The sequence below is a fragment of the Cyprinus carpio genome, chromosome A3 (assembly GCF_018340385.1).
Source record: "Cyprinus carpio isolate SPL01 chromosome A3, ASM1834038v1, whole genome shotgun sequence".
NCBI lineage: Eukaryota > Metazoa > Chordata > Actinopteri > Cypriniformes > Cyprinidae > Cyprinus > Cyprinus carpio.
In genome coordinates this window covers 25,359,425-25,500,797 of record NC_056574.1, presented here as the reverse complement: position 1 = coordinate 25,500,797, position 141,373 = coordinate 25,359,425, and the positions used below count along the sequence as shown (strand labels likewise).

The following is a 141,373-nucleotide window of genomic DNA, read 5'->3' as shown; positions in this document are numbered from 1 at the left end:
AAATAAATAAATAAATAAATAAGTAGGTGACAATGTTAATAAAATAAAATATTTACTGTAAATATAATTTAAATATTTTGGAATAAATCAATACATTTATTTTAAAGTGACAATGTTATTAAAGTATTTAATATTTAAAATATTTAATTGAAATATTTTGAAACGAAGTGAAAATTGGTGAAAATAAATAATTTAATATCAGGTATAATTAAAATATTTTAACAAAATCAACACAAACAAAGAAAATTAAATTAAATAATTAATTATTTAATTAATACCCATAGCCCTACTAAGGAGGATGGATGGATGAATATTATTTTAAAAGATAATAAAGACAGATAATGTTTCAGATACATTAAGCAAGACATTAATGAGCATTACGAGGGGGAAAATCTTTAGGTGCGTTTTGTAGAAAGGTTTAATGCCTTTGACTGTGCCTAGCAATGTTGCTGGTAGGATTTGAGACAGCCATTCATACAGTACACACAACACAACCCACCTGCTACCAGCTGTCTAGATTCATTTGGTCTCAGTGTGTATATAAAGACAGGTGACATATATCTCCAAAAATCTTTTATTTGGAATTACATAACTGTTTAAGCTGAGGGACAGTTGATACTAATTCTATTTATTTTTGTCGGTCTGTTGTTAAATATTTTGTATTTGAAACATTCATCATGTTGTTCAAAACCTGTATGACTTTCTTTCTTCTGTGTAACACAAAAGGAGATGCTAGGTTGAACGACAGCCTCAGTCACCCTTCACTTCCACTGTATGGGAAAACTGTCATGCTGTGAAACTGAATGACTGAGGCTGTCAGTTCCTAATATTCTGCATACACATACATACATACATACATACATACATACATACATATAGGTGAGTAAATAATTATTTTTGGGTGAACTATCTCTTTAAATCTATCTTTAAAAAATAAATGTATTGTTTTCACCTAATGTTTCCAGCACTTATAATACAGGTTACTGTTCTTGTGGCAGATGCAGGAGGGTTAATGTGCTGGGGACATGCCAGGGGTCTCTGCACTTTCAGGGATCAAAAGAAGATAATCCCCCTCCCCCTGAATAGATTAAAATGCAAATTGCTGTATGAAGTCTTTGTGTCTGCCCATCGAGATTACAGCTACACGAGGGTCTCAAGGGAGACAAAGGGACATCTGGACCCTGCATTAAGTTCTATACCAGCCATTAAAAAACATAAACGCTCACCCCCAAGATATACATAATAGTGTTTGTTCTCCTATACGAGACAGCTGTTTTGAATAGAATTTTGCCCTTTCCTTTTTTATGGTCATATATAGACAGCATCAAATAAATTACTATAAACAATGACTATACACTGTAAAACACAGACCTACTAATATTAATTAATATATTATACATCAGGTCAGTAAGTTTGGGGTCAGTGAGATTTTTTAATGTTTTTGGAAAAAGTCTCCTAACAAAACCATGAAGGTGAATCCCCAGCTCAGATGTTTTTCTTGTGTCATTGAATAATCAGAAGACACTGCTGTCATAGCTGTGTTGTGCTCTCAGTCCAGTCTGAGCACATTCTTCACAGGCTGTGCTCCCAAACAAAAGATCCAAGACTAGTTAGACTAGCATAAACTTCATATAGCAACTGTTAACATGAATCATACAAGTGTGATCTAAGGTACACTTTTTATACTGTAATGTATAAAATGGCATTAAAATAAACTTTGAAAATCAACAGCACAAATGCATATTTTGATCTTGATCATCTGCACTTATAAAATCTAGATTTTATTAAATCACTTATATTAATAATAATAATTGCTACAAAACACAATTTGGCAACACTGACATACAAGTTGTTCATGGTTAAATAATTTACACACACCTAAATTAAATGTAACATTCAGAGCCAGTACACATTAATCAGCTAGATTAGAATACAATATAATTAATACGTTTTTAAATGGTACATTTTCAGTGTTATAAAAAGTTTGATGTTTTAAAATAGAAACAAAAAAATAGTCAGTTTCATTCAAACATTCTGATTAATGTTTGTAAAAGGAAAGATTGTGGTTTAAAGCTACAATGTAGAAATATCTACTTCTGTTAAAAACTTAATTAAGACTATCATGAAATTCAGTGGAGCCTGACCAATAGAGAACCTTCTCCCAGTGTCTGGCTGCTGTTGGTCTACCAGGTCCCAAAATTAGTCTGTCTTGTCAGTCTTCTGCTTCCAGGGGTAAATGAGTTCTCCTACAAACAGCTTCTTGCACAATCCGGCCCAGGAATCCTTAGGGTAACAGCTATAAGTGGGCGTCCGGTAACATTGCAGTACAGAGCTGCACTTCAATGGGTTGATCTGAAGGTGGAGAAAAGAAAAGACATTTTTCATTCATGCTTGCTCATCTGGTACATGATTCATTATCAAACTTTAGAGACAAGTAAAGGATATCCAGTGTTTGCACTGCACACAGTGAGCCAAACAAAGCTATTCAATAACCCTCATACCCATCCCACAAAATCAACAGGTCAAACCCAAACCACAAATGAAACCCAAGCATAAATAAACTATGGGACGACAAGCTGTTTTAGCAACAATCAACCTACCTCCATCATCAGGTGAAGAGGAGTTCCTGGCTCCTGACAAAGCACGTTGAATTTAACGCCCTCTGGAATACAAAGAGATACATAAAGTGTTTAATTAAACAATCAGTTATATAAACACATAATTAAACAAGCGGTTTTCACAGAGATCTGAAGTACATTCATAGTTTCAACTCTATCATCAAGTGTTACGTAAGAAAAGAATGTTACAAAAATTAAGACCTTTTTTTTCTTGATTTCTTCAATGTGCTAAAGTAAGGCTCACCTGCCAGTCTGTATGGTCTGCAGATACGCAGGCCGATGGCAAATAGGGGGAAAGAGTTGATGAAGTCGACACTAAGGTGAATCACTCCCTGAAACAGCACCACCACCAGCCGCAGCTAGAAACAGAGAAAAAAATTACTTGTTATTAATATATCAATTCTATATTTATGATTTTTCTATATCATTAAAAAAAAAAACTATATTATTGTTTCCACAATAGTAATAAACACCACAACTCTTTTCAACATTGATAAGAAATGTTTCTTGAACAGCAAATCAGTATATTAGAATGATTTCTGAAGGATCATGTGACACTGAAGTAATGAGTAATGATGCTGAAAATTCAGCTTTGCATCACAGGAATAAATTACATTTTAAAATATTTTGTAATAGAAAACTTTAATAATAACTGCATTTTAAATTGTAATAACATTTTGCAATATTCCTGTTTTTTTACTGCATTTTTATCCAAAAACTGCAGCATTGGTGAGCATAAAAGACTTTCAAAACCATTAAAAAACATACAGACCCTAAACTTTTGAACAGTAGTGTATAGGCCATTGTAAGCAAAAAAAGACAAGAGCTAAAATGTAATAATTACCATATAATGACTTATAATATTCATAATAACCACATTCATAACGCACCCCCCAAAAATAAATAAATAAATAATTAAGAACAGTCATAATATAGTGACAAATCAATGCAGCTGACTTCTGGACCGAGGTAACATTTGAAAAATATGAGCAGTAAAAAGTGTGAAAATAACTGCATCAAACAGTCCAATGGGACTGCTGGAATAAGGGTGAAGTTAAAACTCATGTCAGAGTGACTCACCAGGGTAAAGACCAGGTAATACAGGGCAGTGGTGGGAAGCAGGAACAGCAGAATCGTAAAGAGCAAAGTGCCAATGAACAACTGCAAAGGAAACAGAGCCGTGTCAGCTGTGTTCTGTAGGGATGTGCTGAATAGACAGAGGTTGTGCAAGAGATGTACCTGGTCCAGGTCGTATGAGCACGAGTCAACCCTCTGCCTCAATACATTCCATTTCTTCCCCCTGAAGAGCCGCCACAGGGAGGAGAGACCATAGATCGTCAGACAGTAGAGTCTGACAACAGAGAGAAGAAAGTACACTTCACAAACAAAGAAACTGTGCTGCAAATCTCAGAAGTGATTAAAAGCCCTGCAATGTTGAGTCAAGGGGAATATGAAAATAAAAGATGCAAGACTGTAAATATAAATGTCAAGTAACTGCCCAGACAGATCTGAGAATCTTAAAGGGATAGTCACGGTTTATGTTCTCTCATAAAATTCACTTTTATTTCACACAATGAAAGGGCATGGTGACTTTGGAGGTCCATGGTTCCAGTCCACTTCTATAACATGTTAAACAGCAGCTTGGACATTGGACATTTTGTAAAGATAGAAAGTCTTACAGATTTGGAATGACAAAGTAAACTGAATTTGTACAGAAACTTCATTTCTGGGTGAACTATCCCTTCAAGAAGCGCAAATCTAAAAGTTGACACTGCCCTCTACTGGAAGTGCAGAAACATGACCGTAAGTAACAACAAAACCGAATCTCACCTTGCCCCATACACATAAAAACAGTAGATGTGGAACGTGAGGAGAGCCACAATGTCTGATAATACGGAAAGAGCAAAGGTCAATCCCAGGCAGGCTGAAAGTCCGACATACCACAGGATCCTCTCAATGAAAGGAGACATCAGATGGATGTAACCTGCGGACACAATCACAAGACATACATGTGATTCATTAATACGCATGAAACACCATCAGAATGCTTGAACTGAAGATCTACTTACTGATCCACAGATGGATGTGGTAGAGAAAGAATCTCCCCAGCACCTGGTCGAGAGCTCTGTTCATCTTCAGTCCAGCAGGAGCTCCCATCAGCCACTCTAACAGCTCCTGCAGCTCTTTAGCCACACGCTGCGAGATAATCCAAGACTTTCAGTAAAACTACATCTCTGTCTACACACATATATATATATATATATATATATACACACACTACCCTTTAAATGTTTGGGGTTAGTAAGATTTTTATTTTTGAAAGAAATTAATATATAATTAAACATATATTATTTTATTCCGTATGGATGCATTAAAATTGACAGCAAAGACATTATAATATTATAAAGATTTCTGTTACAAATAAATGCACTGGTTTTGAACTTTCTTTTCATCACATAACTGTTTTCAATACTGATAATAATAATAAATAAATAATACATTTTAGAATAAGAGACTGTTGTGTTTTTGTGTTCACGGAAACATGGTTTAGCAACAGCGTTCCAGACGGCGCTATTCAGTTCGACCAGCTGACGTGCTATCGAGCGGACAGAGCTCTCGTCGTGGGCGGTAAAACCCGCGGCGACGGGCTTTGTGTTTACATCAATGACGCGTGGTGCCGCGATGCTGTTGTGGTCTGCAAACACTGCTCACCCCTGGTGGAGTTTATGATTATTAAGTGCCGGCCGTTCTATCTACTGAGGGAATATACAGCCATACTGCTCGTTGCTGTATACATTCCTCCGAACAACAACAGCAACAGGAACAATGCACTAAATGAACTGCACCAGTACATCAGTGAGCAGCTGCTTTTCTCATCATAGCTGGGGATTTTAACCATGCAGACTTAAAGAGTGTGTTTCCAAAAATACACCAACACATTAACTTTCCAACAAGAGGTAAAAACATTTTAGACTTTGTTTATACCACACAGAGAGGAGCTTACAAAGCCCTCCCCTCCCCCACCTCGGTGCCTCAGACCACATCACTGTCATGCTAACGCCTGCATACAGACCGCCTGTTAAAGTCGCCAAACCAGTTCACAAACAAATTCAAGTGTGGCCGGAAGGGTCGTCAGACGCTCTTCAGGACTGTTTTGACACAACTGACTGGAATATGTTTAAGCAGGCTGACACATACAATAACACCACAGACCTTCAAGAGTACTCAGAGACTGTCACTGCCTACATCAGCAAGTGTATTGAGGATGTAACAGTCACAAAGACCATCACTGTCCGGGCAGGGGACAGGGGAGGTCTATAGACTCCTGAAGATGCGGAACGCTGCCTTCAGAGCTGGAGATGAGGTGGGGCTGAGGACAGCTAGGGCCAATCTATCCCGCGGCATCAGAGAGGCTAAGAGACAGTACTCCAGGAGGATAGCCCATCGTTTCAGCAACAGCAGAGACACTCGGAGCCTGTGGCAGGGGATACAGACCATTACGGACTACAAGCCCCCACTTCAGACCTGTGACAGCAACATCTCTCTGCTGAACGAGCTGAACGCCTTCTTCGCTCCCTTTGAGGAACAAAACAGCACCACTGCACAGAAGACTCCACCCCCTCCTGGTGATCAGGTGATGACGCTGACCCCGGACAGCGTGAGGAGATCCTTCAGCAGGATCAACGCACGCAAAGCTCCGGGTCCTGACAACATTCCTGGGCGTTTACTGAGAGACTGTGCAGTGGAACTTACTGATGTCTTCACAGACATTTTCAACATCTCGCTTAGTCAGGCTGTTGTTCCCACATGCTTCAAAGCTACCACCATCATTCCAGTCCCGAAGAAGCCATCTCCATCCTGCCTCAATGACTACCGTCCTGTTGCACTTACTCCCATCCTCATGAAGTGCTTCGAGCGGCTTGTCATACACCATGTCAAGTATACCGTCCCCCCTCCCTGGACCCATTCCAGTTTGCATATCGATCCAACCGGTCGGCCGATGATGCCATCTCAACTACCCTCCACTCAGCACTCACACATCTAGAGAAAAAAGACTCATAAGTCAGAATGGTGTTCATAGACTTCAGTTCAGCATTCAACACAATCATACCTCAACAGCTCATTTACAAACTAGTACAGCTGGGACTCAACACTTCGCTGTGCAACTGGCTGTTGGACTTTCTGACTGGAAGACCTCAGGCAGTACGGGTCAGCAGCAACACATCCAGCACCATCACACTGAACACTGCTGAGCCCTGAGCCCCCTCCTCTTCACTCTGCTGACCCACGACTGTACACCTTCACACAACTTCAACCTCTTTATTAAGTTTGCAGATGACATGACTGTGGTGGGTCTCATTAGCAACAGAGATGAGACAAACTACAGGAGCGAGGTGAGCCGCCTGGCCGGGTGATGCAGTGACAACAATCTCTCTCTGAACGTGGAGAAGACAAGGGAGATTGTTGTTGACTTCAGGAGAGTGCAGACTCAGCATGTTCCTCTGACCATCAACGGTGCGACTGTGGAGAGAGTGAGCAGCACCAAGTTCCTGGGTGTGCACATCACAGAGGACCTCTCCTGGACCGACAACACTGGCCAAGAAAGCACAGCAGTGTCTCTACTTCCTCCGCAAACTGAGAAGAGCTAGAGTCCCGGCCCCCATCATGTGCACCTTCTAAGGAGGCACCATCGAGAGCATTCTGACTAGCTGCATCACTGTGTGGTATGGCGCCTGCAACGCGTCCTGCCAGAAGACTCTACAACGCATAGTGAGAGCAGCTGAGAAGATCATTGGTGTCTCTCTCCCCTCCCTCCAGGACATTTATGGAACCCGTCTCACTCGCAAAGCCCTCTGCATTGCTGGTGATCCCACACACCCGTCACACAGCTTCTTCAGTCTGCTGCCATCAGGGAGGAGACTGCGGAGTCTTCAGGCCAGGACCAGCAGACTGAAGGACAGCTTCATCCATCTTCATCCAGCTGAACTCGCTCCCGAACTTGCTTCATCCCCCACCTTCCCTCTTCTGCCCCAGGCACCACTGAACTATGAACACCACCCCCACCCCCACCCCCCCCAGGTCCCACATCTCCAGGTCCTTCCACTCCCCCCTCCCACTAATATACGATAACGTGCACCAGTCACTTTGTGCAGCACTGACATCATTCTACTACCCCTTCAGTCAGTTTAAATAAAAGAACTACTCTCTGAGCCCTTTGTCACTTTAATCAGACAGAATAAGCTTTTTTTTTTTTGTGCACTACAATCTTTTTATCTGCACTGTTTGTTCACCTCACTGGTTTGCACTCTATCTGCCATGTGCCTTGTGCTGCTTTATTTAACTTTATTTTTATTTTTTTACATGCCCTTATTTGTATAGTGTATTTTAGATTTTATCTGTATCTATCTGTAATTTTAGGCTCTACTGTTAGTGTCATCTGTATGCACCATGGGTCTGAGAGTAACGCAATTTCAATTCTCTGTATGTATGTACTGTACATGTGGAAGAATTTACAATAAAGCAGACTTGACTTGACTTGAATAATAGATTTGAATAATATTAAAATATATTAATATAGAAACTAGTTATTTTAAATTTTAATAATATTTCACTGTATTTTTCATCAAATAAAGCAGCCTCGTTGAACATACTAGACTTTCAAAAAACATTAAAATAAAAATAAAATCTTACCAATCCCAAACTTTTTTGCAAATGTGATATAATAGGAATCATACTTACATCAGCCACAGGTACCAAAGTATCTGCTAATTTGCTAATCCGATTCTCCCTATAAAGCCATGAGATAAGCAGCAAACCAAGGGCTATGTCCACAAGAAAAGACACAAAAATGTTTGCTTTTCTGCAGAGGGTGAAAAAAGAAGGTTGAGAGAATGAGATTTATTAAATAACAAAACAGCCACATGATACATGGATCAATTACACAATGCTTTAAAAAAAAAAAAAAAAAAAGTTTTTAATTGCTGAATTAAAATTCATTTTAGTATTTTTTTGGAGCATAAACAAAAATGTTAATGTAAACTCTCCTGATAAGGAAACTCATTAAAAGAATGAATGCACATTAAACAAAACCTCTAAATTAAAACTTTTTATTTTTATTTACCTTTTTATGACACGGCACGGTAAGTGACTCCCAAAAAAGATATTTATATTTATTAATTAATAACTCATTACTTTTTTTTTTAACCTATTGCCATCCAAAATATATGTAAAGCCTTTTAGGGATGATGATGTGTATTGTGTACACTCCAAAGTATTTTAAGTGCAAGGAAAATAAGTTTTTTGACCACCACAAGGGTCATTAAATGAAAACTTTTCTCAAATTCAGAATAACGTTTTTCAAAACCATATGAAACCAACATAAATACAAAGAGTACATTTCTATGAAGTTGTCATATGTATTTTAAACATATTGTTTTCTTTTTGTTATCAGTGATGCTCTTGTATGTCACTGCCCCAAGTACTGTACCTCATGAATTCCACGTGTGTAGCAGCTTTTTTGGGAGAGAAAACAGTCCTGAAATGAACTGCCCTGTACACCGACTGAACACAGGTGGACAGCTTGCTTGAGATGAACAGCACTGGAGGCAAGTGTAAAATCCTGTAAAATACAGAAAGATTTGAATATGAATTTCATCATCACTCTTCAGTACCACTGCACAGGTTCAAGCTGAGACACATTAACTCACCTGAAGCTGCACAACCAGTGCCACAGAGACAGCAGCCATGTCAGGAAGATGCAGACTGGAACAGACGCTTGTTTTAGAAGCTCTGCAATAATACTAGCCTCCCTGCCTTCAGACTGCCAGTGGGAGAGTTTGAGAGGCCCGTCGTCATATTTGTCCAGGAAAAAGAGAGGCTGACTTTGAGCAACTGTCTGGAAGACCAAACGCAGCTCTGAGGCCTCAACATCAGACTTCTGGCCGACATCCTGCACCGGGTGAAGCTGGGACAGCATAACCTTCCTCTGGTCGTAATGAATGAGGATGATCTTATCATCGCCGTTCTTCTGCTCCCGCTCCTGTAGAAGTCTCCCATTGTTTTGGACCACCTGACAAGTAAAGCCTCTTTTGCCAATCTCACGGCTCAACTGCAGCCAACATTTCTGAGGAAAGATGGTACTCAGGTCTTTTAGGAAGCTGTCCATTCCTTCTTGGCCTTCTTTGGGCATACTCCAGGAGCCCAGCACGGTCAGATCCACCTGAGTCTGGCTCTGCAGCTCGCTCAAGTACTTCTTCACCTGACCCGGTATGAAGGGGTAGTGAATGACAGCCAGCACCACAGCAGAATTGTGCCCTGGGATCCAGCGCCCCACTAGCAGGCCGCTGTCGGCAGTGTTACAGCACTGGGGAAAGAAGAGCTTCAGCACCATGGTGGTCCGCTATAAAGTACGGCAACAGAGAAAGATACACTCCTGTATGGGCAAAAAAGCATCATCAAAAGGCTGAAAACAAAGAAATGTGCATCTTATTTTACCTACAATGCAAAATTTAGAGTAGTCGAGTCAAACATACACATGTAGTTGCTTAGAAGCATCCACGAATCTAACGAGAAGAGTTCTGTTGTACCCGTGCCCTTCAAATCAACTGAACAGGAATGTGGGTCGTTTCTATGGAAACCACACGCTCGGGGCAAACCTCAGATCGATTTAATTAGCAATTCTACCGTGACCAAATGCAGGGACATGCTACTATATGTTTTAATTAGTAGTAAATTACTCAAAAAAGTTACCTTGAAGGGCAAGGACTTCTGAGATGTGGCTCTTATCCTGTAACCGACTACGAGCAAGTTAACTCTTCTATGTGCGTTAACCAACGCTGGCATGCTCCCAAAAAATGTTCACATAAAATCATAGGAAAATAGCACCCGATATAACAGTCCAGTTCTGACTCTGGCTAAACTAACTGAAAACCGGTTTTCCATAGAAGCAGACCGAACATTGTAACGCTCGTATTGTTGATAGTCCGTCACTGAAATCCCGTCGGGTGAACTCAAGGGATGTTTTCAGTTCCGAGACATATAACGTATGACTTTGACTAATTTTACAATCGCAGGTATAAGCATATATTGTTATTATTAGTATTAGTATTATTATAGTGTGGTCTTTTTTCGTTGATCTCTTTGTTGTGTTTTCGCATAACTCAAACACAATAATACTCCCATGCTATCGTCTTTGTTTTATAAACCTAACAGACCATTAAGATCATTATGTTCAAGTCTGTTAAATACCAAGGGTTCACTCAAAACAGATCCGTTTTTAGCCATTATGCCACACGCAGCTGGAAGCAGCTTCCGGAAGAGATCAGATGTAGCACAACACTCTTCACATATAAATCCAGACTAAAACCTCATCTGTGTAGCTGTGCATTTACTGAATTAGTCCTGATTGCACTGTATCATCTTATATATATTCTTCTCTCTTTTATTCCCCCTTGCTTTTAATAAATTTTTTTCTTAGACACCTGTTATGATTACTTCAATTATTGATGTAGGCTAAAGCAATTCGATTTAGGCCTACCGTTGTGTATGAAATGTGCTAAATAAACTTGCCTGAATCCAGAAGAGGCACACGAACTGCCGAGCGGTGAATGTGTCTGAAGAGGACTTGAATGAGTCTAAATGAAACGTTAGCTATCGTAACATTCAAGACAAAAGGGCCCTCTCAAGAACCAGCCTTTCTTTCCTGATAACAGCTTCACACATGATAAGACCTGAATTTCAAGAGGGAACTGAAGCAAATATGAACAAGAACTGTGGATGAACTCACTTTTATTAAAAGCACATTTAATTAGGCCTAAGTCACAGTGCAAATGTAAACTGTCTTTGTTCCCTTTAAATTTATTTTCACATAGGTGTGCAGTTTACTCATGAATAAAAGCATTTCACTTCATATAATACCATCTGCACTAATAAGTTTATTATCCTTGATAAATGAGAAAAGCATGTTTGAAAAAACAAAAAACAAACAAACAAAACAAAACAAAAAAAACCCAGACCGAATCTGCATGTCTATACTGGTCACTAGACATTATTAGCAACATTATTAGCCTTTTCTCAATTAATTGAAATTATGTGTAACTGATAGACAGTTTCCAGAAGATGGCGCTGGAGTTGCATTAAGATAATCTAACAATGGTGAAATTATGCCTGAAATATTCAACTTCATTATTCAGGATGTTGAAATGAAATTTAAATGGGAATAACAGGAATGACAGGAAGAGTTTACTGAACTGCAATAAAAGGAAATTTAATACAGACACACGAAAGCTTTAAGACGAAACATATATAATCACATCATTAAACACTAATTGCGTCTTGAGGCACAAACTTCCGTGGAGGAGAAAAGGAATTACAGGAAGACGGTTCCTTTATTTCCTATAGCTGTAATATAAACGTCTAGACATTATTATTTAAACTAAGTTCCATACAATAGCAGCCTTTTGAAGGGACAGCTGAGAAAAAAAAAAAAAAAAGAAAAAAAAAAAGACAATTCTGTCAAAATGTATTCATCATGATGTTTCAAACATGCATATCTTTCTACTGCAGAACATGAAACATATATATAAAATAAATTGAAGAGCGTTTTGTAACCAAACTGTTTTGGTTCCCATTAACTTCCATTCTATAGACAAATAAGTACACTGAAAGTCAATGGGAACCGAAAGTGTTGAATTATGCCATGCAGTGGCCCACACAAAGTGTATTCAGTCTTGTTCAAATATGAAATAAAATTCGTTTTCAAGATTTGATTAAAGCGCTTTTACAGTCTTCCATAAAAATAAATGTATATTACTTCAGATAAGAGTAATCTGACGGCACCTGCCCAAATAGTCTGGCTCCTGCTTATGTAACAGTACACCTGTGTCCTATATCCACGCCTCTCTAATGAACAGCACTGACAGAAAAGATGCTGTTTTCAGGTAAAGAGCTGTCGTATAGCTGGCGCCAGTCACGTGAATGGAATGCTTTCAAGGGATTTTTTTTTTGTCTAGTTTTCATGAATTCTCCTTAACTTCACATACACGCAACGATTATGTTTATAATTACTATTTATACGATTTTATTAGCTTTGATTGTTCAGATCATAAACAAGCATTGAAGCTTTAGAAGTGGCTGAGATTTTTGTTTAATAAAGTTATACATGTATTCTTAATTTGTAAGTCGCTATGTAAATTAGGTGTAAAAGGGGAAAAAACAGCAAATATAATACTGCAAAAAAATATGTTGCTGCAGAGCTTAATACTGAAATGGGGCCCTGATAACAAATGGTTTCATATAAAAAAGTTTCTAAACATTGGCTACTATTCAAGGAAAACCACACGAGGCTCTGTTTATGTGGTTTGGAAAGTGTGGCGTCTGGATCACGTGACTTTAGAAAAGTTCAAAATGAAAGTGACCTTAGACTATTTTCTTTATCTGGTGTCTGAATTACGACAGAATTGATTTTATGATAATGTACTTTCCGAGACGGGATGACTGATACTAGATGTGAAAGTGAAGTTCAGGTCATCTTAACATATAGCCTAGTTTCTACGTTTCTACGTCTTTTTATTAATTAATTATTATTATTTATTTATTTATTTTTTAGTCGATTGTATTTTTTGGATTCACTGTTTTAAGAAGTGTACTATTCCCTATTTTCCATAAACAGCACCAGGTGACTCGAGCAATTGCAGTTTAGGAGAAACAGCACCATCTACAGGAAAGTTTTATGAGAGCAGGTCACTAAGCTTTCACTTTCGTTTTCCCGTAAAGCAGTGGAATATGCAGCAAAGATAAAACAGATAATATGTTTGAATAACATACATTGATTTTTATCCGTAACGGAACAAGGTAAGGATGGTTTTCATGTACGTAATTAAGTAAACGGATTGTAATGATGCATGCATTTGTCACATTTCCCCTGTACTGAGTCTTTTCTGTGTAAGAGAGCGGTGATTCAGTCAGATATTATAAATCTGCAGCGTAAGGCCTTGTGAAAGAAAAGGATATGCACAAATATGCAATTGATTCCTGGTGGCTGTATTCTCAACAGTCCTCGGACAGGCTGGATTTGGAATTATGCATTTGTGTGCATGATGAATAGAAAAAAATAGGCCTGTCATCACATACTATGAATATCTGCAGAGAGATTGAGAGAAGGCATGAACAAATAATGATGATAGCATTGTACCAAAATGTAATTGAATAAAGATGTGCCTAACATGTTCAGGCGGTTCCTCTATTTGATTAAGAGGACTGTTTCAGGGAAAAGCTCTGATAATTGACACAATGCCTGTTTGTGTAGATTCCTCTTCCTTGTGTGTGGAAGTGCAAGCACGTTTTTCTCCGCTAGTGGTCCTCCTACTGTAAATATGTGTCTTTCTGAGAAATACTAGAGAAATGAAAGCATAACCAGTAATTCTACTCAAAGGCAAGTAACTCGAAAAGAAAATACTCCTAATTTGCATGACTGGAATTTCAGTTTCACAATGATATCATTTAAACGAATCACAGAGTCAGAAGAGTGCATTTTACTCAAAAAGGTATTTTATTGTACTGTGATGTCATTCTTCATTTTAAATGGGCTTTCAGGATATGGTTTATACGAAATTGCATTCTGGAGACTTATTATTTAATGATAATTTTTGCACAAATGCTGTGATGTTTAATAAGCAGAGCCTTTTGTGTTTACTATGTCTGAGCATCTATATGCACGGGATGCATGTTGTCATGTAGCTTAAAGTCTATCTCTGTTTGTAAGAAATGAAACTCATGGATATGTTTGCCTGCTCCGCAGATGTGGATTTAGTGGCTGAAAGTGAGTTTCAATTATAGCTAATGCTTTACAGAGCCACACTGAGGGTCTGACCTGATTTGTCAGCTAACACAGTGTTACATTAACAGGACAAATGCAGACATGCATAATTCACAACAACCGTAACAGACAAGTAAGTTTAACCCCAAGATGCATGAACTTTTCTTTATTATTTTATTGATTAGAACGGAACTATGTAGGCAATAACCGTTCTCTCGATATTGTTAGTTTGTATATACACAACCTACACCAAACAACATACTACAAAACAAAATTAAGCATGTTTAACCCCAAGATGCATGCACTTTCTCTCACTCTCTCTCAATATATGCAAAGCTAAATTTTCATCAGCCATTACTAAAGTCTTCAGTGTCACATGATAGTTTAGAAATCATTAAAATATATGCAGATTTATTATCAATGTTGGAAATGTCTTTTCTTACAATATAAGTCTTAATTATCACTTTTTACCAGTTGAACATCCTTGCTGAACAAAAGCATTAATTTATTTCAAAAAGAAAAAAAGGGTGGAAAAGAAAAAGACTACTGTAGTAATGATGATGAAAATTCAGCATAACGTCACAGAATAAATAATATTTCTAAAGTATATTAAAATAGAAAGCTGTTATTTTAAATTGCAATTATATTTCACAATATTACTACTGTTTTTTCTGTATTTCTGATTAAATAAATGCAGTCTTGAGCAGAAAAAACATTAAAAATCTAACAGATCCCAAACTTTTGAACGGCAGTGTATGTGTGTGTGTGTGTATATATATATATATATATATATATATATATATATATATATATATATATATATATATATATATATATATTATGAGATTTATGTGGCCTTAACCTTAGCTGATCATATGTACTGTTCATTAAGATAAACTGTAATTTTCTTGGTATTCTTTGGTATATATATAACTTTATTTGGACATGCAGAAATGTTTAGAAGAGAAGTGAAAGAACAAACACGATACTTCAGGTAGGAGTGGCTAATCCTGAATTGATTTCAGAGAAAACCTGAAAGTGAAAGGATTCGGGGAAATGGGCGGAGCTGTTCGCATTAAATGCAGTGCTTTCAAAGCGCCTTGTCAGTTCATTCTGACATAAGAACGAGCGGAGAGTATCTGTCTCGCGCTGAGGAAATCTCTATGGAGATATAACGGTGGAATAAATCAATGGGAGTTCAAAAAAACCTGATTTTTGAAGCGGAGACGAGAGTTTGTCAAAGGCAAAGTTGTACTGACTGCCCTTGGATTGAATATTCGCTAAAACGGTAAGATCCCACCTTTACGCGCAACTAAACTTTAACGTTACTTTGAAAACGGTTTAACAGACTGGTTTTGATTAAAATGTTTAAATATGCAACAAGAGCCAAATTTAAGAACGTTTCGTTCTGTTTATTTACGTCATAATGTAACGCTTATAATAACACGTATAAAGTAAACTTTAGAATTTTAAAATAACTTGTATAGCCTTTTGTAAAATAAAAAGACTTATAAAATAAACTTCTATTAGGCTACATATTCGTTTAAATAAAAGTTTAATAAAATAAACTCAAACACTAAAAGCCTTGATAACGAAGTGAACGGGATTAGTCATTTTTATATTTAAATCCAGACGAGTGAATCCCGCTTACGTCACTCTCTATGTTGCCATGAAACAAGCGAGTTCATCGCAGCATGTGTGATGTTCAAGTACACCATGTGATTGACTTGGAAAGGCCACTGATTAACTGTGTTCTTCACTTGCTCTTCAACAGACAGATGAGTCTCATCTAGATGACCTTCCTGTGGTACGGTATGGAAGACCACACTGGTTGGTCTTTCCTGTAGGATGGTGGCGCACAGTTCAGTGGAAGGGAATCAAGGCACAGAAGAACCCCAAGCGAGGACAGAAGCCTCCCCAGAGGTCTCCCAGTCCCAAAGGTCCAGGCCCAGCCAACAGGCAGCGGTTATCCAGACACATTTCAAGACCTTCAACTTTGACAGAGACTTCAAGACCATCGCAAAGACCACCTCAATGCTAGAGGAGAGTGGCTTCTATTGGGGTCCCATGACTGTGGAGGAAGCACATCAGAAGCTGAAAAAAGAGCCAGTGGGAACTTTCCTGATCCGGGACAGTCGTCAGAGCGACGTATTCTTTACACTGAGTTACACAGCACAAAACGGTCCCGTCAGCGTCCGGATTCCTTTCAAGAATTCCAAATTCAGTCTGACTGGCAGCAAGCAATCTTTTGACTGTCTATTCAAACTGCTGGAACACTACATCAGTTCCCCGAATAAGGGTCTCATCAGGCCCTACAGGAAAGAACCGGTGGAGTCCCTGCAGCAGCTGTGCCGCAGACGGATTATTGAAACATGCGGTGGACAAGACATCGACCGCATCCCTGTGCACCCAATCCTCAGAGACTTCCTCCGTGCCTTCCCTCATCCGCTATGAAGACCAGACTCATTGCATTAAAGCGCTGCTGGAATATTCTGGAGATACTTGATGGACTCCTCGTGGTCCTGCTCTGTTTTAGGATGCAGGAATCATACTGTAGCACATGTTGGAATATCAGTCTTGAACACTGCACAATGAAAGTTTACATTGTTTGTGAATGTTTACACTATATAGGAATATTGTGTTCCTTTGATTCCTTTTCTGCTATGCAGATAGATATATTTCAAGATAATACTTTTTATAAAAATAATAAATATATTTGTAAACAACTTAAAACATCTCAATTTTTACTTCTTTTTTTTTTTGTTGGGGGATTTGGAAGCGCTTCAATACGGGTTCAGTTTTTAGAATTGAAGTATGTAGGCAAGAACCTTTCTCTCGATATTGTTAATAGTTTTTATATAAACAACCGAAACCAAACAACATACAACAAAAATAAAATAAACCAATAAACTAAATAAAGGCCAGGCGACATTTCTATGCACTATAGGCGAGAAGTTTCCCCACATACAAGCTAAACCTCACCCTTGTCTAACAAGATTCAAGATTCATATCTTAGCTTTATCCATGCCCATGAAACCACCTTTTTCTTAGAATCTGACATGTCATGTTCAAGCTATGATATATTTTACTAGATTACGGGCTTAGTGTACCTGGATTCCTGAAATGACACATAGACAGGGACTTACAGGAAGTTCAGGCCAGACATTCTGCACTGAACCAGGCTGATTAATCTAGGTAGTTGCGTGGTTGAGGGGCGGAGCTGTGGTGACCGTAAACTGCTTATGGCCCAGACAGACATTTACAAGAAATGAAGTGGGTTGTGAGGACTGATGGAGTGTGACGGGGAGGAGCCTGTGATCTCCAGAGACACTCGTACATGGTATCAATAAAACTCTGCGACACATCTGACAGGCTTACGCAGAAAAATGACTAAGAACAAAACAATACTCGGCATCAGGGGTTCACGTAAACTTTAGATCACTGCTTGAAATTCCATTCGAGGCTGAAGGAAGTGATCTGCACTGCGCAGTCATCAGATAAGACTATGACGAGATGTCGAAACACTCAGATTGTGTTTTATTCTGCGTCAGACCCCATTCTGAATGATCCTCCTCGATAGAACAATGGGAATTAGCCGTTTTCTGGCTAAATGTAGAGATTCGAATCAATCATTAGCAAAACAGTGGAGGAAACCAAATATGTCAAAGGTCAAATGTGTAAAGGAAGCAAGCTTTATTACAAGTAAGCTTATCTTAGGGGGAAAAAAAAACTTCCTGATTCTAATGAATTTGTTATCATATTGTGGAAGTGAGGGGGAAATCATCCGATGTGCCCTTCACCGCTTTCAATTCAGATTATTGATTAACGTCGTACATTTAATTCACATGTTAATTTGACACAGACTGTTTCGATAGGTGGCTGAGGTTGACTGCGTGAACTGGTCGATGCGGTAAGGGTTAATCAGTCTATCTTCCCTCAGCCGCCTGTACCGATTAATACACATGAAAGCGCATAGTCACTTCCAGGAAAAGAGACAGTTGTGTTTCCCTGAAGAGCCCCTAATCTCCACTGCATCTGGCCTCAATTTACACAAACATGCATATGTACACACATATGTACACACTCCTGAGCAGTGTATTTCCTTTTGGAACCACAACGCTCCCCTCCAAAACGCAGACACTGACAGATATACACTCACAAGCCTGTGTGGGCAATCTGTTCATAGAAACGGCCCTGGTTTGAGCTTTGAGTGCTCAACCTCAACCTATCCATTCAGAGAAGTGGAACTCTCAAAGACTAAAATAAAATAAAACAAAATTATATTAAACAAACCTTTTCTTTGGCTTAATTGATTTCTAAATTAAAAGGCAAGTAGCTATCTTTGTGCACTACAGCAAAACCTACTCATCGACTGACTAGATGTTGCTCTGGAAACTCGTTACCCACGATCAACCTTTTTTTAATCTATTTATGGTTATGATGCTGAAGCCCCCTGGGAGTGGTTTTTGTAAATTGACAATGTTTCAGACCATAAAGCTATATTCCAGGAAGGCAAGTGATATGGCAACACCACATAATGGTTACTATGACAACACTCATCTCTTGCCATCCCACATCAAGGTAGAAGGTCCCCATGGCCTCCACTGAGAATATGTGGGCAGGACTTCCAATTCACTGATTCACATAGATAAACGTGTTTCACACTAACAGAACACAAAGACCACCTTTCTGTAATCTCCTCACCCCCTTTTCCATACAGACTGGTGGGCTTTAGATGGTTTGATGAGTATTAGTAAAAAAAAAAATATTTTGTCCTTAGGAGGGGCTTACGGCCCCCTAGGGTCTCTGTGGAGGTACTGCAGGGGACCCAATAACACATATTTGACCTGATTTTGGTGTAAAAAAGCGTGCATTAAACAAAATACAACATTAAATCAACTTCAACCAAATTTAAATGTTTAATTTTTTCATGCAATATTAAAATAGAATGAAATATACAAGTATACAACTCTACCCATCAATAAGGGTCATCTTAAAGGCTTTGCAATGCATCGCTCGCAACAATTTACATACAGCGAAATACAAGGTGCTGTATTGTGGCAGGTCATATGTGGCTCTTCCCAGGCAAATGCCATGTAATTCACACAAGCTAGTAAGGGTTCTTTAAAAAGATCACCCCTGGGAAGCATCTTTCAGTAGAAAGCATAAGACACTATCAGCATGTGATGCAGCTTTCAGCAGAAAGCATGAGACACTATCAGCATGGGCTCCTGGAACTAGACCTCTAGAGAATACGCCAATGAGACTCTCATGAGACCTCTGCGCGCATCCATATATAGTCACTCTTAATAAGCTTCATATCAACCTGTTTCTCAGACTAGAGGAACCACACTGAAGATCAAGGTCATGTTTGTTCATTTAACAGATGCTTTCCAAACTTTTCCAATCTGACACACATTGAGATGGCCATCACAGCCTAATTTTTCACAGAAACGCTTATTGTTTATGACATATTACTGCATGACATTTATTTTCTGTCAAGGAGGATCTGCTGATAAGCAGAAGTGGCACCCTTGAATTACGTAGATTGTTGTATTTTATTAACTTATTGTGAATTTCCTTGCTTAAAAAACCTGTTCAAATTAAGGGTTCGTAGGAAGTGAGTAATGTTAAGTTAAAACAGCAAATAAATAAACAGAAATTGCATTTTTCTCAGCATCACACAGATCTATCACTGGCTTCTAGACAAGCAAAAAAAAAAAAAAAAGAAGAAGAATTTTATATATATATATTATATATATATATATATATATATATATATATATATATATATATATATATATATATATAAATTTTATATATATTCCCTTCCATATTCTGGGAGTGTTTAACATACACTTGCATGGAAAATCGACTGAGAGAAATAACTTCCGAATAAGCAGCCCACTTTGCACAGTAAGAAAAAAAAATCACCTCAAATGTAATTTTTATATTTGCAGTTTCCCCTCCCACAGGAATGTGGCTTTGTCATCACAGTATTAAAATATACATGTATTAGTTACAAAAATGCTACTTATATATGTTTTTTCATCACAAGCAGAACTGGATTCCAGACAGAGTTCCCCTGAATCATCAAGAGACCCAAACACTGAGAAACCCACCTATTCTAGGAAACGATGACTATCAGGAATCAAGTAGGCTTGCTGATATTTCACCAGAAAAAAGGACATTTATAAACAAACAGTGTGAGAGGAAAGATTTTTGGCAGATTAATGTTAAATGAGATGCTGCTTCATTGTATTGCTTCAAAGATGAAAAAAAAAGGTAAGACGAACAAAATGTACATCAGAATAATTTATTGCATGACTTTGATAGCTCCAGTTGGTAAATTATTTAGAACATTAGATCAAAACAAATCTTTACACTGTGTACAAACTATGAAGCCCTCCCTTCTCAACAATGAATTTAACCTCAAAATACTGATATATGCAGAATGAATTATATTGCTTTAAAGGTAATATAAAGCTTAAATCTGAGTGCCTTGGTTTGGAAAGAAAAGCGCCCAGTCATGGTTGCCACAGATTTGCATCTGTGCCACACTGCAAGAGTGTGTGAATCCCTTCTATGTGCTACAGTCTATAAACCAAAAATTAATTTTCCATTTCAGTCCATTAGTGATGGTAGTCCAACTACTTGAATCTGTAAGTGAAATAAATGAGTCTTGAATAACTGTTATTGCACACCAAAGTAAAACGAAACCACAAATATATCACACCCAGCTTTGATAACGTGTGTCCAGCACAAGCTCTTGATGACCTCTGGAATATTAAGTGTTAAAGAACGTTAAAACGCACCTAAAATATGGATAAGTTGCCTCAGCTTTAAAAAGCAAAGAGACCACTTTAGTGGTACTTAAAGCACTTACTACGTGAATGAAAACTGAGTATATTCATCCTGTGTGTCAGCAGATTTCAAAATGTTCCAGAAAGAGGTATGGCAGTGACATAAACGCTTAGGAATGAAACTCGATGACATCAGGTTTGTTCACCTGATGAAAAAACATGACTGATATAAGTGAGTCAGCAGTTTTTATACAAAAAGGCTTGATGGTGAAAGCGTTCATGGGTTGAATGATCTTAAATGCAGCGATGAATTAAAACGGGTTACTTGAAGCTCATATCTGTTCCTTACAATCTCCAAAGAATGAAACAAAAGGGCATTTTTCAAAACGCTGAAGTGAAAATGAATGTTCAGCCAAAACCAAATATACCTTCAGAAAAGAGCACCGCTGGATAGACCCAGAAGTCTTTGTACATTCCTCAGTGTTAAGACTGGTAAAATCAAGCGGGCTTTCCCCACCAACCCACTCAGATACAGATTTATACAAACACGCCCTCTCCTCTCCATCTGCTCCGTATCATAAAACCAGTCACGCACAGACTCCAACATTCGAACACAATCACAAAACAGTCACACATGCAGAGAAACAGCTGGATCACCTCGGCACCAGAGCAGAAAGAATAACACACAACAGAAAAAAGACTGTGCTTTAACCAGCACTCATGACAAACAATAATGTCACTGTTCTAAGAGTGCCGTTTTCCTCTGAAATGCATCATGGTCTTGATGTAAGGAGAAGTACTGGTAACCGCTGTGTTGACACAGTCGGCAAACAGACAGATACAATTGAGGGCCTGAATCACCAAAGCTGAAAGTATGTGCAAACTAGCTTAACTAGCTTGTGCAAAACCAGAATAGGTCATGCTCACATTGAATAATCAACATTAACATGCATTTCTTGCTTTAGTAACCTGGCCCACATTTCTTTAGTAAATTTTAGTTTTTAATTTTAGTAGCACTAGCCATTTCAGTCTATCGCGGTCTCCTCCTCCAGGTCTGGGTTGTCCTCTAGGTTGGCCGCAACGCCTATAGAGTTTGTCTCGGGCTGAGTCACAGGCTCCTTCCTCTGATTCTGTGTCAAATCCTCAGTTTCCACACTAAGCAATGGCCCAGACTCAGGAGATGGCTCATCTTCCTCTGGAATGATGGAAATATCCTTCCTGTCGTCTTGAGACTGCGAGTCCGTCGCTCCCGTGTCGTCGTCTTCCTTTTGGCTGGGAACCACCATCTCTTCCCCGTCTGCAGAAGCGTCATCCTGGACGGAGGACTGGGTGCTAAAGGAGCGCAGGCGAGGCGGGGCAGCGGGGGGCAGCAGGGTGAGGGAGTCCACGCTCAGCGTTTCAGCATCATTGTCAGACAGTAGGGAGATGGTGGGTTGCCGTGCAGGGGTGAGGCTAGGCGCCAGGGCGAGTCCTGAAACAGGGAGTGCAGGACCAGTTAGTTCCGCACATGCCTCTCCTGACTTACGGAGAAGGGGATGGGAATTACACACATGCAGAAAACATCTATTCATACTGAACATACAAACCAGACAAAGGGAGAACTGCACCCAGTGCTTTGGAGGAGAATGTCAGCTTTGTTAGGCTGTTTGTAATGCGTGCATGACACACAGATAAATGTGTGAGTTTGCTGAGATGTTTGGTATACAGATGAAGATGGATTGATAGATGGCTAGATACAGATAGACAGGCAAAATGATAAGGCAGATGGCTAGATAGATAGACAGTTAGATAGATAGACAGATATATGGAGAGATAGATACATGGATGGTTGGATGGATTGATATATTGCTAGATACTCTGGCAGGTAGATATATAGACAGAAAGCTAGATAGAGACAGAGAAAATTGGAGTCAGATGATAGATGGCTAGATAGAATAGATAAAGTAATCATAGACTATGTGAGGGATGTAGATAACAGAATTCATGGCACAAGTTAAGAACTGCTAATGGGTTAAGTCTAGGAGGGAAGTGGGAGGAGCATCAGACATGTCAATGGTGAGACAGTGAGTCAGACGGGTGCAAAGTCTCTCTGTTACGAAGCTCTCTGCTAAAAATACAAATATAAATGTAAATGGAGGAACATGAATGGCAGAGAGCCATGGGAGTGAAAGACAGGATACCGTGCTTTCTCATTCTTGGGTGGCATTAATTCACAGAGCCTTTGGATTTCATCAGCTAAATGAAAATAAATCATAAAATGAAAAAATCAGCTATTTTTGGTTTATCAACTAATTTCAATAATTTCCTGACCGGTTGCATTTTATCAGGCGTACCAAGTGCACACGTGCACGCACACACACACACAAAAAGCTTTTGTTTTTAGTAGCACAATGCAAGTCACTGGAAACTTAAGGGGCCACTTCGCATAAGCGTCACACAGACATGCCTGTTACGTGTGCAGGGAGCTCTAAACCCACTCTCCACCGTGCCTGTCATCCTCTGACAGAGAAAACACGCACCTTCGGCCTTCCCTGCCAGACCTGACTAGAGAACAAAGGGACAGATCAGAACGCATCCTACTGACAAATGCATTTAGCATCTAATCTGAAGGGAACATGGAGCAAAACCTACAGCCAAAGGATATTATCAATCATTATCAATTAGATTAACATGCAAAGCACACGATTTTATATCTACATAGAAAAACAACAAAGCAGGATTATGGCTCCAGCTGGATTTAAACACAATAGTTCACTGAAGTGCATTGGTTAGCACTCAGGCTCCAGCTCTGGTTCGAGTCTAGACTGCAAAATGTTTAGGTTCTATTCCCTCCTCAACCCATTTTACTTTTGTAATAGGACATAAAGCAATGCGGGACAAGACGTTTGAGAAGCGGTGCATGTTTATTATTTTCATGAACTACAAAGACAAACTTTTCTTCAAATTTGGAATTATACGAACTCATGAATCATGCACCATAGATTAAATTAGTGTCCACCCACTTTTTCAGCAGCACTGATTCCGGAAGTTTGGTTTCCATTGATATTTCCCATAGGGGTTTTAAAAGAGTCTTTGTTAAAGTGTTATAAGCCATGATCCAAAACAAACACACAACATTACAAATGTTTATTTGAAGCAAACCCATGAAGCACTGCAAACGACAATCTAATTAAAAACGATGCAGAAATATAAGTGAGATTCTCTGACTGGTGGAATTTTCTGTACAGTTTAATGGGTAATGTCGTTTTTAGCCACAAATTCAACTGTTAAACACAATTATTTTAAAAATAAGTTCATATAATGCAAACAGATGGCTTCAAAAAAAGCATATACCATTGATTGACAACTTGAAACTCTAAGTAGGTCTGTCTTTAAATGCTTATAAGTTTTTACTTCGGGAACCCCACTGTTGCTCTCTATAAGACTAGTAATGTGCTTTAAGAAAGCTGGATTTCCTGTTGACTTTAACTCTATGCAGGTTGAATACGTGCAACCACTATGTGATACATGTCTGTTATGACAGAGACCGAGGGGAGAAATGGTTGCCTGTCTCACCACAAATCCACACCTTCAAAACAATACGTCATCTGCCACCGCTGACGTTTCTAAGAAATTCTCTACAAAGATGTGCCGCCCCACGAGGCATTAACTTACAATGAATGTGGTCAGCTCACACTGCTGCACTCGGGTGTTTGTGACAGTGCCCTTATTCAAACAACTTATTCAAACAGTGACTTCAGAAGACTCTTTATCCAAAAATGAGATCAAAGAGATTATTAAATGATATGGACAGTTTCACCTCAGACAACTCCAAAAGGTCACTATATTTCAAAACAGATCATCATAGTGATTCAGAGAATAGAAGGAAAAGAGATACATAATGAAAGAAATGAAAAAAAGCCCATGACTCTATTAGTTAAACGCCCCCGCCACAAAACAGAAATCTGTAGGAGACTTCACAGAGGCCACAAGGCTCCACTCCTCTGTTCAGAGAATCAGTCACCAGATTGGTTCCTGGGCTCTTGTGGTGTGAAGACTTTATGAGCTTTCAGGTTTTTCCAAAACCACACCTGACCACCTCTGATCATTGCTAACAGAGGCAGAGATAGATAGAGCAGCCATAAGTTATACAGACCTTTAGAGGTGAACAAAGTCCCATAGGGGCTCTTGTTCTACCCAGCAATCAATTCCTAAGAGGCCCTTTGGGGGAATATTTAGCTAACAGTCATACAATAATTTTCCATTTAAACATCTACTTGATCACAGCTTACCAGGGAATTTGGGTCTTGCTAAATTTGACTAAACTGGCTGTCTGGTATGTGCTGAAAAGGATGAAGTCAACATGAAATTTCACAACCATTTTTACATGCACTTGTAGAACTAAAAAAATAATCAGAGTGTATGAGCTGTGAGGTTTTGAGCTTATAGTTATCTTGAATGATAACTATAAAGATAACTATATAAGTGTCCAGACCAACGGATGATAACTTTATGTTGTCTGCTGCTTTAAATGCTTGTGCTCTTTAAAGCTGAGTAAATTCTGATTGGCTGTCATTTTTTTTATTGTTCATCAGCTGGAAAAAAAAAAGCATTCTGAAAGTGATTCCAACGATATTGTTTCTCTGTGTCATTACTGTTGTAGATCTGGAGTGGACTATTCTCATAGAATACCAAATAGTTATCGTCCCTGGTGCGTATGGGTCTTTAATCTTTAATAATAAACTATAGCTACGATACTGCAGCAGCAATGCCAAAGACATGAGTTTGATTCTCAGGTAATCCTTGAACTGCTAAAATGTAGACCTGTAATGTAATGCAATGTAAGTTGCTCAAGATAAAAGCAATAATGCATAAATGTAAATCACAATGCAATCATTGATAAAACTTCTGCTCTTATTCCAGATCTGTGGAAATGCATACCTAGTGGTAAAAACACAGATATAAAAATATAGGGAACTAAATCACTGTTTGGCCATTGACTGACAGAAAGACACACAATAATGCAAGAGACAATGACCTGTATTGTTTGAAATATTTTTCATGGAAAAAAAAAAAAAAAAAAAAAAAAAAAAAAGAAAATGAGTAAAGCTTTATTTTCTTTGACAAGTGAATTTTGGACCCTGAATATCACATTGTCTGATCTACTGTGTGAGAAAAACAATAATGATTGCGCAATCTGCTTCTATGCAAAGAGGGTGCTTATGTAGCAGCACATATGAAGTGTTTTGGTATTTCCGTGAAAGCAGTTGGTAGTAAAATAGAGCGGTTAAGCAAAAGTAGAGAGGAGAGTAGCATATGTGGAGTGTGTGTGTGTTACCTGTTTGACTCTGTGTGACGGTGTGTGCGGATGCGTTGCTGGCTGTGACGGGGTCAGAGGCGCCGGTGGGGCCACTAGAGGCGGGTGAGGTGGAGGAGGCTGATGTGGGGTTGTGCTGGGAAATATGAGCCACTGCAAAACCTGGAATGCAAACACACAGGCACATGCAAATTGCTTAGACACTGACAGACCTGGTATCACTGAATGTGAAGTGAAGTGGCATGTGGAAAAAAACGTGTCGTGAAGTGATGTGTGCCCTGGCAGACTTTTTGTATTAAACTTAATTACTGACAAAAACAAGCTGGAACTGTGGCTTAGCTATTACAAAAAGTGCAGGTTTGAGTCTGCCCATAACCCCTTCTAATCAATAAAGACCCACCACCACCCTATTAGAGAGAGAGAGAGAGAGAGAGAGAGAGAGAGAGAGAGAGAGAGAGAGGAAAAAAAAGACAAAAAAAAAAAAACCTTTACTTGCCGATTATTGAAACACTAATTCATCACATTACTATATTTTGGTACAAATAACCTTTATTACCAAATTACTTTGACGTGATCCAATGAGAGTCAATGAATAGACCAGGTTTTTCAAACACTTGGCATCAAACCAAGAGTTCTGGGAACCACAATCTCTTTTACCTGAACCAAGGACACGTCATCAAAAGGGACTGAGAGACAGCTATTAGTCATCCATTTCCCTATACAGAGAACTCACTTTTGTGAAATTAAGAACCACTACAATCCTACCCAAATCTGAAAGTATCGATACATTTTGTAAATATTGAGAGATTTGATGGTATTGCCCACTCTTCTTTGCAGAACTGCTCAAGTTCAGGTAAATGTGATGGTGAGTGTTTGTGGACTGCAGTCTTCAAGTAATTCCACAGATTTTCAGTGGGGGTTAAGTCTGGGCTCTGACTGGGCCACGCAAGGACATTCACCTTTTTCTCCTTCAACCACTGTGTGCTCAGTTTTGCTGTGTGCTTTGGGTCATTGTCATGTTGGAAGGTAGGGCTTTGTGATATGGCCAAAAAGTTAACACGATAACATTTTTCATATCAGTCGATATTGATAATTATCACGATAAATTTCAAATCTTTATTTCTTTCAAGTTTAAAGGCAGATTTTTGCTCCCAAGTGAAAGTTGTAGAAACCAGACCATTAATTGTGGTTTTGTGGTCCGAACATGACAAACACACTTTTGAATTCTTTAGACTTTTAAAGTAATTTTTCTTTAACAAAATAAATGTCAATATAAAAAAGTTTGTTTATTTTGGTATCTGCATGTTTTAATGAGTGATATTGTTTCAAATCATGAAACAGGTTTGTGCTCCTGACTTTGATGACGCGTATCTTTAGCACAGTGTGCAGTGCAGGCTGCAATATTAATAATATTATGTATTTTTGTCTCTTAGAAATGCACATTTGACAGTAGCTTTAGTTGACAGTAGCTTGAGTTAGGATGCAAATGTAAATTTATGTTCATTATCAAGAACAGTAACATCTGTAAAAATTGTAATTGCCTCATTTTTATATGGTGAAATGTAATTATTCTGACCGAATATTATTAAAATTAAGCAATGACAATACGTTTCTGTGTGTGTGCAGCACAATCTGCAATCTCTGACCTCTCTCCCTCTCACTGTTTATGTGTGAATGGTGTGTGTGCATCAATTAAAGCAGTGCATAAATATAGAACGGTGATCTAGCCTCGAACGATCTAGCCTGAAAAATAAACTTTTGAATGCTATTTGAGCAAAAGAAACAACAGAGAGTTGTTGTCAGATTTCAATGGTGATTTCAAACCTGAAATTTAACTGTAAGCTTGGTGAACAGTTTTGGAGAATTTGATGTTTCCCCATTCAAATGGCTGCACTTGCATGCCCGAGAGGCGTTTCAAAGATGGCCGCCGAGTGAAATAACTTGTCTTAAAGGGACTTTGGTAGTATTCCCTTAATAGTAATAAAAGAGAGAGGCCGTTTCTCAATACCAAGTACGCAAAGTTCGGACTTGTGTGCTTGGTAGTTCGGATAACGTCAGTCAGCTCGCCTTGGCTACTCCTCACTGTATATTTACAATAAGATGAAATATGATATCAAACACCACTGCCTCTTGTTGTCATTTAAAGTGGAAATGAAGCAGTCTGTCAAGTTTACGTTATTTAGGAAAATAAAAAAAATATATAAGAAACATGATTAATGTAATCATTTTAAAGAAAAAGGGATGTTTTGTTATAGCTTTTGGATCAAGGGCGCCGTCATCTTGAAGTATCGCAGTGTGTGTACCGCACTGAAATCTATTCCATGCTGTCTCACACTTGAATGGCTTAAATAAAATAAACAACAAATTTGAGTTTTAAACAACTACATTCTCACCTGAAAAACTATGAAAAGTACATTTCATGACACAATAACAATATTTTTTTTGAAAACTTTGGAGGTTTTCTCCTCGGCCATTAACACTCACGTGTTGGTGCGAAATGCATTGTGGGATACCTGCTCCCTGTAGTTCGCACAAGTCAACACTTGATGCATCCTCGATAAAAGGGGCGGAGCAAGAACACATCCGGGGATCTGAACTGTACTTGGCTGGGTGTGAACTTTGAATTTGAACAGTACTTGGGCAATGACTGATGACGTTTCACAAGTGCACAAGAACGCAAGTACAGACAAGAACGCATATTGAGAAACAGCCAGAGACGAGAGTTAGCTGTTGCCCAAGAGGTCCTCTTTGTTGTCTGAGGAACATAAATGTTGTTTGTTGTCACGGCAACTCTACTCCGTCGACTGACACCCAGAATTTGGAAAATGCAGCTGGACTGTTTAGTGCAAACTCATTATAACACGTTAAAGTAATTTAAATTAAACTTATATATACACATGTAAATAGAAATAGACATACACAGATACAAAACAAAATATATACAAATAATTAAAGGGGTCATATGATGCGATTTTTCCTTTTCCTTTCTCTTTGGAGTGTTACAAGCTGATTGTGCATAGATAAGATCCCTGAAGATGCAAAGACTAAAGTCTCAAATCCAAAGAGATATTCTTAATCAAAGTTAAGACTCTGCCACACCCCCTAAAACAGCTCATTCAAACACACCCCCACATGTCTACATCACGATGTGGAAATATTTGCGTAATGCCGACCAAATGTTCACGCAAAACAAAGAAGGCATGGTTTCAGTAAACTTAGATAGTGTTGAAGCAGTCATGTCAGGCAGATGCTGTGTGTTTCTAGGCGAAAGCAAAAGCACTTTATTTGGCCTTCCGAAAGTAGATGTATTTAGTAAGATTCAAGATTACTTACAACAGGACAGCAATGCATTTTATGGACGACTGTTTCGTGAACCTAGGAGAGGAGGTAATTCAGACTTTGCCACGACAATCTGGCGCTTCTGAATCAGCTACTGTAAGTATGTTTTGTTATTAGTTTAAGTATTTGCTATTGACTGTTCAAATGTTTCTGACGAGTGCTTGCGGTGTTCAGCCAATCACAATGCACTGGGTCAGTTGGCCAATCAGAGCAGACTGCGCTTGTCAGAAGGAGGGGCTTTGTAGATAATGACGCGTTTGAGAGAGGCGGGGCATAGAGGACCTACAATAATGTACAGTATTTGAAAATAATGTGTTTTATTAACATTAAAGCATGTCAACATATTCTGTTACACCAAATACACAAAATAATGATCTTTATAAAAAAGCATCATATGATATGACCCCTTTAATATTCTTGTGACCCAAACTCTATGCACGTGAATAATGATGTCATTATGTCAGATTGATACAGAGCCACTGATCTCTAAGAGAGAACTGGATTGCTCATGACGTCATGAAAGTGAAGCCGACGTGCCACCATATTGGTATTGCTAGTACAAACGGTAATATTAGTAAACATATTTGTGCGATCTTGGAGAGTCTGAAATAGATGTTGCTAAACCAGGACACTAAAAATATATACATCAATTTATTCAGACAAATAACTGACTACATACAGTACAGACATGAAGCTTTATTTCAAGATTGTAAGTTACGCTTTTCATTTCAGTAACAGAGACTATTGTATTATTAATTGTATATTCAAATCAATTTCTGATACTAATACGTTCATGCTGAATAATTCTTGAATAATTACGTACATACAGAAATAGGCTATATTTTGTGTTTGATCAGTTACCTGTGTCTGCAGCGCGCAGCAGACACACCCACCTAAACGGTTTAAATATATCACTTATACTGCCTAAAAAGACCATAGATTGCAGATAACATCTGAAGTAAAAATTTATTTACATACACATAACATAAAAACTAATCCCGTTTGACTGATTTGTTTCAAATCGGGTGACTTTAGGTCAGTGGTTTACCTGTTACTCAATGGTGCGCTCTGCCAGTAGGGAATAGTAAGATGGCAGATCGAACCTGTTGGCAGTTTAGAACGAGATGAGCGATCCAGCCATATATAGATCAGTGTACAGAACCTATCGACCTGCACCATCTAGAGTTTCATGACATAACTTTGTATACAGTGGGTATAGAAAAGAATATATACTGCATGTATTTTTATATATATATACCATATATATATCACACTTAAATACACATTAAGCCACATTACTTTGTGAATTACTGGTCTGGAACCAAAAGTCTACATGAGGGTTGAATATCATAACTGCTCAGAATCACAGCTGGCAGGGAGGAAGTGTTACCTAGAAACCTTTTACAAAAAAACAGAACCATAACTAGAGTAATTCTGGGGAAAACAAAATTAGGATGTTTAATGGTTTAGAATTCTTCAAATTTTTGTGCAGTTCTCCACAGAGAAAAGTGAGTGAGCAAGCCCCTTCTGGAAATAAAAAATGCAAAAGAGGCAAATGTTTCCAACATATTTTAAATATATCTTATACTGTAACAGAAACAGGAACCTCTGATGTTGTGAGCACTTTACTATAAAATAGAAATTTTGCATTAAGACTACCACCAAATCATCCAAAATACTTTATGCAGCAGCAGGCTCAAAAAAAAAAAAAAAACAATCGAAGACAGACTTGAGAAATAATATATATCAGAGCTTAGCAATAAGTTTAACTGTCAAAGTAAGTTTTTTATTTATGTATTTATTAGATTAACAAAAAAATTTAAATTTTAAATTAAACTACTGTTAAAAAGTTTGGGGTTTTCAAGTTTTTTTTTTTATCTCTAATGCTAATCAAGTCTGCATTTATGTGATCAAAAAGGCTTTTTATTTTAATATATTTAAAAATGTAATTTATTCCTGTGATGCAAAGCTGACTTTTCAACAGCCATTATTCAAGTCTTCAGTGTCACATGATCCTTCAAAAATAATTAATATGTTAATTTGCCGCTCAAGAAACATTTCCTATTATTATCAATGTTGAAAATAGTTGTGCTGCTTCATATTTTTGTGGAAAAATAAAAGCATTTTTTCATAATTGTCTGATGAATAGAAAGTTTAAAAGAACAACATTTATTTGACAGAGGAATCTTTTGTAACAATGTCATTTTTACTGTCATTTACTGCTGTTATTTATTAATTACAAAAGCTAGAAGCATTAAAAAAATATATATACATGCAAAATAAAAATGAAAGTATGCAACTGTGGATAACAGCTGGCCCCTTAATCTTCTGAGATTTCCTCCTTAATGTTTCACATATTTACCTGGAACTTTATCTACAGAGGTGAAGGCTGGGCCACGTCTGGACTGGTCATAGAAGCGAAAAGGCAGAGACGCAGCAACAGATGGTTGGCTGAAGCCCAGCACCTCCGTGGAAGGCTGAACAGGAAGGTCCAATAGAGCTGCACAATGTATGTTTATGGAAAGAAGGGAAAAGAAAAATAACGTGAGCCAAAAAATGTGTAATGGAAATATGAATTTATTTTTCCCAGCTACACATTAAATCTAAAGTGAAGCTAAAGGGAAATTCCATGTTTTTGGGAATAAGTACAATTAAATTTATTGCACCTGGCATCCATTACTCTGAAATGTTATTCTGGCCAGTTAAAGTATAACTAAAGTCCACAAGCTGGAAGGTCTGAGAAAGTATCATTTATAAACAGAAGATACTGTTCCTGTAAAGAGTTTATGGCTTTGGATTTAAAGCAATTTACAACTGGTAAGCAGCCAAGACCTGACCTGCTATCCGCTGCATTTTCATGCGTCTAGCCTGGATGCGGCCCTTGGCTAGTCGCTGTTTGGCAATGATGCAGCGAATATGGTCCGCAAAAATGAAGTTAGCCTGCAAGATGGGCACAGGCTTGGCGTGAGGGTTAGATGTGGGCTTGTGTATGATGATGTTCAGAGCCCTGCTGTCATCTTCTACTCCTGAAACCTGCATGTCCTGTGAACATATGCATTAGATTAAAATCTGAAAATTTGAACGCTGGTTTCTAAGACTTAAAGTGCAACAATTATTCAAATAATTTGTTTATTCATTTGTTTGTTTTGCAGAATTCATTTATTTTTTTCAAGGGATAGTTCACCTAAAAAACAATTTACTCACCCTCAAGCCATCCTAGGTGTGTATGACTTTCTCCTTTCAGACGAATACAATCTGAGTTATTTTAAAAATGTCCGGGCTCTTCCAAGCTTTATAACGAAAGTGAATGGCTGTTGAGTTTCAACAGTCCAATAGAAATCCAATAAAGTGCATCCATCCATCCATCCTATAATATACACAGCTTAGAGGCATCAATAAAGGCCTTAGTGGAAGCTAAAGATTACCATTTTTTTAAAGGTATAAATATAGACATTTTTCTTACAAAAATGCATCGAAGGCCTTTATTAACACCCGGGAGCTGTTTAGAGCATTTTTTATGATGGATGGACGCAGTTTATTGGACTTCTATTGGACTATTGAACCTCAACACCCATTCACTGCCATTATAAAGCTTGGATGAAACAGGACATTTTTTATATTACTCTGATTGTATTTGTCTGAAAGAAGAAAGTCATATACACCTAGGATGGATTGAGGGCGGTTAAATTATGGGGTAGTATCCACTTTTGGATGAACTATCACTTTAGGATTTTTTTTTTTTTTTTAATCTTTGGGCTTTCCTATAAAACTTCCAGTGTCTTTTGGGAAATGTCTTCTAAGAAAACATTCCTCACAACAATAATTATTTCTGCCATCAAATAGCTGCACCTAATGTCATAACTGTTGTGCTGACAAGTAGCTGAATCACTTAAGACCAAGTCTTGCTTGTTTCCATGTGGTAATTTACCTATCCTATTACGTTTTGCTCATGAACCATATGTCGCCAGGATGCTCACACAGGGTTACAAAGCAACATACATTACCAATATTTAAAGTATGCATTATGCCTTAATTTTGTGTTGTGTAACATGGAAAGGATGGAAAGTGGATGGAAAGTAAAAAATAATATAAAAAAAAAAACAGCATCATATCATACTAGTCACACAGCACATCCATATTGGTACACAATTTTAGTCATTTGTTTGCAGAGCAGAGCAAGTTACATCATTTAATTGATCTCTCTTCTGAAATCAGATTTTTGGAATTGGTTTTCGAGAGAAAACCCTAAATACATTCCTTTGTTACATGCAATAACTTTAAAACCTGACGGAGGACTTCACTTCTGAGCTGAACATCACAGTCCTGACAAGAATGTGGCCAAGATGTACTTTCTTTTTTTTTTTGAGCATCATGTTTGCAGTGTAGGAGGTGAAATGAAGCAGACCTGTAAAAGGCCAGCAAACTTGACAACACCCCAGCCAAGACGTTTCGAATCCGGTTCCACAAGACTCATCTGGTACACATCCACAGCCAGGAAGCGCTGAGCTTGAACCCCATCTTTACTCACCACCATGCAAGCAATAAGATCACTGTTATCTATAAGAGAAGAATAAGGTATAATAATGGATAGTTAATTCCAAGGGTCCTTTAACAATCTTATACAAATCAACAAAAAACAAGCCATAAAGGTCAAAGTTCAGACTATGAATGGGAACACTGTGTAACCACTTCAAGCATTCAAAACAAACCCACAAGAAATGTGTACAAATATACAAGTCCAGATCTGCCCCTCACACAATACTGCATTACATTTACATTTATGCATTTAGCAGACACTTTTATCCAAAGTGACTTACAGTGCATTCAGGCTATACATTTTTTTTTTTACCAGTATGTGTGTTCCTTGGGAATTGAACCCACAACCTTTTGCACAGCTAACACAATGCTCTATCACTGAGCCACAGGAACACTGCAACGCTGCATTAGTAGCCTGTGATCACATGCTTGAGGAAATGTAGCATTGAAATTTCAAAACAATCACCTAATCTATTTCCAAAGAAACAGTAGGACTTGCACAACTAAATATAGTCATGCACTTTCTATTATAAAAGGGTTAAGAAAATGTCAGCGCAGGGTGAATTCAATCACATTAAAGTGTCAGTAACTGAGTGAGTATTAACCTGGCATGAAATCAGATTGTACTCAGACATGCGGGAGTTTTCAAAAACACTCCAGTGAGTCATGCCCTACACAGTACAGCAGCTACGGTGGGTGGAGAAGGGGGTGGGGGAAGAAGGGGAGGGGTATGTAAGAGAGGCAGGTCATGAATATTTGAAGTTGGTTTCAGGTAGACCCACTAAACAACTAATAACTGAAACAGCATTGTCACAGCTGAGGTACTATGACTTTGTACCGGTTTCTCTTTGTGCACTGAACTTCCTTAGAAGTCACACTGATGGGTTGAGGAATTACTTCAGAACTAGAAGTGCAAGCACTGCTCTTCCTTTTAACTTCCTTTTAACAGCCAACTGTGGTGACAGAGAATTGTGTCGCCTCTGGGGAAAATGATCTGCTCTTATACCAAGGAATACACACTTCTATGTAGTTGCCGTCTGACTAGTCAAGCAGACAGCTGAGCATAGTAGTTCTCCTTTTTTAAAGCCACAAATACCATGATGCACACCAGCTCTGTGGAATCTTGTATCCTAAGGGCAATCAGGATACACTTCATGGGTGGTTACATGTGGTAATGTTGGCTGATTCATGGTGAAGCTGAATTTAAAAAAAGGAAACAGAACAAAGAGCACTCATTTCAGTGTTTATAAATGTCAGTGCTTATGTGGAACCTGGGTGACTTATTTAAAAATTCTTCGAACGAAAATAATGAATCATTCATACCTGTGAACCAGTGTGATCAATTCATTAAAAGGGATCTGCTCTTAGGAATTTGTTTAGTAATCAGCATCAGCAATGTTCCGTGATGTAGTGTCTGTGACATCACCCGTAGATTTCCCAAGTGCGTTTTTGAAGCCTAAAGTAGACGGAGCGGGCCGTCGTCATCTTGGCAGCGCGTCACCGTGCATCACTCCTGGATAATCGAAAATGGGCAAAAAGGCGGGAGTTGGTTGCTGAAGCCATGCCTACCTAGCTCGACGGCATTGTCATCAGCGAAATCCACCTGTTACTCAAGTGGCCACACCCTTAATTATGCAGAACCTTAAGGCTTAATATAATTTAAACGGATGAATTATAAAAAAAATTCACCTCCCTCACAGTTGTCATGAAGGGTAAAATTAGCTATACAGACCAAAATTATTTTTTGAACCAGGCTGTAAACATGTTTTTTTCTGCTGTAAAGTTGGCCATTTTAACATGGGGAGTCTATGGGATTGACCCTCTAGCGGCAAGTTGATGAATTACAGTTTAAGTTACTTCCTTGTTGGCTTCACGAGAGAGAGCGGGAGGTTGCGCTTGGTCATGATGTGGAAATATTTGCATAATGCCGCCCAAATGTTCATGCAATGAAAGAAGACATAGTTTCAGCAACCGGAGTACTTTATTTGGCCTTCCGAAAGAAGATGCAATGAGGAATCATTGGCTAAGTTTTAATTACAACAGAACAGCACAACCCAGATGTTCGAATTTGTGCAACGCATTTTATGAACGACAGTTTTGTGAACCTAGAGTAGCCTACATTTCTGACTTTGCTATGACAATCTGGCGCTTATTCTGTTTCAGCTACTGTAAGTTTGTTTTCTTAATAGTTTAAGTATTTGCTATTAACTGTTCAAATGCAGAGTTTTGCACCATGTAGAGTATCGCATGGTGTGTGTGTTTGTGTGTGTGTGTGTGTGTGAGAGAGAGAGAGAGAGAGAGAGAGAGAGACAGGGTCACACAGTGGAGTCAGCTTTCTTAATCGCGGCTTGTGTACTGTAAACACATACGAGCATCATCACTGTGTCTGTCACACGACTCTGTTCCCCTTTCGGGCTTGAACTGATGGTAAAACTAAGGACATTATGTACTGTGTTTACATTTATGTTGAAAGCTGAAGCTCGTGATTTTAGAAAGGGGCGTTACATTTCCGACAAGTGGTTGCGGTGTTCAACCAATCACAATGCACTGGGTCAGCTGGCCAATCAGAGCAGACTGTGTTTAGAAGGAGGGTCTTTGTAGAAAATGACGTTTGAGAGAGGCGGGGCATAAGGGAACTACAATAATGTACAGTATTTGAAAAATAATGTGTTTTTTGAACATTAAAGCATGTCAACATATTCTGTTACACCAAATACACAAAATAATGATTTTTAAAATAGCATCACATGACCCCTATATAAGTAGTTGATAACTATAACTGGACAATGACTGTAAAAATCATTTTGATTCAGAACTAATCTGAATAATCATTCAGATAAATTTGATTGACCTCAAAATAACAAAAATATGATCAATTTAATAACAAATTTCTTTCTTCTGCTGAATAAAAGAGATGCCTTGAAGAATGTTGGTAACCAAACAGCTGATGGTAGTCACTGACTTCCAATGGATGGTAAAAAAAATATATATATATTATGGAAGCCAATGGCTTCTATTAACTGTTTGGTTATGAATATTCTTCAAAATATCTTCTTTTGTGTTCAAAAGAAGAAAACACCTCATACAGGTTTGAAAAAACTTACGGAGCAAATGGTGACAGAATTTTCCTTTTTGGGTGAACTATGCCTTTAAGGTGTCTTTGTCAGAAAAACTTTACACAAAAATGTCATCATATTCCAGGCCTTACATGAACTTGGGAATCCTGAAGCAAGAGTTAACTAAAGAATAACTCAGAAAATGTGAAAATACTGCAGGACGAATTGCTCACTACAATCCTGGATAAGAGTAATTAAATCAGACCTTCCAGACACCACCAACTTAATCAACATACACAGTTACATCCTGTCCAATTTCTAGAGAAAATGTAATATGCTATCTATTTTAACAAACCCTAATTAACAGAAGAGATTTTAGCTCTCAACCAAAGTGGGGGTGGGGTGTTACATCCAAAAGTACCATGTGACTTAAAGGAGCCATGTGTAATGTCTGGCAAAAAAATCAAGTCATACTCCACATTCCATACCAGATGGGGGCAGTATGCCTCAATAAAGTGAATTGGTCTACTCTAGAGTAACAAACGAGAAACGGCATAGTCTCTATGCTCCGCCCCTACCTTCATAACAACCCTAGAGCCATAGCCGAAGCCTAAGAGGACGTTTTGCCTCCAGAGGAACGTTGGGTGATGTCAAGTGATTTTGAAACATGACATCTTCAAGCTACTCCCCTTCACCTTTACCAGTGAATATGTTCATATTCGTTTTGTTCATATTACATTTTGAATTGTATATACACATTATTTGAATTAAATTAATTTGACAGACAGCATTCTGATGTTGACCAAGCTAGCACCAACCAACGTAACCAGAGCTGCCAACTCTCAAGCATTCACCGTGAGACACACGCAATTGACTCTTTTCACACGCTTTCAAAAACTTGACCGCTCTGAATATAGTGAGTGAGTGCGCGTGCGGCCGGGGCGCTCTCTCTCTCTCTCTCTCTCTCTCTCTCTCTCTCTCGGGTTCATTATCATTGAAGACATTTCAAGCTTCTTAGGTAAATGTTACATTTTAGCATCAGCTTGGTAGAGACGGGCTTTGGTAGATAACAGGTGAAAACCGGATCGGATCTGTGGGTAAGTTATAGCTAGCTTACTATCAAACGCAGCTACGGTTAGCCATCGCTAACATTAGCACGTTTATCGAACAGCCTTCGATACATTTCTATGTTATAACTTCCCGAAAAAAATACGCAAACATATAAAAACAAACTTCTAGCGAAATACTAACAGCATCTTACTTACCAATCCAAAAGAAATGTTGCAAGTTCGGAGTCGAAGCTCATTTCTTTCAAGTCCATCAGTTGTCTCCAGCGATGGAAAGCAGTGCCGATGTTTACTCTGTTTCGGCTCCTTTTCTTATCGGATTTGATTTGTGATTCCGAGCGCGGTTGCTTGACATCAGCTTCAAGTACGCCCACAAGCCGTGCGAGTTATTCGTGTATTGCAGGTTGGCTGGTGGTTATGTTGCCCGCATATCGCCTCCCATGGCCGAAACTGGTATTACGACACCTGTCGGGCCGTGGCTAGTAATGCTAATGCTAATTAAGGTTGATATCTCTGCAGCACTATAACTTGACATTTTTTTAATGACATCATCGCCCTTATTTCTTCTCATTCTTTTGATGCGTGTAGGTCATTTTTTGGATATTTTTACCTCAATTTTTACACATGGCACCTTTAAGTGTTTAAGGTGAGAAACCTTTTCTGAGAACTTCTACAGAAAGTGATCACATGTCATGTGTAATAATACTTATGTATATGCATGCAAAAAAGGAACCAAGAAGGGCACAAAACACATTTGAAGATGTAGCTGCAGCTCTTTCAGTTAATGTGTTCTTAAAAAAAACCAACAGCAAAGAGTGGAAAATATTTAGCAAGAATTCATGTAAGTTCACACAATGCACTGTGATGTGTCTACTGTGTTGTGTGCATGCATCATTTCCTGCACGTCTAAAAATAACACAGATCAGTGGCACATCAGTTTCTCAGGTCGATCTGTCTGTCTATCTGTCTGACTGTCTCTCTCGTCATTTGAGAGCGAGGTACTTGTTCCATCCACTCACTGATGAGCCATTCTAGGATTCAGATTAAAAAGGACATAAAAAGGCCAATGTTGTCATAAATCATGATGGTGCAAGATGAACCAGTTGTAAACTGCAGTTACTGTGAAGCTGGGGGATGTACAAAAGATATTCTATATAGGAAAATTGGAGATGATCTTAGAGATTGTGGTAAAACGCTTTTCAGACATATAGTGGGGTCCAAAAGTCTGAAACCATTAGAGAAATGTATACATTTTGTATTTTTATTAAATATATTTTTTATTTTATTAATACACTTTTTCATGATTAATTATATTTTGAGCACAATAATTTGGGTTAGAAGTTAAATTAAGAAAATAATTATTATTTTAAACAATTATTTTTTACTACTTTGTCCCCATTTTGCTTTATGGACAGTAATCTGATCATGTTATAAGCATGAATTAATTTTATGTCATCATTTTAGGATTTTGAAAATTTCAGAACAAAGGAATAGCTCACAGATTTCTCTGAATGATTCACTGGACTTTTTCAGAATCAAAATGGTGTTTTTTTTTATATATAGAAATTTGCAAAAAAGAAATGGTTCACAAATTCCTCCAAATTATTCAGTTAAATTATTGATTTTAAGGTTTTTGAAATGTTCTAAATTAACAAATGTTTCACAAATGTGTCTGGACAATTCATCAGATCAATTAAGAATTAAAATTATAATTTTTTATGATTTTGACATTATCAAAACAAAGAACTTTAATCATTACACATTTAAATTAGATTCTGAAATCCCAGATTTTCATTGTAATTTGGACCCTACTGTACTTATAATGTAATCTTATAAAACCATGTTTAATGGCAGACTAAGGCTTAAATCATCATTGCCTTGACCTAATGTTGCTCTTCACAAATGAAACCGGTTTAAACCCAGAGTGAAAACAGTCAGCCGATGTCATGCTTTGTGCATTAACCCTTGAATGCACAAATGGCTGTAAGACAGGAAGATGCAGTGGGTTGATTTTGGCAGCAAAATCTGAGCTTCTCCCACCTGCTCACACTTCCAGAGCTCATTCTGCCCACTCTCTGACCGAGGCTGTAGGTGCTTCTCAAGCAGCCTTACTGTTAGACTTAAGATATACTGGAAGAGCTCAAGGCTGCTGCCCACAACAGCTGCACCAGCTCTAGCAAAGGCCTCTGTGACATCGGAAGGTCTGAGTCAGACCTCTTTGTACACACCCCCTCTTACCTGTCAAAGTGAGAGGGCCCGAGTTAACCAGGACACCTGGACACAAGAACTGAGCTGGAGGTGCTGAGACAAATGGCCTCCATGCAATACATCAAGGTTGAAGTGAAAATCGGTTAACAGTGCAAACCCACAGATTGCATGAAAGAGCTGCACAGGCGACGAGAGAGCAATTTCATCATGTGTGGTAAACACTTTGCGACTGAGTGTGAGATACAACGAGCAAAGTCTTAACATGGAACTCAAAACCAAGGAGATGGCCGCAGTTCATGAGAAAGATATCAATTCCACGTTCTTTTTCTATTAAAACTCACCCGAAGTGCTGAAGTTTCATCTTTATCTAACTGCACTTTATCTGATACCACAGAAACAAGAACCAGCACACAATTCAGTTTATGTGAATCACTCAACCGTAGATGTTTGTTATCAAGTTATCGCAAAGATTCACATGAAACTGAGTGGTGACGTTTTTGATGATAAGGCAGGATGTTATGAGTGAGGCAGGATTCATAAAATCCTAAAAACCACCAAAATCAAGTTTTGTAAAGCAGATTTGAGAGAGAAGAAGACCTAAGAAAACCAGGACTCAACAACAACATCATTGGGCCACGCTGGATGATGTGCGGTCACTGAATCTTACATTTATTGGTCATGTACACATATTTTAAAGTGGTCCTACTCTGCTTTTACACATTTTCAACTTTAGTTAAAATGTGATGTTGCTGTTTAAACATAACAAAGATTTGCAAGGTCACACAGCTCAAAGTCCACTCCAATGAGAGTTGTGCTCTTTCTCAGAAAACACTTTTCAAGCACTACAACAAACAGCTCATTCAGACTACAGTGTGCTTCTTCTAGATATTGTGAAGTCACAATGTTTCTCATTTAAATAATGGAATATGCAAAAAAGCGTGTGTGGCCTGGCTGAGTTGAGCCATAGACTGTAGATGCGTTCCAAATCGCATACTTATGCACTATTCTATGACATTTTGTAGTATAAATAGTGTGAGTAGTGCGTTCACACTTAAAAAATTCCAAAACGAAAAAGTGCACTTTAAACACCCGGATGATGCACTTAACTTACCGAAAACACAAAGTGTGGAATGTTGGACACTTCATGCACTCAACTGTCGCAGCTTTAATTACGTATTGAAGGGGGAGGGGCTATCAGACTCTGATTATTAATGACAAAATAATCTTATATAATTCATACACTACAGTCGTGGCCAAAAGTTTTGAGAATTACATAAATATTAGTTTTCAAAAAGTTTGCTGCTAAACTGCTTTTAGATCTTTGTTTCAGTTGTTTCTGTGATGTACTGAAATATAATTACAAGCACCTTCATACGTTTCAAAGGCTTTTATCGACAATTACCATGACATTTATGCAAAGAGTCAGTATTTGCAGTGTTGGCCCTTCTTTTTCAGGACCTCTGCAATTCGACTGGGCATGCTCTCAATCAACTTCTGGGCCAAATCCTGACTGATAGCAACCCATTCTTTCATAATAACTTCTTGGAGTTTGTCAGAATTAGTGGGTTTTTGTTTGTCCCACCCGCCTCTTGAGGATTGACCACAAGTTCTCAATGGGATTAAGATCTGGGGAGTTTTTCCAGGCCATGGACCCAAAATTTCAACATTCTGGTCCCCGAGCCACTTAGTTATCACTTTTGCCTTATGGCACGGTGCTCCATCGTGCTTGAAAATACATTGTTCTTCACCAAACTGTTGTTGGGTTGTTGGAAGAAGTTGCTGTTGGAGGGTGTTTTGGTACCATTCTTTATTCATGGCTGTGTTTTTGGGCAGAATTGTGAGTGAGCCCACTCCCTTGGATGAGAAGCAACCCCACACATGAATGGTGTCAGGATGCTTTGGCATGACACAGGACTGATGGTAGCGCTCACCTTTTCTTCTCCGGACAAGCCTTTTTCCAGATGCCCCAAAACAATCGGAAAGGGGCTTCATCTGAGAATATGACTTTGCCCCAGTCCTCAGCAGTCCATTCACTATACTTTCTGCAGAAGATCAATCTGTCCCTGATGTTTTTTTTTGGAGAGAAGTGGCTTCTTTGCTGCCCTTCTTGACACCAGGCCATCTTCCAAAAGTCTTCGCCTCACTGTGCGTGCAGATGCGCTCACACCTGCCTGCTGCCATTCCTGAGCAAGCTCTGCACTGGTGGCACTCCGATCCCGCAGCTGAATCCTCTTTAGGAGACGATCCTGGTGCTTGCTGGACTTTCTTGGACGCCCTGAAGCCTTCTTTATAAGAATTGAACCTCTTTCCTTGAAGTTCTTGATGAACCTATAAATTGTTGATTTAGGTGCAATCTTATTAGCCACAATATCCTTGCCTGTGAAGCCATTTTTATGCAACGCAATGATGGCTGCACGCGTTTCTTTGCAGGTGACCATGGTTAACAATGGAAGAACAATGATTTCAAGCATCACCCTCCTTTTAACATGTCAAGTCTGCCATTCTAACCCAATCAGCCTGTCATAATGATCTCCAGCCTTGTGCTCGTTAACATTCTCACCTGAGTTAACAAGATGATTACTGAAATGATCTCAGCAGGTCCTTTAATGACAGCAATGAAATGCAGTGGAAAGGTTTTTTTGGGATTAAGTTAATTTTCATGGCAAAGAAGGACTATGCAATTCATCTGATCGCTCTTCGTAACATTCTGGAGTATATGCAAATTGCTATTATAAAAACTTAAGCAGCAACTTTTCCAATTTCCAATATTTATGTAATTCTCAAAACTTTTGGCCACGACTGTACATGGCTGAGGTCATAGTGTATGAGCACATAGTGTATAGTGCGTCATTTGGGACACAGCTTGTAAAAAAAAATAAAAATAACCAAGGGGCGTGACTTTTCCGGAACACACTCTTAGCCAATCACTAAACACCGGGCCAGCTAACCAATCAGAGCACATTTCGTATTTCGGAAAGGAGGGGTTTCATCGAAGCAGGGACTAAACAGTGTGTTTGAGACGGACTGGGAAGAGGGGTGCTGCAATACTGTCAATGATTTTTAGTACATCCCAAAAACTAAATCAAGATTTCCTAAAAGGGCAAAATATAACCCCTTTAATCCTTGTATGCCCAAACATTTGGTTTTCTGTGATTAATTGAACATTGTTGTCATGTGAAAATAACATGCCATTTTTTTAACAGCAAAATTATGTCAGAATTTCATTACAGCTGTGTAATTCCCAGGTATTATGACAAATTTAAAAACAAACTTTTTTAATGAAAAAGTTTATAATGTAACATCTAATGAAAAATGTAAAATTTCTGGCCATTAAAAATACCGATAAAAATAACATTTGTGTGTCTTTAAATGTATAATTTTTTGTTGCAAGTTTAAGGGATAGTTCACCCATGAAAATGAGAATTCTGTTGTCGTTTACTCACCCTCAAGTTGTTCTAAACCTGTATGAGTTTCTTTTTTATGTTGAACATAAAATATTTTGAAGAATGTTAGACAAACAAACAGTTGCTGGTAGCAACTGACTTCCATAGTATGAAAAAAAATACAATGGAAGTCAGTGGGAACCAGTAACTGTTTGGTTACCAACATTCTTCAAAATATATTTGTGTTCAGCAGAAGAAAGAAATTCATACAGATTTGGAACAACTTGATGGTGAGTAAAAATGTTGGCATAGCAAATAAAAACCTGAATGAGCAGAAAAAATCCCTACAGTTGAGAAAATGGAAAATGTTCAATTTGCAACAACAAATCATTGAGCATCAGCTTTATGTGTCCCTAAAGGCCTTACTGAGGTCAAGCACATCATCAGTCTTGATGAGATCCTCCGGTCGGGTGAGAGGTAGTTGAGTTTCTGGTTCTCCCTGCAGCTGTAGGGACAGCGAGCGCAGCATGAAGAACATACGTATAGCCTGCAGGGACACACACACACAAACAATTAAAGCTGCTATAGAAACTAATCAATCATAAACATGCAGCATCAAATGATTTGAATCTTCCTGGAATTTGTGTCCTACATAAGTTCTTCTAAAATATCCTTTATAACATTATCAATGTATCTCAAATATAAAAATACTATAATCAATGCAACCGAGTGTCTTAAAACAAAGAACACATTAGCCTTATGAAGGTTTTAAGTTCAACTGTGACATTACCAAGAGCTGTCATCATATCAGTTTCAGTACTGACACCTGTAAAAAAATTTTTTACAACTCTTGGAACCATTATCAAAATTAATATAATATTGAAAATAATCTTTTATGTAGAAAGTTAAATATTAAATGTAAGTTTAATTAAATTTTTTTTTGTAGAAAGTTAAATATTAATAATAATAATAATAATAAAAAAATAGAGTTAGAGTTTCACTTAAGTTTTAATTGTTTTGAAGTTTTTATTAGATTCGGCTCTGTACACAAAACCAAAAGTATCTTTTTTTTTTTACCAATAAGTGCATTTGAACATTCATGTGCACAGCTGCATCCCCATAGAAGCATATGAGCATTCAAAACAGATGCTTGTCATTCAGACCAAATTAAGTTTATACTCTTTATTATCGATATAGCTGAAGGCCTTGCATTGTTATATTTCTGAAGCACATGATATCCATTTCTGAAAAAGCTCTGGGTGGTTTCCCAGAAGACGAACAGTGCACACACTGGACAAGGTTCGAGGTGGACGTTTGACAAAAAAGACACAATATTTGACAAAAGGCCACAAGACCCACCCATATAATTCAATCTGAGATCTTTCAGCATGAGTGTATATGTTCATCACTAACCCTGCGTGTCCTCTCGACATCTCCACAGGGCAATCGCTTCACAAAGTCAATGCCGGTAAGAGGTGTGCCGGTGGGAGGAAGTAAAATGGATGCATCCATCATAAGATACTCCACATTCAGCGGCTTATTCTATACACACAGTACACATAAACACAGAAACAAAAATATTAATCACTCAATGAGCTTGTTGACCCTGGTCCAACAAACACTTACCTTTATTTTGCTAACCAATCAGAGCAAGACTCTCTTGGATTTTGTTGGTTCAGTATGAACATGACAGTTATGTTTCACAACATTTGAAATCCAACAGCCATGAATCATTTAGTCATTTTCATGTCATTCCAAACCCAAATGGCTTTCTTTTTTACTTAAAACACTAAAGATTAATTTATAAAGAAATATTTTTGCCACTACTTTCAATATAAGCTAAAAGACAAGCTACATGTAAAAAAGAAATCCATTAAAGTGGACGATATGGCTTATATTCCATACTATTTTATGCTCCACGTGGTCTGTTTTCCACAAAGTATATGACTTCTAAAAACTAAGAATATAGAGTCGTGTTGGCTTTTATGGTAAAAGCTCGAGTCCACATTATCTATAACTGCAGGAAAACGAGTGTTCCATGGAAGGATGAAATGAGCTATGTGTAAACAGCAATATTATCATTTTAGCTGGGATAATTCTTTACAAAAAACAATACTCCCAGGAAACAATGTTTTGTAAGAGAAAGTAGTACAAACGTAAGCTGCATTAGCCACTCCTTATCCAGGAAATGTCTGATAGATAACAGAGATTTCCTCTCACCTCAGAAGGATGTGTTGCTGTATCATCAGGTTATGAAAGACAGCAAGAGTAAGGTTGCAAAAACGATAACATTTATGTGTTTTCTAAGGAAGCTTACCATCATGCACCTGTACTCATCCTCAAACATGTCCAGGAAAATCTCCTCCCCCTGTTGGAAGAGGTACATTACATTACAAAAAAATTACCATAAAAGAAAACAAGATACATGATACACTACTGTTCAAAAGGTTGAAGTCAGTAAGATTTGGTTAAAAAAAAACAAAAAAAAAAAAAACAACTTGTCTTTTCATCAATGATTCCTGAAAAAAAAATAATTTAAACAAACCTATTAAGCAGTACAACTGTTTTCAACATTAACAATATTAAGACATGTTTCTTCAGCAGCAAATCAGCATATCAAAATGATTTCTGAAGGATCATTTGTCATTGAAGTCTGGAGTAATGATGCTAAAAATTCAGCTTTGCAATCAAAAGAATAAATTACATTTTAAAATATAATCAAACAGAAAACGCTTATTTAAAATTTCACATTATTACTGTTTTTACTGTATTGTTGATCAAATAAATGCAGCCTTGGCAAGCATAAGTGACTTATATCACAGGCATTAAAAAACATTAATAAAAAAAATATATATATAAAAAAGCCTACATAAACTACATCCCACTATCCCTCAAGAAAGGTAAATGTCACTTCAAGCTAAAAAAACAAACAAATGAAACTCATAAGCAACGATAATCCTTTTCTTTGACCAATTCAACATATTCTAGAATGACTTCTGTGCTATATCACATTCTTAAAAATTAATTATTATTAATAAGTTATTCGACTTGTGTAACCATCTGAAGCCAGTACTGTCGAGAGATCAACTGTTAACATGAATCAGTGTGAACACTCATTTCCATGAAAATCCCCATGGGAAGAATGAAGGGAGGGACATGATGAGAAAAGTAATATAAACGTAATATAGAGAATAAAAGAGAAAATGAGCATGAGTTAAATTATTCAGAACACTGACTCTTTCACATATACAGTACAAGTCATTTTTGATCACTGCATAATTCCCATGCTTTCACTTCTGTTATTTCATAGTTTTGACTTCACTATTATGCTATAGTGCTAAGCTATACAGAAATGATAAAGGAACAAATAGGTGTGTCCAAACCCGTGACTGCTGCTTCACGTGTCTGCCCAGATTCTTGGAAGAGCTGGGACACACTGATCCATTATGAACACACACAAGAGATGTAGATGAGATACCAAACCTTGGGCCCTCCCAGGGACCTCTATTATCCCAGAACAGAACATTCAGTACTGTGATTATTTACATACATTCCTCACTTGTAATAACAGACGTTTTGGATAATATCTGTCGGAATGCGCAGCCTTCTTTCTTTGAATTGTGAAAGCAAAACTGGCTGGTGTTCATGCATACGTTAAACAGAGTCACGGCAGAGCACTCAAATTTCACGAGAAAATTACTTAGGGGAAAATAAAGAAAAAAAGTGCTACAGGCTGCAGTAAAAGCTGGAAAACACATCCTTCAATGTTGGAACAAATGACAGAGAGGCTAAAACACACTAGTGTACTTATCATGCAGGAATCGGAGTACTCTATTCTGTTTAATTGTAGTTTGCTTTCACAGAAATGTCTCAATGCGAATAAGCCACCACGAGCACTAACAAGTTTCAACAGGAAGCTGTTGGGATTTTCCCAAATATCAAAAAAGCAAAGTCTTAAGGATAAGCTGTCTGAGCTTATTTCTTCTCAGACTTTAAAGGAAATCAAAAACAAGTGAAGTGACTAGGTGATAATTATGAGAATTATTAGTATGAAGGTCTGTTGCCTTGAACTATCTGAACTTCCAGTAAGCACCTGAACGAACTAGTGACTTTTGTTTGATCCGATATAAAATAAAAGAGCATCTTGCCTTATAAAACCTCCTTAGAAGGTGAAGACTCTCTTCTCGGGCACCCTAAAAAAAGAAAACATCATCATAGCATCATGATCGAGTTGCACAATATAAACTAGTAAAATGTTCTACTTCCTATGTATCTGTCTAGTTTCAAAATAAGAATGAAAAGAACCATTACCCAATGTAGGAAAAATTACTAGGAAAAACCTTAGTGTGCATGCATGTGTTAAGAAGCATGTAATCAGTTGTAATCAGGTTTGAATAACCTCATCTGCAATGAACAACTTCATTGTTTTTAACTTGATGTCAAGAGCCATCCTTTTCAATTGTGAAAATAATTAGTATCTGAATAAGTGACAAAGCAGGACACACAGTGGGTATAGAAAAGAATCACCCCCCTTTAAAATGATCACATTTTGTTGCTTAGCAACCTGAAATGAAGATAGACACAGTTTTTGTTTTATTCAGCTGTATTTACTCAGAGCAACTTATAACATCCAAGTGAAAGATATTATACCAACTCATCAGAAAAACAAACAAACAAAAAACAATCACCGAGTTGGAAAAAGGATCACCACATTGTGTCAGTATTATGTTGAACCAACTTTTGATTTAATTACAGCCTTTAGTCTATTGCGATATGTCTCTGTCTCTACTAACTTTGCACATCTTTGCAGTATTAGCCCACTCTTCTTTGCAGAACTGCTCAAGTTCAGGTAAATTTGATGGTGAGTGTTTGTGGACTGCAGTCTTCAAGTCACTCCACAGATTTTCAGTGGGGTTTAAGTCTGGGCTCTGACTGGGCCATGCAAAGACATTCAACTTTTTCTGCTTCAACCACTGTGTGCTCAATTTTGCTGTGTGCTTTGGGTCGTTGTCATGTTGGAAGGGAAACTTTCTTCCCATTAACAACTTTCTGGCAGAGGCCAGCAGATTTTTCTCAAGAATTTGACTGTATTTAGCTCTATTAATTCTTCCTTCTATCCTCACATGTGCTCCAGTCCCTGCTGCAGAGAAACACTCAGAACAGGACATTACCACCTCCATGCTTTGCTGTAGGAATGCTGTTATTTGGATGGTGAGCTGTATTGGCTTTCTGCCAGACACATTGTTTGGTGTTGAGATAATTCAATTTAATTTATCTGCCTCAGAATAATCAAGGTGCTTTTTGGCAAAACTCAGTCGTGACTGCATGTGGTCTTTCTTGAGGAGTGGCTTTTTTCTTGCAACCCTCCCATACAAGCCGCGTTTGTGAGAATTTGTGATATTGTTATTGTTGATATGCACACTCTCAGAAAAAAAGGTACAAAAGCTGTCACTGGGGCGGTACCTTTTCAAAAGGCACACCTCTGTTCCTAAAGAGTCCATAAAGTTTACATATTAGTACCTAAAAAGTACAAAATTGTACCTTTTGAAAAGGTACCGCCCCAGTGACAGTTTTTGTACCTTTTTTTCTGAGAGTGCAGAGATGGGCATAAATACATGAAAATGTATTTAAAATACAAAAGAATGCGTGGAAAAAAATTTACTTCACTTTTTTTTCAAAGGCTTTAAAATACAAGTATTTTGCATTTAAAATACGTATTTAAATACATGTATCTGAAATACTGGCCATCCCTGGTCACATGCACACAATGACCACTCTTTGTCATAAATTCCTGCAGCTGTTTCAGAGTTGCTGTAGGCCTCTTGGTCGCCTCTCTGAGCAGTTTCCTCCTGAATCTTTCATTCAGTTTGGAGCGACGTCTTGATCTAGGGAGGGTCTGTGTTGTACCAAATACCTTCCACTTCTTAATAATAGACTTCACTGTGCTTCTAGGCATTGATTAAGCCTTTGACATTTTTTGTATCCATCTCCTGACTTGTGCCTGTCCACAACTTTATCCCGGAGATCTTCTGCCAGTGTCTTGCCAGCCACAGTTGATTGTTTGCTACAGTTGCAGTAACAAGGACTGAAATGCTCCAGGAAAGTTATTTTCATGCTGATCTGATCAAAATGAACACAGCTGATCACAGTTGAAGTCAAATGGCTTTGTGTACCATTGAGAAGGTGATTAGCTACAAATGATTGAGTTTACAAGACATTTTTAGGAGGGGGTGATTCTTTTTTCAGCTCAGTGATTCTGTTGGTGTTTTTTTGTTGTTGTTGTTTTTTTCTGATATGTTGGTGTAATATCTTTCACTAGGATGCTATAAGTTGTACTGAGTAAATACAGCTGGATGAAACAAAAACTGTCTGTTTTCCTTTCAGGCTGCAAAACAACAAAATGTGATCATTTTAAAGAGGGGTGATTCTTTCTATACCCACTGTGTGTATGTATATATATTCATTGCTAATACAGTCACTACAATGCCATGCTATCAAGTATTTGGCATTTAATCCAACATGATTCAGAATGACTTAAATCTGATGAGTCTTTAATGTGCCTTTAATTTCATCGTGTTCGCAGACTCAAACTCTGTAAGGGAAGATCCATGAACTATCTGTTGTGTTAATGGGTCACCAATATCTATTCAGAATAATGAAAATAAATAAATACATAAAATAATTCATTAATTAAAATGTAATAAATGGTTGAAGCCTGAGACATCAACTATATACAATTATGTTTACATGTCATGAAAGATATTTTAATAATATTATAATATAATATTATTCACATTTACGGAAGTAAATTACATTAATATTTTCACTTATACAAATAAACGATTAATATTCTTTGACGCAGATACATTTCTTTGATCATTATTTGCGTAATTAATTTCATCACCTTATTCCTGTTTGCTTAATTTATTTTTTCCTTGTTTTTTTAAATTACATATATATATATATATATATATATATATATATATATATATATATATATATATATATATATATATATATATATATATATATATATATATATATATTTTTTTTTTTTTGTTTTTTTCTCATGGATTTCACCAGCCCTATTTGGCAAATTGAAGTCTGGCAAAGACATTACAAATAAAATGCTGAACATGTAATAGTAAAGTGAAGTGCTTTGGAAGTAAGATATGTTCTGTGTTAAGGCTCTTACCTCCAAACAGGCCAAATGAATGTCCTTTATAATGCATTGAGAGCCAGAGAGTACAGCTTGTTTCAGAAGCAGACAGCTTAACTCCAAGGTGGCAAGACGCACCTTTCCATCTGAAACACACAAACATGCTAGGTTGTGATGACGCAGATCAAACCCATTAGGTGCAACTGTTCTAATTTTAAAACTGAATTAAAGTGGTATTATGTAAAAGCAGACCAAACATGTGACGGTTTATATTATGAAATTCATTTCAGACCATCTCAAGAGGAGAAAAATCAAGCAAAGATGACTTAAAAAAGGAAGTGTGGGGCATTAAAATAGCTCAGATGTGTCATGTGTAATTACGACAACAGCCAAACATCCATATTACCAGACAAAAATGCAGCACATGAAAAAGAAAATCTGTGGGTCTTAGGGAATGAGAAGTTTTGCTTCTTGTCACACAAGTGTCACAACTGACACTGGCTAGAAATGTCAAAAGAGAATGAATCATACAACATGAGGATGATATAGCTCATCTATATTGACTCATTCAGATCTACATTTTAATCCTAAGTATAGTGAGTATCTTAAGTAAGTCAACATTCAAATGTCACAACAATTATAGGAGCCCCAAAAGCAGAATTCAGCTCCAATTCCTCTTAACAAAGGTGAAAGAGATCAACGGCAGAGGAAATTGGTTGCAACTTTTGTTACTCAAGGCTGTTGTAAAGGGTACAGAGCTAAAGAAACATGCATCAAATAACAAGAGACACTTCACTAGGCTCTAGCCCATTTGGTTACGGTTGCTCACATTAACTGTTGCTTTTCAAAAAGTCCCATAGAAATAAACTGGAGATTTCTGTAAACAGCAAGATTTTTAGTAAAATGTGCTCGAATGAGAGACCCAGCGTTGGTTTCAGTTTCGTTTTAGCCTAAATGAAGTCGTTTTGGCTTGTCGTTTATATTGCTATAGCTTCTTATATTTTTAATTCTTGTTTTCTAAATAGGCCTACTATTAACTGAAAGGATTTGTTGTGAAGTGAGGGGAACTAAAATGGCCTAGCTATGTTTGCAGTGTTTATTATAATGTTTGTAAACATTTCGAGTCGGCATTAGGCCTATTTCTGAATGAAATAATAAAATGCTTTTTGTTTTTTTTCTCTTTCTCTGAAAACACAATTTGTTTATACGAGTAGTGTATTTTAACCATGCAGCAAACCTTTTTAAATATTTTGATAAATTACTGAAAATAAATAAATAAATAAATAAATAAATAAATGACTTTTTAAACTGTTTAACTGACTGTGTTAATCGGTCAAAATTCTTAACGGTCGGTTAACGGTTAACCGGTTAAAATGAACATCCCTAGTTAAAACTAAAACTATTAAAAATCATTTTGATCAAAATAAAGCTGAAATGAAAATATAAAAATTGTATAACTAGAAATTTATGTCACCTAGGTTACTAACAAAAACGAAATATCTAACTAAAATTACTAAGAAAACTAATAAGTTACAAAAATTATTCAAACTAAAACGAAAATTAAAAAAGCAAAAAAGCAAACTGAAATTAAAATGAAAAGTCAAAACAAAAGCTAATTCAAAATATTAATAAATACTGTAGTATTTAATAAATAATACTAAAATTGCACTGGTTCAAAGGCACTGATGCACTGATGAATCACGTACACTGAAATTATATATATAGTTTAGTTATAGTTTAGTATAGTTAGTTTGTTTTGCAGAACAGAACATACACAGAACATTACCTATACACAAAACCAGGGTTTGCTTTAGAAAGAGAAACCACTTTAGTTTTTGTCAAGCAGCAAGTTTGATGTATAGAAACCTCAACTGACATTCATCAAACAAGACACAAAGAAGCAGCTTTGTTTAAGCTGTGTGTGTACATAAAAATGTTGCACAATCACTGTGTTAAAATACGAGTAAAGGACTACTCTGAATAAACAGTGAGTGCTTTGGTCTACACAGTCAAGTTCAGGCACACCGATGGAATTTGCAGCGTGTGATGTTTAATGAGCGTGTCTAAGCAGGTGAAGGATTATATTTAGAATCAGTCTGTAAAGTACAGTAGAGTGAGAACGTGCTGTGTGTGTGTGTACCTGGCTGAGCAGCCTGGCTCATGATTCGGATCACTCTTTCCACCAACACCTGACTGTAAGAGCTCCTCTCTTGATTTGGCACGGGTAGCTGGATCCTCTCTAAGAGCTCCAGGTTTATACCTGCACATGCACACATTAACCAACAAGGGATAAAAAACAGAATGTTGGAGCATGATGTTGCCACTGTAAAGCTGTCTAAAAATGTTTAAATCATGTAACCATATAACCACTGTATTATGGTATTAAGTATTATATTACCTTAAGCAAGCAAACATGTTTATATGTAAGTATTTTGAATGGTTGGACGTAATGTCTTTAAAATACAGTAAAAACAATTATATTGTGAAATATTATAAAAATGCAAAATTCCTGCTCTTGTTTTAAATACATATTAAAATTGAATTTATTTGTGTGATGGCAAAATTCAGTTAAATATTTGATAAAAAAAAACAAAAACTTTTATATCTATTACCATAATTATCCATTTATTTTGAGTGTTTTGTTCGAGACTGTTATTCCTGAAGAGACAGATGAGATACCTTTACTGTGAGACATGGCATACAGGAGACAAAGCACAAACAGAGCCTGGTAATCCTCTGCGTCACAGTCCAGTGCATTATACAACATGTCCAGGAAGGGCCTAGAACAACAAAGAAGAAAATCACAGCTATTCTTTCATTATCCGCTGTGAAACTCGCAGCTGAAAACATTAAAAACAGAACAATGTGCACAATGTGCATTGCACAGTTTGTGATGACATACTGTATTCTTTGAGTGTTGCAAATGCGAAAGGCATTTACTAGGTGAGCTATTGTCTATAAATCATGCCAAACTGAGACTGGCTTTAACAAGTACTCATATCCAGACTAAACGCTAGTTACCTCCCTCCCTCCCTCCCTAAATAAAAATATTCACCAAAGGCGCAAACTCTTCTTCTTAAGCATCAAATCATGTCCATGCAGAGTATTCCTAAGAATACTGCTTTCACATGCATGCCATGTACTTCTTGGGTTAGAGATAACACATTAATATTGCTTTTGAAAGGCTTGTGGAACAGTCTGAACACGTCCTTGGCCCTCTTTCTGTGGAGCACGCCAATCTAAATAGGGGGAGCTTTGCTGCACTTCAATGAACGGCGCATAAAAAGCCAATTGCAGGGTCACTGGTTCACTGATAACACCCTTTAACAATGCTGACACTCATAAAGAACTATTTTGGATTACAATACAGTTTAAATGGATGTACCAAACTGTTGCTTCTCAAGTTTCTCTTCAACTAAAAGGTGGAGCAGCATAGATGCATCTGATGCTTAATGAAAATGTCACAGGAGGTTAGCTTAAGCTGACAAAAAGAATTTGTGGACATTCTTAAAATTGTATAGTTTTTCATTTGCATTTTCCAACGTTTTCTTCTAGGTCTGCGGTTAAGGTTGCGGTTGCTTGTGTACCTGCTCTTTAGTCCTTCAGATCGTGCCGCTGCCGCGCTCTTCTCCTCGTCTGTAATGTTCTGTTCCGTCAACGTGGACAATTCAGAGATCCTACCTTTTTCCATCACTACCATCTCAATTTCTGCAAAACACAACACAGAGTATAACAGCAGAGCTGGATCTTGGTATTGTGTATGTCAGATGTCAGCCATGGAAGATCCCCACATAAAGATGGTCTTAGCTGTCTCAAGTTACATTCCCTTGAAATGATTATATGCCTGCAGACATTTCAAAAAGGGAAACCACTTGGTTGCATTTAATAACTTTCAAAACTGAATCTAACAGCCCAAGCCACAAGGGAATGTTTTCTAGAATTTTATTGTAGTGACCACCAGATTGAATTGTAATGTATATTTTTGAAAACATATTTGGCACTGATTGTAAGGGGGAAATCTGCAGAGTTCCACAGAACAGATTATATATATATAGATTATAGATCATGTATGAAATATTTATGCATGAATTTGTGGACGCGCATCGCGGAGCTAGTGCAAGACGTGCATTTATGGTTAAAAAGAATATGTAACAAAGTTCGTAGATCGGGAAGGAGGAGGCGGGAACCGGCGAACATTTAAATATAATTTAATAACAAAAACACAAAACTTAAAATAGGGCGACAGCTTCTCCTCAGTGGGACTCGAGACCGGCGCAGGTGTCGCTTATTACCATTCAACTCCACCAGCCTCGCTCCGTTCCCACGACTCTCGGCACCCCCTCACTCTTCACAGTATATACATTTTTTTTTTCTAAGGAAATGACCGATCGTTTTGCTAAATAAGACCCTTATTCCTCGGCTGGGATCATGTAAAGCTCTTTGAAGATGAACTGAAACTGCAATTTGGACTTTCAACCTGTTGGCCTCCACTGAAGTCCATTATATGGAGAAAAATCCTAGAACGTTTTCCTCAGAAACCTTAATTTCTTTGCAACTGAAGAAAGAAAGACATGAACATCTTGGACGACATGGGGGTGAGTAAATCATCAGGACATTTTATTCTGGAATAAAAATTTCCTGAACTAATCCTTTAAAATAGCCAAAATTTTAAAAGTTACTTAAATGAACAACATATAACTGGCTGTGTGTAACGCCTGTTTCACTCTGCAAGCGTGAGCTTGCATGTTAATCAATGAGTGCATTCACACTGAGCATAAATGAGGAGGGATTGAGGGTCTTGAGATTGATTCGAGTTAGCGTCGGTTGAGCAGGGGTGTTTCGGTGGTTTGTGTGCCTTTTTTATTTTTTGTTGGCTGTTAATTAAAGTGACAGCACAGTTTTGATAGACTAAATAAACATGATTTCACACAAAACGTGCTAAAAATGCACAGAATAAGCATGTCTAGTGTGTTTTAACACGAATTGGAGCATGTCAGGAAAGAAAATGAAGAATCAAAATAATGTATAGAAGATTTACCCATTTTAACTTATAACTTGAAACATTATCAAACTCACAACGAATAATTCATCTTGCTCAGGATCTTAAGTTACAATGGCGTATATACAGGTCCTTCTCAAAAAATTTGCATATTGTGATAAAAGTTCATTATTTTCCATAATGTAATGATAAAAATTTTACTTTCATATATTTTAGATTCATTGCACACCAACTGAAATATTTCAGGTCTTTTATTGTTTTAATACTGATGATTTTGGCATACAGCTCATGAAAACCCAAAATTCCTATCTCAAAAAATTAGCATATTTCATCCGACCAATAAAAGAAAAGTGTTTTTAATACAAAAAAAGTCAACCTTCAAATAATTATGTTCAGTTATGCACTCAATACTTGGTCGGGAATCCTTTTGCAGAAATGACTGCTTCAATGCGGCGTGGCATGGAGGCAATCAGCCTGTGGCACTGCTGAGGTGTTATGGAGGCCCAGGATGCTTCGATAGCGGCCTTAAGCTCATCCAGAGTGTTGGGTCTTGCGTCTCTCAACTTTCTCTTCACAATATCCCACAGATTCTCTATGGGGTTCAGGTCAGGAGAGTTGGCAGGCCAATTGAGCACAGTAATACCATGGTCAGTAAACCATTTACCAGTGGTTTTGGCACTGTGAGCAGGTGCCAGGTCGTGCTGAAAAACGAAATCTTCATCTCCATAAAGCTTTTCAGCAGATGGAAGCATGAAGTGCTCCAAAATCTGAGGAGCGTCTCGCTGCAGCCTGCGGTGGACATCCAACCCGGCCCACATCCAAGTGTGACGTCACAGACTACGCCATTGTCAATATACTTAAAATTCTTAATATTCTCAATCATTTTGAAACATAAGAAGATAATTTGTATTGGTTGCCAACCGCTAAAAAAGAAGCTGTTGTTTGCCGTGTCGTAAAAAAAAAATATCTTTGGTCTTTACCAAACGTTGACAACTTTAAGAACGCGTGCGTCATTTGTGTGCATGTGCATAAACAACAGTATTTTTAATTTCAACTTCACACAGGCACGTTATTGCTAGCAACAAATATACTTATATATATATATATATGCGTGTGTGTGTTTGTGTGTGTGTTTGGGGGGGGGGGTGAGATGAGTGTTTTTATGTTGGGGGGGGTCTATCTATCCACACATGTATGTATATATGTATGTATGTATTCATGGCATGCATGCGTACACACACACACACAAATACATACATATATACATACATACATGTGTAGATAGATAGAGAGACAGATAGATAGATAGATAGATAGAAGGCACAAGTCTTACAACATAAAATCAATTATGAATCAATGTGCAATATTTTTTATACCCTTCCCCCCCCACACATAACACTCATCTTACCCACTCAGACACACACACTTCATCCCTCTCACACATATGTACTTACCTGTCCCCCCCCCACCACCACAACACACACACATACACAAAAAACTCACATACATATAACCTCTTTAATGATATACTCTGATCACAGTACCCATGCTCAGTAACTTGGTTGGGCTACCGCATCATTTCATTATGTTTTGCTGGATAACTCTGTGTATGTCACAAATTATCTTTGTATTCTTCTATGTTAACGAAAAGATCACCTAATGTTTGTTTGTCATGTTTTACAGCATTCTACACATTTTCAGTCCAAGCCTGGTGCAGAGCAGTTCTCCCGGGTTAAGGGGTCCCTGCTGCAGTTTCACCAGTAAAGAAAATTACTTGTTACAGTTCACTTGAAGGACCACATAAGCCATGCAGTGGTGCATGGAGGTATGGTGAGAGCATTTCTTTAGATATTGATTGATTTTTGTGGTTTAAAATCATAAATATGTTTATGTAGAATGATGAGGTAAATAATTTTTAGTGGACACATATACCCCCAACACGTATGTATTCTCTATTTTTAACAGGAGCGCCAAGAGGACATAAAATGGAAGTTTGTAAGGGACATTGGTCCAGCGTGGTACAGAGTCATCATGGGTTATTCTGTGGGGAGGTGACAGGGCCTGCCGTTCTCCAGATGGACAGTAAAAATCAACAGAATGCCATCAAAGACTACCTGGAGGGAGAATCGGAGGATATATTAAAGCAAGGAATCTCTCTGTGTAGTCTATGTATGTATGTGTGTGTACTGCATGTCAAGAACTGTTTATCTGATCATTCAGCTGCTCATTCAGCTGCTCAGACTTTACAATATTTGGAGCATACCTTTTGTTAAACACAACCAGTCAAAAGTTTTTGAACAGTGACATTTTTTAATGTTTTTAAAAAAAAATATCTTCTGCTCATCAAGCCTGCATTTATTTAATCCGAAGTACAGCAAAAACAGTCCAATTTTAAAGTATTTGTATAATATTTTGCTTTTGTAATATATTTTGCTATTTTAAATAACAATTTTCTATATTTCTATTAAAATTAAATTTATTCCTGTGATTTCAAAGGTGACTTACTCCAGTCACATGATCCTTCATTCTAATATGCTGATTTGATGCTCAAAAAACATTTTATTATTATTATGTTAATACACTGAAGACTGGAGTAATGATGCAGACAGTTCAGCTTTGATCACAGGAATAAACTGCATTTTAAAATACGTTCAAATAGAAAGCAGTTCTTTTAAATTGTAAAAATATTTCACATTACTGCTTTTGCTGTGTTTTGGATCAAATAAATCCTGGCTTGGTGAGCAGAAGAGACTTTAAAAAATAATAAAAATCTTACTGTTCAAAAACTGGTGGTGTATATTATTATTATTTTTATTTTTTTTTGTAAAATTGTACATGTAATTATTTTTATAAAATAATAAATATAAAAATACCCAATGAAACAATGGTTGCCTTTTTCATTCATCTTTAAGTATGTGGAGGACCTGGACATGTTTCATATCAAGTTGTGATGAACAAGGCCTGAAGGTCAATGTCATGTTACTTATATAATCTTATCAATGCAATCTTTATTCAGCCTAAGTATGTGTAGCATACTGCATATGGGGAACTGTTGATTCTATCATTCAAATGTTAACACTTTATGATAAGTGGAATAAATCTTTAGAAAATTAAATGACAATTATACAATACCAACTTTTACAATAAAATTTGCATATTTTTACAATACCAAAATCTAATTGTCCCCTTTAAATTTGATGCATTTCAATTTTGCCTTGGGTAGGTCAAAATCGTTTTTTAATAAATGTGAATTTATCTCATTACATAAATGAACAAGGTAAGGTTTAAAAGTTTTAATTGACAATAAGCCTACTTTAATCAACATAAGCGTTTTAGGAGCTGTTATGATGACAAAATCAGCTCCGTATATTAGACATATTAAATATATATTAGATTTAAGTTGTGCCATTTTAGCCTAGACATCCTTTACAAAAATAAGAAAACGTGTATTAGTAAAACGAAGGACAATATTATTTTATTTAGATCCCATTAACTTCCATAAATTGCTTCAACATACTTCCGGGTTTCCGGTATGGGGATGGGGAAATCATAAGAGGTGACGTATTTGATATGGGCGTGGCTTTCGTTTATGTCACACTCAGATGTGGGCGGGGTTGTGTCGGGGATGGGCGTGGTTTCTGACGTCACACTTGGATGTGGGCAGGGTTGGATGTCCACCGCAGGCTGCAGCGAGCCCTACTTGCAAAATCTCCTGATAGCTAGCTGCATTGACCCTGCCCTTGATAAAACACAGTGGACCAACACCAGCAGCTGACATGGCACCCCAGACCATCACTGACTGTGGGTACTTGACACTGGACTTCAGGCATTTTGGCATTTCCTTCTCCCCAGTCTTCCTCCAGACTCTGGCACCTTGATTTCCGAATGACATGCAAAATTTGCTTTCATCCGAAAAAAAAGTACTTTGGACCACTGAGCAACAGTCCAGTGCTGCTTCTCTGTAGCCCAGGTCAGGTGCTTCTGCCGCTGTTTCTGGTTCAAAAGCACACGCCTGTGCACGGTGGCTCTGGATGTTTCTACTCCAGACTAAGTCCACTGCTTCCGCAGGTCCCCCAAGGTCTGGAATCGGTCCTTCTCCACAATCTTCCTCAGGGTCCGGTCACCTCTTCTCGTTGTGCAGCGTTTTTTGCCACACTTTTTCCTTCCCACAGACTTCCCACTGAGGTGCCTTGATACAGCACTCTGGGAATCGTCTATTCGTTCAGAAATTTCTTTCTGTGTCTTACCCTCTCGCTTGAGGGTGTCAATGATGGCCTTCTGGACAGCAGTCAGGTCGGCAGTCTTACCCATGATTGCGGTTTTGAGTAATGAACCAGGCTGGGAGTTTTTAAAAGCCTCAGGAATCTTTTGCAGGTGTTTAGAGTTAATTAGTTGATTCAGATGATTAGGTTAATAGCTCGTTTAGAGAACCTTTTCATGAGATGCTAATTTTTTTGAGATAGGAATTTTGGGTTTTCATGAGCTGTATGCCAAAATCATCAGTATTAAAACAATAAAAGACCTGAAATATTTCAGTTGGTGTGCAATGAATCTAAAATATATGAAAGTTTAATTTTTATCATTACATTATGGAAAATAATGAACTTTTATCACAATATGCAAATTTTTTGAGAAGGACCTGTACATAAGAATTTCATTATTTTTTAATTATTGACAGCTTTTGTAAATATTGTATTCTGTAAATATTGCGTGTTCACTTACAATTTACGTGACAAACTCACGCCTTTTTTTTATTTTCAGTTCCACTGTTACAGAAACGGTGCTATCGACACAATAAATACACATGAAACATACTGACTGACATATCTTCAACATTCGTCCTAATAAAAATATTATGAGCGCTCAGCGTGTTCACCTCGGTTAGAAACACACATTTTCATTTTTTAAAAGAATCTTTATGAACAAATAATGACTTAAACTTAATATTCTCACTTAACAATTAGCAAAAATAGAATGAATAATTATATTGCTCCAGGTCTTTCGTTACAAAAACAGACAACAAGGCACAAATTACAAACACGGACACAAGACGAACACATACACAAAACAATCGTATAAATCATCATATTAACAACTTCTACGAAAAATATTAAGATTTAAAATTACGATTGGCTAGAAACGCATAGCCTACTTTTTTTTATTCAGCTCTACATAAATACATTTTGACCTTCTTAGCCTAACGATTAGTTAAAATCCAACGAATAATTAACATTTCTCCAAAATCAGTTACAAAAACAGAGCTTAATCACAAGTTATTTACATAAAGCATATTGACAGCTCCTATAAGAAATGGACATGGAGATTATGGTCACTGTGCTATTTATTGGTTAATATAGCGCATATCTGTGTAAGCACCTATGGGTAAAAGTAAGAAGGCTTTTATTAAAAAAAAAAAACAGTATAAACAACACGTTCTATATTTGCGTATGACTGAAATAACATGATAGGAGCATTTTTGTTGTTTACCATTTACACGCGAATCCCTGTGTTAACAAACTTTCAAGACTTCAAAACATTGAAGTTTATAACTGACCAACCTCTAAAAACTAATTTATAGTTGTCTTTGTAAAGAAATGTGTAGCTTTGGAGCCACTGCGGTGATGCTGTACAAACGCTTCCAGTGTGAATACTCTGTGAATACTCTGCTGCAGTGACGCTGTAGTTACGCTCACGAGCTGCTCACGCGCCGCTCACGCTTGCAGTGTGAAACCGGCGTAAGACATGGTGAAGGACGACTGAGGAAATGAATCACACAGAGGAGTGAATATGACAGGAGACAGGGCTTAGCTCACTTTCCCTCTCAAGTCGGACAACTCCCAACAAGATTTAGGAGATGAAAAGAGGGTGCGGATGAGGTTGTGCCCAATTGGAGAAATGTGGAGCACAGAATGAATACTGAGCAAAGTGACTGTGTCCAAACACAACAATGATGTGAGAAGGTGGAGTGCTCTCGCAACTGGCAAAACATAATTTAACCAAGTAGGACATGCTGCTGGATCAACGCTGTCATCATTGTTGGTCCTGGAACAACACCAAAAGACCAAATCCTAATCTATCAATGAAATCATCGGAAAATAATTAGAACGTTGTTCAAATCAATAACCCCAAGGCATTAATTCTAAAGAGTCCGAAACTTTCTTCCGAAATTTTCGCATGTTAAAAAATAAATACGATATCACGTTGTGTAAATCACATTTAGACAATGCCTCGAATCAGGTTAAATTTTCTGCGTTTTTTGAATCCGTAGCAAGCATTTTGAGAGGTGTTTTGACAATTCAGAGCCACCATACAAGCAAATGCAAAATCCAGAACGTGGTCTGACAAGTTGATCCACTCCTTTTTACTGCACAAAACACTGTATAGGTCCTTCCACACTGAGTTCAGAGAAATTGGTGGTCTTCTTTTTAATATGCAGCTCTATCACTAGCAAAGCATCAAACTGAGCCTCTGACATCGGAAGTAAACTTTGAATAGCCACGGATAATCCCACAGCTCCTTGATAAGGAGGTGGAACTTTCCTTGGATTGGATGATGGATCTAATATTTCCTGTTTCTTTTTCTGTTCTTAAGAAGAGAGAGGACAACAAAATCATCCTTACTGCTTGAAGATTCCATTTTGTATTGCTTTGCGATTTTTTCGCAATGTATTAATTAATACGCATCAGACTCAGTGTGCAAGGTTTCTGTACGTGACGAATGCTTAGGATAACGAATACGAAAAAACTCATACAGAAATTTCAGACTCAGTGTGCAAGGACCTTAAACCTAAAATCTGATTGGTTGATAGGTTTATTGCTCCAATCTATATCCTACTTGGGTAAATCACCATATCATGTATCCTTTTGTATTCCACGGAAAGGAAGACAGTCAATTTCCATTTAAGCCTCACCGTAGATTTGTGTGAAGTTCTATTGTGGGACATTTTATGAACTCAAATCGGCACAGCTGTTCGGTCAGTTTTGAGAGCAGAGCTACAGCCGAAGTGTGGTGTGGTGTGATCAAAAGAGTGGAGGGTCAGTCAGTAATGCTGGGACATTCAACTAGTGCTACTCACCTTCCTTGTCCCAACTTGTCCTGCTGGCCTTTGAACTAGCCTCTGTACCTTTAGCCTTTTCCTTCTCTTCTTCCGGCCCTTCCTCTGATCCCCGCTCTTCCTCTTCTTCCTCGCCCACATTCTTGTAGTTGGGTCTTTTCTGGGTCCTCTTCTTCCCACGGTGACGACTCATCTCCAGGGAACGCTCCAGACTTTCTGTGGGCTTGGTGAAGCGACGAACACCAGCATTGCTCTAAAATGAAATGACCAATGGATGAAGCGTATGACTAATATGTACACTGTTTGATGCTCATGAAAATCTTTCTTCTTGGGTATAAAAATTATAATATTGTTATTATTATTATTATATTGATTCTTAATCTTATTTGTTATTTTATTACGTTATTTATTATATATATATATATTAGGAATGGGACAGTTCGCAAAAAAAATTGCGAAAACAGTTCGGTTCTCCACACATGGTTCGGCATGCGCTAGAAGTTAAGAAGTTAAGGTTTAACTTAAATCTGACAACGCATCTGTAATATGGTTTCTTACAAATAACACGTAAAAAAAACAGGGTTAGGCTAATGTATGTTTCTGTTGATGGATGTGCATTCTGGCTTCCCAGTACATTACAACAACAGCGATGAGAAAAGAAAAAGAAACCTGGACAAACCATTCACTCTTGTTCAATGCTAATGCTGTATGCTGGAGCAGTCATTTATTTTCTTTATCACCCGGGCGCACAGGTGAGACTTGAGACTTGAACAGCACACATAGATTTCTGTGTTGAAACTAAACTCTTAAGTTTTTCCAGTTTAAACATTTAAGAGCCAGAGGACGCAAGGTTGCGCGAGCAGTGATTTGTGCATGCGCTCATCCTAAGCATGCAAACCCGCGTCTCAGAACACGCGCAAATATTAAGCTCTCTCTTAAGCATTGTGTTTGAATGGACAAATTCAAACAAAAAGTATGTCAAAATATCCGTCTTGGTAAGTATCCTATAGCAGACATAGCTGGCTGAACGTACTGTATCAGTGCACTGGATCAGTGCATTCTCTTAAAGTGACAGTCTTAATATTAATCGAACAGCAACAACAAATAAATCACTCACTGCTCTTGATTGGATAGCTTTTGTGACTTGGATAAAGTCAAATATGCAATGCTGTATTACATCTGACTACTTCATTCAATTTCTGTACCTAAAAACTTATGCTAGACCTACCTAAAAAAAAAATCTTTTATTTGTATTTTACTCTTTTGTATTTATTTGTGCTGTTGATTGCAGTTAAATAGAATATTCTTATTTTCTTTATTTTTATTCTAAAGTATAGTTTTTCCATAAACACAGCACATACCGAACCATACCGAAACCGTGACTCTAAAACTGAAAAAGTTGAACCGTTCCACCCCTAATATATACATACATATATATACATACATACATATATATATATATATATATATAGAGAGAGAGAGAGAGAGAGAGAGAGAGAGAGAGGAAGAGAGAGAGCGAGAGAGAGAGATAGGAGTTTAGATGTGGTAAAAAAAAAACTTTAAAACAGTTTAACATAATGCAGTAATAACAAAACATAAAAAAGGAAGGGATACGAATACTTTTGCAAGATGCTGTCTGTATGTGTGAATATATACATATATACATACATATATATATATATACATATATATATATATATATATACACACATATACACATATATATATACACACATATACACATATACACATATATATACACACATACACACATATATATATATACACATACACATATATATATATATACACATATATATACACATATATATATATATATATATATATATACATATATATATATATATATATATATATATATATATATATATATACATATATATACACATATATACACATATATTCACCAACTAGAGAAAGTACATCAAAAGCAAATTCACGGTTTAGAGGAAACACAGAAACCTTGTCTTTTAAACATCAATAAGCTTTATTAGATATTTAAATATGCAAATGTTAATATTTAAATATGATATTTAAATATATAAACAATCCATAACTTTTTCTATTTACAAAAACAAAACAAAATATTCAAATACTTTCCTATAAATCATAAATACACATAATAAACCTATTGCTGCTTGATCTTGGCACAACATATACACACATAAACCATCTTGGATAACAGCAATAGCTGCTTTTACAATGTCTGCAGAACTTAAAGAAGCAGTGAAAGGAAAACAGTCTCTGGCTTCTCAGAAACAAGAACCCGCTAAAACCGGAAACAGCTGCCAAACAGTCAAGGACACGCATGGTAAGTGCAGCACGGCCAGCAGTGATGTTTCCGAGGAGCTCCAATAACTCACACGACGTTACAAGCACTAGGCAGTGCTGTTGGGCATAACACAAAAGGACCCCCAACCTCATTTATGACAACCGCACAAGAGATAAGCTGTTCATTCTCAGAACAGCAGGAAAACACTGTGAACAATCACCTGCTCGTTGTCTCACAGTTGCACTACTGCACTCTGAACCACTTGGTCTGCTTTTCAAAGAACGCCTGCGAGGATTCAAAGAACCCACCTCTACTGTTTCGATATGTGAAATGATGTTCTCAATCTACAGTTTCTCTTCGTGTTCAGAAAGCAGCTTTAAGGAACATAAGGTGTCTGGCAGTAAAAGAGTTAAAAACAACTCTCGACAAAAAAACAGGACCACAACAGGTCACAGTGACACTGTGCGAAGAACATGTGCTCGCAGCTAAGAAGCAGAGCACTCAGTAGGATGCCACACTTGCAAAAAGAGCAATCTGTGGTCTGCTTGTGGTCACAGACTTAATAAATGAATTCTATTCAAAGTGCAAAGTATATCGTCAAGACTGAGCTATTTACGAGAAAGGACTGAATAAATAAAAGGCAGCTGATCAGCCTTTGTGATGCTGTCATAAGCCATATATATATGTAGGGGTTTACTAAAGGCTAAAGCGTGGTCATATGACATGCGTTTCATCCCCTCATATATGTGTGACATCATTTTAATCAAAACAACAGATCTGTGGCATCAGACTGATGTATGTTGCACTGATGTGAGCATACCTGTCACCTCAGCCCATCCAAATGACCAAGCAGCATTTGCCGAAATGCTGAATTGTGCTTTTTTTAATCTCCTGAAATTGGGTCGCTAAAGCATGCCACCAGGCTACAGGTGCGCTGCCAGAAAAATGCGCAGCAGGTGTGCCTTTGCTAACACATGCACCCTGATTGTTGTGCAGTATGTAAATCGTATAATAAGAAAACAGAGGAAGCTTCTAATACGGTGGCGGTTTCGCCCTTCATCTCTGCACTACATAAACTTCATACTTCCTGTCATCTGCGCAAGGACCTGTTTGATATCCTGATCTACACACCCGACCTCTCTGCCTGGTCCCTTCTGTGCTCATCCTCTACCTGTGGCTTGTGGTGAAGGAAGGTCATGTGACGTGCGTGTATGTGTGTGTTTGCGTGGCAGAGGCTTGCTGGTAACACACAGGTACTAGCATCTATTTCACAGGCTTTACGGGAAAAGGAAAGTAGGTTAGAGGCGGTGCGGTGATGGTGTTAGGCAAATCGCTGTACATCAGAGCAACGAGAGCCACAACAAAAGATAGACCAGAACTTTGCATTTACATAAGGATTCCCACCGGCTTCCTCAACCGAGCTCTTCACAACACAGTCCTACAACAGACTACGTGCTTACTATAAATTTAAATGTTGATGGCTTGTTCAGTTACCAAATGTTGGTTTACCTCAGTTTTGGCATAAAATCAGAACTTGGAAAGATAAACGTGAAACTTGTGCAGTTTCAAATTAATCTAATAACTATTTTGTAGCTGATGCATTCCATTCATAAAGGGAAAACATGGTATTGGCTTACATAGTGAAATATATGTGCGCTGTGGAGTGCAAAAACACTTGTCACACCAGTATAAAGTCAATAAAGAGCTTAAATTTCAAATCTTTATATTGCATGTCAGTGTTTCCTAAACAATGCTGTTTTTGCAGCAGGAGAGATTTTGTCAGATGTTTTACCGCTGTTATCTGATGGTTTTCATTGTTTGTACAAAAATACAATAATTAATACTTGTTCAGTTTTAATAATAAAATTCTGCAATTCAAAGAGTGCAAATGACTTTACTTTTCCTAAACATCCTATCAAGACTTGATTTATAGATAAATTACAGATGTAATGCATTTAAACACATAACCCTACATTTAACCAACTGAAGCGAACTAATAAATCCACATGCTTTTGCATATCCATATATATATGTTAGTGATGCACCGAATGTTCGGCAACCGAAATTATTCGGCCGAAAATAGCAAAAAAACTATTCTGACAATGTCTTTCATTCTCTTCTGGACCTTGACAGTGTATTTTACTTGGCAGTCTGGTGTAAGAGCAGAACCATGCATCGTTCATTTATATTTCTACAGGACTTCCTGCAATACAACTCTGATTCATCAATCGCGCCATCTAGTTGTCTGTAATTGATACAATCACAACTGCTACAACTGATAACAGAGCGCTCAAGCGGGTACTGCAAGTCATGTCGAGGTAATTAAAATGTCAAATTAATATTTTGCGCTTAATTATTTACTTGTTAGGCAAGTGGCCATATGATAAGCGGGAAAATTATACAGTGTAGTCTTTATCATCCTTTAGCAAAATAATCTGCTGACTGTACATTATCCCTCAGTTTGGGAACCACTGGAGTAGGCCTTCAGCCTCGACTCTTTGCCTCATTTACACTGCACGTCTTGATGCCCAATTCTGATTTGTTGCCTATATCTAATTTTTTTGGCTGTCTGTTTACAAGTTCTTTCAATTGTGACCCATATCCGATTCATGTGTTTACACTTGCCATACAATCTGAAACATGTGGAAAAATGTGGAAATAAATCGGATATAAATCAGATATGTGCCAATGTGACTGTAGTGTAAACGGGCAGATTGGGTTTTCTGAGGCATTGCGTTCTGTACGTCATTAAAAATGCAACAATTTGGTACTTCTCTGCGGTTTAACGACATCATATGTGACCCTGCTGGCAAAATGAGTGTAAATTCGCAAGGGCTATTTTGTGCTACAGGCAAAAAAAAAAAAATCGTATTTTTATTTGTACAGTTTCTCCGCTCGCTTCTCACGTTGACTGTGCATGAATATAACGGCGCTTCTGACGGCGCACGATCCCGATAAATAAACACATATACAGAATTACAGTATTTCAGAATTCACGCAGACATAATCTGCTCTGTCTTAAGTGAATGCTTAGGGAACTGTTGGGGGAAAACATCTGATGTGTAACATTATATTAGATCCATGCATTACAGTATAGGACGTCTGTATCATTATCATAATGTTAATCTAACAATAAAAGAAAACAGGGAATCACTCGCTGCACTTCATTGAACCGCTTTTGTAGTATTTGTAATGAACACAGATAAGTTATTTTTACATTTGATTGTTTTTCGTACATGAATGCTTTAGTTTAGATATAAAATGATAAAGGTAATGCATTATTTGTTTCTTTCTAGGCTATTTGTTCTACTGTTTTGCTTTTTTTGTGTATCTGTTCTTATTTATAATAGCAAAGAAAAAATAACTGTATTGTGATTATTAATATAGAAATAATAATAAGACGGAGGACTTCAATATCGACTTTAAATGGGTGTGACTAAGTCATTTTTTGTCCGATTCCAACAAATCATAAATCATATTGAAGGTCTTTTAATGGAGAATTTAATTTTCCCCCATTTTATATATATATATATATGTTTTTTTTTTAATTGCTCACTGTGACTTGTTTTGTCAGCACAAGTCGCATTATTCTCTTGAGGAAGCACATGTGGAGGCGGTAAATGACAACAATGCATGCGCGATGTTTCAGATGGTATGGCAAGTATAAACACATGAATCGGATATGGGTCACAATTGAAAGAACTTGTAAACAGACAGCCAAAAAAATCGGATATAGGCAACAAATCAGAATTGGGCATCAAGACGTGCAGTGTAAACAAGGCAAATGAGGCCTGAAACCGATCTTGAAATATCCAAATGCATGCGTTTTTTTCCCGTTTACACTGTCATAGAACAGATCCGATCTGTGTCACATATGAGCAAAAAAAAATCGGAATTGGGTCACATTTAACTGGCAGTGTAAACGAGGCCAAATGTCATCATTTGTGTTAAAATTTGCAAAGCGTACCAAATTGAACAAAACTATATAAGTGCAAAATTTTAATTCATGAATATATAACGGTATCCACGGTATAGAAAAATCCATATCATGGAACAACATAATACTTTCACTTTCATACCGGTACAGCACCCACCTCTAGTATAAATATGTTCAGATCGCTCATTTGCGCACCGACATTGTTGACAGCTGTTCATGCACAATCACTGTTTTAGATCGACTAACTGTAATATTGTATAAGATTTCCACTCAAACTGAAAGCATAAATCTAGGCAATGCACTGCCAGTTTCAGAGCAAAATGCAAAACTGTGACATTTCTTTCACTTACGCTCTTCATTCGGCAGCGCTAAACCCGGGAGCACATATACTTACTAGAAACCCGCCAAAATAAAAGCTTGCTGATTTTATATCACATTTACTTACTATCAACCCGCTGATTTTAGATTTGAAAATAATGAAAAGTTAATATCAGCATTGTATTTTGAAGTGTACTATATACTAACTGTATTTTTATTCTATACTCAAATTATTTTTAAATATAGTATTTTCAAACTGATTATTTTGTTTATTATTTTGTTTACTTTATTAAAATACAAAATAAATACATGCAATAATACTATATCACTATAAATGATTATTTTATTTTTATAGTTATCTATTCAAACTTGTTTATTTTATTCAAATACAAAATAAATAAATGCAATAATACTATTATCACTATTAATAACCATTTTATTTTTATAGTTATATTTAAAGAGTCACACTATGTGCAGTGTACCAAACCTAATCTCCAAGTGCTCTCATGAAAACCAGACCAAAAACTTGTGCACCCTTGTAAATATATGTATACAGTATATACACACATACACATATTCTCATTATATTTGCTATATGCTATAAACAACATTTTCTCACATGAAACACAATACAAACCAGGATCTTACAGCATAATGATGTGTTGAGTTTTGCAGACATATACAGAGTTTTGTTTACAGTACATGGCAGCACGGATATGCATGCGATCAACAGTTTCGTGCAAACCAAAACAAATTTAGCAGTCAGCAAAATTACTTCATATCACAGCACTGAACGCAAACTTAATGTCGCTATTGTGGTCTATTTAACTTCAACACAGTGCAGTTTATATGATCTACAGTCCGTGTTTACATCTTCAGCTGTTTCATTTAGAACTTAAAGATTTGCAATTTAACATTTGACATTTAAACAAAAATGCTTTGCAGGATTTGTTCAATACAATTTGTTCAGTTTGTTGTATTGAACAAATCCCGCAAAGCATTTTTGTTTAAATGTCCCCTTATTTGAAATGGTTTGAAATTGCAGTCACACATGTAGCACTGGTTTAAGGAAGTTGGGTTTGTCAGATTAGCGTCAGCTTGTAAAAAAGGGTCTAGTGGAGCAAGCTGTGGTTAAGCCTGAGAGGTGAGACACAGAAACAGACCACAGAGAGAGCCAGAGAATGGGAAAGAGGAAATGGCTTTTGATAATACTGACACAAATGAGAAGAGAGACCATTTCCCTGAAGAGGCCGCCTGACTGCCACTTTGATTTTTTTTTTTTTTTTTTTGCTGATGATAAACACACATTTATCAGAATAATACAGAGTGGTGTACTGAAGCTTGTCTACGATTACCAGAGCACTTATTAATAACCATTCTAGGAATATATCTTTGGCCACATCTTTATCTGTCAAACTTAGATTTCTTTTTAAAAGGGGTAGTTCACCAGAAAATGGATATTCTGTCATTAATTTCTCTCCCTCAGAACACGAATACACTGCACCCTGTTTACAAGCAGAGGAACGCACACTTATATTTAAAGCAAACAATATTAGATATTTGTTAGCTTTCAAAACTACCCAAAATTAAATGATAAAATATTCGACTTATTTCACATAGGAAATGACGTCATAGATTGTTGCTATGATGTTCAAAGTGCATTTTAGCGTGTTGACAGGCTGCTAGAGTGTTGAATTACACGTCAAAGTATGAGTAATGGCAAAAATGAATGACTATCTGCTTGCATTGCCTAATATACATATTACAACTAATATCATTGCAAAAACGTATATTCAAACAGTACTAACCGAGACGCTACTCACATGATAACAGTCTTAAAAGAATGGAAACCTACAGTTCAAGCAAGCATGACATTCTACTCTCTCAGAAACAAATCTGACATTTAAGTGATTTTGTTTTTGCCTGGTGCATGCTAACGACTCAACCAGCCAAACATTCGGGACGCTTTCATTGCAAATATTTGCATATGTGCATATGCACGGCCTGGCCCGGATTCTGATATCCAGACAATAAAAAAAGCAAAAACAAGTTATGTGTTACAGGCTGCACTACACAATCAGTCTCACATCCACCTACACGCTGCAGTGATGTCTGCTGTGGAGAAGACATCAAAGCAGCCCATTAACACCACTGATATCACTGCGCTCTTATCTGCCTGCCTTACCTCGGTGTAAATACCCTCATGAAAATAACAAGAGCAGAGGCAAACCGCAAAGAAGAATTCTCTTCTCCTCTTCAACCATCTCATCCACAGACTGGAGAAGTGTTGTTTTGTAACTACCTGTTTTCTGAGAAGGTTATTTGTGGCCGACACATCTTATATTAAAAAAAGGGCACAGTGAGGCTGTAGCACTCGACTGAAATCTAATAGGTGATCAACAGAAGAGATAACATTTAACAAGCTAATTAGACACATGCGTCACTGTAAAACTGACACATTGATTGAATTTTCCTTGAGGTACAGGAAAGTTTGGCCAGCTTGATGTAACCATGACAACTCATTTGACACCAAGTAAATATCAAACAGAGGCCGATAAACCAGAAAGAGAGATGTAGGTTTTACATAGACAAGTGCATGTACTTGTGGAACAGAAATGAATGCCCTTTAAAGGTTTAGGGTAGGCGATTTCGGAAAGGCTAGCAATAGCAAACTAGCTTTGAAAGCAAGAACCCTACCATTCCTGCATAAAAGCTCTGCAAAGCCACGCCTCCTCCAAATCACATGAATGTGCACAGGCAGACCAGACGCTAGCCAGCAACATGGTGTTGGTCTCATTCACCGGTGAGAAAACATTACAGTAAAAAGCGCATAATATTAAAATAACGATGCCTTTCATTCTTGCTGGAATGCACCGATGACATATGTTTGCAAACAGGGTGCGCAGAGGTATGCAAATACAGTGTTAACCACAGGATTTTGTGAGACTGTGGTAGGTGGTCCTCGATGCCTCTAGGGGGGTCCTGGGGCATGTTCCCCCGGAAGAAAAGTTTGTACATTTTAAAGTTAAATTCATAAATCTGGTGCACTTTGAGAGTTCAAAATTCAGGTTCAGTGTGCAAACTAAAATAAAAAAGCTGGTGAATGTAATAATTTTATATTATTATTCATGTGACAGTAATAGCCATATATTGTAAAACAATTGCACTGTGAAATTATATTATTTCACCTTACTCTACTGTAGGGAAATTGCAATACTTTTGTCCTAATTTCTACAATTGCCAGCAGGGGCTAAAACGACCTTTCACATCTGCCAGTGGCTGGTGACTTTACCGGCCATAAATATTTTTCCTTGCCATGAAACTGTTTTTGCAAAAAACGGGCAGTTGCTACTACTACAAAAACTAAAAATTTTTATAGGTCCTATATTGTCAAAACTGAAATTTCCTGGGTTTTTTCAAGATAACTGAGGTCTAGGGGCTATTTAACTACCATATAAGTTTCAAAACAGTCAGTCCACAGTAAAATTCAAACAGCCTGCATAAAGTAGCTGCGATTTTTCATGAACCGTTGTGACTTCCATAAAAAGTTAGACAGAGCCGTAGTTCACTGACAAGGTACGCAATATCGCGATCATTATCCTAGATGAATCGCCTTCGATAATGAACGCGATATTGCGTACCTTGTCAGTGAACTACGGCTCTGTCGATTAACTGCCGCGCCATTTGAAAGCAGGTGATGGCGATTTAGTGCTAATCAGGGAACCGGCTTTACTGACTAGATGCGCATGATCATATCGTTCGATATATCTCCCAGCCCTACTGTCATTACCTCCAAGCTGACCACAAAACTTGGAGACCTGGACATTAACACTTCCCTCTGCAACTGGATTATGGACTTTCTGACCAACAGACCTCAGCATGTTAGGTCAGGCCACACCTGCTTCACCACCATCACACTTAACACCGGCGTACCACAGGGCTGTGTGCTGAGCCCATTCTTCTACTCCCTCTACACCCATGACTGCAAGCCTGTGCATGGATCTAACTCCATCATTAAGTTTGCAGATGACACCACAGTGATTGGCCTCATCAGAGACAACGATGAGACTGCCTACAGGGAGGAGGTACAGCACCTGGCCACATGGTGAGCTGACAACACTCTGCTCCTTAACATCAGCAAGACAAAGGAGCTCATTGTGGACTTCAGGAAGAAGAAAGGAAGCACGCATGACCCCATCCACATTAACGGGATGGTTGTTGAACGTGTCTCCAGTTTCAAGTTCCTGGGAACCACCATTTCAGAGGGCCTGTCCTGGACCACAAACACCTCCAGCCTGGTCAAGAAGGCTCACCAGTGCCTCTTCTTTCTCAGGACACTGAAGAAGAACCAGCTGTCTTCAGCCATCCTGGTGAACTTCTACCAGTGTGCGATTGAGAACATCCTGATCAGTTGTATCACAGTCTGGTATGGGAACTGCTCAGTTGCTGACCACAAGGCACTGCAGAGGGTGGTGAAAACCGCCCCAACGCATCACATGGACACCACTTCTTGCTACTGAGGACATCCAGAGAAAACGATGTCTACGTCGAGCTCGCAGCATTCTTAAGGACTCCTCTCACCCTGACCAAAGACTGTTTAACCTCCTGCCCTCCGGGAGGCGCTTCAGGAGCCTCCGGACAAGGACCAGCAGATTCAGGAACAGCTTTTTCCTTACTGAACTCTGCCCTCTGACACCCCCCCCCCACACACACACCACACACACAGACTCCTCACCCCTCCTCATCACTACATCTGATTTACAAACAAGCAAATACAGTCAACTTGTTATTACTTGCACTACTGTCTGTTCATCCAGAATACTGAGTAATCCATTTGAACAATGAAATATTCTCTATGCACTTTTACTGTCCATTGCACTAGTGTAAATGATGTTCATATGTTCATAGTTTCTGCTTATAGTGTACATACACTTATTACATAATCCATCTGTATAGTATGTTCATAGTACACCTATCTGTATATCAAGCTGATAGTATTTAAAAAATATATAAATTATGTCCATAGTACTGCCTTATTTGTATATTTATTGTACATTTGTAACATATTGTAGACACTGTATATCCTGAACTTACTGCTTATTGCACTTCTGGTTAGATGCTAACTGCATTTCGTTGCCTTGTACCTTACATGTGCAATGACAATAAAGTTGAATCTAATCTAATCTAATTTAATAAATTATATAAAAATCGTCAGTTTGTTGTTTTACACACATGCACAGACATTTTTTCATACATGGCATAGTCGTGAGATAAAAGAAACATATGGCAAGAAATCTGTAGACTTGTCCATAACAACAAAAGACAATACTTTATTGAACCTTTTCTAACAAGTGTGCGCTGCAAACACGAGCATTTTTAATGACTGTTTCTGTCCAGTCTGCTTGTTTTATCACGTTTAACCACAGCGGTCATCTTTTTTTTTTTTTGTCTGGCAGTAGCAGCAGATATGCGATCAAATTTCTAATTGGAGGCTGTATTACGTCGATCCTGGCACCCCACATCACAAGAAGATGATATTTAAAGCTCCTTAAGTAGCCGAATCTGCGCTGGTTATATAAATATATCTATATAAATATATCTTCGGTTTATTATGAAACTGTGGCCATTTTTGAAACGCGTCACCTACCCTCAGAGGTGGGCCGAGTACCCAAAAACTGTATTCAAGTAAAAGTAAAAGTACTTATAGAAATATTTACTCAAGTAAAACTAAAAGTAATAATCTGAATAGTTACTTGAGTAAGAGTAAAAAAAGTATCAGATAAACTACTAGTTACTAGATACAATTTATGTAATGTAAGTGTATGTATGTATGTGTGTGCATATATATATATATATATATATATATATATATATATATATATATTTTTTTTTTTTTTTTTTTTTTTTTTTTTTTTTTTTTAAATCAGCCTTTACGTCAGTCTTCAGTGTCACATAATCCTTCAGAAACCATTCCAATATGTTGATTTACTATCAATGATGTTCTTTTAGCTTTCTATTTATCAAAGAATCCTAAACAAACTGTCACAGGTTCCAAAAAATATTAAGCATCAAAACTGTTTCCTGCACTGGTAATAAATCAGTATATATTAGAATGATCTCTGAAGGATCAAATGACTCTGAAAACTGTAGTAACAGCTGATGAAAATTCTGATTTGCATCACTGAATTAAATTATACTTTAAAGTATTTTAATTATGTATTATATATGTATAAATAGCCTCTGACACGGAGAAGAGTGAAAACTCCTCATACAACGGCTAAGTTACCGAACATCCAAACATAACGAACCAAATGCACATTGACGGATCTTCTTCTGTCTGTTCTGCAAAATGTAAACAAATGTATATTTTTTATATATTCATCGAATGCAAAAATGTTGCATTCGAATTTTAGGTGTGCGTTAAAGTGGCGCACGAAATGCTGTTTTAAATTTGGTGTCGTTGTGTTTGATTGCTTTTTGTTTGTCTTTGCATTTTAATGTTTTGTTTGTGTTTCTGGTTGGTTGTTGTTTATGAGTATTTGGTGGGTTGTTAACATCAATGCGGAAAAGATCTTGTTTACGTCAAAACTGAAACCAAACCATATTTTGCGCATTTTCTAGAGGGACAGTGATCACCGTTGCACTCGCGTCCCGCACGTTTAGAAAGCTATGTAAAATTAATGCAAGAGACTTAATGGTGTTTTTCCCCCATCCCACTGCAACTCGTGTTTTTAAATGATTTTTTATATATATATATATATATATATATATATATATATATATATATATATATATATATATATATATATATATATACTTTTGTATTAAACTATGAATACATACATGTTGTTTTGTTTATAGTTGTTTAAGCAACTTAATTATAATTGGTTTATAAACATCATTTTAAACATTATTCACTTTTTTCACAGATAGTCATGTTATCTTATGCTTGATGTGCCCTCTAGGGCCTCAGAAGAAAAGCCAAAAGCTTTTCTTTACCCTAACTGAAATTATGCATTTTAAATTCAAATATACTTAATTTTTTTATAATATTTAAGCACAAAATTCTAATTTAGTTTTTCAGCCATTTTGACAGCCCTACACAACACAGTGTTAAGGTCATGTGAAAGGGCATTTAGAACAACATTTATAATAGACTAGGAACCACTTCTTCCCATAAAACCTACTAAATGGCTCATGGTTCCTTGTTGGAATCAGTCTAGCATCCGTCTGGTTGCCTCTTGCATGTAAATCCAAATGAAGATGCCAATTGGCAAATGTACTCACTGAACTTTTGTGAGCGCTCTGCTCAGTCTGCACAGTGAACACTGACAGGTCTCCGTTCAGAATGACATCAGCCAGGGAGTGGACAAGCGGCTGGTAGTGGATGATCAGGAACACCTAGAGACAGCGGAACATCATAGGTTAGCGCTTGACCACATGCGTACAGCTCACACTGTGTGTATGTATGGTGGCTATTCTTCTCACTGCAAGTCTCAACAAAACTGAAGCACGTTTTTATACCTGTGACAGCAGGTAGAGAGACACCTGAGGGTTGATCTTGCGTTCTTCAGACTGGAAAAAAACAGATTGTTATCATGTGGCATGAAAACTAGATAATTACTTGGGGTGAAAATGACATCATACTCATGCTTGGATCACTATTATATACATTACACGCCAATTCAAAAGTTTGCAGTCAGTAAGACTTTTTTATTATTATTATTATTTTTTTTAAGAAATAAAATTTTAAGAAATTAATATTTTATGCAGCAAAGATGCATCAAACTAATTCTTGAGCAGCAAATCAGCCTATTAGAATGATTTCTGAAGGATCATGTGACACTTAAGGCTGCAGTAATCTTTTTTATGGTATTCAGAAAGTTATATAACACATCAAGATCGGTATACCAGTACTTCCAAATGAGAGCGGAAAACTTAATCTATTCAACACACTTTGGAAGCCATTAACTTTTATGGCTTAAAATGACTCATAAATGCACAACAGGACCAAGTAAAAGCATAACTACATAACATAAAGTCATTATAGTGAATTTTTATCAAAATAAAAGAGTTTTGCAATAACATCTCCAATGCAAAACTAGCCTGGAATAAACTCTAGCCTACCAGATGTATGCTAGTTGTTTTGCAGACATGTGCAGTTGTGTCCTCACCTGCTCTGGACTGACCAGAGAGTACACATATAGGGGAAGGAAGAGGCGGTTGAGCAGGTGGTCAGTCAGCACGTCACTGAGAAACTCACAGTTGATGATGAGGATGTCGTTCAGATAGTGAAGATGGTCCAGGTGCTCAGCTACCAGATCACTGAGTTTTCCTCTGTTTTTATGTCTGAAGACAATGGGTGGAGATGGGGAAAAATGCAATGTTGTAAATTCAGATAGTTTAATAAATGAATTTCACAGTGATCAACTGTGGTCTGTAGTGACACCTAGTGGCGTGGTGGTGAACCGCACATAAAAAGGTGTCATGAAAACCTTACTCTTCATCAGTCTGCACACACTTGTCCAGCTCGATGACATGGCTGCCGATGAACCAGACCAAATTGGAGAAGTACGGCACGGCTGTTTTGTCCCGGATGTAGTGTAGCATGTGTTGGTTGTCCACTGAGGGGCAGGACCAAAAGTAAACGGTTACTCACAAACAGGCAGAGAGACAGGTAACAGCCACAGTGATGTGGTAAAGGAACTGTTAGGTTAAGTATAATACCACTAATAACACGTACTGACGGGTGGTCTTTAAAAAGCAAGTGAGGTTAATTACAGAGCAATGTGCAAAGTGATTGGTCAGATGTTGGAGGGATATGTTAAATGACATTCCCTAAGCAGAGTCCCTAAATGAAACTAGGTTGTGTTATATTCGATCCTAGGCAGTAGAAAAGTCCTGTACTAAGCATGCTGAGAGTATAAGAAGTTGTATCTTAACTTATAAAGGCTCACTGTGCAATACATAGTAACAAATTAATAGGGTTCTCATGGAGAGTTAATAGTTGATGGATGGATCATAATGTAGGTTGAGCTCTATCTAGGATTATGGATGCTAAAATTATCAGATGGTCAATGAACCTCCAGCATTAAAATACAAACATATAACTGATACTGCCAAAAAAACACTATAAAAGCCAAACAAGAGGGTTTAAATAAGGGCACCAATATGGGACAGTGCAAACAAGTGTAATTTTTAACTATTATCAGTGTGTGAATTATGACCTGCGCGCACACAGACAAAAGAAGCAACTGTGTTAAAAAAAAAAAAAAAAAAAAAAAAAAAAAATATTCAAGAGATTATGCAATGCAAGTGGCACAAGAAAGTTCTGAATTTGATCAACTTACATGACACTGGAATAAGGCACACAGGAGTCACCATAGAGGGAGAGGGGAAAAACAGACAAAGGGTTAAACAGGATGAAGGGACTGAGCTAGAGGCCAACAGATGGAACCATCACACCACCTAGTGGCAGGTATTAAACCTGCACAACAGAGCATCTGGAACCAAAAACAGCCTAAAAACACCAAACATATCCACCAGATCCATGAAGCTGCCAGGACATGCTAAAAAGCAAAGCATACCACCCAACTACTTATTCTGACAATCAGGGATATTAACTGCATTGCTGCAGTTAATTCAGTGCATTAATATGGTAATTATGCATGTGATCTGCCATATCAAGAAAGCCACAGATTGTATTTAAACATTTAAGCAACACTTAAAAATGTATGAATGTTATTGCATTACATAAAATCTTGCAGATTCATGGTGCATTGCAGTCATAAATGTATCAGCAGACTCAGATGTAATTTTTTATGTTATGGGTATTGATCCAATAAATAAAAATGAGGCTGATATTTAAAGGGGTCATGAACTGGCTTTTTTATTATTTTGACATTGGCGTGGTTTTTATATTCAAAAACATCAAAATCAATAAGTAATAGGCAATTATCGGGGTTTTGAGGCCGGTGTTGTGCCGAATTTCGACTGCCCTCCACGTGTACGTGCATGACGTCATTTGTTTGGAAGACTGTTTTAATCCATGGAACAAAGACATTTCCTTTATTCTTTATTTTTATCTTTATTGTAGAAGTTATATTTTCCTTTTATCATTAACACAATACATTTAGCCATAAATGAGCGAGATGTATTTGTGTTTGTGTGATTGTATGTAACTGTCTATATTGTCTTTACACTGGAAAGCACTTTAAAGAGCAGGTCATATGGTATTTTAAAGTGTCCTAATATTGTGATGGGAGTCCCCTACAACAGGTTTAAATGCATCTAAGGTCAGAAAACATTGTAATTTTCTCAGCATATACATTTAATATTAGAATAATTTTTCAATGGTTTTGAAATTAATCGTTCAAAGCAGTTCTGAGCTTAAGGTCTGTAAACTCCTCCCTTCCATAAGCCTACTCTGCTCTGATTGGTCAGCTGGCCAAGTCTGTTGTGATTGGTCTTTCCGTATACAATGCGTGTCAGAAACGAAATGCCCATTACCATGATTCAGTTTTTGCTCCGGAGGGTTACTTTTAAACAAAGATGCTATAAGATTACAAAAATGGTATCCAAATTACCTTATCAATTTGAGCCGGAGTCCGAGGATGATACCAATGCAGTCGCTCAACCGGAAACTCCATCGCAAGCATGACTTTATCAGGATGTTTCTCAGTGATAAATTTAAACTCTATATGTGGTACTTTACGTGATGTAACAGCAGTTTCAATGCATTCATTATTATTATTATTATTATTATTAACTTATTTGAGGTGCACGTGTGGGAACTGTTTAAATGGCCAGCGAGGCTGAAAACACAGTGTCTTCTCGACCTGATGTAAACACACTAACTAGCGGAAGTGTCTGTGGGCAGGTCAGAGTGTTGGTATCTCACAGGCAGGTGGGGATTATGCTAATGTGTTATCTTGTAACAGGCAGAAGATTCGAAAATATGATGAATTCATTCAGTCATTCAATCGAATCTTTCTTTTGAGACAATATCTTTATCATGCACTTTTTTAATTAACTTTGCAGACTGTTTACACTGAAGTATAGCTATGCTACAAACAGCAAAAAAATATATTTTTCGAAAACCCATATGATGTGCTCTTTAAATGTGCTATAGGAATAAAAATTTGTACTGTATTGTTGTATTGTAGGCATGTGTAACTTCTGTTTAAATTAGTTAATCTGATGCAGTTTCCCACTTAAGCACGGAGATCTAAACTTTTAAGATGAGTGCTTTTTTTTAATCAGTCTGACAGAATGTAGAATGACATATAATAATAGCAAATATTTTGGTTATTGGCTTCAAAATACTATTAATATAATTTTTAGACATATTATCTATGTAGGTGCATCCCAATAAAATATTTCACCAACAAAAAAGACTTGTAAAAGGTTGCTTATTCAATGCAATGACATTTAAACACTTAAGTGTTGTTTACAACTCCAAATATTATTTTAGGGCCATTGTTTGCACATTAAAGTCAGAAACATGCACCGATAGCAGTTTGACCTAAACTACAACAATCTCCATAGGGATCAACTGATTACTGTAAGACGAACAATAATTCAAGGGCAAGTGCCAAGCAGATAGTAAGAAATGTTAAGTCAGTTATTCAAGAAGGAAAGAAGGATTTATATACAAGCTTAAGCCAGAGAAACAGATCAGCGAAAGCCCTTTTGTCTTGAGCAAGTGACCAGACCCAAGCGAAACACCAGTGTGCCCGTGCATGTGTGTAGAGGCAGCAGAGATCACTAAATGTAAGTGTGAGTTACTCACAGATGGCAGAGAGCAGCGTCAGCATGCCCATGCGTCAGAGGCATGACAGAGTGACTGACAGAAGAGAGGAGGATCAGGCGGCTGAGGCGGCTGGGTGAGGGTTATTCTGGGCTTTGTTCACATTTGTTTTGATTGTGTGTGACGCGATCCTGACCATGCTTTCTGGGTGGTTGAAAAACTTAATGGCCTCCGTGTACAGGGCAAAATCATTAGTGTGCTAGAAGCATGGGAGACAGAGAGTGAGGCCGTCAGCGAGGAGGATTAGCTCAGAGAGAGGAGCGCTCCAACTGGTAACATTAAACAAAACCTGTACGTTTATTCACTGGTGAATCCAGGATTGTCTACAGAGCAGAAGAAATGGGCACATAACACCACTGACACTGAAAATGCAATGCTACCAAGGTATTAAACTGGCTTAAAATTTGTCAAATTAAAATTCTTGTTATAGTTCATACAAACACAGCACATCAATAAAGTTGCCACTCCTCTCCTCTTTTTTCTGTATAGAAAACTTTAGGTAGTGACGTGCATATTTGTATGTACATTACCATTCAAAAGTTTGGGGTAGGTAATTATTATTATTATTTTTAATGTTTTTGGAATAAGTTTCTTATGCTCACCAAGGCTGCTGCTGTATTTGATCAAAGATACAGTAATATTGTGTAATATTATTACATTATTAAAACAGCTATTATTTATTTTAATACATTTTAAAATTCAATTTATTCCTTCATTCTTCAGAGTCACACAGTCCTTCAGAAATCATTCTTACATGCTAATTTGGTGCTTAAGAAACATTTCTTACTATCATCAATTAATATTTTTGTGGAAACCATGATTTTTTTTTTTTCAGGATTCTTAAAAAAAATAATAATAATAATATTTAAATATTATTTTATAATGTTTACTGTTTTTAACCCAAGTGTTACATAATGTGTGGCTATTTTAAAACTGATGCCAGACTTTTCATGCATTTCACTCAAATTATGTATGCAGTGATAGAAGATCCAGATCATTTTTTAACTAATTATACGTCTACATTTGCTAACATTAGTTTGGTCAGGAATACTAGTTAAACGGCCTAAATGGTTTTTGTTAGCCACAAGATGGCAAAATGTCGCTGTGGTTATCACTGTAACAACCATAATGAGTTCAACAGAGCTAATGTGACTCCTCAAGCAATGCTGTTCTCACTCCCAAAATTTTGCATTGTTACTGTGTCTATAAAACTCATTTATTCTAAAGGGAAAAACTAATGTCATAAGCTTCAAAAGTCTTTAACAGATTAAACTGTAGTTTTAGTATATTTCTGTAAAAGGCTTGTCTAAATATGCACTGGTTTACACTCTACATTAAGACAACATCAATCAGTGCAGCATCAGATCTCTCATAGAGCAAATCCTTCCATGCAGGCCCTCTCTATTCCTGACACCAGTGATTAACAGCATCACAGGTGCCACGGAATAAAGAACACACGACGGTTAAATACAACCATTTACAGTACACCAATAACTTCCCCCTATACAAAGGAGCCCCCAAACATTTCTGTCACCTTCTAATTCACATAAAACAGTTGTACATTTACAGCTGGACTGCATTTGTCCAAAATGAAAGAAAATAACTGCTCAAGCTGCATGTACAAACAGGAAACATGGTTTTACACAGTCACAGTGAGCTGTCAGCTCTTCCTGGAAGTGCTCTATGGTCTGTTACACGCAGAACACATCTGAGCCCACAGATAAAAGCCCCCTTCTGCTTTCAGTCTATAAACCGTCATATGAAAAATGACAGTTGCCCCAGTAAATGCATCTTACCTCGTTGTAGAAGAAGTGCACTGTGTGATTGTTGAGTTTCAGAGACAACGTTTTCAAAAAGGAGATATAGTAGGCCATGATTTCCTCATCAGAGAAGTCAAATTTATGTACAATGATGGAATTAACGTGATTATTGGACAGCAAATAATCTAGAAAAGGAAAGGGATGGTATATTATATGTGTATGACATAAACGTGAAATTAAAAAGCGTAACATTTGAACTTTATCCAGGGGTTTACTCACAGAGAGAAGTCTCATGACTGATGTTCTCGAAAAGGATGTTGAGCGTTTGCAGAAGCTGGACACACACATACCGTCCGGATTTCTGCCGTAGTATGTTGAGGAAAAATGCAAGCATGTTCTTCTCCAAAAAGAAGCTACCAAGAAAGAATGAAGTTTTCGGTCATTAAAAACATGGTTTTGCATTTAAGATATGCTGTCATTTTATTAACATGTGGGAACAGTGTCAAAACTGAAGGTGAAACTCACTCAAAGACAGAGCTGTCATTCTGATCACCCCAGATAAGAATCTCAGTAATGGAGCGAATAGTTTCCACCAGCAGATTTCTGTTGTGATCAGTCACTGTTGTGTTCTTTGTTAGGACGTGGTACATGTACCTAAGTTTAAAAATAATGATGATAATAACAATAATAATTAAAAAATATTACTAAAATGACACAATACATTTCATACTATGAGCACAACGTATATATTTAATCCTTTAATAACGTATATTAAACGCTTTCTGCATATTAGAAAATAATGTTACTTAAGTTAAGTGTTTTATAATATGGTTGTTGTTGTTGCTTTTTTTATGATAACACAGCAGTTCATGCAACCCTACGTTAACTACAGCGGTTTCTCAAAAAATAGTGAGCTGACTACCTAGGCATCATTTTTTGGCCATCATATGTCCGAATGTCACCAAAAAAAAAAAAAAAAAAAAAAAAAAATGCTGTCTTGGTAACTTAGGCAGCTCACTAGGTTTTGACACCCTGCCTAATGCTCCTATGTTCTCTGTTTTACGTCGCAAATAAATCCCGTCATGGGTAACATTAATGTTTACATTTCTAAACTGACTGCTGGTGGCTTTCCACATTGATGACAAACACCGACTGAGTTTAAAAAGCTTTATCTGCACGAGCTGAGCTGGCTAGCGAATTAGCTGCTAAAGTTCTACAAAGGCTTACTTCAAATGGTCCAAAGAATGAATGTTTTTGGACTTCCCCTGTCCTCCGACCCAGCTCCTGGAACGGCCGAACATTTTTCGGGAGGTCTATTTCGCAGTATGTATGTTCTTAGCACAATTTGCTAGGCGAATTGACCCATATCCGCTTCAGTGAAGGCCTAGAAAATTCACATGAAAACATACCTGTAGTCCTATGGCTCATGACGGCCCAAACCTCAGCTCTGAGTCATTGTGGGATTTGTAGTTTATTACGGAAGTTGTTATAGTGAGTTCGCACCAGGTCACCCCACCATAACGGACTCAATTTCCCAGAGTTCCGTGCGAATGCAACGGGTTTCGGTGAAGTCATGAGAAAGCGCCGTTTGTTTTTATTTTTCACGCGTTATAAAGCTACGTCGTGCCTTCTGGTGTTTTTTATTAATGCTTTTTCCACACCGCCAGACTTTTCAGAGGGACACGTACAGTCATAACGTCAAAGAGCAGCGCGTAGCCTTGGAACATTCAAACATGCCTTTCTTCACTAACTTATTTGCTGTATAGTGGAAACATACTTGCAGGGGAAACAACGTTACCGCTGAAAAGGGAGTTACATCGCTTCGTGTTTTGAGTGAAATGGATGGATTCACACTTCCAAACTGACCAGTTTGATATAAAGGGTCGTAAATGTTTTTAATTCGCTCAGTCTGCTCAATGAGACTGAAACATATGTTCTGGAGTCTATGACACACTCAGTTTCCTCTCGCTTAGATTCAGTGGAATCGCTAATCAACGAGCTTCCATATATGTTTTATCTCGGCCTGTTTTTTGTAAATGTCTTAATTCTCTACTATACCTTCTTAATGGAATACATAGTCCTTAATGTAGGGATAGTATTCTTGCCAGAGGATATGGACCAGGCACTGGTGGATTTGGGTGTGCTTTCTGACCCAGCCTCAATTCCATATGACACAGACGCTGAGCTGGATGTTTTTGAGGGATATCTGGAATAAACAAACCATGATTGACACTTCCAGCCGAAGCCTTCGCGGGGAAGATGTCATTTGGCTGGCTCATTTGGTTACTGGACAACCATTGTCAAAGGGAACTGCATATGATCTCTGCAGACATAAAATAATGCTGCAGTGGTCAGCCTATAAAAAAGTGACTTTCATGAATAAGTAAGTAGTCTGTTAAATGATGATTCATACTCAAAGATTATGTGAATTGAGTGTTGTGTCTCCACAGGACTTCCAGGTTCAGAGGACTGGCCTGCAAGCAAGCCATCGTGCCACATGGAATATTTACCTGGAACATATAAGCCGAATGGCCTTTGTGGTTTTCCATGGAAATGCCAGCCAGTGTCTCTTCAGAGATCAAATTCAGACACTAACCACTACTGTGGATATAAATATTACATAAGCCTATTTATTTTTAGTTTGGCATTCAGTGCTCATGCAGGATTCTGTGTCAGCCCTGCAAGCGCTTGTTATTCCTCTGTAGGCAGAACCCTTATACGTGGTCAGCCACGGCATGTTTTACCTTCCCTTTAATGCTATTTAAATGAGCAATATGTCATGAGACAAACAGGGTGTCTGAATCAGTGTTTGGAGTTTTTCTAAAAGTCTCTCTTAGGAACAGCATATTTGTGACAGCCTGAGAAAGATATATTTGTCTGAGGTTCGTTTATCCACTTAATATTAAATATTACTTTCACTTTGTGTTGTCATGGTGTCATATTTGACTTTCAAAAATCTGGTGCCTTATTTTAGAATGTTGTGTGTAACATCTGACTTCTCTGTTCTAAATGAGATCCTGTGAAATAAGCATTGTTTGCTAAAAAGATAAAGGTCATCGACCAAGATCTAGTTTAAAACATATGTCAGTTTCTTAGAAATGTGCTGTTTATAATTGTATAGGTTTCATATGGTTTTGCCACTTTTAAGAAAGGGTTCAGTTTAGTGACTCATGTGGTGTGTTCATCAATTAAAAAGTAATGCACATATATTAACATATGACATATTCTAGCTTATTTTAGCATATATATGTACAGTAATTATTTTATGAATATCATTAAGTTGTGGGGGAGTTGCCCTCCACTAATATTGGCCCCCTGGGTAAGTAGAGCAAAGGCAGCTGTGAAAATAAATCTGCATTGGTTTTCTTTTTGATCTTTAATTAAAAAAAATCACAGAATTCTAACCTTTCATTGAAGTAAAAGGAAGGAAATTTATTATGAAATAAATGTTTTTTTTCCAATGCATGTTGGCCACAATTATTGGCACCCCTAGAATTTCTTACGAGTAAAATATCTCTGAAGTATTTTCCCATTCATATTTCCCTTTTTTTTAGAACACCATGGTGACTAGGAACACGAGATTGTCCAGCCATGACTTCCTGTTCCACAGGATTATAAATATGAGGAACACAAAGGTCAAATTTCTTTAATCATCCATCCCAAGGAGTAAAACCTAAGAATAAAGTTCTGATGTGCAGAACAAGATTGTTAAGCTGCACAAAATAGAAAGTGGCTATAAGAAAATAGCTAAAGCATTAAAAATCCCCATTTCCACCATCAGTGTTATAAGTTCCAATCAACTAAATATTAGGGCTGTCAAATGATTAATCACGATTAATCACATCCAAAATAAAAGTTTTGTTTACATAATATATGTATGTGTACAGGGTATATTTATTATGTATATATAAATACACACACATAAATTATATATTTAGAAAATATTTACATGTATATACATTTATATATTTATATTCTTATATTTTATATTATATATAAATATATTTAATATATAAACATAACATATTCTTCTTAAATATATACATGCATGTGTGTGTATTTATATATAATAATAATTATACACAATATACACATATATATTATGTAAACAAAACTTTTATTTTGGATGTGATTAATCGTGATTAATCATTTGACAGCCCTACTAAATATGTTTCAAATCCGCCTGGAAGAGGATGTGTGTCAATGGCCATTTCTCAAACAGAAGGCTGCATCCTCCAGAGGTCGCATTTGCAGGCTGCATACGTCATCAAGCCTGATTTATTTTAGTAAACTGAGCATTACATTCACATGTCATAATCATATTACAACAATTTATGCTTAACCTATAATAATGGTCAAATTTATAACTGTTAATATTCTAAAATAAGGTCTTGTTTATGACATATGCACCTCCGGAGGATGCAGCCTTCCATTTGAGAAACGGCTTACATCTTCCTAATGCACATTGAGGAGGAGAGTTTGAGTGGCCGAAGACTCTCCAAGCATCACAGCTGGAAAATTGCAGAGATTAGTTGAGTCTTGGGGTCAGAAAGCCTACAATATAATATATTATATGCATTTGATTTTATTGTACATATTTATTCAGCCCCTTAAAACCACAGCTAAACAGATAATCAAAACAGCAGTATTAACTGTTTAAGTCAAATTATTATGAATTATAGAAGTAGCTAAACGTTTTGTTTGTTTGTTTGTTTGTTTTATTTGGATCCCCATTAGCTTCAGCATAAGCTAAAAGCTATTCTTCCTGGGGTTCTATAATCTACCGTGTGACAATACAATTTATGACACACCATACGTACAAGACATTACACTACATTGAAAATACATATTGTACTGTTAATACCATTGATCACAAAATAACAATTAAACAATAAAAAATAAAAAAATGCGCCGCTCCGAATAGATCTATATCAAAAATAATGTAACTAAGAACCCTATAACAGTATCTCCTTAATTTAAATTAATATTAACTGTATATGTTTCTTTGAAGGTAATATTTCTTAAGTGATTTTTTTGAAACCATACAGAGTGTTTTGTTGTTTAATAGTATTTGGGAGAGAGTTCCATTCACACATTGCTCCATACCTTACTGAACGTTGAATTGATTTGGTTTTTACTATAGGTAAAATAAACCTCCTACTGCATGCCTGGTTGGATAATAATGTGTATCTGTACTAAAGGATAGTTTTGCATATGAAATAAAAGGTGTTTTGTTTGTTATAACATTATATAAAAATACCATTAGTGAATACACCAATCTATTTTCCACTTTAAACCATGAGAGGCTTTCATGCATTTTGTCAACATTTGATCTAAACCCACATGAGAGAGCCAGGCGTGCAGCTTTATTCTGAATAACTTGTAGTTTTTTTATATTAGTTGATGAAGTATTGGACCAAACCACAGATCAGTGATCAAGGTGTGAAAAAAACAATGCATAAAGTACTTGTTTAACAATCTGTGGTGTAAAATATTAATAACAGCCAAAGTGTTGCCCATTTTAGTTAACAGTTTCTGAACATGTTTGTCCCAACACAATCTACTATCAATCATCACTCCCAATAGTTTGGCCTCTTCTTTTTGCTCAACTGAATTTTGCTCTATGGTAAGTTCAAGCTTCGGTTTGGAAAGTAAAGAAAAAGGAGTTCCAACCACAAAACAGGTAGTTTTAGATACATTGAGAATCAATTTGTTATTCCTTATCCAGTTCACCACTAACTGTAGTTCTCTTTGTAGTTTTGTATCTAAATCACCAATATCAGTTCCTGCTAAATATACAGTGGAATCATCAGCAAACATTGAAATGCTTGCTTTATCTAAAACAGTTGGAAGATCATTGGTAAAGATTGTGTAGAGGAGCGGCCCAAGACAACTTCCCTGAGGCACGCCCTGTTCCACGACCCTTACCTTTGAAAAGCTTCCATTAAAGTAAACTAATTGTCTTCTGTCTGACAAATAACTTTCCATCCATAATAATGCGGTTCGTGAAAAACCATAGTATTCCAGTTTTTTTAACAGTAAGTCGTGTTCAGTTATATCATATTCTGCAGTGAAATCAAGCATTACAACACCTATTATTTTCCTCTCCTCCATATCCTTGTACCAGTCATCAACCATCTGAGTCAAAGCAGTGGCTGTTGAGTGTTTTCCTCTATATACATGCTGAAAATTTGTAATTAAATCAGTGGTTTTATTATCAACTTGTGGTTTTATTGGTTTTTAAGTGGTTTTATTATTCATAAAATAAGACTGAATCTGTTCATAAACAATTCTTTCCATTATTTTACCGAGAATAGGTAATAAACTTATTGGTCTACTATTTGGCCCAGAGAAAGGCATTTTCTTATTTTTCGGTATTGGCACAACTTTACATATTTTCCATGCTTGTAGACATATATTATCCGTAAAACACAAATTAATTATATGAGCAATAATAGGAGCAATGATTGAGACTATTGGCTTCACTAACTTCCTATGTTCAAGGAAATCAACGCCAGGTGGTTTGTTTTTACAATTCATCAGAAGTAATTCCACTTTAGAACCACTGACACTCTTAAATTTAAAGCTACATGTTTTACCTTCCATCATTTTATTTATTAATATATTTGATAAATCTGTCTTGTATGGCTGTGTAGTATTTTTAAGTTTATTTATTTTATTTATGAAATAATCATTAAGATGATTCGCTATATCACTTGATTTAGTAAAAAATTCACCTTCATATTCTAAATAAGCTGGAGTTGATTTATTATTTCCTCTTAATATATTATTTAGTGTATTCCATGATTGTTTACTATCGTGTTTTATTTCTATAATTTTCTTAGTATAGTACAATTTCTTTTTCTTCTTATTTACCTTAGTTACAAAATTTCTAAGTTTACAATATACTTGCCAGTCCGATTTAATTTTGGATATAATTGCTGCTTGTGTAGCTAAATCTCTCTCTTTCATAAAATCTTTTAATTCTTGATCCAACCACGGAGTGTTGACATTTCGAACAGTAAACTTTTTTATTGGTGCATGGTTTTCTACAATAGTCATTAAGGTTTTATCAAAAAGCTGAAATGCCTTCTCTGGATCTTTTATTTGTAGAATTACCTCTGACCAGTTTATATTTCTAACATCATCTTCATATTGTAAATGATTGAATCTTCTAAATGACCTATTCATTATTACTTTTGGACCCGATTTAGGAACTTTTGTTTTCCTTACAATTGCAATAAGATTGTGGTCGCTAAAACCAACTGGCACTGATACACAATTTGAGCAAACTTGTAGTCTATTTATAAACATGTGGTCAATACAGGAAGCAGATCGAGTACCATCCTTTTTCAAGCATATTCTAGTCGGTTTATTAATTACCTGTGATAATCCACATGCTATTGCTGTGCTCATTAATTAAATTTTCTTAGGACAGTCAGAAGAATTCCAATCTATGTTGAAGTCACCCATTAAGTAAGTTTCCAGATTCATACTATTAGCATGATCTAACATATCACATATTTTATCTAAATATTCACTATTAGCGTTTGGAGGTCTATAACAACACCCTATGAGTAATGGCTTAAGATGTTTCAGACTAACTTTTAACCAAATTGTTTCAATACCAGAATACATTAAATCTGATGTATCTGACATCTGAAACTGTCACAATCAGCACAGCAGGCTCATAGAACTTGTGTTTATTGTAAAATACAGTATAAGATTGTAACAAAAAAATACATTTAGTACTGAGGAAGGGAATATTCACAAAAGTGTCAGAAAGTGCAAGTCAGTCATAATGTAAAATTATTTCAGTGAGAAAGTGAAACAACATTTTAAAGCAGTTTAGTGTCTTTATTGACAAATGTTGATTAACTATTGAATTTCAAGGTATAACTGTCCAATATGTGGCCATTTTTAAAGGGGTCCTATTATGCTCTTTTACAAGGTCTTGATTTTGTTTTGGGGGTGTACTAGAAGAGGCTCTCATAGGTTGTTCGAAAAACACATTATTTTTCACATATTTTACATTATTACAACACCTCTCTCCCCAGTCTGGCATGAACGGCTTAAATAGTTCCTTTATCAAAAGAAGGACTGATTCTGAAATATGAAATGTGCTGTGATTGGTTCGCTGGGCCAGTGTGTGTTGTGATTAGCAGCACTCTGCGCCTGGTCGGGAAATGCCATGCCCTTACCATAGCCTCCTCCTGCTATGAGCCTCAGTGTAAATATTGCGTCAAAATCAAATGAATTTGAGCGTGATTTAAACCCGGATGATTGTAACCACTCTACGTTCGTCTGTCTTGGGAAAGCTAGCATGTCTCTGACATAGTGATATAACACTCGTTGCTTTCTCTAGTGCAGCTCGATCAGGTCTCATCCAATTTGTCGATATTTGTGATATCACAAATCCCGGAAAATATGCAATGTAGTCCGAACGAGTCGTTCGTTGTAGTTTTTGAAAAGTGATTTCTGTTAAATAAATATCTCTGTTTGAATTGGACTTTGAGGTTTGTAACTAACTAAAGTTGAAAAAGTGACAAAGCATAATAGCACCCCTTTAAATGTCAAAATGTGTTAAAGAGATCTTATCCGTGGATCTTGAAGACGGAGGTGTTCAAAAACTCCGTATGGAATGCAGTCATTCCACAGCCTAATGAGGAAGAAGGAAAACAAGAAAACTTGCATATCAGGAAAAGTTGTGAAATTATCTAATGATATTAAATGCTGCAATAATAACTGACTTAATGCACAGTCTAATAATAATCATAACTTATAATGTTAACTAATAATCTGTCCACCTGACTGTATTGGCAAACAGTAGATTTGCAAGATCTCTTATTTTCTGTTTAAACTAGCTCAAATGTTGTTCTCAGTCTTGAAATGCTAAGTATCTGATACCTAATTACAAGAAAAAGTTATCCAAGTAAACGCTGATGTGCTAGCCTCAGACTACTACAGTACATTACATGAAGTCCAAAAGGATGGTAAATGCGTTTTTTAATATTAGATACTCACTCCAGAGACTTCATTCCTGTGCAGTTTTTCAGAGCAGCACTGAGCTTTGTAGCTCCAATGTCTGTGAACTTGTTGAACTTAACACTGGAAGTAAATTACAAGAAATGCATAGATATAATATCTTTCTTGCATTAAAAAAGAGAGAATTGAAGAGAAACTGTTTGTCAAAATGACTAAGATACTAAAATGGAACGAAATAAATGTTCTTGTTTTATATATCTTTGAAGATTTAACATGATATGAATAAATACTTACTCCAAATCCTGCAGTAAGTTCATGTCTGGTAAAACCAAGGCCAGATGTTCAGCTCCGCTGTCAGCAATTGCATTTCCATAGAGGCTAGAAGGACATTAGTAAAAAGTCTTATGAACACTTCCAAAAATCACATTTTCCTTAGTGATGGTAAATATATTTCCGAGGGTGTCTGTACCTGAGGCTCTGTAGAGAAGGGACTGATGCCAAAGCTTTAGCCAGTTTCTCCACTCCAGCATCTCCAATGAGGTTTTGAGACAGACTGTATGGTGGGGACATTGGACAGCTCAGTTGTGACACAGTTATTCCTTTACAAGTTGTAATTACTTTGGAAAGTTTTCCAAAGACTATTAAGCACCCATTGTGTGATATTTAAGCGGATAAATGTTTCAAAACTTACTTTAGCAATTTCAGACATTCCAAAAAATGTAAAACACCAGCAAGCTTCTCAGCACCAGAGTCTCCTATTTGGTTTTTCTCAAGGCTGAAAGACAAACAAAGAATCAAGAACATTTTTAAATCTTAAAACACTAAAGGTTTTTTTCCCCAATCCAAACATAGTCATGAAAACATACGATATCCAGCACTGAAAACTCACTCCAGATGTTGGAGAGACTGCAGAGAAGGCAGGACATCTATGAGTTTAGGGAAAAGTTCAGGACCGTTCTGGACTCCGAGCCTGCAATGCAGAACACCACCACATATTATAAAAACAACAGTCATACAGAGGAAATGGAAACAGGAACCGAAATTAGGAGAAGAAGAAGATAAGAGTGAGATTAACTCACTCAAATTCCAGTCTCTGAAGATGTCGGAGAGCTGGTACACCTTCATCCAGTGCAGACACAAATTCACTGAAAGTACAATCATACACCTTATCAACAGCATCATTTTATGCTACAATTTGAAGTGAAAAGCATGAATGGGAATGGCATCATTCAGTTAAAAATATTCATATTATTTTTATAGTCATCAGTCTTCCTATCAAAGACAAAATTGATGCTGTACCTCATTGGTAGCTTCTTCTCTCTGTGAATTTGGACAAGTACAGGCAGGCTCTCTATGTGATACCCTTGTGTTGCCTTGAATGGGTGCAAGGTGAATTTCTCAATGGCACTTTTCAGGTTCAGTTCATCATTGCTTTGATGCAAGTCCTCCCATAAGCCAATGGTGTCTGCTGTATGTGCCCTAATGGGAAAACGAATAATAATATACTAAATAAACATCATGAAATATAAATGAAAACCTTATGCTTAAAACAACAGTTCATTCAAAAAATGAACATTTTGTTATTTACTCCTCCTCAAGTTGTTCCAAACTAATTTGCTTCTGTGAAACACAAAAGCAGAAAAGTTTTCCATGCTTATTTACATGCAATTATATTTCAAAAAGGGTTTCTAAAGGACACAAATTATCACAAAAGTGGAAAATACAATACTTTTTTCTAAAATCATCAATATTCTTTTGTCATTATTCACTGACAGTCTTGACATCTGCCTTATCTCCATGTTCATGAAAAAAGCAGCGAAGTAGTGAATCTGATTAGTCTTCCTGTTTTGTGAATCAGAATAAATGACTCAAAAGAATGATTCATTCATCAATGTATGATTCATGAACAAATCATTATTTTAATATGATCCGGTACATTAATGAATCAGTCTCTTGGGTCAAATCTTTTAAATGAATCGTTTGTTCATTGAATAACTATTTAAATTTTTAACTGATCATCACACTATTTTATGGTACTTTTATGCCTTTATATCTTTTTGAAGCTTCAGTTTCCCTTCACTGTAACTGTATGGGAATTTTTGTATTTCAAAGATTTTAGGGTGATTAAATGATGACAGAATTTTCATTTTTAGGTGAACTATTCATTAAGCAATGCATTTTGACAGCTTCTCACCAGAATGATTTGATACACTTGAGTCCCACAAGCTCTTTCAGGCCACAGATGGGAATGCATGTATCTTGCAGGTTAATGGAGAAAGTCCGCTTCAGTGCGCTGGCATGTTGAAGGAGATGGCATATAACGTACACGTCCGATGGGCAAAGCTGCGTCCCATAGAATGACAGATTGTCAGGCAGGTTCTTCAACAGCAGTTTGGCAAATTTGGCGCTGCTGGTCTCGTAAACACAATGAAACAGTTCTAGTAACCTGGCAGGAACCAAATCATTAGGCTTCATGCTCTCCAGATGAGTTTCAACAGCCTTTCTTTTTGCTTTTATGTTGACACTGCTATCCAGGATGCTGACTCCATCAGGGGCTTTCCAGAAGACCAAGCCTGTAACAAACCTATGCAGCACGTCCTGTGACTCTCCTTGAACCTTTCGTTTCTTCTGATGGACTACGCTGTTTGCCACCACCATTTTTTCGTTCACCTGTTTAGACTGTACCAGGTGCACAGCGCTCAGGAGATTCTGAGTGAAAAGGTCTACAAAGTGGTTTTCCTGACGCTCAGATGTTTTGTAGGATGCAAGTATGCCACTTTTAAGAGCGCAGTCCAGCAGCTCTGTAGAACTGGCAGGGTTTACACGTGTATCATGATTCTCGAGTCCCTCCCATGCCATTTTGCATAACTGTGGGATGTCCAGCTGTTTTCTGTTTTTACACAATGAGCTATTTTCAAGGCTTGCTAGTTGCAGATGCTTTGAGGTCGCTCTTTGGTACAAGTCTGTGAGGGTTGAAGGCAAATCATCATTGCAGCTGTCTTGGTGCTCGAGCAGGAAGCAAGTAGTCCAACAAAGTAACGGGTTGGAGCATAAACTGTATATGTATCTGTGATTCTTAATCTGTCTTAGTGCACTTTCTTGGAGGGAAGCATTCCCGAAATATTTTGACGTATACAACTCGATGTCCTCAGGAGAGAAGCCACAAAGCTCCATAAGGCTGTCCATTTTTCGCAGCACCTGATTTAAAACATCTTTAGGCCTCGTGGCAATGAGAAGCGTGCAGCCCGAGAGGATTTCCTTTTGGAACAAACCTGAAAATAGCTGTTTGATGGTGTATTTAGTGTTTGTGTGTGATTTAGCAGGGGACTGGAGAAGCCCCTCAAAGTCTTTAATGTGATCAAAGCTGTCAAAGATAATGAGAACTTCCTCGGGACAGGACAGAATGTGTTTGAACACAGAGTCTGAGTCCTTGCAGCGAGGAGACATAGACAAATCGAACAGTAAACCTTTCAAGCTGTAGTTAGATTGTGTGAGGTCTAAAATTTTACAGTTCAACATAAAAACAAACTGAAATTGAGGCAGGCTCCCGCTCGCCCAGTCCAAGCATAAACGCTGAATGAATGTGGATTTCCCCACTCCGGCTTTTCCCAGGAGAGCGACTGACTGTTTTATTTTGGAATCACTGTTATGAAACAACTGACTTCTGTCCAGCTTTGCTTTCTTTCGCTCTGAATCACTAAGGACCACCAGTTCTTTCTCCAAACACTTATTTGCATTCTTGCCGGATTTGATAAGGAGTTTCCTCTGGACCAGATGCATGTCCACATAGTGTGACTCCATTCCCATTCCCCCACGCATAGAGCAGCAGGCATCTCTCATGTAGGATTTGATGTGACGTATGTACTCCTTAACACATTCTGTAAAAGCAAACATTTATCATGTTTCACGTAGTCTAATGAAGTAATTCAGGCTTAACAAGCTTAATGATTAAATTGGTTTCTCACCTGTTGCTTCTGGGCGGATTTTCCTTTCAGTTTTTGGAGGTGTGGAATCATAGTTTTTCTGTGCGTTTCCTTCTGTAATTTGCAAATCAAACAAGCAATCATTCTGTGAAAATTATTTGTGTTCAGAATTGAATATATATGTACAGAACTACCGTAAAAATGTAATATGATAACACTTGGTAAATTGTAAAATGCCACAGTTTCTTTGGGGCTAATACAGGGCTAATACAGAAAAGACTCTGTCACCTTTAGTTTTCAAGCGGGACAACGGGACAGTTAATAGTTTATCAGAGGATGATCTAAGAGATCTCTGGGGGGAGTTAGGGATAAGTAAGGTCTGAAATGTAAGCTGGAGCCAGCCGTGCAGGTAGGGGTGAACAATATACTCTGAGACACGATTAACCAGTACAAATTTGTCAACCGGTAGAGATTTTGGTCTCTAGAGATCGTCTCTATTGCTATTACATGTGCATGTGATGTTGCTGTGCTACTAAAACATATCGTTTGCAAGCGATTTTGGTCATTGAGGTTTATAATTTGGTGACTTTGTGGTATTGAAATGGTATCATTTGCTAAAGTTTTTTGGTTTTACTATATGCACAAAATGATTTATATTTCATTTACACAGTGAAAAATGTGCAGTGTTTTTATACATTTGATTACTTTATACAATGTATGTAGCATTCCTCGTTTATTTGTTCTACTGTAGTTTTTTGTCCTATTACTTTAATTAGTTTCTTGTTCTTATTTAATCACTGTTTCCTTGTCTTCAGTGAGCTTGATTTGTTTGTTTTTTTTGTTTTTTAATTTAGGCTATTATTATTATTATTATTATTATTATTATTATTATTACTTTTATTGGCACTGGTGACAAGAATTATGAAATGGTATCAAAAATGTTGATATTGTAAAGATAAGTATATCGTGTTAAATACTGTTACCGTGAAATAAAATTACTCACATTGTGATATAAGATTTTGGTCAAAAAGCCCACCCCTATGTGCAGGGCTTTAAATACAAATAAATTATAAATTATAAATTTAAGCCAGTGTAAATGTGCTAAAATGGGGGCGATATGCTCACTCTTTTCTTCCCTATTAAAAAACGAGCTGCAGCTTTTTGAACCAGTTGCAAGCATGAGAGGGGAAACTGGTTGACACTGGCAGAGCATTACAATAATCCAGCATCATTGAAATGAAGGCATGAATGATTGTCTCTACATAAGAAAGATTTAAGTTTCCATAAACCCCTGAGCTGGAAAATAAGATTGGCTCTAATAACAGAATTTATTTCCTTGTTGAATTTTAACTCCGAATCAAAGTTTACATGGGTGCAGATATTTGCTTGCAGTGGCCCTAAATTAGAGGTCAGGACATCTAACAAATGAGGGGAGCCAAATAAATTGACTTCAGTCTTATTTTCATTTAACTTAAGAAAATTATCACCCACCCAAATTTTTGTCATTTACACAAGCTAGTAAATCAGATAAGGACTTTGACCCAGGTTTTATTGACATGATTACAGTAATCGGGCGTCATCTGCATAAATGTGATATGGAACCTCGTGAGATTCATAAATGGAGCATGTATAAGACAAACAAAATCTGTCCCAAAATGGAGCCCTGAGGCACCCCCACACGTAACATAAGCAGGCAATTAATTAAACTGACCTATCTCTACAGAGAAACTCCTCTTAGTAAAACAGGACACAAACCTCTCTAAGGCTGAATCACAGATACCAACCTCGGTTTTTAAACTGTTTAAAAGAATGCAGTGATCCACTCTACTGAATGATGTGATTAAGTCCAACAATACCAAAACTGCACAATTTCCAGGATCCACAAATAGTAAAAAGTCATTTACTAATTTTAACAGGGCCAATTCAGTGCTATGCTTAGCTCTGAAACCAGACTTAAAAGGATCCAATATATAAAACGCATTTTGAACAACCTCTACACTAAATGTGTTCAGAGCAAAATAATAACCCTTACGAAAAAGAAGTTTATTCAAGTGTGCTATTAGTATACTTCTTTTAAACTAAAAATAGGAAAGTATGCTTTGTTTACTTTTTATGTACTTCTCAGAAATATACTTAAAATGACATTTAAGTATACTTGACTTATACTTACAAAAAGTCTAAATATACTTGAACTTTACTTAAGTATACTTAATAAAATAAACTTGAAGTATACTACTTTTTGGTAAGGGAAGTCTTGCACAATCCTGTTTGGATGTGTGTAAGCCTTTGAAGTTATGATTAAATGGTGATATTTCTTTTTCTGTTTCATAAGTATTACATTTCTAGAATAATTTGCCCGAAAAGTGTAAATCTATAGAGCCCTTTAAGGGACGTGCGGATAGTATTAAAAAAAAAGAGAGAGATTGGAGGAAAAATTATATTTCAATGCTTTTGAAATTTTTGCAATTCCCTTTAAAAATTTTGGGTCTACTTGCAAAACTTTCTTGATAGAAATAATATGAGGTGGGAGGAAAAACTATATTTCATTGTTTTTGTGAGCGAATGCAAAGCTTCTCAGGAGAACACAATAGTTTTGCAAGAAAACGCAAATGTTTTGCAAGCAAACTCAAAAGCATTGAAATATGAATAGAATTTATTCCAAATATAATCTCTCCCATCTCATACTTTTGTCTCCTTAGGGGCTCTGCACAAATCTGCCATTATCTTTACTATTCTGTCTAAAGATGCTAGTGCTGCAGAAATTACATACTTTAACAATGGATACACTGAAAAAAAAAACAATTTAACAGATTCTAAAGTTTGTAGAACTTGTATCCTTAATACATATCTACACAGACACATATTTACTGTCACCAAACTCTGAGCTTACCTTTTGTAGGGGAGAGTGTGTCTACAGATACTGGTGGCAAACCCTGGCATGCACTGTCTGAAAATGAGCCAACTGGAAGTTCGGAAAAAGTGAGCTCTTTCGGGGCAACTGTGCCATTGGCTGGAAGAGGAAGATTTCAGTTAACACACACTACAATACTGCTAATCCTAAAATGCATAATTACTTATGTGACCATCTTTTTAACTTACCAGGTGAAAGAGGAATTATCTGAGTGCCTGGACTCACACATTGGGGCGACACTGCAGATACTAAATGTGAAATTAGGGATACAGTGCACAACATTAAAAGAACATGCAGGCACATGCAGCTGTTTAATGATGCTTTTACAGTGGACTCACCAATCACGTATGTAGTCCCTGTGGGAACCACAGTGCCAATTAGAGGCGCAGTATAAGGGCCGATGGTCTGGATGAACTGCAGTGGTGAACCTCCTGAGAAATTCAAAGACTCATAGTCAGAGGTCAAAGCCAAGGACTAGTTTCTTGAAATGCAAATACTGCATGAAAACAGCCACTCACCGCTAGGGGGCAGAAGAGTGGGGCTGAAAGGGAAAGGCAATACATGCTGGAAAGGGGTTGAGCTCAGAGGAAAGCTACTCTCAGGGGTAATGGTGGGCGGTCTTCCGTTTGAGGGACTTTCAGGCCACGCTGCCGCTGCAATACAGATTTTAGGCTTTCTGTTTTACTTGTGTTTTATTAGACTGAGAGTCTCAGTTATCACAAATATGTTTCCTTCCTTTTTTAATAATTAGACAGTTCTAACAACATTTTTTTTTTTTTAGAAATGAGTAACTTACAAACAGAAGTAAAACTGTAAAAATGATATTGTTTAAAACTACTTTTTGGGAGTCAAATAATTCGCCATAATTCTGGTTCCCACCACTAGACCACCTACAATCATTTTGTCAGTGTTGTCAACATTGTGATGTTTGAATTACCTTTTTTGTTGCTGCAGGGTTTATCTGAAGTTGCATCAACTATTGACAGATAGAAAACACACCCCTTACTTCCTGAATTCAATGCAGATATTTTATTAGAGAACATCTAAGAGAAAAACAGCATTACCTTTTCGCTTTCTGCTTTGCACTTCATCTGTGAAAGAAGCCTTTTCTGGTATTGGCGTGGAGGTTGTGTCTGTGTCAACTGTTGTTAGCAAAGCAGATGTGAAAGCCTTACTAAATTTAATACACTTTATTTTTGAAAAAAACAGTGTGATATGCAAATGCACTGGTTCCCCTTCAACTTCAAACATGTTAATGTCATAAGTAATTCAAGAACTGATTCTATTCAAATTATATTATTTTACAGAGTCTTACCTGAAAAGTTATCAAAGAATTTGGGATCTGCCAAGACACAAGGAAGTTATATACTGCCTTCATGACATTTACATGACATTGATATGCAATAATTAGGGCATTGAGTGAAACTGACCGAAATCTTCTTCAATAGACTCAAGTGAGTTGAGATATTTTAAGAAGACATTGTCTGTGAAAATAATAACAAAAGTTAAAGCTTTCATTTGAAAACTCAAATGCCAAATACAGTGCAACATTTGTTTACCACCTTAAACCAAATCGGCTGCGCATCTATTAGCCCACTCACCAGGTAAAAGTTCAGACACAGGGTCAAGGACAATATCTTGCATTTCAGCATCTGTTAAACACATTGACACAATATATTGTATTAATTTATTCAAGACATAAATGTGCCACAGGGAAATCGTATAGTAGGCTATTAATATCCGCTTATAGCGTGAACGCGCAAGATGCTGTGGAGCGCGCGCGCTTTTTCTGTGAAAAGATAAAACAACACGACGGGAAAAGTCCGTTTCTGATATAAAAACATTTGTCTGACTATTCAAATTATTTTTTATTTTGCATATTTTATATAAATGACTATTTTTTTTTTGCACCACCAAAGTAAAATAGTTTGATTTATGACGCAAAATGCATAAAAAATATAAAACTGTCTAATAAATTAAAACATCTTTGTAAATTACCTGTTTCACAGGGATATTCCATGTTTTCTGAAGTATTATTAATCCATTACATTAAAGTTGTGAAGCAAAACAAAGCTTTTACTGTAATAAGCGCTCGACGTGTCCTCAGATTACACAGGCTCAGGCATTGTCTGGCAAACACCAAAACTGGCGACACCTTCACTACTTGCTTTTACTTTCAGTATTGAAGGGAGCTGGTTTGCTCGGTAAATACCAAACCAGCCTAAGTCGTTTAGCAAATCTGTTCTCTCACGAAGGGCAAACATTCTGCGACCTCTTGATAATTTTGAATTTTCTGAGATGATGGAGATAATGAAATGACACAGTATGTATTTGCAAATATATTACAAAAATGATTTATTTTTTATTATTATCTATTTTTTTTTTTAGGTTGTGTCTATTCCAGCTATAGTCTTATTCAAATGTTGTCGGCTAATATAAAGTATTTTAAAGCTAAAACATATTAAAGTATAAAAATACTTTAAAAGAGAATACATGTATTTTTTACAGAAAACTTTTTTTATGTTTACTGAATTGTCATGTGATTATGTTAAGTTATCATGTGGCCTTCCATTTTATCAACAGATTTTTTTTTTATCAACAGTTAATATCAATACATTTTACTGAAGTTGAAACGAAGCAATTACTGTTGACCCACATTTTTTTCTAAGCCTGGCACTCCTGTGCACTACCCAGGAGTGGCAGGTATTTTCCATGGTCTATTGTGTCCATTTTTTTTTTTTTTTTACCACACTGGTTTTACATAATACCCCAGTTACACTTATGTAATGCCATGTTTGACTTTTCAAAACAAACCACCCAAAAAGAAAACAACCATCTGCAAATCCTAAAACAAGCCATTTACACTAAAGTCCCCAGCTCCAAATAAACATGCCGTCCTCCTTCTAAAAAGAAACAAAAATATTGTCCAAGGATGGTATGTCAAGTACTTTGTTTACTTTGAGTTTTGTATTAACACTGCCCATACGATAAATTGTCTTGCCAACTGGCCTGGTTTGCCGGTGACATACCATTCAAGTTAATTTACCATACAATAGGTGCATCCCAAATCACATATATATGCACTACTCTATGACGTTTTGTAGTATAAACAGTGCGAGTAGTGCGTTAACACTGAAAATTCCAAAAAGAAAAAGTGCTCTTTAAATAACCGGCAGATGCACTGCAAAAAAAACAACAACAAAAAAAACAGAGTGTAGAATGTTGGACACTTCATCCGCTCACCTGCAGCAGCTTTTAATTAAGTACCACAGGGGGACAGGCTATCAGACTCTGATGCTGAATGAAAAAATAACCATATATAATTCATGTACTAGCCTATATGGTTGAGTGCATAGTGCATAAGTACGTAATATATAAGTGCATATAGTGTATAGTCTCACGGTCAAGTCGTATGTTATACTGAGGGAGGGCATACCATTAGAAGTTTTAGTGGCTCCTTTTGGGTTTGACCCTGACATCTTTCAGTGTTCTTTTTTTTCTTTTCTTTTTTTTTTGTCTTTTTTGATCAACAGTCCCCATGGAAGAAAAAAAAGTCTGTGCCACACAGCACGCTTAGAAAGTGACTCTAGTATCTGTGAGAGAACTAAATACAGGTGCATCCTGTCAGGCAGTCCTTGCCTTGTGGGGTGAGAGCTGAAACACATAGCAATGTTGAGCATGTAAAGTAAATGTGGACAGTATTTACAGTACATGTATATTTGACAGTTTCACAGCTGGCCTAGTATCCTGCAGCGTTATTGTAAATGTTAATTCACACCCTCTTGTTGTGCTGCTACCACAGCAAAAATGCCAGTGTTCGAGTGAAATTTAACACTCTTGGAATGTGGACAGTATTTACATGTATATTTGACAGTTTCACAGCTGGCCTAGTATTCTGCAGCGTTGTTTTAAACATTAATTCACTCTCTCTTGTCGCACTGCTACCGCAGTGATGTCATTCTTTGTGCAAAGGGTTAAAGGAATAGTTCACCTAAAAATGAAGCGAATAGCTGTGTGTTCTTAATATGCAAATCATCATTAAGATGTTTTTAACTAACAAACATTGCTGCTGGCTAAAATATGAGTCCTCTGTCCATAACATTATTGCCTCTCCATTGAAAAAGTTGTCTTATCTGAATCAGGAGAAAACTATGCACAGCTCAATCACTGTTTACAAGTTACAACAGTTCAAAACTGTGGTTAACAAATGATGTAATGCTAAATTTCTCCAAATCTGTTCCCATGAAGAAACAAATTAATCTACAGTGGGTATAGAAAAGATTGTCACTCCACAGATTTTCAGTGGGGTTTGAGTCTGGGCTCTGACTAGACCATGTAAGGACATTCAGCTTTTTCTCCTTTAGCCACTGTGTGCTCAGTTTTGCTGTGTGCTTTGGGTCATTATCTTTTTGTAAGGTAAACCTTCTTCTCATTAACAACTTTCTGGCAGATTTAGCAGATTTTCCTCAAGAATTTGACTGTATTTAGCTCTATTCATTTTCCTTTTATCCTGACAAGTGCTCAGTCCCTGCTGCAGAGAAACACCCAGAACAGGATATTACTACCTCCATCCTTTGCTGTAGGAATTCTGTTATTTGGACGGTGAGATGTATTGGATTTCTGCCAGACATATTGTTTGGTTTCGAGGACAAATAATTAAGGTGCTTTTTGGGAAAGCTCAGTCATGACTGCATGTGGCCTTTCTTGAGGAGTGGCTTTTTTCTTGCAACCCTCAAATACAAGCCACATTTCTGCAGAATTTTTTATATTGTTGTCACATGCACACAATCACCATGCTTTGTCATAAATTCCTGCAGCTACTTCAGAGTCGCTATATGCCTCTTGTTGCCTCTCTGACTGTTTTTTTGGTGTGAAATTGAGAAGATGATTATCTTTTACAAATCATTTTTACGAGGGGGGTAACCCTTTTTCTAACTCAGTGATTCTATTTTTTTTTTTATGTTGGTGGTTATATCTTTCACTTGGATGTTCATTTTTGGTTTAACTATTTATAATGTGCAGCTGTCTGTGACTGAGAAATGCACATGAGAAAGTAATCAGCATTTTAATGCTAAAATCTTTTTGCTGAGTACATTTCAAATGTTAGATGATGACCACATTTACACTATGCAATATAATCACACAAAAAATACATATTATACACACTATGAATTTTTTTTTTAAATTTTATGTCAGGACATTATGCATTAATTTTACAGACAATTCTGTTAACCCTAAAACACATCAAAATGCAGTGCAAAATTCAAAATACAGGGAAAAACACCAGTAAAAAATTAACACAGAAAATGTCTTCATATTAATACAGTACTACATTTTGCTCTGTTTTTACGGATTTTTTAGAGTGCGCACACACACACGCACAAAACACGTTTTGACAGTCTAAAGGCATTGACTGCATGATGAAGCCTACAAATGTGCTATTAATTTTAAACAACAGTGCAGAGCAACACGGGTCCCTTCCTTGAGTGAACCTGTTGTTGAACAAATCGAGTGAGCCAGAGATTCAACGGTCCATTCAGGTGGGCTGTGTTCAAAATGGCATACTTGCTTACTGCTTACTGCTTACTGCCCAGTACACAGTGCATACTGCCTACTATTTTTTAAAGAATAGTGTGTGAAACAGTATACAGTAAGCAACAAATGTTTCAGAATAGTGTGCTACAGTGTCATCACATGACAAACACTGATGTGCTAACGTTCTTTTTAGAGTCTTGTTATTAAGGCTTCAAAGTAGTAAACAATAAAGCTACATTGCCCAGTTTAACTCATGCCATAATTGGTAGACTTTACATAAACAACACTAAGCTGTCTTTAAATGAACAATTAAAGCCTATTATAGTTACATTTGCAAATAATGATAATTTCTGTTTACACAAAATTTGTAAAGCATTTTCTTTAGCAACAGGTGTGTAAATATATAGGTGGCAGATGTTTATACTTCAGTACTGTAGTACATTATAAATCAGTATGCAATAACATATTGAGTGTAAATTATCATATTTATATATATATATATGTATATATATATATTATATATATATATATATATATATATATATATATAGCTATATATATATATACATACATACACACACACACACACACACACACACATTTTATCAGATGAATGCCTCCCTACACCTACAGCTAAGCATACCTAATAAGACTGTAGCCAATTATTAATGAGGCGTTTTATTTTTCACTTTTCAAATATTTACTTTATTTTTATTGAAATCAAATTTCTTTCTGATCTGGTATGTGATGGGAAAAGGAGAAGTACGAGTCTCGGGTCGATCGCGTCTTACACGTCATGCATGTTTTATCACTGCGCCACTACAAATAAACAAGCGTTCTTTGCAGTGCTGTTTATGGCAGTCAGGCATTGCCAACCCTTACCAACACTTGATAGACTTTGTCCCTCATGATAGTCTCTGGCAATTACAACTGCAACGCTCGACATGCCCAGACTTATAATGATTCTCGCCCCTAGTCTATGCTCTCTTATCATCTGTGAAAAGGACACGAGGCTGGAAATTTAAAGTTTTTAAAGAAGTTTACGCTTCGGAGAAGCTAATCGCGCTAAGCGGGGTATGGGATGCGTGCCATACAATCATTCAAATATGCATTATGATAATAATCTGAAGGCAGAGTTTTAAAACATGTATTTTTAAACGTTCATAATAATTGTAACGCAAAATAAACATTTTATTTATTACACGAGCACGAATAAACATGTTTAGGTTTCAGGGATACAAAGGATTCAAACGCGTTTTATTGTCATCTGCCCATTGAGGGAGAAAACAAGTTTCCCCTGAGTAATGAAATTCTTACTTTGATGTCCACAATGAATGCCAAGACAGTGCAAATCTACACACACACACACACACACACACACACACACACACACACACATCACCATTTTATCAGATGAATGCCATGTCACTTTATTGGGACAAAAACCTCCCTCCCTACACCTACAGCTAATACGCGACTGTAGCCAATTATTAATGAGGCGTTTTATTTTCACTTTTCAAATATTTACTTTATTTTTATTGAAATCAAATTTCTTTCTGATCTGGTATGTGATGGGAAAAGGAGAAGTACGAGAGTCTCGGGTCGATCGCGTCTTACACGCCATGCATGTTTTATCACTGCGCCACTACAGATAAACAAGCGTTCTTTGCAGTGCTGTTTATGGCAGTCAGGCATTGCCAACCCTTACCAACACTTGATAGACTTTGTCCCTCATGATAGCTCTGGCAATTACAACTGCAACGCTCGACATGCCCAGACTTATAATGATTCTCGCCCCTATCTATGCTCTCTTATCATCTGTGAAAAGGACACGAGGCTGGAAATTTAAAGTTTTTAAAGAAGTTTACGCTTCGGAGAAGCTAATCGCGCTAAGCAGGGGTATGCATGCGTGCCATACAATCATTCAAATATGCATTATGATAATAATCTGAAGGCAGAGTTTTAAAACATGTATTTTTAAACGTTCATAACAATTGTAACGCAAAATAAACATTTATTTATTACACGAGCACGAATAAACATGTTTAGGTTTCAGGGATACAAAGGATTCAACGCGTTTATTGTCATCTGCCCATTGAGGAAAACAAGTTTCCCTGAGTAATGAAATTCTTACTTTGATGTCCACAATGAATGCCAAGACAGTGCAAATCTACACACACACACACACACACACACACACACACACACACACACACACACATTTTATCAGATGAATGCCATGTCACTTTATTGGGACAAAAACCTCCCTCCCTACACCTACAGCTAATACCTAATAAGACTGTAGCCAATTATTAATGAGGCGTTTTATTTTCACTTTTCAAATATTTACTTTATTTTTATTGAAATCAAATTTCTTTCTGATCTGGTATGTGATGGGAAAAGGAGAAGTACGAGAGTCTCGGGGGTCGATCGCGTCTTACACGCCATGCATGTTTTATCACTGCGCCACTACAAATAAACAATCGTTCTTTGCAGTGCTGTTTATGGCAGTCAGGCATTGCCAACCCTTACCAACACTTGATAGACTTTGTCCCTCATGATAGCTCTGGCAAACCACTGCAACGCTCGACATGCCCAGACTTATAATGATTCTCGCCCCTATCTATGCTCTCTTATCATCTGTGAAAAAGGACACGAGGCTGGAAATTTAAAGTTTTTAAAGAAGTTTACGCTTCGGAGAAGCTAATCGCGCTAAGCAGGGGTATGGATGCGTGCCATACAATCATTCAAATATGCATTATGATAATAATCTGAAGGCACAGTTTTAAAACATGTATTTTTAAACGTTCATAAAAATTGTAACGCAAAATAAACATTTATTTATTACACGAGCACGAATAAACATGTTTAGGTTTCAGGGATACAAAGGATTCAACGCGTTTATTGTCATCTGCCCATTGAGGAAAACAAGTTTCCCTGAGTAATGAAATTCTTACTTTGATGTCCACAATGAATGCCAAGACAGTGCAAATCTACACACACACACACACACACACACACACACACACACACACACACACACACACACACACACACACACACTATACTCTATACAAACTATACACACATAGGCCTACATACATACATACAATGTAAGAAACATAATAAAAACCATGTTGCAGTAGTAGGAATATAGACTGACAAAATAGAAGTAATATTAATGAGTAATATTAACAAATATACAATGGTAGTAATAACAGCAATAACATTACTAAATGATGTTCAAATGAGATGAAACAACTGAACCAATTGTTCTCTGAGATAGATAAGTCCACTAGTTAGCTACCTGTTTAAGAGTCTGAGGGGAAGAAGGAGTTCCTTAATCTTGATGCAATTTACACTCCTATACCTCCGTCCTGAGGGTAGAAGTCTGAACAGTCCGTGTTGGGGTGGGTGGGATCTTTAATTATGGATGCAGCCCTACTGTTGACTCTGTGATGGTAAATGGCCTGCAGAGAGGGCAGTGGAGTCCTGATGATCTTCTCAGCAGTCTTCACCACTCTGTAGATGTTTGCGGTCCCTCAGTGTTGCCATACCATGCAGTGATGCAGCTGGTCAAGACAATCTCAACTACACAGCTGTAGAAGTTGTTGAGGATCTTAGGTGACATGCCAAACTTCCTCAGGAAGTACAGCCGCTGTTGAGCCTTCTTAACCAGCTGGGTGGTGTTGAGTGTCCAAGTGAGGTCCTCGTTGATTTGGACCCCCAGGTATTCAAAGCTGCTCACCCTCTCCACTTCAAGCTCTCGGATAAACAGTGGCTGGTGAGTTTTCCTCTTTTTCCTCAAGTCCACTATCATCTCCTTTGTCTTGTCCATGTTGAGGGTAAGATTGTTGTCCTCACACCATGTCACAAGACTGACCCCCTCCAGTAGGCCACTTCATCCCTGCCAGTGATCCGTCCTATCACTGCGGTGTCATCAGTGAACTTCACAATGATCCTTGTGGGAGGCAACACAGTCATGTGTAAACAGTGTGTAGAGGATGGGACTGAGAACACACCCTTGTGGGGTGCCAATGTTTGTTATGACAGTACCTGAGGTCCTATTTCCAATCTTAACAGACTGCTGTCTCCCAGTCAGGAAGTCTAGGAGCCAGTCACAAAGTGTGGGGTGTAGTCCAAGTACAAGCAGTTTTTCCTATAGCCTTTTTTTTCAAGGGAACCAGTGTCATGCTAACAGCCGATCCGCCTACGGAGTGACGTCATAGTACCCCCACTCTATACACTCAAACTTCTTTTTAGAGCTGCTTTACAGCGGAATTGAATTCTGTTTGCTTGATTGAAATATTATTTTATTTATTTATATATTACTGCAATATTATTATTATTTAATATATCTTTAAAACAATCAGTAGCCTACTGTATAAAGCGCTGTAGAGATAAAGGTGACGTCATTTTACTTGATTGGAAACGTGCCGTAGAGATTAAAGTAGAATTTATGTCCTACTAACGATATTATTTTTAGATACACAGTGATAGTTTGTAGTTTACATGTATATGTATATACGTACATACACAAGTGTTACTTTTATAATTACTATTCCCCGCCTCCAGTTCACTCATGGGTTTGAAGATGAAACGTCACATGAAGCGCATTGCATTCTGGGAAACAGTAATCCATGCAGTGTCTTCAGATGCATACATCAAATTTCAGCAAATGTAGGAGGTAATTAAGGCATTCCATGCATACAGAAAATTCACATACTATTCATAGCATATATAGTATAAATTGTATGGTGATATGCCAACACTATTTTTTGTACTAATTTCAGTGTACTTGAATTATATTTAGCAGATTTTGTCAAATATAGTAGGTCATCCTCGTATTCCATACATACAAAAAAAAATGTGCATACTATGCACAGAATACATAGGCTACTGGATACTGCAGAAATAGTAATAGTATGATAGTATGGCATTTCGAACACAGCCCATGGATTCACTTGTTTAGTTTCTAATTGAATCAGCCATTTTGAACGAATCGTTTGATTTGAATGAGTCAATAAATTACTTATTAAAACAGGGACTTGCTGCCACCTACTGACAGTTCTATTGTCATATTTATTTATCCAATCCAAGCTTAAACCAGCCAAGGTGCCAGCACAAACACATTCAGCAAAATATCCTTTATCAGTATTGACCAAAATTCCTCAATTTCAGGCCCCAGAAGGATAACAGCCTAAATAATAGTTCATTTAATAAAGCTTTTTAATTAAATAACAATCCATTTAAAATTTGACAAATTTCAAATCATTGTGTAAAATTAGCTACAGGACCCCGCCCGCTCCCACTAAAGAAATTGAACACACCATCTCCCTCAAAATTGTTTACAATTCGAACAGTGTGTGTGTGTGTGTGTGTGTGTGTATATATATATATAAAATACAAACAACTCATTTATGCTCCTATTGTTATTTGAAAGGCTAAATGTATTTCTCAGTAACACAGCACTGTTCTAAATTGTCCCTTAACCACTTATTTAATCTGATTATTATTATTACTTATTTATTCTACGGCCAACTATAAAAGTGATCCTCTAACTTAAAAAACAAACAAACAAACAAACAAAAAAAACCTTTCCCAAGTTGGGTTTTAGCAGCAAAAGAACCTTTTAGTGAACACTTCTTAAAAGAACAATTTTTCTTTTAAGAAATTAATTAAGTAATTGTTAAATTCCATTTAACAAACTAAAGAAACTTTTTCCACTATAAATACAATTTTGTTGAATGGAAAGCTTCCATGGATTGACTAAGATTCTTCACAGAACAATAAATGCCAATTAAGAACCTTTATTATTTTTTTTTAATGTGGTGCAAAATATTAAAAATACACATTGAGTAGACAGAAAACGTGTAAATACAGATATTTAAAGATGACTATTTAACCTACCAGAAGGAACCATAGCCTCCTCTTTGGAGAGTACTGAATCCAGGATGCCTTGACTGATGTCCCAGTTTTGCCAGATAGGCAAAGTGAGTCTTCTGGCCAGATCTTCTGGATCATTATATAAAACCTCACGCAAATGCTCTCCATCTTCATCATCCTTGTAGAGAGACTGGTAATACTGGGTGGAGAAGACGCTGGCCTCGTGCAGCTCTCTGAGAAGCTCGTGCAGTAGGCTAGGGCTGACCTGTAAAGCTTTTCTCACCTGAGACAGTACATACTCAAATGGAACCATGACTGCACAGCAGCCGCGAGACACATTCATTTCCTCATTGCCAATTATCTATGCTTTTGTTCCTGGATAAAAAAAATACCCTCAGCAGAGTCCATTTGTCCGCTTTATACTTCACTGTGTTTAAGGACAACCAGTTTTACCCAGGTCAGGTGAGGACAGTTTCGCATGTACTTTCTCCAAAAGAAAACTAATGGTGCTAATGTGCTGTGCAAGGACAAATCAAGAGACCACATCTCCATCTCACTTCTCCTTTGTTACTAGGAATTAATATGGAAGAGATTATGTATAAAAACCATGAACAGATCCCAACCCCTACCACTAATACCATAAATGAAATGCTTCCATACACTGAGCACAATGCATTCCCTTCTTCTGAAACTATATATTTTGAAATACATCTAAAAAATAAAAAACACTGCTTTTGCAGTATACGGAGATAGGAAGACACCAAGACACAATGAATACAATATTCGCCTAACAACTGTCTACTGAGGTCAGTTTATGAAGGCAGCAGATGTTTTTCGCAAACTACCCCACAATCCTGACTGTGCAGTTCTGAAGTTGGTGTAAAGAGCACAAATGGCATGTGATGAAGCAGCCGAAAGGAGTATTTAATTCATAAACGTTAATTATTTAATCCAAAATGGCAACTGTGTCAGTGTTGCAGATACTTCGGGGTAAGCTGTGCTCGTCTGATAGTGAAAGTAAGTTTTGCTGCCAAGTGAAAACTCAAACACTACTACAATGTTCTTAATGCAGCAGCCTTTGCTTTCGGTTGCAGCCCAGAAACATTTGTTTGGTCCTGTATAAAGATCCTTAAATACTTCCCAATGACTCATAATAACACATTGGTCTGGCAGACAACGCCTTTGTAAAGTGAAAATGGAAATCCCCTGAACTTTTGATTAAGTACTTATTGTAGCAATATGAATATTATCTGAAGAATAATATAAATACTCTGAAGTATATCTGAAAGGATCAAGCATTTTTTGTTTTTTTGACAATTTAACAAGGAACAGTACGAAAAAGGTTCTCGTGTGTGTGTGTGTGTGTGTGCTATAACAGGTGTTTTTGCTTGTTATATATCAAAAAACATTAAAAATATAGAGATTTAGTGCCAAGTGGATTTAGAAATGATCATCTTAAGAAATTTATTAGCATAATAAACATTATAGCCATTACATCTCATTGACTGGAAAAGCCACTGTGTGGCCCACATTCTACATTTCTGAGAATAAAATGCAACATAACTTCTCCTGGCCTGCTGAAATATGCCCATTGAAATTACAATAACAATCATACTTTTGTTTCACTAATAAAGGTGAACGAGTGTTGAGCAGAAAGCACAATTCATCACGATGTTTCTTTTCTTTCTTAATAGGACATCCCAGCTGTCTGGACAAAGATCTGATGCATGTTTTCTGTGTCAAACAGGATTGTCCGATGTAGTGTGGGAAGAACAATAATCTCTGATTTCTGTGAAAAGAAAAAAATATTTTTGTTATTGTCAGCACAAACGAAGGCCACACTCCATTTTATGTAACAACAGAGTCAAAATAACAAGATATCCGGATTCTAAAGAATACCCACTTCTGTAATCTGCTCCTACTCAAAAATAGGGGAAAAAATTTCCTCATTCTCACAAGCTAAACATTACTTCCTTGAGATCAGATGTAACAAATGCTCTGTAATATTATGAGATATACAAACCCGATTCCAAAAAAGTTGGGACACTGTACAAATTGTGAATAAAAACAGAATGCAATGATGTGGAAGTTTCAAATTTCCATATTTTATTCAGAATACAATATAGATGACATATCAAATGTTTAAACTGAGAAAATGTATCATTTTAAGGGAAAAATAAGTTGATTTTAAATTTCATGGCATCAACACATTTTTTTTGGACAAGGCCATGTTTACCACTGTGTGGCATCCCCTCTTCTTTTTATAACAGTCTGCAAACGTCTGGGGACTGAGGAGACAAGTTGCTCAAGTTTAGAAATAGGAATGTTGTCCCATTCTTGTCTAATACAGGCTTCTAGTTGCTCAACTGTCTTAGGTCTTCTTTGTCGCATGACTCGCATCTTCCTCTTTATGATGTGCAAATGTTTTCTATGGGTGAAAGATCTGGACTGCAGGCTGGCCATTTCAGTACCCGGATCCTTCTTCTGCGCAGCCATGATGTTGTAATTGATGCAGTATGTGGTCTGGCATTGTCATGTTGGAAAATGCAAGGTCTTCTCTGAAAGAGACAACGTCTGACGATGGGAGCATATGTTGTTCTAGAACTTGGATGTACCTTTCAGCATTGATGGTGCCTTTACAGATGTGTAAGCTGCTCATGCCACACGCACTCATGCAACCCCATACCATCAGAGATGCAGGCTTCTGAACTGAGCGCAGATAACAACTTGGGTTGTCCTTGTCCTCTTTAGTCCGGGTGACATGGCGTCCCAGTTTTCCAAAAAGAACTTCAAATTTTGATTCGTCTGACCACAGAACAGTTTTCCACTTTGCCACAGTCCATTTTAAATGAGCCTTGGCCCAGAGAAAACGGCTGCGCTTCTGGATCATGTTTAGATATGGCTTCTTTTTTGACTTATAGAGTTTAAGCCGGCAACGGCGAATGGCACGGTGGATTGTGCTCACTGACAATGTTTTCTGGAAGTATTCCTGAGCCCATGTTGTAATTTCCATTACAGTAGCATTCCTGTATGTGATGCAGTGCCGTCTAAGGGCCCGAAGATCACGGGCATCCAGTATGGTTTTCCAGGCTTGACCCTTACGCACAGAGATTGTTCCAGATTCTCTGAATCTTTGGATGATATTATGCACTATAGATGATGATAACTTCAAACTCTTTGCAATTTTTCTCTGAGAAACTCCTTTCTGATATTGCTCCACTATATTTTGCCGCAGCATCGGGGGAATTGGTGATCCTCTGCCCATCTTGACTTCTGAGAGACACTGTCACTCTGAGAGGCTCTTTTTATACCCAATTTATGTTGCCAATTGACCTAATAAGTTGCAAATTGGTCCTCCAGCTGTTCCTTATATGTACATTTAACTTCTCCGGCCTCTTATTGCTACCTGTCCCAACTTTTTTGGAATGTGTAGCTCTCATGAAATCCAAAATGAGCCAATATTTGGCATGACATTTCAAAATGTCTCACTTTCAACATTTGATATGTTATCTATAGTCTATTGTGAAAAAAATACAAGTTTATGAGATTTGTAAATTATTCCATTCCTTTTTTACTCACAATTTGTACAGTGTCCCAACTTTTTTGGAATCGGGTTTGTACACTTAGTGGCTTAGTTAAAGGATGTGCTAAATATGTCTGTGAAGAAATCTGCAAGTACTTCAGAACACATTTTGCAGGATTACCACAGTTACTGATAGCACCTAGTCACACAGCAAAAGGACAGATTTGACCAAAATAAAAGGAATGGGGAAATCAATGCACTCAATCAAAGTGTTAACATATTCACTGTCTTCTTATTTGCTGTCTTTGGAGTTGATTTCCTTCAGTGTCAGGTGTAACCTAACCTGTATTTAGTGCACACTGTCTTTTCGCCTCTGACAAAGTGTGCCATTATTTGTTTATAAATACCAGTACTTAAGACTGTTAGGCAACAAAACACTTGCCAGATTTACCAGAATGGTTAGTTATGGCAGTTTATCAGCTTACGTGTGAGGCCGGTTAGTAAAAAGATGCTTGCTGGGGTTTGGATGACTTACTCTGGACAATATTCTGATAGGCCACTGCAGCAGGAGAGTCTGGAACCTCAGTTAGGAAAGACTTTCCTTCATCACAGCTTCTCCCTGAAAAGAAAAAAGGAGGAAGTGCATTTAGAGAACTAGAAACTGCTGGCTGCTGACTTCTCTTCAGATGCTTTAAAAGAATCACTGTAGGGAGTTTTTTGGGTCCTCGATTCACTCACTACATGGTGTAAATATAAAAACAAGGAAACACTCTCACAAAATAAAAAAATAGCTTGCACCGCAGTGCTACGATGTAAATGGTTAAACTTCCTCATATCCTAACCACTTAATGCGGAACAACTGTAGAAAGATATTTCAACACTGTAGTATTTAATCTGGTTAAAAACATTCTCCACCTTGTGAATGGGAAAAGATGAAAGCTTTTTGTACCTATCCGAGGATCTAAAGGTACACTGCCCAAAAGAGGGAGATTTAGTTCTTCACACATTCTCTGTGCTCCTCCTGTGGTCGGAGGGAATATCTGTGATGTATTCTGTCAGCAGAAGGAAAAGGGGTATCAAAAACCAATATATAATGTGGCAGGTGATTCCACAATGCAATATTTTACTACTCACTCTTGTGTTGTTCCAAACACAAATGACTATCTCTTCTATTGAACACATTAATCGCTCTTTTCCATGCAAGTACAATGGAACATACTAGCTTCAAAAATAATGCTAAGGGATCATCAAAATAGTCCACACAAGTCTATGAAGAACTACAACAGCTTCATGTGACAGAGAACAGGATTTAAGATGTTAATCCCTGACAATCTTCCTTTCCATTGGCTGTTGGCGACTGTGACTGTCAGAACTCAAGAACCGGATCGGTCAGACATGCAAGTGTGTTTTTATGAACTGGATAAAGAGATTCATTTTAAGGATGCTACTAAAAGAACTGTTAGAATGATGTCCGTAAATAACTACTTATAAAAACATATAAAGGTCTGGGGTCTGTAAGATTTTGTAAATGTTTTTGAAAGAAGTCTCTTATGCTTACCAAGGCCTCATTTATTTGATCAAAAAATACAGTAAAATAATATTGTAAAATATAATGAACATTTAGAATTACTATATTTTAAAATAACAATGTATGCCTGTGAAGGCAAAGCTGAATTTTCAGCATCATTACTCCAATCTTCAGTGTCACATGATCCTTCAGAAATCACTCTAATATCCATTATATGCTTAAGAAACATTTCTTATTATTATCAAACCTTTGTGCAGCTTAATATTTTTGTGCAAACATGTCGATTTTTTAAGTATTCTTTAGAGAATTGAAAGCTTAAAAGAACAGCATTTATATTATAAATGTCTTTACTGTCATTTTTGAATCAATTCAATGCATCCTTGATGAATTAAAGTATTAATTGCTTTCAATAAAATACCTTACCAACTGCAAACTTTTAAACAATAGTGTAAATTTCAGTCATAAATCATCATATGATCAGTTGACTTCTCTCCTGATACTTGATGCTTTTGCATCCTCTTTGAAGCTTGAAAGCTCTAGACGCTACGTAAAAAAACAGGACATTCTTTCAAATTTCTCCTTTTGTGTTCCATGTAAGAACGGAAGCCATACATGTTGGAATGACACGAGGGTGAGTAATTAATGCCAATAAAAATAAAACAAAAAGAAGACAATCTCAAACACGAATACTATACCTTGCATTTAGGACAAACAAAGCCACTCATGTTTTCAATCACACCTATGATAGGTATTTTGACCTTTTTACAGAATCGGATCTCTTTTCTCACATCCTGCAAAGATACTTCCTATTTGAGAAGGGAACAATAAAAAAAATAAAAACAATAAAATAAATTATACAGCAATCAAAACATACTTAAGGATTATTACGTTATTTCTATAAACGCATTACAAATACAGCAAAATTGGTTTATTTTAAGGTGTTCTTGTTACAGTGTAATTATACATTTAAGTACTGAGTAATAATAATTAACTACATGTACTTATATGGTTAGGGTTTGACTTATGGTTACTTGCATGTAATTATGCATAATTTATTCTTATTGTAATAGTAAGTTCAAGTAACATGTAATAAGGACACCAAATATTTTTGGATGAACTATCCCTTTAATATAATGTGGTACCCAAAATTGTTTCTGTTGGCTGCTACTTTTCTTCTCATGTGTAATAGTGGCAGCAAAGTGCAACAACAAGGGTGACCCTAACACCTACAAAACAAACATTCAACTTAAAGTGTTTTACTGTAACACAGTCTGGTTTCACAAAATACTACAGTCTACCGAAACCAACCAAAACAAAAAACAATGGCCTTTTTATTTAAGGAAGTGTAAGTTAATTTCCGTGTCCTATGATAGAGTTGCAGTGAAAGCCTCTCTAAACAGCAGTCATCTTTGATTAATAATTAACTGCAAAGCTCAAATGCTAAGTTCTAAGAAATGGTTGATGGCATGTGTGCACAGACATACTTTTTCTTTTTTTATAAATTGTTCCACTTCACTGTTAGTGTGCAGGAAATAATTTTTTTTTTTTTACTTTCAGTTAAGTGTGAATGCCTTGTTCCTCACACGTCAATACATCTGAACTCATGATTAAAATCAAACTATTTTTTTTTTTTCATGCAAATTTTTTTATTTGAATCTTTTTTTTTATATTTTATTTTTATAATGCACACTAGATCACAACATGTAAAAGTAACTTCCTGGAACATGCACGGTGTTTCACACGTCGGAGTGCTGCTGTTCACCTGTGGGGTGGTGATGATGACGGCTCCATCGATGCCAGCGCTGCTGAGATACTGCACGATGGACAAATGCTCATCAGATGTTCCTGGAGGCGTGTCTACGATCAGATAGTCCACTTCTCCCCAGTCCACATCCCTCAGAAATTGTTTTATCATCCCTAAACATTAGCAAAATACTGAAAGTGTGACAATGCACCATAACAAACATGTCACTGAATTCAATTCATTTCCCATTTGTTTGTATAGCCCTTATGACAATACATATCATTCAAAGCAGCTTCATAAGAAATCAATGTTCTGTATTACAAATATAGAATGATCTGTGTTACATCACTTATAGTTTTGATATTCAGTTGTTAGGGGTGTATAAAATTAAACAAAGTGTTCTGGGGACCAGAATGATAGTGGAGGTTTGAAGCGGCAGGGGACTACACACAGCTCCAGTGATCTGTTGAAAATCTGTGGAGATGGGGACCAGTTGGTCAGCACAGACTTTTAAACAGGCAGGTGAAACACTGTCTGGGCCTGAAGCTTTCTTAGGGGCCGTTTACACAACAACGTTTTCAGCCAAAATCAGGAAACTTTTTGTATTTTGCCTATTCATTTACACGACAACAGCGTTTTGGGGACGAATATTTTTGAAAATGGCACCGTTGTCATTTCTGTGTAAACACCCAAAACGGGAATCTTTGAAAACGGTGATGTCATGCGCGTTCATAGTACGTGTTAGGTATGTAAACATGCGCAGTATGTGTCGATTTTAAAGGCAAGCACGAACAAACATACACAACAATGGCGGAGTACATGTTACTGTTGTTGCTGCTCAAGAGTTTGCTAACACTTCTTCCGCAAAGTGTGAATTTACTTCACCAATATTACAACCAACAGCAGAGACGCATCATATACAACATATAATCGTCACTTCCCTACAGGGTACAGTTTACTAACAAGGTGACAGCGTTAAAAATGCAAGTGAAATGCAAGTGCTGTTTTTGACTGCATCATTGTCCTGTAAACGTAGCCTTAGTCTTCTGTTTTCTGAAGACCCGGTTCACATCCTCTACACAGGCCTTAAGCGCAGGTTGAATGGTGGGGGAGGAAGGGAGGGGGGCTTGTAGGTGAAGTGTGAAAGTGTGAAATGCAGATCAGAATGGTTGTGGGGTGAGAGACTGGGCTTTTCGAATCAGCAGTAAAACACATTCAGTTCGTTCAGCCAGTTGTTGATTCTCCACTGCGGGGGTGGTGTCTTGTACTTAGTGATGTACCTCAGCCCAGTCCATACAGATGCTGGGCCGTTGTGTTATCAGCTTATCAGAGTAGTTTTTTTTAGCCACTTTGATTTCCTTTGTCAGTCTGTTTCTGGCCTGGTTGTACAAGATTTTATCCCCACTTCAGTAAACATCCTCTTTGGAATGGCGAAGCTGTCTGAGTTTCCCTGTAAACCATGGTTTATCATTATTAAATTATAAGAATGTCCTGGTGTGGGGATGCACATTTCCTCAAAGAAACTGATATATGAAGTTACTTGTAAAAAAAGGCTTGTAAATTCCGGTCTGCTTCATTGGTCCATCTTTTAACAGTCCTTAGTACAGGTTTAGCTGATTTCAGCTTCTGTCTGTAGGTCAGTAAAAGATGAACCAAACAGTGATCAGAGAGCCCCAAAGCTGCCCTTGGGACAGGGTGATATGCATCCTTTATTGTGGTGTAACAGTGATCCAATATATTACTGTCTCTGTTGGGACATGTGCTGTTTGTATTTTGGCAGTTCACAGGAAAGAACTGATTTGTTAAAATCTCCAAAAATTGTTCAGCCAGCTGTTGAAAACTCACGCGGCAAGTAGAACGGTATACAGTTTATGAAGAGCACCTCTAAATTAGGAAAACACATCTTCTTCAGAGTTGTTACATCTGAACACCAACCTTCATTTATGTAGAAGCATATTCAACCACCTTTTGTTTTCGCCGTTAACTCTGTGATGCGCTCTGAACAGCTGGAAACACGGCAGATGGAGCGCGTTATCCAGAATGGCTTCACTTGGTCTACATAGGCTGTAATCATGTAGATATTCAGTACACCTATGTGATTTACTTCCTCTAAAAAACAAACAAATAGCAAGCCATTGGCTCTCAATGACACATTTGGAACCACATTACATTTTTTTGACATTTCTGAAGTATCTGACAAAGACTGTCATTCAGAAGTGCTTCAAAATTTCCCTTAACTTTCCCTTAATTCAACCTCAAATATTAAATAATAACCAATATTATTTCTTTTATTTACATCACTGTCAACTCATTAGACATCATGTCAACTTCCCCTGAATCACACAATGCTACTTCCTGAAATGAAAAACAAAAGCAACAACAACAACAGCTCCTCTCACTCAATTTATTAAAGGGGTCATATAATGCTGCTGATTTTTACAAAGCTCATCGTTCTGAAAAGATGTGATTGTGACTGTGCTGTGATTGGCCAGCTATCCAGTGCGTTGTGATTGGCCGGAGCATGTGACGGAAATGTTATGCCCCTTAACATACTGTGATGCCCTGTCCGGCCGGAGCGATGAGACATAAACATAAAACCCATAATAAACGTGATATAAACATGATTTCTAGTCATGTCCTCTTTTGGAAAGCCAAACAAAATAGTTTCGCTTTCTCAGCGAAACAGCTTCACACACCGCGGCATTGAGTGAGCAGAGGCCAGAGGTCTAGAGTGAGCACTTTTGAATTGCAATCTTTTTCAGATACTTCAGAAATGTCAACAAAATGTAATTTGGCTCCAAATGTGTCATTGAGAGCCAATGGCTTGCTATTTGTTTGTTTTTTTAGAGGAAGTAAAAATCCGAAATACAAAGCATCTATTCGACATGGCGGTGGCAACAACAATACTACAAAGAGAATAAAAGGTACGCCTTCTTTCTTTGTGTGAACATCTGGGTAGTGTTATGCAAATCTTCCCACATAGTGATGTAAATATGTGGGGGCGTGTTAGATCGAGCCGTTTTAGCAGGGCGTAGTTGACGCTTAACTTTTATAAAGAATATCTCTTTGGATTTGAGACTTTAGTCTTTGCAACTTTGCAGATCTTCTTTATGCACCAAGAGCTTGCAACGCTCTAAAGAGAAAGGAAAATTGAAATCGCATCATATGACCCCTTTAGGTTTATCATATAAATGTGCTCAAAAATTGCTATGGCATGCCATATATGCCATATAAATCTCTGTGTACATGAAGTTCAACAGCATGAGTCATTCAGCTCCTGTATGTATATTAATGGAGCTACTCAACACCTTGTCCAATACTGTATCTCAACTCTAATGAAGCTACATTCAATGTGTGAAACGCACAGTAAAGCATACCAGTCCTCATCACAGAAGAGACATTTACTTTAGATGTCAGACAGTGGTTAAAATATAGACGTCAAGGAAGTGAAACCCATCCGGTCTAAACTTAACTTTGCTTCAGATAAACAGAGCCACGTGCTCTCAGAAAGCTTTTCTGAGCATTTCATTATTGAACATGACACCCAGTTTTCTGTTCTTTTGTAGCACAGAGTATAAAATGGGTCTGGTGCAGAAAGAAAGATATCAGATGCATTTTTTTTCAACATACAATGCATTTGATACAAGTTCAGTTAATAGCTATATGTGTATTGTGTTGTCTTGTCAGAACAGAACAGAACCTTTTCTTAATTTTGAAAGCAGTACTTCTGCTTGTGTTTCTGAAGACAATTACATAGTGCACCTTTAATCATAATGTGATTGTTAAGAAGCACCAATTATTGTACACCGCTTGGCAGAGATTATCACAAAAAACTTGTTTACTGAAATGAAAACTCTAAGATTAACCAAGTGGAAACATGTCGCTTAAAAACAGCTGCATGAAACCAAACATGCATCACCAAGACATCCTTCACATGACTGCTGCCCACAGAAAAACACCACATGTACACTAGTCCCAGCCTCAGACGTCACACCCATGGACCATTGGCTAAACGTCTGATGCATATGGCACACAAAAGTGGAAACACTTCAGGAGTGTCGAAGTCGTCATCGGATTGGTTGAATTCTACAGGATTTCCGGGAGACGTGTGTGTCGCATTCTTTAACGTACTGTCCGGAAACAAAGATAGCATTGTGCCAAACCCCCTCACGAAAGAAGAAAGCCATAGTGTTTACAACTGTGATGACGAGCGCTTATCAGGATCAACTAAACTCTGGAGTTTCAAAAAGTATGTGAAATATTTAAAGTTCGCGGCACAGAATCTTTCAAATATGTCCGAGAGTTTTACACACCGGTCTGTGATTGTGGCGACATTTCCATGCTACGAAACGTGACGCTGAATGAAACGAACTGTGATTGGTTGTTTGACCCGTCAGTCAAATGGACTCATGGGTGGGCCTTGGCCAAAGAATGCTGCGATGAATTCCAGACCTTCAGCCGCAGTCTGAAGGTCTGGCTACGCGAGACTACATGTACCCTAGCTGTCATCTTTTACACTGGCGATGTGATTAGACCTGAAAGAAGGCAACATTTAGAATGGCATATATTTAATCTTTTTTTTTTTTTTTTTAATGAAGTTCCATTTTTAATTTTTTTTTATTTCAATAAATCATCATAATCATATCAAGGCATTAAGTTTAATTATGTTATCCAACACACGTTTAGGCTATTTAAACTCATCTCTGAATGCCACTTCTTCTACCCTGCTGTGACCGGGAAACATAACCTTTCCGCTGCCTATGTGGTATGAATGAAAAAAAATCAGGTCTGTGGTCTCATGTCTGAGTGTACAGCCTTGATTTGGAGTGAGCTGAGTGTATACCAGACCTAATAGTTATATTTGAACTCTGGGCCAGATGGGCAGCAGAACTGTGACATAAGAACAGTGCTCAATGTGAGTCAGCATGCATGAGAACAGATCCAGGACACTTTAACAAATACCGCCAAAACAACAGAGCAGGCAAGGGATTTTAAGTGTATCTGAATTTCAAACGGTTCATTAAATGTAATTATAAAGCAAACACAACCATCTGAGTTTGCCAACAGACTGGATCACATTGTACCAATAACTAAAAAGAAAAAAATAAGCATCCATTTTTTTTTTTATGAAGTTCCATTTTTAATTTTTTTTTATTTCAATAAATCATCAGAATCATATCAAGGCATTAAGTTTAATTATGAAACCACATAAAAATAAAAAAATAAATAAAAATCAAAATTAGAACCATGTTAATTTATTTGCATTTTTTTTTTACCACTTTAGTTTGGACTGAAAGTCAAACTTTAGCTGGACTTTTCTTGATTTCCAAGGCCATGTCATTGCTGTTTAGATCGTCAGGGCTGTTTAATGTGCTTTTAACAAGTGCCTATTGATTAGGTGCCTGAATTCCCCAAGAACTTTGAAGCAGAGCATTCTGGGTAGAATTCAAACAGGTTATATGGTTTTGTGGTCTTGTGCAGGCTGCTCTGTTTGCTTTGATCTGCAGTATCAGGGGTATAGTGCAAGTGAACAGATCCAGAGATTAAAAAATAACTGCTCTGCAGTCAGATACCACATATTGTCACACTGGGGAAGACGTGGCCTAAGGGTTGGAGAGTTTGACTCCTAACCCTAAGGTTGTGGGTTCGAGTCTCGGGCCGGCAATACCAAGACTGAGGTGCCCTTGAGCAAGGCACTGAACCCCCAACTGCTCCCCGGGCGCCGCAGCATAAATGGCTGCCCACTGCTCCGGGTGTGTGTTCACAGTGTGTGTGTGTTCACTGCTGTGTGTGTGCACTTTGGATGGGTTAAATGCAGAGCAGAAATTCTGAGTATGGGTCACCATACTTGGTTGTGTCACGTCACTTTCACTTTTTTTTTTGCTATGTTTGGCTTCCAATACAACTCACAGCTAAATAAGACTGTATGCCTTTGAGGAATGCAATTTAAACTACTTAATAAAATTAAAGATTTTATATTCCTGATGTGTACAACAGAAGACATGGCTAAAAGAAAATACCAACCGTTCTTTTTGGGGCCTCTCCAGATAACAGCATCATCTGGACTACTGAGCAGGAAGCCAATGGACATGACAGCCAAGTTGTCCTCAACATACTACACAGAGAGAATACATGCATATGTAAGAATGCTTGAGAATGTAACAAATGCTTGAGAACACAAGTCAAAAGAATAGAGATTTGAAAGATCTCACCACTGGGGACCAGCCTGAGCCGCTCTGATGAACCTACAGAAAAAACAAGCAGAGAATGAGATTTCCTGTCTATAAATCAGTCAGATATCTCAGCATTCTGACACAAGTAAAAAGCACAATGAAGCCAGAGATATATACGACATACCTGCTCCCCTTCTAACCCCATTATTTTTGGTATAGATGGCCCACAGATGTCCACATCTAGCAGTGCAACCTGGAAGAGGAAAGAAAAAACAAATCAAGCACTAAAACTGTTTAATAACGATATGGATTATGGATATGGATTAATGAGGTTGTCCCTTGCCTTTAAACACCTTGCTAATATTATTTACTGTATTAAACAAAGCAAACAAAAAAACTGCAGTTTGAGCCCAGATTTCCCAATGACAAATGAAAATTGCTCCACCACAATACAATGAAGTTAACACAAGATGTCAGCGTGGCATAGCTTAGTGAGTCAGCAATTCATAGTCGCAGGGATACAGCTTCAGTCTGCCCAGCACTGACTCAGTCATTACAAAAGGCCATCACTTCAGTTCCAGCTCTATACACACAGCCCACAACCACCTCCAACACACGTTTAGGCTATTTAAACTCATCTCTGAATGCCACTTCTTCTACCCTGCTGTGACCGGGAAACATAACCTTTCCGCTGCCTATGTGGTATGAATGAAAAAAAAAAATCAGGTCTGTGGTCTCATGTCTGAGTGTACAGCCTTGATTTGGAGTGAGCTGAGTGTATACCAGACCTAATAGTTATATTTGAACTCTGGGCCAGATGGGCAGCAGAACTGTGACATAAGAACAGTGCTAAATGTGAGTCAGCGTGCGTGAGAACAGATCCAGGACACTTCAACAAATACCGCCAAAACAACAGAGCAGGCAAGGGATTTTAAGTGTATCTGAATTTCAAACGGTTCATTAAATGTAATTATAAAGCAAACACAGCCATCTGAGTTTGCCAACTGACTGGATCACATTGTACCAATAACTAAAAAGAAAAATATAAGCATCCATCCATCTCTCGAGGTTTATACCTATTTATCACTGCAAACACTTCAACAGGGCCTCACAGAAACAGATGCAAATGTCATTAGCCATGAGGGGGAGAAAAAAAAAAAAAAACCTGGGAATCTTTTACAGGGATGATATTTTTGGCTTTTATAAAGCAGATCATCAAAACTCTTTTTCTTCTCTTACAATAGACCCCAGAGAGCTGCAGCATGCCCAATGGATTATTCTGCAGCATACAGCATGTTTAGATGATCACACCAGATTTAGAGTTAGAGGTTGTGCGTGCGACTGGTCTGTGACATGATAGGAACTGATAAAAATTCCAGATGTGCTGATGATTTTACTTTTTGGATCCATGAAAGCTTTTCATGCAACAAAAACATGATGTGCATGTAAATGGATCAGAAATATCAACAATGATGTTATTTCATGTTCTTAAAGCATCTGTTTAAAATGTGAAACGCAGTTGGTTTCAAAATAAATATAGAGTCTAATTAAATGTATGACATTCTTGCCCCTGGCTTGTGTTAAATGTTATTTGTCAACGGCTGAATTAAGCAGCACGCCCTTAAAACACACCCTTGGTAGGGTCACGCTGTTTATTTCTCCTTCACTGTTCTTCTGCTTCCTGAAGGAAATTTACTGAAAGCAAACTTTGGAGTGAAAGCAGCAAATGAGGAGGAGAACAGAACTGTCCAGGTTCCCTCGCTCTCTCTCTCAGGAAATGGACACTCAGAGAACAGGGTTGTAGGGAGGCTAAGACCATAGTGACAAAAGTCAGGGATTCTTCCAGCTAGCTAAAGGGGAAATAACACCACTTCCTCCCAGAGTCTGAATACTTTTCTTCTGGTAACCACTCTTCTTTTCCAGTACTTCCCTCTTTCTGCAGCTAGAAACACAAATGAACATGCTCCTGTGTCTTATCTGGCCTTCTTAAATCAATGTCTGAAACCCTCAGGGCTCATCAAATATATGAAGAGCGAGGAGTGGAAAAGCACATCTTAACCTAACAAAAATGCTAAGAATCCCACAGACCTCTTGAGAGAACATGGAACATCCACAGACGGGCCTGTTTGGGACCAGATGCAGATTTAGCTACTGTAGCCTATATGCTCGTCCTAGAAAAGCAAAGCGATATTAGCTATGCTATCATCCAAATTGTGAATTTACTAGCGGTGCTCCGATTGATCGGCTATCGATCACTATCGGCCGATAATTACGTTGGGATGATTGATCGGCGGTCTGTAAAAAGGACGATCTCAAAAATCCGATCTCAAGCTGATGATGCTGCCGTGAAGCCGCCTTTCCACTGTCTCCGACGATCGACAAGTGACAGACCGGAAGTCATTCCGGTTCCAATCATATGCGTATACAGAAATTTCGGATCTGATTTGAGCTTCGGATGTGTTTAAATATTTTAACTTCTGCGGCTAGACCGTATGCGACCGCCCGACCGGATGTGATGTATTCTAATCAAAACTATCAGTGTGAAGTCAGAATTACCAATATTTTTTCACTTCAACATTATTCTTTAAACACTATTTCTGTGAAACGGTGCTTTAGAATAATTATGGCAGAAATAATTATTTTATAATTATTAAATAATTATTTTCGTTGATTAGCACCATAAAACCTACCGTTTTATTTTGGGGGGTCATTTGATTTGCGATGGATTCATACATTAATTATATCCATTAAAATTATTCATTTTACCACGGTGAATATTCCGAGGTAACGGGTGCTGCACGACCAGTCTGAAAGTTCTGCACGACTGCCGCTACAGGGAGAAATGCGACAGTCGTGTCCAAATGTCGGGTGCAGTGGAGATTTGGCACGGCATGCAGCGGGACTGTCGCAGTCTCTGTCTGGCGCGGGTGAAATAATTATAATGCTATATTTCTTCATTAAATAACTTGCAAAGTAATTTGAAAAGTGAATCACCGGGAGTGAATCACCGCGCGCTCTCTCTCTTTCTCTCTCAAAATACGCAAATAGATTGAAATCCCCACACATCGCGTCTGTCCATAAGCGAGCTGCACAGTTGACACAGGAATTGTCACTTGCACAATCGAGGCAGTGTCACATCGTCACTAAAGTTTATAAATTGCATTACTTTTTAATTCTTGCCCTTGTTTAACCATTCAGAGCTCGCGCGCTCTCCTGGAGACGTGCGCGCAGGTTCACATTACTCCGTTTGCAGTGCGTATGCGGTGCGTATTTTTTTCCGCACTGATGTTAACGGATTGTTAATGGAAAGCGTTCACTGCACACACGGTCCACGGTCATAGACGTTGGAACAGGGGGGGCGGGGAGGGCGGCCGCCCCCCCTCTCTTCCCCACCCCACCCCTCTAGGGGTCAGCCAGCTGTTTTTTTTCGTTGTTTTTGTTTTCCGTATATATATACGTATATATATACGGAATATATATATATACAGAATCTGAATTAAAATGTGTTTGATTTAAGCCTACATTTCAAATTTTGTCATAAAATTATATCGCGCATACAGCTCAACTAACGCGATCGTTATAAAGGGGTTTCAACAACAATACACTTCCACTTGCATGTATTTGACAATCGGAATATCAGATATTTCATGCCATAGCTAACACATTTGTGAATATTCTGAATAAAAAAAGGAAAAATTACATAAAAGCAGATCATCATTCATTCGTTCATTTCAGGGGTACTATTTAATTACCATTTGTGCATTTCATTCATTGCGCCTTGACACCAGTTCAAAACTGAGTCCCAAAAGTCAGCGTAAGAAGCATAACACGTACAGACTCCATGTAGGCATATGACTCGCTCTTTTGTTGTTCTGTTTTCTTTCAGGATCAAAAATACAACAAATGAAAGCGTTTATCTGTATTTCCGACTGATGAGAACTATGCATATACATTCATAAATCAGTCGATTTTGTATTTTATTATGAGATATTTTATTCTAATGTGATCAGTGATTCAAGCACTGATGGACCAAAGAGCGCGCATTTCGACATTTGCAGTAAAAACTTGAAATATAAATTCTCAGAAAATGCATTTAATACCAATATATTGAAACGTCTGTTTATATACTCTATTAATAAAGGAGTCCAGACATTGGAAAAATATCAGTCCACATGCGTTTTATATTTAATATGAGGGAAATAGACATGCATGCATGCGTGACACAAAAAATCTTTAGCTTTTAGGTAGCAAAATATTTTTTAGTAATTCTGTCAATTACACTAAGGTTATTACATTGTCTGCTATATATTTGCTTCTTATTTATTAAATATGGGCAATTGATTGATAAAACATTGATCAAAATTAAGATAAAATTTATACAAAACGAATATCTTTTAAAAAGAGTTTTCTATAAAACAAAACTTAATGAAGTCGTCAAAATCATGTTTTACCAAAAACAGCGCCGTTGCTAGGAGGGCGCCAGCGCCTCTGCCTTTCAGCGCCTATGCCTCGCGAGTGGATGATACCCCTGAAGACGCCTAGCAATGGTATACCTTTAGTGGTAGTATACCTTTAGTTAAGTTATACCTGAAGAGTCTTCGTAGCGCGCTAAGAGACAATGTTATCGGGAAACGCAGCCCAGGTATGATGCGTTTCATGAGTAATGGAGATTCCAAAGCGCTCTTCTTTGGTCAGAACCTTGGAGAGCGATCGCGGATAGGTCTGTCCTATGCACCGAAACTTTTAACAATGCAACAAAATATTTAAAGAGCATCAAGCTACTAAAATCTATATTATGTATACGCACAGATAATTTAACAGTAATAAATAGCCTGTTATATACTATAACAGGCTATTTATTAGGTTAAGCAGTGATTGGATAAAGGTTTTTTTTTTTTTTTTTAATTTAACATTTTTAATTTAAGGCCCACCCACGATTGGTCTGGCCCATCCAAAACCGGAATCCTGGCGCCGTGCCTGGGCCACACTGAGCTGTGCGTAACGGCCACAGACGTGAAGTGAACGAGACAGAGGCTGTCCTGTACTGTCTGAAATGGTTAACTCTGTGGCGATGCATGTGCAAAAACAGATTTAACTAATCATAAAGTCAATCAGGATACATAACACAGCCTACTATAGGCCTACACTAACACACCCCCCCCCCCCCACCCAACCCCCAAAGAATCCCGCCCCCCCTCTCACAATATAGTTCCCACGTCCCTGGTCACGGTTCGGCAGCGCGTCTGCAGTAGTGTAGAGATCCTTTCCGCACCGAGTCTGTTGCTGCGCTGCAAGCGCTGAATTAAAGTAACAGCGCATTGTTTTCAGTAAATATGAACATGGATTGACACGAAAATGTAGTAAGTACACCTGACATGCATATTATTAAAGTCTACTGTGTTTCACAGTCAACCACTGATCTATATATGTTCTCTATTATAGATCAGTGCAGTCAACACATATGGCTTTTTGGCTAGGTTTAAAGGGAAATGGCACTTTAGATAAACAAGGCCATAAGATGGCACTCGTGGAGGAAGAAAAATAAGGTTATATATGAACGGCAGGATTGCTTGTAATAAACATTAAAAAAAAGAAAAAAGGCAGTAGAGCTGACTATTTCTGTGATAACGTAAGGAAATTCAATTTAAATGTTTTGCCACTTGCTTGAGCAAATTAATATATTAATCTAGAAGTAAATGCAAAAGTAAAAGCATCGAATAATGTGTTGCTTGTATTTATTGTGTTTAAACATGTCTCTTAAAAGATTGTATTACTGTACTGTGTAAAAAAAAAAAAAAAAAAAAAATGCAATGCCGAAAAAGGATTTGAAATCAAAATAATGGATAAATGTTGTGTTTGTGCCTTTGTGGTAAACAGCCAAGGATCAGTAGCGGACTCTTCTGTGGAAGCACAGTCCGTGCTGCTTCCCCACTCGCAAGAGTCACCTAAGAGGGGAACTGCCCCTATTTTCAAAAATGAAATTCAGGCCCTAATTAAATTTCTAAAAATACTGATTGTAGTATCACTATATGTAAGGAATAATTGACGACGGGCCATTGAATTATTAGAAAAATAGTGCACACCCGAGGTGGTGATGCGGCCACTCTGCTTCACATCGTGGCCGCATCACCACCTCAGGTGTGCATTATTTTTCTAATAATTCAATGGCCCGTCGTCAATTATTCCACTTATACTACGGTTACCACACCTCAAGACATCGATCAGATGATATATTTAAAGGGATTCGTCTGGTTTTTGTACGTAAATCGCTATTGTGAGTAGGATTATTTCTTCCGCATCTCATCCAACGCCTCTTTTGCTGGTTCCAAAACGTCATTTTAAAGCAGGTAATGGAGGCTTAAGCCGTTGATAGCATTCTACTGCAGTTATTAAAGAAGTTATTAGAAAGAGAGCGAGAGAGACAGAGACACACAGAGAGAGAGAGAGAGAGAGAGAGAGAGAGAGAGAGAGAGAGAGAGTTGTTATAGTCGAGAGAGAGAGAGAGAGAGCGTGAGAGAGAGAGAGAGAGAGAGAGAGTGTTTGTGTGAATTAGGCTACCTCTGTGTGCCCTCAACAGTGTTCTGCAGCAGCGTCTCTAAACAGCGCTGATATTACCTTGCCTAACGAGAAATGTTGTGTATTTACTTTCGGAAAAGTTTTACTATGCGAAGTGATATGGAACTGTAACGCGGTCAAGAAAGCTGCCTGGAACTACATTCGCCGTGCGTTTTTCCAGAAAATAATTGCACACCTCAGAATGTTTGTCAGCCAATCAGATTCAAGCATTCAATGCCCCCATAGTATAAATAGTTATAAATGATAAAAAGAAGGTTTTAAAAAGATCTGTATCTGTGATCAGTATCGGCAGATACTGCTTTCTGTGATCGGCCTAAAAATTCTGATCGGAGCACCCCTAGAATTTACTGCAATTTATGCAACCAAAAAAAAAAAACTATCTGTGAATAAAACTGTTTAATTCCCATGTGTTTAAAAGAACAAAATCCTCTTCTGAGGAAGCTGGGGTAAAATCAAACAGGTAATGTTAAACTTACTTAATTATATGCTGGTTTGTGCATGCCTTCCAATTGAATATTCAAAAAATATTATCCATACAGATATTTTTGGGGCAATATCACATTTTATTTAATAAGTTTTTCCAGATTAACTTACATATTAAGTTATACTAGATATAAAAGTTTTCCGTACTTTCAAAATAAATATATACCTTCTTAATACTTGACTATGCAGAGAACAAGGGAATCAGAAGAAAAACAAAGAACAAAAATGCTTACAGATGTTTACAAATGTACAATGTTTATCACCAATAAAGGATACCCCAAAACATTTGCATAACAATATTTGGATGGAAACCTAGCTAATGAGTGCTGAATATTTGATCTTTTTTTACTGAACAAAGGTTGTTGGTTCAAGGCCCAAAAGGTGGGATTCCTAAACCATACTCACAACCATCAAAACAAGTGGCTGCTACAGTATATTCATCATTATTCTGCAGACAGCTACTAAATCACCAGCATTTCCTTAGAAAGCAGCTTGGGTCACACAAGAAAAAGGAGAAAACGTTTAAGATAAGCACAGCCCTCTCAAAAAAGGTATTTATCCTCTGATAAGGAGGAGGAGGAGGAGGACAGAGTTCATCCAAAGGGAAATTCTTTCTTGTATCTTACTTCTTCACACGCCTAGAGGCAAGTTATGAAAATATGTCACTGTATATCTACACACCAACAGAAAGAGATTTAAGCTCTTTAAATGGCAGAACAACAAGACATTCTTGGGTCAAACACAAGTCTCTTGCCAGTTTTAGCTCGGCGGAGTATTCCCCTGTAATTAAAACTATGAGACAGACTCCATATGGAAACAAAAAACCTCACAATTGTTAAAAAAATAAATAAATAAATAAATAAATTACACCCTTTGTTTTTTGGTACAAACATGTTCTAATATACAGTAATTTGATATTAAAATTATGGTGCATCTCAATTTAACAGTTTCAGCATAAAGTACATAAAACTAAACCGTGTGTATTTCAGCAAAACGTGTGAACCAGTTCTGATTACACTACAGCAGGTTTATCCAGTCATCACCATTAGCACACAAACTTTCTCATTAACAGCTACATGATGCTTTTCATTATGCTGTAGTGATGACCTCATCCCCTTACTGCTCCAGTTACTGTGAAAGAACGCCGCACCTGTAAATTAATCTACTTTCCACCTCGTATGCACCTTCAGTCAAAGCCTGAAGCATTTAAATTACATTAAAATGTAAATTGAGTAAACTCATTACACAGATGCTTATTAGCAAGAAATGGGTCTCAGGGCAAACAATATGTTTATCATGATAATCAATACTGGGAAGCATTTTTGTAATTCATGATGGCAATCAAAAAAGTTTAACAATATGACCTTTAGTGTTTACTGTAGAAAACCAAAATGACAAGAGTAGGTGGTTGGGTCTGCTGAAGAACTCACTCCAGAGGACATGCTAGAAAAACAGTGGGGATAATCATAGTCAGTCAATGTAAAAATAAAGAATGCCGCTTCATTTACTAGGAACACTGCCACTGAACACATTTAATAAAGAAAAGAGTTTCATGAATATAGAGATGCTTCTATGAACCATTCCACAGGAAGTCAGGATCTGCCACTTGATAACTGATTTCTCTGCTTCCAGTTTAAAGCTGGCATGTTGTATGTTTAGCATCTTAACTGATGCAGTGTGTAGCTTTTTATTCCTCAAACAACCATGTTGGAATACGTTATCCATGAACATATTCCAGGATGACAATACCAAGATTCACCAGACTCTAAGAGCAATTTAGGGAGTGGAGGAATCTTTTTCACAGATGAATTGGCCACCACAGAGTCATGACCTTAACCTCATTGAAAATCTTTGGAATGTGCTGGAATTCACTTATCAGAGCGGTTTGACTCTCCCATTGTCGATACAAGATCCTGGCCAAAAATTAATGAAACTCTTGATGGAAATAAATGTTGTGACATTGCATTACGTCGTCAAAACAATACCACAACAAATGCAAAATGTTATCAAAGCTAAAGGCAATCCAACAAAATATTGGAATGTACGACTTTGTTTTGGGCAGGCAGTGTAAAGCCAACTTCAGCACATCCCAAAAACTTTCAATGGGGTTAAGGTCAGGACTCTGTGGTGGCCAGTTTTTCACAATTTGAGCCTGTTGAATCTTGGCATTGTCGTCCTGGAATATGGACAAGGGTACATCTTCCGACATGGTTGTTTGATAAATAAAAAGCTAAAATAATATGCATCATTTAAGGTTAAAGAATTGTCCCAGGCATACAACATTCCTGAAACATATTAATAACTGCAATAATGATTCAGTCCCAACATCTTAGGTATTTGCTTATTTAAATCCAGATGGTGAATTTTTTTATATATTTTATTTGATTTATTTTTTATTTTTTTGGCCAGGCAGTGTATCTGCAAGATTTCTCTTTCTGTTTTATATCCAGTTCCCTCCATGTGAAATAAACTCCCTAAGAGTGACCTTGTGTGTGCATTGGGAGTGGATGGCTCTCTTATCTGCTGAAGGTTGCACTAGAGGAGCCTCTCAATGCTTTTCTCACTCTTTCAGTTCTCAGGAAGCGTGTACACAACACAAGGCATTCAACAGGATGTTCTTGGTCAAGCTCACAGCACCTCCGGAATCAGAAAAGGGACTTTTGACAGCAGATAAGAGGGTGCTATCAGTACACAGGACTGAATGGAAGTGGCAGGTCAGAGAACACACACACACACACACACACACACACACACACACACACACACACACACACACACACACACACACACACACACACACACACACACACACAGGGTTTCAACTGTCAACAGTGTCAGCCAGGGTGACCATATTCTCACTCTCACCCAAGATGAGCACAGGCTATTTACTACATACAATATGTGCTTGAAAAAAATTGTAACAATCCCTAGAAAAAAAAGAAAAAAAAAAAACCAATAAAGAGAAAAATACACAGTTGCACAAACAGCCATCTAACAATGGAAAGAGAGTGAGATGTAAGAGAAAAAAGACATGACCCATAATTCCACAGTGAGACCTTTTAAAAACACTTCTGAATACTGGAAGCGGAGAGCGTGGGACTCGATTCCTCGCGGCTTTTTAGATGTCTGCCAACAATGGAGTGCTTCACATTGTGGAAGTCCCCAAGCGGTGCGATTTAAATTGTTTGAGGGATTGAAGATTATTTCAGTCAGTGAGCTGCCAAAGGGTAAACAGCGGCCGCAGTCTACACGCTGACTGCACTGTTGTGGCCGCAGTTTGTTGAGATGAGATCAATACAGCTCCCAATGCACTGGCTCAGAAAGAGACCCAGTCAGAGCCGTGCTCTTCTCAATGAACCCGGTAAACACAGCTCTTTCTGCCGCAGAGCTATACAATGCACTAAAAATAGCCAGCAGTCTCAGATGGAGAAAAATTATTGTGAAGCGCTTGGCTAGGATGCCGATATGCAAACAGAAGCTTTTCCTGTTCACTGCTCTTTCGAAATGATACATTTAATGAATCATTGTTCACATGAACAATCAGCTACAATGAAAATTAATCAAAATGAAGCGCTTTTTATTTAAAAAGAAAAAAAATCAATATGAGCTAGGCTTGCAGCACATCTAAATTAGTTGTGGCATTTTATATTCCAATGAGTGCAAAATAAACAAAAACATTTTTAATCATAAAGAGCAGGTCATAATTGAGTCTTGATAGAAAAACTTTGACTGGTATCACATTAATAGTGAGACAAATATTGGCCAAAACAATAGCTGTGTCTGATATCCAAACAATGCGAACTTTTCAGGCAGTATACAAAGGAAGGAAGACACCAAGGTATGCCAGAATTAACAAGGTTTCTACTAAGATGCTATCATTTGGTCAGTTAAGGCAAAGTCAGTGTAAATGTACCATTTGATATGCCACATGGCTATGTGTAGCAGTTGTACTAACTGTCAAGTCAACACTTTAAATAAAACAACTGAACCTCTTTAATGTGAGCACCAATGCAAATGTTTTCCTCCTGTGTATGCTTCCAAGAATGTATGGATAAACCAACCAACAACACGTGATAAAAGGTCAACAAACTCATCTGCTACAAGACAATGTTAACAAAGTTATCCAATTGTATTTGTATTTCTGGTTTAACAATTTTAAAGGGGCCATGAACTGAGAAATCAAAACTCCCTTGATCTTTTGACATGTAAAAGGTCAATGTACTATAAAAACCATCCTTTAAAGGGTTACTCCACCGCAAAATGAAAATTTTGTCATTAATCACTTACCCTCATGTCGTTCCAAACCCGTAAAAGCTTTGTTCATCTTCAGAACACAATGTAAGATATTTTGGATGAGTGTCGCCTGCATATAGCTCAGATTTGCCAAAATGGCACTACGCTAACTTGGAGAGACACAGAGGAGTGGAATTGTTGAATAAAGTTGTTATTTTTGTTTTCTTCGTGTACAAAAAGTATTCTCTTCACTTCATAACGTTACAGTTGAATCACTGATGGCAGATGGAGTATTCTGACGATGCTTTTCATACTTTTCTGGACCTTGACACTGTTATTTATTTGTCAGTCTATGGGACCGTCTCAAGCCTCCCGGTTTTCATCCAAAATATCTTAAATTGTGTTCCGAAGACGAACTAAGCTTTTACGGGTTTGAAACGACATGGGGGTAAATGAATAATGACAAAATGTTCATTTTGGGATGGAGTATCCCTTTAAGTTTCAGAACTCAAAACTTTCTTGTGAGCTTATATTGAAGCCAATCTGGCAAACCGACAGGTTGTGGAATGTGCCACTTTATGATGTAATAGTGTGGCTAAACACCGCCTCCATGGGACAGGATCAACACCTGCTTCTACGTCACTGCCCACCGATGTAAATAACGAGAGAGGCAAACACAGGTCTACGCAGAAATCAAACGATAAAGATGCTCCGAAGACAACAAGACGCTGTACAGAACCATGTTGTAGAAAAACACAGTCTTTGCATTGCCTTCCTTCTGATCCCTACAAAGAAAGACCAGAGGGACTTTATTTTTAATGAAGATCCAGACCTCATCAGTATGAACTTGGTCTTTTGTTCTCTTCATTTTAACACGGATTTGTTTACAAACAAGGCACAATTCAACGCAGGACTTTCAGACAGATTGAAACTAAAAGATGATGCTGTGCAACTATACTGGATCCAGAAGTAATGTCGCACCACACAAGTGTGAGTATCTGTTTTTATTATGTGCTACTCACTATTGCTTTGTCTGTTATTAAAGATCGTTTGATATGTACTGAGTATGCGTTTTTTAACTTAAATCACAGCAGCGTCCATCTGTGAAGGATGTAGGCTGTCAAAAATATATAACTGTTAACCAATCACAGCAGTGGGCATTAACTTCTGAATCTACAATCTGCCACGTCTGTTCAAACAGAGCGTTCCCATGAGGACGTCCAAACAAGACAGAAAATAGCCTATTACTTCTAAATTATGATGGTTTTTGATGTAAAAATCTTGATAACATTATAAGTGGACCCCAGAGAACAGTCCAAAATAAAAAACAAAGGCAGTTCATTACCCCTTTAATTATAAAAAGCAATACACTTATAGCCCCAACTATAAGAATAAAATAATTTTTTAGTCAAATTAGTGATGCATTGACTACTCCGAACAATATACATACATACACACACATACATACAGTGGGTACAGAAAGTATTCAGACCCCCTTAAATTTTTCACTCTTTGTTATATTGCAGCCATTTGCTAAAATCATTTAAGTTCATTTTTTCCTCATTAATGTACACACAGCACCCCATATTGACAGAGAAACACAGAATTGTTGACATTTTTTGCAGATTTATTAAAAAAGAAAAACTGAAATATCACATGGTCCTAAGTATTCAGACCCTTTGCTGTGACACTCATATATTTAACTCAGGTGCTGTCCATTTCTTCTGATCATCCTTGAGATGGTTCTACACCTTCATTTGAGTCCAGCTGTGTTTGATTATACTGATTGGACTTGATTAGGAAAGCCACACACCTGTCTATATAAGACCTTCCAGCTCACAGTGCATGTCAGAGCAAATGAGAATCATATCATGTGTACATTAATGAGGAAAAAAAATTAACTTGATTTTAGCAAATGGCTGCAATATAACAAAGAGTGAAAAATTTAAGGGGGTCTGAATGCTTTCCGTACCCACTGTATACACACACACACACACACACACACTGTTTCCTCCACAGTGCTCAAGCATCTCACCTCTGTAGTGGTACTGAAGGTGGAAGAGAGTGCTGTTCATTCACTCCCCCCACCTACAATCCCTGCTGATACTGAGACTCAAACCTGCAACCTTCATGTTACAAGTGGACTCTCTAATCATTATATATAACAGACACCATATCTACAACTCATGAGGCCAGGCAGAAATGAGGGCACTTGGGTCCCATAAACAAACAAACAAACAAATAAATAAATAGCAGATTTAATTTTTAATTTCCCATTTTCATATTTCAGACATACAGTCACTGAACCAGTTAACTGTACAAAACTACTGCAGTTCAGCATTGCTCAGTGTTTAAAAAAAAAAACATAAAAAATCTGCAGCATAGTACAGAGATGCAGCATTCTTTGGTCTTACCTCTTTGGAGTCATCACTAGCTAGTGCATGAGACAAATGTGCGCTGAACGTGCTCTTCCCAACACCCCCTTTTCCAGACAAAACCAGAATCTTGTGCTTCACAGTGGTCAGCTTCTGTCTGATTTCCTCTATGACTGCAATGACAGAAAACAAAGTCACACATTTCAGATTTAGATGGAACCAACAAGCTATTGTAATAATAAAAGAACACTGATGTTGTACATCATCATGCGTTAACATATCTGAAGGATAAATCTAAAAAGTCATAGTATGGAATGCCATCAACCTTGATTTAATCAATTTCAAAAATATTTTTTTATTTTTTTATTTGTTATTTCTTTAAGAACATTCAAAGCTCACACACAGAGCTGACTAGTTTTAGCAGCCATACACTTATGTATGCATGTATACCTGGATCGGGAGCTTTGGCAGCACCAGATGCGCATATGTTTTGGTTTGGGCATCCTTGACATGCTGATGATTTACCAGCCTGATCACTGCTTGTGCCCGGACAGTCTAGAGAGTATGACAACAACACATTAAAGCAACTAAAATACAGACATTATTAATAATACACACAATGACAGACAGACTTAGACATAAGTTCACTATGCCTTTCAAAGAAAGACCAGGGGCCAGTTGCATAAACAGAGCACTGTTTTAAGATGGGTCTTAAGAACTAGTTTCACCAACTAGCAGTAGACAAAGGGAAATTTGTCGTAGTTCAAAGATTCAGATTAGACCAAACTACCTTTTAGTAAATGAATTTAAAAAAAGTTATGACCAGTCGAAGAAAAAGAAAAAAACTAGATACTAGCTAAGCAGTTTATGCAACCGGCCCCAGAACTGAGCTTGCACACTAAGTTTGACAGCGTGTCTGTAACTGTATTTATGGATGTTAATGTAAACAGTAATATAAAGGTGTAGGCAGCTGTTCTGACTAACTCTCTGACATGACAGATGTCAGACATTATTAAACATCAAAGAGGCACAGCGAAACGTGTCTGATATGTGAACAGTTGGCGAAAGTGTCATTTAAACTGTAAACAGATGTCAGCCTTAGAAACCGAGGATTCTATAGGCTTAATGTGAAAGCGTTCTGTATTAACATCCATTGGACTTACGTTCTGGTGCGTCACTAGGAACGTCCGCCATCTTTCAAAACATGCGCACTTCCTGACACTGGTGCAATGACAATGAACTTCCCCCAATAATGCTGTGTGTCGAGGGTTCCGCACTTATAAGTGCATTGCGGTAAATTTGGTTGGGTGCATAAATAATTAATAACAATCCATTTTTACACACAGTGTGGCGGTCAAAAGTAAAATGTGAATATATACTGTATATATACATAAATATACATTTAATTCACTACATTTAATAATACATAAGTGCATCTGACTGAAGGTGAATATTTTGATTATTTAAAAGCTTATTGAGCAAACGAATCAACCATCTTTATTACTTTATAAATATCTTTGTATTTCTTCTTTTATTGTTTCTTATGTGTGCCTATGTGTGCCTGTTATGTCTGTTTGTTTCCCCCTAAAATATTAAAGCCTAGTTAAACTATTTTACTATGTGAGATGCATTTGTAATGATAAATTTAATTCCAGATCCTAAAAAAAGAACCTTTGACTGTGTGTTCTCAAATAATTCCCACTTAAGTAATTTCCACACAAAATATGTTACATTTGTAAAGGGTTTTTCAAAAAAGTATTTTTTTTTTCATGAGTAAAATATGAATAATAAAACTTCATGTTTTGTTCTACATGTATACAGTAATACCTCAACCATGAATTTAGCAACTTTTATCAAGCTGTTACATAAGGCCTACAGTGGTTGGTTGTCTTTTTCATCTCAAATGTATGTTCCTTAGCAAGTATCAACTTTAAAAGATAAATGTAATAATAAATAGTATTATTTAAAATATAACAATACATATTATTTAAAAAAAAATAATATTAAGATTAAAAAAATAAAAATAGAGCAGCTTTAAAACTTATGTTCGAGGTATGATTGTGTTTAATTCATGGTTTAGAACAAAGGGTGAATGTATTTTGGAGGAAGTCATTGAATGATATTTAACTGCAGGATTGCTTAGGAATTCCACAACTCTTTTAGTGACAGGTGGTTCTGGAATGCCTTTTATGAGGAAGAACTTTCTCTCCGAATTACTTCTCATTTCTAGGTGTTAGGATAACACTTTAAAAAGAAGAAGAAGAATGGCAAAAACATGGTTTTGGAAGCTGTAAAAAAAAAAAAAAAAAAAACAACAAGAAGAAGAAGCTAAAAAATTTTGACTTTTTGCCTATTTGAGCAAAGTGTATGAGAGGTCAACTGTAATTACACTCTTGCAAATCAAAAGGAATGTCACTCTGTGGCTACAAACTCCAAACATATTGCCCTAGCCACAAGTTCTTCACACTCAGCTGTTTTTATTTAAACAATGATTAAAATGCAATTGCGCCTCTCAGCCACCAAAGGGTTAACTCAAGTGTTTGTGCAGGGCATTTGAGGAAGCAGAAATTAGTTTCTGGCAACACTGGAGTTAGTTTCCTAGACCCTCCCAAGGGCCATGTCACTGTATACAGGATGGCTTCGTGCTTGAATTACCCAGTTACTAATGTTTCCTTTTAAATGCCAGAGAGCAACATTAAAGACAAAAGGTGATTGGCTGGTTTCTGGTGGTTTGGGATTGACTCTTTGAACATCTGAGGCTCAACTCAACTTTTACCATAACAATGTTGTGGGGTAAAGGTGGCAAATTAAACCTCAAACTAATTAAACATGAGTTATGATGGATTTTCCATTCTGTAAGTTCATTTATCCATGAGAAAACAGTTTTATCAGGAACTCTTCTAAAAAAAAATAATAATAAAAAAAAAAATCCTCTAGTCCAGAGGTTGGTTTGTTTCTTGATGGTTAGCTCCAGTTGATCAGTTTTTTAACATCTAAATTTTGCACCCCTATCGTTTTCCATGGACAGGGAATGTAATATAAGATGTCCTCTGTTTTTACACCCTTCACAAATGCTTATAGAGTACAGCCAGCCATTGACAGGCATTATGGGAGGAGAGCTCTCGTCCCCCCTTAGCCCCCATTCATATTAAACCTCTTTTATGAATCCCTCAGGTGTGCTGATGAATTTTCTCTTTTGCTGAGTTGATCAGAAAACTTTGTACAGAAGCTATATTTTTTCAAAAAGGCAATACAAAATATAACTAAAGTAAATCTGTAAAATGCACTTAGCTTTGACAGAAAAAAAGTCAAATGTGCAGCATTATAATGAGTTATTTTTTTAGTGCATGCAATCACCAGTGCAATACTTCATTCTGCTCTGTAGAGGGTGACAAATGAATCACTAAAGAGAAGGGGAACTGGTAAATCTGAATTTATTTTGAATTTTAAAGTAATTTTTTAGTTTTTTAACTGATCATAATTTTAACTAATTAATCTAATTATTATTTATAATGATTGAGAAATATCTATGTCCTCAAACTTTATTTTAATCAAAAATACTAACACAAAGCTACAACATTTTTTAAAAACCTCCACATTATTATGATTGGTGATCCCCTCAGTCACACTCACTCAGACAGTAACTTACTACCCATAAACGTGTCTCTGTAACCTCAATACACCAGGGCTGTCACGACACGCACACAGACAGGTAGATCCAAGTGCAGTGTTTTATTGAGGCAATCCAAAATCAGAAAACATCCAGGCAAAGGTCAACATCCAGGTAATCCGTCCAAAACAAGAAACATAACCAACATCCAGAAACACGAGAAACCAGGGAACCAGGAAAACGCAGGGTGACATTCAACAAGGACTCCGTGACAATGACAGAACAACCGGGGTATTTAAAGACAGGTGCAAACAAGGTAAGTGGTGACAGCTGAATACAATGAACAGTGATGAGCAGCTATGGCTAGTGGGAAATGAAGTTCTGACGAAGGTGACAATAAGGGGAAGTGAGACCTCTAGTGGCCACCCAGGGAGACAC

At 37.3% G+C, this 141,373-nt stretch overlaps 6 protein-coding genes across 15 annotated transcripts; 2 read left to right on the top strand and 4 right to left on the bottom strand.

Moving 5' to 3' along the window:
• Positions 1-1,412: 1,412 nt before the first annotated feature.
• On the bottom strand, positions 1,413-11,336 carry pigq (phosphatidylinositol glycan anchor biosynthesis, class Q). Of its 5 annotated transcripts, none has more exons than XM_042726012.1 (11): positions 11,187-11,336; positions 9,326-10,050; positions 9,106-9,237; positions 8,358-8,478; positions 4,688-4,814; positions 4,449-4,602; positions 3,858-3,969; positions 3,699-3,779; positions 2,863-2,977; positions 2,601-2,662; positions 1,413-2,352 (listed from the first exon to the last, which is right to left on the bottom strand). In XM_042726012.1, exons 2-11 carry the CDS (start codon positions 10,006-10,008, stop codon positions 2,200-2,202), a joined length of 1,740 nt encoding a protein of 579 aa, XP_042581946.1. In that variant the 5' UTR covers positions 10,009-10,050; positions 11,187-11,336; the 3' UTR covers positions 1,413-2,199. The 5 variants fall into 5 exon arrangements, with proteins under 5 accessions (XP_042581946.1, XP_042581922.1, XP_042581927.1 ...); XM_042725988.1 differs by lacking the exon at positions 11,187-11,336 and adding an exon at positions 10,368-10,659 and having other exon boundaries at positions 9,326-9,981; XM_042725993.1 differs by lacking the exon at positions 11,187-11,336 and adding an exon at positions 10,368-10,656.
• Positions 11,337-13,447: 2,111 nt separating this feature from the next.
• Positions 13,448-17,166, top strand: LOC109113451 (suppressor of cytokine signaling 1-like). Of its 2 annotated transcripts, none has more exons than XM_019126249.2 (2): positions 13,448-13,469; positions 16,208-17,166. In XM_019126249.2, exon 2 carries the CDS (start codon positions 16,282-16,284, stop codon positions 16,885-16,887), a length of 606 nt encoding a protein of 201 aa, XP_018981794.1. In that variant the 5' UTR covers positions 13,448-13,469; positions 16,208-16,281; the 3' UTR covers positions 16,888-17,166. The 2 variants fall into 2 exon arrangements, with proteins under 2 accessions (XP_018981794.1, XP_042581968.1); XM_042726034.1 differs by lacking the exon at positions 13,448-13,469 and adding an exon at positions 15,361-15,721.
• A 3,569-nt stretch (positions 17,167-20,735) lies between these two features.
• LOC109074215 (C-type lectin domain containing 16A) lies at positions 20,736-84,873 on the bottom strand. Of its 4 annotated transcripts, XM_042725965.1 has the most exons (23): positions 84,678-84,873; positions 83,976-84,104; positions 83,730-83,863; positions 83,487-83,635; positions 81,786-81,889; positions 78,382-78,507; positions 78,056-78,230; positions 77,406-77,456; positions 77,169-77,282; positions 63,403-63,586; positions 54,868-54,988; positions 53,960-54,060; positions 53,421-53,540; positions 51,317-51,426; positions 48,270-48,314; positions 46,439-46,489; positions 45,535-45,663; positions 44,548-44,668; positions 34,277-34,428; positions 32,709-32,913; positions 32,234-32,371; positions 26,554-26,694; positions 20,736-22,707 (listed from the first exon to the last, which is right to left on the bottom strand). In XM_042725965.1, the coding sequence occupies exons 1-23, from the start codon at positions 84,749-84,751 to the stop codon at positions 22,262-22,264; spliced, it is 3,120 nt and encodes a 1,039-aa protein (XP_042581899.1). In that variant the 5' UTR covers positions 84,752-84,873; the 3' UTR covers positions 20,736-22,261. The 4 variants fall into 4 exon arrangements, with proteins under 4 accessions (XP_042581899.1, XP_042581872.1, XP_042581879.1 ...); XM_042725938.1 differs by lacking the exons at positions 81,786-81,889; positions 83,487-83,635; positions 83,730-83,863; positions 83,976-84,104; positions 84,678-84,873 and adding an exon at positions 79,232-81,767 and having other exon boundaries at positions 63,355-63,586; positions 78,382-78,505; XM_042725945.1 differs by lacking the exons at positions 81,786-81,889; positions 83,487-83,635; positions 83,730-83,863; positions 83,976-84,104; positions 84,678-84,873 and adding an exon at positions 79,232-81,767 and having other exon boundaries at positions 78,382-78,505.
• An 89-nt stretch (positions 84,874-84,962) lies between these two features.
• On the top strand, positions 84,963-86,368 carry dexi (Dexi homolog (mouse)). The gene is made up of 2 exons (XM_019090277.2): positions 84,963-85,833; positions 85,901-86,368. The coding sequence occupies exon 1, from the start codon at positions 85,396-85,398 to the stop codon at positions 85,663-85,665; it is 270 nt and encodes an 89-aa protein (XP_018945822.1). The 5' UTR covers positions 84,963-85,395; the 3' UTR covers positions 85,666-85,833; positions 85,901-86,368.
• A 4,770-nt stretch (positions 86,369-91,138) lies between these two features.
• Positions 91,139-111,807, bottom strand: LOC109074202 (MHC class II transactivator-like). Of its 2 annotated transcripts, none has more exons than XM_042725905.1 (20): positions 110,715-111,807; positions 100,871-100,921; positions 100,700-100,753; positions 100,585-100,611; positions 100,334-100,411; positions 100,207-100,245; positions 99,788-99,922; positions 99,608-99,700; positions 99,458-99,517; positions 99,249-99,368; positions 96,401-96,472; positions 94,630-96,313; positions 93,735-93,914; positions 93,515-93,580; positions 93,325-93,405; positions 93,127-93,210; positions 92,905-92,988; positions 92,730-92,813; positions 92,475-92,558; positions 91,139-92,109 (listed from the first exon to the last, which is right to left on the bottom strand). In XM_042725905.1, exons 1-20 carry the CDS (start codon positions 111,031-111,033, stop codon positions 92,034-92,036), a joined length of 3,471 nt encoding a protein of 1,156 aa, XP_042581839.1. In that variant the 5' UTR covers positions 111,034-111,807; the 3' UTR covers positions 91,139-92,033. The 2 variants fall into 2 exon arrangements, with proteins under 2 accessions (XP_042581839.1, XP_042581846.1); XM_042725912.1 differs by lacking the exon at positions 110,715-111,807 and adding an exon at positions 101,268-102,439.
• Positions 111,808-112,125: 318 nt separating this feature from the next.
• LOC109074201 (cytosolic Fe-S cluster assembly factor nubp1) lies at positions 112,126-138,591 on the bottom strand. The gene is made up of 11 exons (XM_042725927.1): positions 138,489-138,591; positions 137,776-137,880; positions 137,365-137,498; positions 123,843-123,911; positions 123,698-123,730; positions 123,510-123,600; positions 117,504-117,658; positions 116,437-116,547; positions 115,163-115,265; positions 114,749-114,832; positions 112,126-112,479 (listed from the first exon to the last, which is right to left on the bottom strand). Exons 1-11 carry the CDS (start codon positions 138,517-138,519, stop codon positions 112,430-112,432), a joined length of 966 nt encoding a protein of 321 aa, XP_042581861.1. The 5' UTR covers positions 138,520-138,591; the 3' UTR covers positions 112,126-112,429.
• Between the last annotated feature and the right edge of the window lie 2,782 nt (positions 138,592-141,373).

Excerpts from the sequence above, each read along its gene's own strand:
- pigq (XM_042725988.1), bottom strand. The coding sequence starts at position 10,460 with ATGCCAGCGTTGGTTAACGCACATAGAAGAGTTAACTTGCTCGTAGTC. Across the intron at positions 3,780-3,857 it reads GCTCATACGACCTGGACCAG|TTGTTCATTGGCACTTTGCT; the intron begins GTACATCTCTTG and ends TTTCCTTTGCAG. Across the intron at positions 2,663-2,862 it reads CAGACCATACAGACTGGCAG|AGGGCGTTAAATTCAACGTG; the intron begins GTGAGCCTTACT and ends TTTGTATTCCAG.
- LOC109113451 (XM_019126249.2), top strand. The coding sequence starts at position 16,282 with ATGGTGGCGCACAGTTCAGTGGAAGGGAATCAAGGCACAGAAGAACCC.
- LOC109074215 (XM_042725965.1), bottom strand. The coding sequence starts at position 84,751 with ATGTTCGGCCGTTCCAGGAGCTGGGTCGGAGGACAGGGGAAGTCCAAA. Across the intron at positions 54,989-63,402 it reads AGAGAAGGAAAAGGCTAAAG|AAATTGAGATGGTAGTGATG; the intron begins GTACAGAGGCTA and ends TGTGTTTTGCAG. Across the intron at positions 44,669-45,534 it reads ATGTCGAGAGGACACGCAGG|GCTATACGTATGTTCTTCAT; the intron begins GTTAGTGATGAA and ends GTGTCCCTGCAG.
- dexi (XM_019090277.2), top strand. The coding sequence starts at position 85,396 with ATGACACACTCAGTTTCCTCTCGCTTAGATTCAGTGGAATCGCTAATC.
- LOC109074202 (XM_042725905.1), bottom strand. The coding sequence starts at position 111,033 with ATGAATGTGTCTCGCGGCTGCTGTGCAGTCATGGTTCCATTTGAGTAT. Across the intron at positions 99,701-99,787 it reads CACTCTTCTGCCCCCTAGCG|GAGGTTCACCACTGCAGTTC; the intron begins GTGAGTGGCTGT and ends TGAATTTCTCAG. Across the intron at positions 92,110-92,474 it reads ACAGGAATGAAGTCTCTGGA|GCTGTGGAATGACTGCATTC; the intron begins GTGAGTATCTAA and ends CTTCCTCATTAG.
- LOC109074201 (XM_042725927.1), bottom strand. The coding sequence starts at position 138,519 with ATGGCGGACGTTCCTAGTGACGCACCAGAAC. Across the intron at positions 123,601-123,697 it reads GCTCAGGCTGGTCCCCAGTG|TATGTTGAGGACAACTTGGC; the intron begins GTGAGATCTTTC and ends CTCTCTGTGTAG. Across the intron at positions 115,266-116,436 it reads TTGTTTGTCCTAAATGCAAG|AATACATCACAGATATTCCC; the intron begins GTATAGTATTCG and ends TTCTGCTGACAG.